General features: G+C 42.4%; 2 protein-coding genes across 3 annotated transcripts in view; both read right to left on the bottom strand.

Annotated features, from left to right (window-relative positions):
* Positions 1-12,053, bottom strand: part of LOC140483665 (interleukin-17 receptor C-like) — a 70,369-nt gene extending 58,316 nt beyond the window's left edge. The window contains exon 1 of the mRNA XM_072582022.1: positions 11,588-12,053. Within this exon, the coding sequence (XP_072438123.1) occupies positions 11,588-11,683 (96 nt within the window). The 5' untranslated portion in view covers positions 11,684-12,053. The remainder of the gene's footprint in view (positions 1-11,587) is intronic.
* Positions 12,054-46,756: 34,703 nt separating this feature from the next.
* Positions 46,757-115,713, bottom strand: LOC140483666 (interleukin-17 receptor E-like). Of its 2 annotated transcripts, XM_072582024.1 has the most exons (16): positions 115,297-115,712; positions 94,295-94,310; positions 83,682-83,825; positions 80,779-80,885; positions 75,758-75,881; positions 72,948-73,087; positions 71,671-71,727; positions 69,853-69,919; positions 64,460-64,632; positions 57,367-57,414; positions 55,567-55,612; positions 54,455-54,603; positions 52,024-52,089; positions 51,060-51,111; positions 50,729-50,836; positions 46,757-49,867 (listed from the first exon to the last, which is right to left on the bottom strand). In XM_072582024.1, exons 1-16 carry the CDS (start codon positions 115,417-115,419, stop codon positions 49,218-49,220), a joined length of 2,070 nt encoding a protein of 689 aa, XP_072438125.1. In that variant the 5' UTR covers positions 115,420-115,712; the 3' UTR covers positions 46,757-49,217. The 2 variants fall into 2 exon arrangements, with proteins under 2 accessions (XP_072438125.1, XP_072438126.1); XM_072582025.1 differs by lacking the exon at positions 83,682-83,825 and having other exon boundaries at positions 115,297-115,713.
* Between the last annotated feature and the right edge of the window lie 6,183 nt (positions 115,714-121,896).

Consider the following 121,896-nt stretch of genomic DNA (forward strand, 5'->3'; position numbering starts at 1 on the left):
CCCTTTGCTTTTTAATATGGATTTTTCTCTCCTTTTGTGGTTGCCCATACCATTCTCTTATTTGTCCGTAGTTATCTCGAACTGATTGAAAGATGGTGCAGTAGAACAGTTAAATTGATTATCCAAGCATTCTCTACTTCCCTGTTGGGGGTGTTTTTTTAATAGATTTTTTATTGAAAATTTAACATGTTTTTACAAGTTTACAAATTTAAAAAATGAAAATATAAACATTGATATACAATTAAATCTTAAATAAATAATAACCAAAATTTATCAAACAAAAAGAAACCGAGAGAAAAAAAACAAAACTCAACTAACTACTAATCTAACCTACAACTAACTAAAGTGTAGGGGTGATTCTTGATGTTCATTTGATAAACTTTCTCTAATGATTAACAGTAGCAAAAGAAGGAAAGGAGTCATTTTGACTTCAGGCAATATTCATTATTGAGTACTCAATATTATCATACTCAATACTAAAAGTTTACATCTCTTCAAATTATCATATGCTTTCATGTTCCTGCCGTGTGTATGGAAATCTTTTGCATAAACAATTGTCTGAGAACTAGCTACCACTGGGTACTCATCCGTGAAGTTAATGCTTAATTCCACCGAGCAATTACGTCTGTATTGTTCATGTTTGTACACATACGTCAGTGTCATAGGAACAATTTGTCTACAATATAATTCAAACAGCTCCACCCTATCTATTTTTTCTTCTTGAAATCCTTGCATACAGAAACACCTTTGATCATCTTCAGTGACTACAATTGTCAGATACATTTCAAACTACCATTCAGATATTCCCCAGAGCTCATTAATTCACAATGCCTTCTGGTTATGAGGTAGCAATTCTATTTTAACATCAAAATCTCCAATGGCTTTTCCCTTTCCTATCTCTATAATCTCCTATTGTTCTCTGAGATAACTGCATTTCTCTAAATGGGGGACCATTCAATTGCCAGACCCTCCCAGCACCTTTGTGTAAGAGAGGTCTTTGGTTTTGTTGGGACAATTTAAGTTCAACATCTTATTTGTTTGCTTGAAATGTAACTGTGCAGTACTGAACTGCTTTTGTGTCAATATATACAAAGAGATTTTTATGAATAAATATATTTTTGAAATAAAGAAAAAGCAGACTGTGTTCAATCACAAGATAATACGTTATTTCTGGAAGATTACCTCATTGGATGGAATTTCCCTTGGTGGTGGGTGGGATCCAGGAGTGCAGGTGAGTGGTAGGAAGTAATTGGGAAATCACAAACCAAAACTTTCTGTATTTGTTTACACATACTGTCAATATTAATTAATTTTTAATGTACTGATAATTTCATTAGCATACACCGAACATGAAGCTCAGTGACAGTCTGGTTTGAGAATCTAAGGAAAACATGGGACTCAAATTTATTTTTCTTTTAGTTATTTGTTCCTGGGATGTGTGTGTCTCCAGCTGGATCAGCATTTATAATCCCTCGAGAGGTTGGCGCTTTCTTAGCTGCAGCCTGTGTGTTGAAGGCATTTCCACAGTGTTGTTAGCGAAGGGATTTTGCCTATGGTGACAAAAGAATGGTGACTTGGAGAGGAACCTATAAGTGGTGTTCCTATGAAACTGTTGCCTTTCTCCTTCTAGACTTTGGAGATTTTCTTTATTTGGGAAAATTAAAACATAAGCAAACGAGCCATTGTAAATGCATAAAGTTTCAAAACATTCAACTGCGAAAACTTCTCTATTCTTCAGCTGAGCTGTAAAATGGCACTTTTTTTTAATTCATGAAGAAGCATCAGAAAAATGACTTATTCCCAGCTAAACCTTCATGTTTTAAAACTGCGGGCATGCAGGAAATTCACGTGTACTGCTTTTTTAGCTTGACATATTCATAGCCATTGTATTGAGGCGCGATGCAATGGCTGGCATGAATTCTAGTATAGACTCAATGCGCCAAATTACTCCCTCTGAACCATAACTAGTCTGTGATTCTGTGAACTAATACACCCTCCAAGGTAACTGCATTGTTCTAAATCTGACCTGTTGTGCTTGCACAATCATAACTGCTTCATCACTGCTGGCTTTGCTGTCAGATGTCTGGCCCTAAGCTCTGGAATTCCTGCTCTTAACCTCTGTGCCTCCACCTCACTTTTCTTTTTTAAGATACCTCCTGAAAGCTACAACTTGGAACTTGGTCAACTGAAACTATCCTTTGGTGGCTTATTTTATAATGTTCTTGTGAAGACTCTTGAGGTATTTTGTTGCATTAAAGATGCTATATAAATGAAAGGTGTTGTTATTGCAGTACAATATTAGGCAGTTGAGATTGTGTAACAAAACTGCAGTGTTTTAGCCCGAACCATAACAGCGAATGAAATAGCTTATCAAAGCACTCAGATCTCATCTATGCATCACATCTTTCAATATCTCTCATACATGGTAATTTCAATTAAAATTAACACCCCTCGAGTGAATTCATACTTTGATCTGTTCTTCCATTGCAGTGGGTTTTAGTGGGCATATTGACAGAGCTAGTCTCTAGTAATTAATTTATGAATTTATTTTCTTGAGAAACCATTCCTCCTGCTTTCTCATCACTGTGCGTTAAAACTGGTAACTAGATGGAACAACAGGATGCTTGTTTGATGCAACAGGCTCTGTCTTTTCATTTAATGTGAACAGGAAGTATTGCAAAATTATTCTTCAGATAGCTTAACATTTTCCACTGAGAAGTAATATCGACATTACAGATGCATTCTACTCCAAAATATATTGTGTAAGATTTCTGAGTATATTAACTCGCAAGTACGTACATTCCTGGATATGTTGCATAATAATAGCCTGATTCACTGAAATTTAATACTATTGTATAAACTTGTTGATTTCCTTTCGTAGTCAGTACTCAGTGAGTGGGAGGGGCTGTATGAGGTGAAAGTAAGAATCATTTGATCCAGGTAAAAGGGGAAGGAATGGGAAAGGGACAGGATGATGGGAAAGATGTGGATGGAGAAATCAGAAAGGGTTGAGAGGGGGAAAAACATGGATGAAGTGAGGAAAACATGGACAAAATTGAAGGAGGGGGAGAGTGAGGAATGAGGATGGAACAGAAGTGTTTCCTCTACACCTTTTTTGAATGTGAAGGCAATTTCTGTAAGTGTGCATTCACTGTTGAACTTCTTGTGTGGTTGTGCATGTTCTGTCAGTTAAAGGGGATGATGTAGGCACTTAAGAAATTTTTTGGTATGACTGGAAAAGAGGGAAGGTGGAGGGAGAAGGAAAGGGAGAGAAAGACAGGAAACTCTTTAAAGGAGGTCTATCATGGATAGGATGAATGTCCATCAATCTCTGATTTTTTTCCTCCAATCACCTTTTCCTTTATAAATTCCCATTTTCCTTCTGAGTAGGGTGTCCAGTTGCTCTTGACTCAGGAGAGAATTGGCACTTTTAACATGGGTTTTCCTATGGGCATAGCCTGGCATTGAGGTTTTCAATGCACATTGAGATGCAACAGTATAACTCAGTCAACATATTGCAAATGAAAATAAGAAACGAGAAAGGCCAGTCATCCCATTGGGTTCCTCTTTCTAGCCTACCCTACAAAGTGCAGCACTCGATTCCATTTATTCAATCTTCCAAAGGAGGTAACACGTCTAAACAACAGGAAAACAAGAACCAAGGAATCTAACATTAGGAATCACATTACATCTTACTCAAGTGCGGCAAGCTTCATTCCATTGGTGACTTTCCCAGGATCTTGATAGGTTTGGGAAAATGAGCTCGAAATTTCCTTGGTGCTGCTGGAGTGCAGCAGGAATGTTGTTTATCTTTATAAATAGTTCCCACTGGTCTTCTGGAAAAGGGGCAATGGGCTGGGAAGGGGGAGCCTGAGGAAATGCTTGTCCATTGTGTCAGGTCTTTGGGTTTTCTCAGGAGGCATTTTCACGAATTCAGCCTCACCAGTCACTCTTGCAAGCAGGAGTAAACAACTATGAAATTCAGGATTCAAAAGAGAGAATTCTGATTCTGCACGCCACAGTCACCGGAATACGTCACAAGCTGCCAATGTCAATGTCAAAACGTAGAATTAATATGTGCTCTTCAACTGAGATTGACACTCTAAAACAGTGAATAGTTTTATTAAGGTAAAGGAATAACACAGTGAATCAGACTTCTTACTACCCTCATCAATGCACTGTGAAACAGCCATTAATTAAAACTTGCCTTATCCCCAGGATGGAAAGGGGCAAACTCAAAACTATTCGGGCAATCTTTTCTGGAATTCTTCCGGTGTGTTACTGTAATTTTGACATGGGAGCTATTAGTTTTGTGACTGTGCAAGTAATCGAGAGGCCCAGGTCATGTTCTGGGGGCCAGGTTTGAATTCCACCTCAGCAGGTGGTAACACTTGAATTCTATAGATATCTGGAATTAAAAGCCTAACCATGGCATTGTTCATTGTCATGAAAACCCCTCTGTCATCACTAAGACCTTCAGGGAAACTACCATCCTTCTCTCATCTTGCCAATATGTGACTCCAGACCATCCCATTCTCAATAGTGGGGGAGCCCAGCACATCAGGGTAAAAGATAAGACTGAAGCATTCTCAGCAATCTTCAGTGAGAAGTTCTGACTGGAAGGTCTGTTATAATTTCCTCCACATGTCCCAGCATTGCATTTCAGTCTTCAGCCAATTCTATTCACTCCATATGACATCGAGGAGCACTGGATACTGCAAAGGCTATGGACCCTAAGAATATTCTGACTATAGTATTGAAGATTTGTGCTCTATAACTTGCTGTATTCTTAGCCAAGCTGATCGAGTACAGCTACAACGTTGGCGTCTATCTGACAACACGGAAAATTGTCCTGTACACAAAAAGCAGGACAAGTCCAACCAGGCTCAATCAGTCTATTCTTGATCATCAGTAAAGGGGTCATCAACTGAACTATCAAGCAGCAATTGCTCATCAATATCCTGCTCAGTTCTGTCAGGGTCAGTAAGCTCCTGTCCTCAGTACAGCCTTGGTCCAATGTGAACAAAAAAGTTGATTTCGAGACATGAAGGTGGAGTGACTGCCCTTGACATCAAGGGCATATTTGACCAAGTGTGGTATCAAGGAGCCCTAGCAAAACTGGAATCAATGGGAACCATGGAGAAGAATCTCTGTTGCTTCGAGTCAAACTGGACACATAGGAAGATGGTTGTGGTTATTGGAGGTCAGTCAGTTCATCTCCAGGACATCTCTGCAGGAGTTCCTCAGGAAAGTGTCCGAGGTCCAAACATCTTCAGCTGCTTCATCAACGACCTTCCCCTGATAAGGTCAGAAGTGAGGACATTTGCTGATGATTGCACCATGTTCAGCACCTTATGTGACTCCTCACATACTGAAGTAGTCCATGTACAAATGCAACAAGGCCTGGACAGGATCTGGGTTTGGGCTGACAAGCGGCAAGAAATGTTCATGTCACATGAGTGCCAACAAAATAGAATCTAACTATCAGTTCTTGACAGTTAGTGGCATAACCATCATTGAATTCCAATATAAATACCTTGGGGATTATCATTGACCAGAAACTAAACTAGACCAGTCGTGCAAGTAATTTGGCTATAACAGCAGGTCAGAGGCTAGGAATGTTTGGGAGTTACCTCCTGACTCCCAAAGCCTGTACACCATCCACAAGGCACAAGTCAGGAGTGTGATGAAATACGCCCCACTTGCCTGAATGAGTGCAGCACCAATAACACTCAAGAAGCTTGACACCACCCAGGGCAAGCAGCTCACTTAATTGACACCACATCCACAAATATGCAATGCTACTGCACATCAGGGATGAAGGCAGCAGTGTGCACTAATTGTAAGATGCCCTGTTTAAATTCACCAAGGCTTCTTAGGCAGCACCCTCCAAACACACAACCAGTTCCCTCTAAAAGGACACAGGCAGCAGATACATAGGAAGACCACCATCTGCAAATTCCCTTCCAAGCCAGTCACCATCCAACTTGGAAATATTTCACCATTCCTTCACTGTTATGGTTCAAAGTCCTGGAATTCCCTCCCTAATGACATTGTTGGTCAAACAGCAACACATGAACTGCAGTCCAGCCAGTGATGCCCACATTCCATGCAAGATTCAAAAACCTTGGTTCCACCTGTTGCACTGTTAAAGTGGACAAAGCTCTGAGAAGCTTTCTGTCTGGGAGCCATAAGTCACATATGAACTAAATCAACGAAGCATATGTAGTCATTGGTGAGTCACTGTCACTCAGTAGTCTATTAAAAAGGATAATAACGAATCAATTAACATCTCCCTTTCTCAAAGGTCTCACAATACAGCTGTCATTCAAACCCACAATGTCACAATGGGCCCTGCTTCTCCGATCTGTCCAAGCACAGGTTGCAATCACCTTTGCACCCAAGTCTGATACCTAAGGTCAGTAACTCATTTCTCGATGCAAATCATGAAATAATTACCAATGGCAATGAAGCACAATTACAGTATTTCAAAATAGTTATCACATTAGACATTCCATTATGCTCTCCTTAACAGTCTTTGAAAACACACTGCAGCCTGTCCAACTAAAAAGTGAGCTGTTTGGTTATCTATAATGACAATTATTTTCATTGTCTTCAGCTGCCTTTTTTAACCCTTGTAAGAGACTTAACCACCTTACAATGTCTCATTGGTCACCCTACATGTAAAAACCATGGCAGCAACCATTGATTTCAATTGAATGGAACTTCAGTTCACTGCACTGGTGACATTTTGCATTTTGGTTACCAAAACCACTCCCTCCCTCCTGCGTGTGATAGATCTTACTGGTAGTACCAAGTTTAAGAACATTTTCCCCTTAATGAAAACCATGAGTTTGGCTCAACAGCAAGCACTCTCACCTCAGTGTCAGAAAGCAGTAGTTTAAAATCCCAATTATTTTGTCCTTCAGCACAACTCTGAGGAAATGCAGAACTGTGGGAGTGCCTATCCACCAACGGTTGTGAAGGATTTCATGCAAGAATCTTTTTTCAACCAACACCATCAATAACCCAGATTCAAGACCTACCTGCTATGAGAAATTGTGGACTGGCTGCTGGAGATCACAATTGAGAGTGTGGTGTAGCAAAAGCACAGCAGGTCAGGCAGCATCCTAGGAGCAGGAGAATCGATGTTTCGGGCATAAGCACTCCTGCTCCTGTTGCTTGACCTGCTGTGCTTTTCCAGCACCACACTCTCAACTCAAGTCCAACCTGATTTAGAGAGGTGCGATAACACCTCTGAACAGGTTAATTAAAAAACATCTAACTTCTTTGCTACCATATTTAGATTAGATTACTCACAGTGTGAAAACAGGCCCTTCGGCCCAACAAGTCCACACTGACCCTCCGAAGAGCAACTCACCCAGACCCATTCCCCTACATTTACCCCTTCATCTAACACTACAGGCAATTTAGCCTGGCCAATTCACCTAACCTGCACCTATCCATATTGAAACAATAACTAGACAAGTAAAAAGTGGGATGGGGTACTTTTCTCTTCCTGAATGAGTGGGGTCCAACTCCGCTGCACAGGCTCAACAGTATCTAAAACAAAACCAACATCTTGATCAATACCTCAGCAATGAACGTTACCATTCTCTTCCACTGTCATTGACACACAGTGGCAGCAGTGTAAACCATCTTTTAGATGTAAATTGAAGCAACTCACCAAGACACATTTCAAAACTCCTTCAAACACACACACTGTTTATCATATAGAGGAACAAGGGAAACACATACATGGGAATGCCACATTTGCAAGTTATCCATCATTGGCTGGGACATAACTTTCTGACTTCCCTTACTAACAATACTGATGGCGCACTGGCACCAAATAGGCATCAGTAAAAGGCAACTCTTTGCAATGTTCTGCAATGTTCATATCTCAACAAGCAATAAAATAAACTTCAAAGTAATGTGTGCTGTTCAAAGTTCTTTGAGATCTGATAAGATGCCATATTTAAAAGCAATTTCTTTCATTAAGATTGAAATATTATTAAACTGCTCACTGATGCTAACAGCAAGTGGTATCAAACTATCCTCCCCCAGTTTTCTAATACACTAATCACAAGTGCTTTATGGTTCATCTGTGATGCAAAGTTTGAAATATTTTGTATGGTGTGCTGTTTTAGAAGGGAATAAATTCCGTCAATGTTTAGTTTTTCTTAAACCTCGTAAGTCTTAGGTTATTTTGTTCTATTAATATTATTCAGGTTAAATACCTTATACATAGACATGTTACTAGATTAGATTAGATTACTTACAGTGTGGAAACAGGCCCTTCGGCCCAACAAGTCCACACCGACCCTCTGAAGAGCAACCCACCCAGACCTATTCCCCTACATTTACCCCTTCACCTAACACTACGGGCAATTTAGCATGGCTAATTCACCTAACCTGCACTTTTTTTTGGACTATGTTGGACTTGTTATATCGGGCTTTCAGCATTATAACAACCCAATAATCTAACTCACCTCCAATCTTCATTCAGATTAGAAAACGAAGGTTAGGAATACTGAAGCAAGTAACTCACCCCCTGAATCCTCACAGCCTCCACCATCCACAAGGCACAGGTGAGGCATGTGATGAAACATGACCCACATGCCTGGATGAGTACAACTCCAATAACACTCAAGAAGCTTGATATTATCCAGCACAAACCATTCCATTTGATTGGCATCACAACCACAAGCATCCACTCCCTTCCCCACCAATGGTCTGTAGCAGCAGTATGTACTATCTGCAAGACGCACCTCAGAAACTCACCAGAGATCCTTAGACAGCAGCTTCCAAATGCACAATCACTTCCATCTAGAAGGACAAGGGCAGTAAACACATGGGAACACCACCACCTGCAAGTTGCCCTCTGAAGCATTCACCAATATATCATCATTCCTTTACTGTCACTAGGTCAAAATCCTGGAGTTCCCTCCTTAAAACGTGTTGTAGATCTACCTAGAGCACACTGACTGCAGCAGTTCAAGAAGGTAGCTTACTGCCATCTTTGAGGGCAACTCAAGATGGGTAACAAATGTTATTTCAGCCAGTGACACCCAAGTCCCACAAGTGAATTAAAAAAGCCAAGGCCCCCAACTGCTTACTCAGGCTGATGTAAAGAGATCACACGGTATAATTCAAAGACTATTAGTGGGGGTTCTCCCCAGTTTCCTTTCCAATATTTGTCCCCCAGTCCCACCACAGAAACTGAGTGTCTGGTTATTGCTGTAATGGAATTTTGTTCTGCCTTTTGTCAATGATTACACTTCAAAGGAACTTCATTGGCTGTAATTCACTTTGAGACATTCAGAGGTTATGGATGATGCTCTGTAATGGCAAATCTTCTCGAGTTCATTTCTCCATTCAGGATAATTACTTACAACAAAGCTTCTGCTGTACAATCAACTCCTTAGGATTTGCGGCATAGTTAACAAAATGTTCTAATTTACTGATATGCAACATTGGAAAATGCTGTAAGTTGTAGGATGCACCATACTCTTGACTACATTACACACAAACTGTCTGACGTTTTAAGGCAACAAGTGAACATTGTATGCACCATCTCAATTGAAGATGTATTGTGGACTTATAACACAGTCCAGTATGTATTACTTATAACTTAATCAAATAAGGATTTTTCATCTTTGCGCATTTGTAATGTTTTCTCAGCTTTTGTCAGACCTGATATTCAGGAAATCAACAAAAACAGAGCAGCCGAGTGTGAAAAGACAATAAAGATTGCACTGTTTGATTGAACAGGCAATGATGCCGGAATTGTCTAATTGCAAGTAGACAAAAAGAAATTAAGGGTTGGTTGATGCTGCTGCTCTGTGTTAACTGATCCCCCCATGACAATTCATAAACAACACTGAGAACATGTATGGGATGTTGAAGCAGGATTGCTGTATAATTGAACTGGGAAGAACAGGGAAGGAATAGAGGTCAGGCGAGAGGAAGGAGAAGGATGCATGAAGGAGGACAAGGAAAGAAAGTCAGTAGTTGAAGAGCCATGACAATCTCTCACAATTTCCATCAACTGAGTGGGGGAGAGTATTTGCAAAAGTGATTGTCCTTATGCGGCTTGACTTTTTCCTCTCTCATAACTCATATTGGGAGCTCTGTGTAAAATCTGTTACGTTTTTATCACTGAGTTGTAACATTCCTCTATACTCTATCTAACCACACTGTTTCTCTGAAGTATAATATTTCTGTATTCCTGGGTAATTAAAGGTATTTCATACAGTACTAAGCTCTCAGCTAGGCACACCTTAATAGCAATAACTACATCACATCTCAAAATACCTGCAGGGCAATTCTGATATGCTCTTATTTTATCATGAGTAATGTGAAGTAATCAAGATGCAGTTCCAGTTACTGAGCAGGTCGGAAACAAGCAACCAACGCATATAAAAAGATTCATTTTCCTCAACTTAATTCTGCCAGTAATGTTACTGTCTCTCCTATACATCATATCCTTTTAAAATATGTTTACATTATAAATAGGTTGCAACTTTTTTTTCTAAGAAATAAAGAAAAATCATAGAATCCCTATAGTGTGGAAGCAGGTCATTCAGCCCATCCAGCCCACACTGACTCTCCAAAGAGCATTCTAGGTGAAAGTGGGTACTGCAGAAGCTGGAGATTAGAGTCAAGAGTAGAGTGGTGCTGGAAAAACACAGCAGGTCAGGGAGCATCTGAGGAGCATTCTACTGAGACCCACCTCTATCCCTGCATTTCGCATGGCTAATCTACCTAGCCTGCACATCCCTGAATACTATGGTCAATTTTACCGCTGCTAGTCCACCTAACCTGCACACCTTTAGACTGTGGGAGGAAACCTACGCAGAAACAGGGAGAATGCGCAAATTCTACAGAGATAAACACCCAAGGCTGGCATTGAACCTAGGACCCTAGCACTGTGAGGCAGCAGTGCTCACTACTGAGACACTGTGCAGCTCCCAATAAGTGTATTTAAAGTATGTTAGAGCTCATCATATTTCGAACAGCGCACAGTACAGAACCGCCCCTCGACTCAAATAATCTCATTCCCCCAGGTCTAGATGCTATGCGCATATCCTGGAGAAGTACAGAGGAATCTCATGTCTCTATTAAATTGGATTCTTCACTGTCCCAGAGTGCCCATGATGTTCCCTCGTGGGCACCAGAGCATTTAACTTCAATATTACTGTTCCTTCACCATTACTGGAACAAAATGTCCTTCTTTACAGCACTGTGTGTATGTCACATCATATGTCCCTCAGTTCACAAAGATAACTAACTACCACCTTCTAAAGAGCATTCCGCAGACTCTGGGGAGCTTGAAGTGTCAGGGAACAGGAGAGTCTGCTGCTGGCTGTAACTAATTCACTTTAAAGATCCACTCTGCTTCTGTAAAAACTAAATAGCACCCATCCGTGACTGCGGACATCGATACTGCCGGGGAGTAAGAATGAAACAGAGAGAGAGAGAGAGAGAAATCCCAGCGACAATCAATAACTGTATCTGTGGAGGGTGGGATTCATGGCAAAGAGGTGAGCAGGAATTAAGGTTCACAATAAGGTCTGAGTCTCACCTCATGGGGGCAACTGACTTCCAGTGAAGGTTCATCGGAGGTAGCCAGGCAGAGAGCTCCAGGTAGCAGCAGGAACAGCCAGAGCTCAGGCTGCATCTCGCTGAAGACGGGAGGGAGAAAGAAACTCGCTTCACTTTCGACTGGATGACCCGAGAGCTGGCAATCGCGAATCCCATCTCACCAAAAGCCTGCTCCCATCTCTCTCTCTCTCTCTCTCTCACTCGCTCACTCACAGTCTCTCTCACACACACAGTATCCGAGCTTTGGCAGATCGCAGCCACACAACGTTACAGCTGCTCCTTGTTGCAAGTCAGGATCCTGTGAAACTCTTCTGCTCTTTGACTGTAATAGGTGTCAGTGCTTCCTGCAAGAGGCCGGCCCTCCCATTCCACTGGGTCCCTAGAGCCTCCAAAACTCACGTTCGGCTGAACGAACGGGGAGCAGAAGGACAACTTCAGAGTCCAATTTCCTGTCCAGGATACTGAATTATAGTACAGAGTGCGTGTTTCAAGAGGAACCTTAGAGGAGGTCCCACACTTTATCCTCACAGCCAATGAAGCAGTGAGGCGGTCTTATTCCTTCCACGGTTCATGTCCTCAATAAAGTCTTTAAAAGATTATATACTGGAAGAGGAATGATGTACTGGCTGCAATCGTAGGTCAGTGTTCCTTCTTTTTTGTTTTGTAAATATATTTATTAGCAATTTTTTTTAACTTTACAAACATATAAAATTATTGAAAAAAACAATCAATCACAAATATCAGTATAATAAAAAGAAAAAAACACAAATTACAATACAACTATTATCTACTAACTATTAACCTACTCTATAATACAAAGCAAACCCTAACACTGTGCATAGCAACACCAAAGAAAGAAAGAAAAGCAAAAAAACCAAAAAAACCCACAAAATACACAACAGTTATGCTGGGCGCAAGGCTCCCAAAGGAACAGGAACATTGTATATATACCCGTATTAACTCGGGAGACCCACTCCAGGGCCCAGGGCTTGACAAATCTAATCATCCTGGTTAAGCAAAAGCCCTAGTTAAGATAACTGACAAATCTATATCCAAATAACTCAAGTAGGGCTGCCATGTCTTATAAAAATTGTCTGTTGTGTGGTGCACCATGTTTGTGAAAAAGTCCAAGGGAATGTGCTCCATAATTAATTTCTGCCATCCCAGCAAGCCCAGCGAGTTCTCAGACACCCACTTCATCAGAATATTCTTCCGTGCACAGTATGCAAGAATATTAAATAGTTTCTTCCCATGCCCGTCTAAAGATGGTAAATTCGGTAGACCTAAGAGGAGAGATATCGGGTCTACTTTGACTTCAGTCCTTAATACTCTCCCTATCTCTCCTACCACAGCGCTCCAGTAAACACAGAGCCTGTGGCATTTCCATAAGCAATGGGTAAGAGTACCTATACTTATTTTACATTTGGGGCACACTGAAGATGCCCCTTTTTTAAACTTCGCCAGACGGTCTGGTGCCAGATGAGCCCTGTGCAGAACTTTTAAACTGAGTAGCGTATGTCCTGTTACAGATTGAGATCTTTCAAGTATTCTCCCATATGGTGTCCCATGTTTCAGAAGAGATCTCCACTCCCAGCTCTTGCTCCCAGACCTCATATAAGCGGTTAATATCTTGCCAGGCCCTGCCACCCAGCAGGCGATAGAGGGCACAAACCGAAAGGGTGCTTGTGGAGCGTAGCAACAACCTCTCTGTATCGGGCTTAGTGAGAAGTGTAGCCTTCTTCTTGATGAAATCCCTAACCTGAAAAAAATGGAAAAGATCTCTGCTGGGCAACACGCATTTGCGGCTCAGTTGCTCAAAAGACATCATAGCCTTTCCCTCAAACAAGTCTCCCAAACTAGAAACTCCTCTCACTGCCCATAGTTTGAACCCTTAGTCCATCATCCCTGGTTGGACCCTGGCATGCCAACTACAGGTGTAAGTGGCAAAGTTGTGGATAAACAACCCTCACTCTGACTTATTGCCCTCTATGCATTGACTGTACTAATGACAATGGGGTAAAAACAATGACTGCAGATGCTGAAAACCAAATACTGGATTAGTGGTGCTGGAAGAGCACAGCAGTTCAGGCAGCATCCAACGAGCAGCGAAATCGACGTTTCGGGCAAAAGCCCTTCATCAGGAATGTGAAGGGCTTTTGCCCGAAACGTCGATTTCGCTGCTCATTGGATGCTGCCTGAACTGCTGTGCTCTTCCAGCACCACTAATCCAGTATAATGACAATGGGGTTCCAGCAGTGGTCCATAACTGTCCTCATCTTATCCATGAACAATAGGTTAATAAGAGGGCACTTTGCCTGGGAGGCCTCAATATCCAGTCATATTGAGTTTGGATCGTTACCTACCCAATCGCAGACAAAAGACAGCAGGGAACTCAATTGATACGTCCTGATGTCTGGTAAATCAACTCCTCCCCCCCCTTGAGGCAACTGCAATTTAGTAAGTTTGATGAAGGGCCGCCCATGATGCCAGACAAAGGAACCAAACCACTCCATAAGCTTCTGCAGTATTGACCTGGGAAACATTAAAGGGAGCATATGCATGGGATAAAGCAAACAAGGACGAACATTCATCTTAATGAGAAATATTTGGCCCAGCCATGAAATTGGAAGAGCCTCCCATCTCTGGAAATCTTACCTAATATTGTCGAAAAAGTGAGCAAAGTTAGTCCGAAATAACAGATCAAACTTAGGGGTAATAAAAATGCTAGGTACCGGAACCCTGCCCGTGACCACTTAAAAGGGAACTTAGGGCCACCTTCAACTTTTGGCACATCCTTAAGGTTCCCCAAAGGCATAGCCTCCGATTTTGCAAAGTTAATCTTATATCCTGAAATAGCCCCAAATGAATTGATACATTGTGCCATCGATCCCACTTCCAGAGCGGTTATGTGGACATTCTGACGAATGGCCTCTGCCAGTGGCTCTATCACCAACATATACAACAACGGTGAGAGGGGGCAGCCTTGCTGACTACCAATCGTAAAATCCCAGACTTCACCCTGTTAGTGATGACTGCAGCCAGAGGGTGGCGATATAAAACCTCCACCCACCGAGCAAAGACTCCACCCAACCCGAACTGTTCTAAGACATAAAAAAGATATGAAAGCTGCACCTGATGTGGCCTCCTTTATATTGGGGGGACAGGCCGCCTACTTGCGGAACGTTTCAGAGAACACCTCTGGAACACCCGGACCAACGAACCCAACCACCCTGTGGCTCAACACTTCAACTCCCCCCCCCCACTCCACCAAGGACATGCAAGTCCTTGGACTCCTCCATCGCCAGACCATAGCAATACGACGGCTGGGGGAAGAGCGCCTCATCTTCCGCCTAGAAACCCTCCAACCACAAGGGATGAACTCAGATTTCTCCAGTTTCCTCATTTCCCCTCCCCCCACCTTGTCTCAGTCCCAACCCTCGAACTCAGTTCCACTTTCCTAACCTGCAATCTTCTTCCTGACCTCTCTGCTCCCACCTCCACTCCGGCCTCTCACCCTCACCTTAACCTCCTTCCACCTATCACATTTCCAACGCCCCTCCACCAAGTTCCTCCTCCCTACCTTTTATCTTAGCCTGCTTGGCACATTCTCCTCATTCCTGAAGAAGGGCTCATGCCCGAAACGTTGATTCTCCTGCTCCTTGGATGCTGCCTGACCTGCTGCACTTTTCCAGCAACACATTTTCAGCTCTGATCTCCAGCATCTGCAGTCCTCATTTTCTCTCATAAAAAAGATATAGCCATTCCACCCGGTCAAATGCTTTCTCTGCATTTAAGGAAATCACCAACCCCTGAAGCAATCGTTGCTGACAAACTTGGACTATATTCAGCAACCTTCTAATATTATTAGAGGACCTACGGCCCCTTATAAAGCCTGTCTGGTCCTCTTTAATAATATGGGGCAACACCCTTTCCAATCTCAGCACCAGAATCTTGGTCAGAATCTTGAAATCTGAATTTAATAGAGAGATGGGCCTGTATGAGGCACAATCGTCAGGAACCTTCCCCTTCTTAAGAACTAAGGAAATATTAGCTTCTCTCAAAGATGGTGGTAAGTGTTCATGAATATAGGAGTGATTGTACATCTCCAACATCGGCCCTGACAGAATCCCTATAAACTCCTTATAAAACTCACCCGGAAGACCATCAGGGCCAGGCGCTTTCCCACTCTGAAGTTGCTTAGCTGCCTCCTGTATTTCCTGAACTGTCAAGGGGGCAATAAGCAGATAGGCCTGTTCCAAGGTTACCCTTGGGAGATCCAGGTTCTTAAAAGAGGACTCCATTTTAGCCCACCTGTCTTCACAACCTTCAGACCAATACAATTCAGAGTAAAAGCTCCGTAAAGCCTCAGTAATCTTTTTAGCATCGTATGTAAGGACCCCAGCGCTGTCTCTGATTGCAGTAATGGATTGGGGAGCACGCTTTTTCCTAGTCAGGTATGCTAAATACTTCCCTGGCCTATCCCCATATTCAAACAGCCTCTGTCTAGCAAAAGCAAGATCTCTCCTTGCGTTTTGTGTCAGTATTGAATTCGAGGCAGCCCAAAGGGCCGATATCCACTGTAGCTTAGTCACTGAAGGCCACGCAAAATGTGCCGCCTTGGCGACTTTCAACCTCAAGTGGACGCTGCTGTTCCTCCTTCTGTCGTTTCCAGCTAGCCAAATAGGAAATAGCTAATCCCCTAGCAAAGGCCTTAGCAGTCTCCCATAGCATAGACGGACTACTAGCCGTGCCTGAGTTGATAGTCAAAAATTCCTGAAACTCCTTAAAAAGTATTCCACAAATTTGGAATCCTTAAGGAGAAAAGGGTCCAAACGCCAGTGCTGCAAACCTAACCCTTCACTCTTGGCCTTAACCTCCAAATAAACCGCCGCATGATCAGAGATAGCTATATTCCCAATTTTACAACCCATAATCGAATCCACCAGGGCCAAGGGAGCCAGAAAGAGGACAATCCTTGTGTGACATTTATGTGGGTTTGAAAAAAAGGTGAAGTCCCTGCCGGTAGGGTGAAGACATCTCCAAATATCCACCAACCCAACTCCTCACATAAGTCAATCAGCTGCTTGGCCTGCGAAGGAATAGTTGGGGGCCCACAAGGTATCCTGTCCACTGTCGGATCCAAAAGACAATTAAAATCCCCCCCATAAGAATGTGCTGTGCTCCAAAAGCACTCAACTTATAGAAAACACTAATCAAAAATTTGAGGGGATGTGCTGGAGAGCAGTAGATATTTAAAATGCCATATTCCTCCCCATGTATCAGGGCTTTAAGTATCACAAGCTGCCCTGATCTTTCACCTACTCTAATAACGTGAACGGAAGATTTTTATGGATAAGTGCCACCACTCCCCTACTTTTAGTAGTAAAGGATGAAAAGAATACCCGGTCATAACCCCCCTGTTGTAATTTCAGGTGTTCCCCATCATCAAAATGGATTTCCTGCAACAAAGCGATATCAACTCTTTCCCTCTTAAGGCTAGAAAGCACTCTTTTCCTTTTAATAGGCAAATGACTTCCCTCAATGTTCCAGGTGCACCACTTAATAAGACACTTAGCCATATCCCCTTTCGGACACCCTTGAACCACTCTGAGGGAGAACCCTGCTTACAAAGCACCGAGCATAAGTAAATAAAGACTCATAGAATTGAAAAATCTATATATACAAAAACTACTCTATCACAACTAGAAACAACTATTACTACCAAAACACTACAAAGAAAATCAACTATAGCACCTTGAATGGAAGACTCTTCCCCCTGCCCATAGGGGGCACTCACCCTACCCATCCTCTCTTTCACAGCTCCTTCAAACCTGGACTGTGCCCCAGCCTTAGGCCAGAAAAAAACAAGGAGATGATCCTTAAATCAACAGAAAAAAAGACAAAAATCAGGATGAGCATTCCACCCATCCCTGGCTTCATGACACACCTACTTGTGACTAAAAGAGAAACAGAACAAATAAACAAAAAGGAGAGAGAGAACAAAGAACATCCACAAAATTTCTCATCAGAACACCCAGTTATTAAAAAAATGGAACAACTTATTCCAAAGTCTTTTCCCACCCCTTTCCAAAAAGGAAGTTATTAGGGAGAAAGAAAGGAATTAAAAAAGGGAAAACATGGGGAAAAATAGAAAAGAGAACAAACATTAACCATATTCTTCAGGCCAATCCGCCTATTTTAAACTGTCCACAAAGGTTTTAGCCTTATCCACCAAGTCAAATGTATAAACTGAGTCCTCGTGGCTGAAATGAAGTACTGCAGGGTATCTCATGGATGCCCAGGTTCCTCAGCCTCTTTTTAGCTTCATCGAAGGACTTCCTCGTTTGGATTACAGCTGCTGAAAAATCCTGGAAAAACATGATTTTTGACCCCTTTTACAGCAGCACCTGTGGATCTTTTCCCAGGGACTTGGAAGCTTCTATGACTTTTTGCTTGTCCTTATATGAGTGGAAGTGCACTTGGATTGGGCGAGGACGCTGCACCGGCCCTGACCTGTGCACTGTAACCCGATAAGCCCTTTCAATCTGAAGCCTGCTGGACTCGATGTGAAGGTCCAAAACCTTCGGCAGCCAGTTTGCAAAGAAGCTGACTGGCTTCTCACCTTCCTCACGTTCAGGGAGCCCAACAATTCAGAGGTTTATCCTCCGACCTCGATTTTCGAGGTCGTCGATATGGTTTCGCAAGGCCAGCACCTCTCGCTCCAGCACCTGGATCCGACTGGATGAGGACTCCATCGCAGCTTCTGAGGCCTTAGTTCGACCCTTCACCTCCTCCAGCCTCTCCCCGAGGCCCTGGATTTCCTGCTCGTGCTTCTGCAGCATGGATGTGATAGGTTGGACCTGGGCATGAATCTCCCCACGGATCTCCTCAATCGCAGCCGCAACTTTCAAGGTCAGTCTCTCCATCGCCGCAGCCAATTCCTGTGAGTCTGTCAGGTCCCCCGGGGGTTCAGGAGGGGCTGCTGCTGCTGCAGTCTCTGGTGTGGTAGCTGCTACAGGGGGGTGTCTTCCCTGCTGCTGTTTGCTTATTTCTTTTCCCTTTGGCATCCTTCCCACTCCCAAATATTAACAAATATGTGTTCTGTAAGGTTTTAAACTTTTCCACCACATAAGTTGGCCAGGGATGGCAAAAAACACCAGTATGCCTTGGCTGTTAGGCAGAGCTGTCCACAGCAGTTCTACAGAATCGCCACCATCTTGCTGAGTCCCCCCGTGTTCCTTTTTTTAAGAGTCTACACGCTGAACTGGTTTAAAAGCAAAGTGCTGGAAATCTGAAACAGGCCCTGAAAATGCTGGAGAAACTCAGCATGTCTGGCAGGAACTGGGGGAGAGTTAGATTCCAAACGTTACCTCTGTTTCTTCTCCACAGATGCTGCCAGACCTGCTAAGTTTCTCCAGCAATTTTCTGCCTTTGCAGTTGAATTTGTTTGTCAGTTTTTCTTTCATTTATTCTTTCACAGAATGTGGGCGGTGCATCAGGGTTTATTACCCACCCCCAACTGCTCTGGAGAAGGTGGTAGTTATCTTTGTGAACCTCAGTACATAGGATGTTGACATACCCACAGTGCTATTAGGAATGACAGTGAATGAACCGTAATATAGTTTTGAGTCAGGATGGTTTGCAGGCTTGGAAGGAACTTGCATGTGTGAGTGTTAACATATATCTATTACCCTGGCCCAAGTGGCAGAGACTGTGAGTTTGAAAGGTGCTGTTGAAGGAGACTTGGTGAGCTTTTGCAATGCATTTTGTAGGTGATTCACATTGGTAGAGGAGGAAATGAATGTTTAAGAGAATGGATGTGGAGCCATTCAGACAGGCTGCTTTATCCTGAATGGTGTCAAGCTTCTTAAATTTTACTGGAGCTGCATTCATCCAGACAACTGGGGAGTATAACATCACACTGCTAATAATAAGAGTTTTCATGTTTTTAACTCAATTTTTAGTCTTGATACCAATTTGTCCATGTATACTACACTTCAACTTTACCTTTATGCTGCAAGTATATTATTAAACTAAAATACAATTCTTATTTTTCATGATTATGACTTGTGTTACGACATGGGATAAACCCTCCTGGTTAATTTAAAATCAGCAACACAGGAATGATTTATCCTGTGCAGTAATCTGTAAAACTTTGAGTGGCCAAGAACTATTTAAATTAAAAATTAACAACTTTATTTCTTAAAGTATAACAAAGAATAATCAACTAACAACTATATACAAGTCCTTACTCTAACCTATCTTTTACCTTCCCTCTATAATACTAGTCTGATAAAACTCCCAATTAAGATTTACAAAACAACAATTCTTGTCTCAAAACCAGGCAGCGTTCGGTTCTTCTACTTGGATTTTCCTGTGTCTTCTTTTCTTCTTCTTAGGGATTTCTGCATCACAGGTAAGTGATTAGAAAGGTACTGTTAAGAGAGCTTTTTTTCAAGCAGTCTGTTACATGCTGGGCTTGGCAGTTCTCTTCCCAACTGTTCAATTTTCCCCCAGAGCATCGGATTGTGCCATTGGCTTTTAAGATTGTCAATATTCTCAGTTCAAATTTGATTGGAGTTTTGTATTTTTCGGGGTTTAGTTTAAACTGATTGGCTGAATTCGAATTTGTTTTTGTCTCAGGCAATGATGTAATTGAGTTGTTCAACCCAGTGTTACATTGTTACCTTATTGAGAACACTTGATGCTGTGTCCGGAGGTTCTGCTGCTTTTAACTCTCTTAAAGTACACCCACAACTTCATAACACCTGCCCCATTAAGAAAAAAATGAACCACCATACCAAAAAAAGGCTTCATTTTTTCTCTACTTTTTAAAGACATTACCCTCATATACAGATAATTTTAATATAAGTTTACCTTAACTTCTTCCCATATACCTAAAGACAGATCTCATCTAAACTCTATCAGTTAAACCTGTGATAACGCATCTGCGATTACATTCTTCTGACCCGCAATATGTATGATTTTTAAATTAAAAGTCTGAACATAAGACTCCAATGAAACAGCCTCATATTGTTATCTTTAAAATGTTCCAAGAATATTAGCGGATTGTAGTTAGCATACACAACTATCTCCGACACATTGTTTGTGACATACACATTAAAATGTTGTAAGGCCAGTACCAAACTCAATAGTTCCTTTTCGATTGTAGAGTATTTCATCTGGTGGATGTTGATCTTCTTTGAAAATTAACCAACTGGCAGTTCAATCCAATCCTCATCTTCCTCTAGGACTACAGCTCCAACTCCACTGTCACTAGCATTGATGGCAACTTTAAAAGGTTTTGAAAAGTTTGGTGTAGCTAAAACTGGTTTGGTGGTTAATATCAATTTCAAATGGTCGAATGTCTCCCGGCATGGTTCTGTCCACCGAAACTTTGTGTTCTTCTTCAGCAAATTGGTTAATGGTGCCACTACACTGCTGAGGTTTGGAACAAACTTCCAAAGTGAAGCACTTCCTACTTCAAGGTTGGTCATGTAAATTCCTCGATATTCTTCGTCTTTGCATTCCGTGGGGTCAACTTTCCATGACCGATGTTATGTCCCAAGAACGTAACCTCTGCTTTTGCGAATTCCGTTTTATTCAAGTTTATCACCAGTTTTGCTTCTTGTTGTCTATAGCATCTCTAAGACAAGTCGAGGAAAGCTTGTTGTAACCCCACCCATTAAGCACTACTCAGCATTACATTGAAGTTCTGTCCATGGATATTTTCCTTTGCTAAATTACACTAACAGAATACCTAATGGATAAACTACACAATTTACAATGTGCACATTTTACAGATAGTGACATTTAAGAGAAACATTGCTCATGCTCAACTGTGAAGCTGTTCTGTGGGCTTGATAGAAAGCAGACGTGTTCAAAGGGACTAAATCACTGCCTAAAGCAGATCTCCTGTAAGTAATCATGATCAAAAAGGCAGAGGCTGAAGCAGGATTGCATCTCTTGAGGATCAATTTCATTACTCGCATGGTCCAGGTTAATAGTATTAAGATCGGTTTAGCCTGCAAAGTAAAAAAATTATTAATTAAAAGCAAATAAATAAAAATGTAAATAAATAAATAAAGCTAAATAAGTAAAATTACACCCACGTCTTCATAACAATGGTCTCTAGGTACTGTCACTATTTTATTAAAGCAAAAGTGCCACATTCCACTAGCTGTAGATGAGATAAATGATCATTTAATCTCAAGAGGGCAAGGAGAGATCCTAAGTTTTTTTAATATGTCATATCATCTTGGTATTTTTGTAAATCAATTTGTGCCAGATGTTTTTAGTGCTATCATGAGCATGGTGACTGCTTCCAGAAAGTTCCAACAATTGCCAGGAGTAAAGCAAACTCTGGAATCTGGCAATGCTTGCATTCTAATGAACATTACAGCCAAGCTAATGCAAAGAACTTGTGGACCAGATATTCACCTCAGCTAGATCTGAACAAATGAACCATCAAAACCCATTATGACCTGACATACAAATTATTCCAGTTACTTACTACAAAAAACAGTGATCTACTTCATTGGCTGAATACCTCCAAAGCCTCAGTCAAATGATTGTAATGGCTGGTTTGTATGAATCACTTTCAAGCAAACTTTAAATTTTTTATAGTTCGTTTTGAAACCAGAACAAAACATACCATTGATTAGCAAAACACCTCTTTCTGATCTCAATATCTTGCATATTATAAAGTTTTATAAAGTTGTAGCCAGGTTTCCTTGCTTCTATGTTCTAAACCCTGGCTAATGAAGGCAAGCATCCCACATACCTTCTTCATCATCCTGTCTACCTGTGCCAACACCTTCAGGGATCTATGGACTTGTAGACCAAAGTCTATTTGTTCCTCAGTACATCCTAAGGACCTACCTAGTATTTATTGTGCAAATCCGTCCCTAATTGAACCTCCCTAAATGTATCACCTCACACATATCAGGATTAAAGGTATAAGTTTGTTCGCTGAGCTGGTAGGCTTGTTCTCAGATGTTTCGTCATCATGCTAGGTTACATCATCAGTGAGCCTCTGATGAAGAGCTGGCGTTCTGTCCCACGTGTTATTTAGTTGTCTTGGTCTGTTGTGGTGGGTGATATCACTTCTAATTCTTTTTAGGAGAGGTTGGTAAATGGGGTCCAAATCGATATGTTTGTTAATGGAGTTCCGGTTTGAATGTCAGGCCTCTAGGAATTCCCATGTGTGTCTTTGTTTAGTCTGTCCCAGGATGGATGTATTGTCCCAGTCGAATTGGTGTCCCTTTTCATCAGTGTGTAAGGATATTAGTGATAGTAGGTCATGTCTTTTGATGGCTATTTGGTGCTTGTGTATCCTGGTGGCTAGTTTCCTGTCCATTTGTCCGATGTAATGTTTGTTGCTGTCCTTGCAGGACATTCGTTTTGCTGGTTGTTGGTATGGGGTCCTTTAAATTCATCAGGAGCTGTTTGTGTGGTGGAAGGTTTGTGGGCTACCATGATGTCTCGGGGCTGGAGTAAGTCTCGTCGTCATCTCTGAGATGTCTTTAATATATGGCAGGGTGACTAAGTATCAAATCTACCAGCTCAGTGAGCAAACTTACAACCTGATCCACAACCTGAGCTACAAATCTTCTCCAAAATCACAATCAGGATTAAATTCCATCTGCCATTGCTTTGCCCAATTTATTAGCTGATCAATATCAGTCTGTAGCCTGACATCATCCAGCTCACAATCAACACCACCACTAATTTTCATGTCATCTACAAACTTACTAGTTATACTTTCTGCAATCACATCTAAGTTGTTACTGTACATAATAAAGTGTAAGGGTCTGATCCTGTGGTACAATGGTCATTGGCTTCCAATTGCATCCCTCCACCATCACCCTTTGCCTCCCATTTGAAAGCCACTTTTAGATCCAGTTTGCCAACTTGAATTGGATCTCAAGGGCTCTTACCTTTTGGACCTGCCTTCCATGTTGGGCCTTGTCAACAACCTTACTGAAGTCTGCATCAGTAAAAATAAACACATCAACTAGGCGACTGTCAACAACATATTTAGTCAACTTTCCAAAAAACTCAATCACATTAGTCAGACAAATTTGAGCTATCCTTGTCTTTCCAAGTGTTGATTGATTCAATCACTCTGAATTACTTTCCAATAATTTCCCTCACGTTGACATCAGACTAACTGGTCTGTAATTACCTGGTCTATCCGTCTATCCTTCTTGAACAAGACTAACCACATTCGCTAGCCTCCAGTCAGCTAGCACTTCGCATGTGGCTAGCAGAATATTAAAAATCTCCACCATCGCCCCAGCAATCTCCTGCCTTGCCTCCCAAAGCAGCCTGGGATACATCTCATCGGCCCTGGGAATTTATGCACCTTTACCTCGCCTGAGTATCTGTTACCTCCTCATTAATCTTAACATATTCTAGAACCTCACCACCCCAACTGAAATCCCTGGATCCAATGTCTTTTTCCTCTGTGAATACAGTTGAGGAGTATTCATTTAAGATTTCACCCCTGGGGTAGACAGGATGCCAAGGGGCCCGGCAGGTACCCCTGGTGGATCTGTGCGATGAGTTGGATATTGTGGACGTATGGAGGCATCTCCATCCTAACAGAAGAGACTTTACTTTTTACTCCAACCCACACAAGTGCCACAAGCAAATTGATATGTTTTTTATGCCATCAGTTTGTTTGGGCAAAACATCAATTTGTAAAATTGGGAATATAACTATCTCGGACCATGTGCCAGTGTATTTAGATGTTAAAATCAAAGGTGGTGGAATAGATGAATGGCAGTGGCACATGGACCCATTCCTGTTAAGGGATAGCAAATTTATTGAGTACATTACAAGAGAGTTCAGGGCCTTCTGGGATATCAACATTGCTACGGCCAGTAATCCAGCAATACCTTGGGAGGCCACTAAGGCATATTTACAAGGCCTGATTATTTCATATTCAGCAACTAGGAGGAAGCAGAGGGAGGAGCAGCATGGATGTTGGAGACCTGGCTGCAGGTGGCTGAGGAAGTATATTATAATAGGTCCTCTTTGGTCAAGCTGCAGCAGGTTACGGCCCTCCGGGCGGCTCTCAACTCATTGTAGACACAGGTGACAAAATAATGAGGTCTCCTTTGCGAAACAAAGATTGTTTGAATTTGGAGATAAGCCAGGTAGATATCTGGCTAGAAAGAAAAATGCTTCCTAATCTATTATGTCTGTTAGAGAGAACGCTAGCATGGTTATCCGTGAGTTGAAGAAGATCAATGTTAGATTTAGGGAATTTAGAATTTTTGCAGAATTATATTCATCAGAGGGTGGCGAAGATGGTGCAGCGAGAATGCAGTCCTTTTTTGAGAACATGGACCTCCCCAGTATAAACGCGGAACAAGTTTCCTTGTTGAATGTGCCTATGACAGTACAGGAAGTGCAGGAAGCAATGGAGCATCTCCAGGGTGGCAAGGCACCAGGGCCAGATGGATTCCCAAGTGAATTCTTTAAGGAATTTATAAATATGTTGGTGGAGCCACTTTTGGGAATGTTTAGCTATTCATATGCACAGGATTGTCTGCCACTCTCTCTTCGGGAGGCCAATATCTCCCTCTTTTTAAAGAAGGGGAAAGACCCAATGTGTTTCATACAGACCAATTTCGTGTTGAATATATATTTAAAATTCTGTCAATGGTACTGGCTCAGAGGTTGGAAAAGGTATTGCCCCATGTTGTAAAAGATCAGAAGGGTTTTGTTAAGGGCCGTAGCTCCTCCAACAATATCAGGAGGGTACTGAACACAGTGCAGGTGTGCCAGCAAAGATTGATGCCGGGTTTGGTGGTCTCCCTACACACAGAAAAGGCGTTTGTCCGGATAGGATGGTCATATCTGTTTGGAGTCCTAGAGAGCTTTGGTGTGGGGGAGACCTTTTCCAGGTGGGTGGTTTTATTGCAGTGGGGCACCTGCTGCTCATAAGGGAAGGGGGAAGTGGAGCAGAGCAGTAGTCATTGGGGACTCGATAGTTAGGGGGACAGAGAGGAGGTTCTGTGGGGACAAGACAGACTCACGGTTGGTGTGTTGCCTCCCGGGTGTCAGGGTCCATGATGTCTCTGATCGTGTTTTTGGGATCCTTCAGGGGGACAGAAAGCAGCCCCAAGTCGTGGTCCACATTGGCACCAACGACACAGGTCAGAAGAGAGGTGGGGACTTGAGGCAGAAATTCAGGGAGCTAGGATGGAAGCTTAGAGCTAGGACAAACAGAATTGTTTTCTCTGGTTTGCTGCCCGTGCCACGTGCGAGTGAGGTGAGGAATAGGGAGAGAAAGGAGTTGAACACGTGGCTACAGGGATGGTGCAGGAGGGAGGGGTTTGGGATTTTGGATAATTGGGGCTCTTTCTGGGATAGGTGGGACCTCTACAAGCAGGATGGTCTTCATCTAAACCAGAGGGGTACCAATATCCTGGGTGGGAAATTCGATAAAGCTATAAGGTGGATTTAAACTAATACAGCAGGGGGATGGGGGCCAAAATTGTAGGACAGTTACAGAAGAGGATGAGAGTAGAGAGTTCCAAAATCAAGTATCTGACACTGGCAAGCAAGAACCTGGTTTGAAGTGTGTGTACTTCAATGCAAGGAGCATCCGAAATAAAGTGGGTAAACTGGCAGCGTGGGTTGGTACCTGGGACATCGATGTTGTGGCCATTATGGAGACATGGATAGAGCAGGGACAGGAATGGTTGTTGCAGGCTCTGGGATTCAGATGTTTCAGTAAGAACAGAGAAAATGGTAAAAGAGGGCTGAGGTGTGGCATTGTTGATCAGGGACAATATTACAGTTGTAGAAAGGATGTTTGAGGACTCGTTAACTGAGGTAGTATGGGCTGAGGTTAGAAACAGGAAAGGAGAAGTCACCATGCTGGGAGTTTTCTATAGGCCTCCGAATAGTCCCAGAGATGTAGAAGAAAGGATAGCAAAGATGATTCTTGATAGGAGTGAGAGGCAGGGTAGTTGTTATGGGGGACTTCAACTATCCAAATATTGACGGGGATCACTACAATATGAGTACTATAGATGGGTCAGTTTTTGTCCAGTGTGTGCAGGAGGGCTTCCTGACACAGTATGTAGACAGACCTACAAGGGGCGAAGCCACCTTAGATTTAGTACTGGGTAACGAGCCTTGCCAGGTGTTAGATTTGGAAGTAGGTGAGCACTTTGGAGACAGTGATCACAATTCTGTCAGGTTTACTTTAGTGATGGAAGGGGATAGGTGTACTCCACTGGGCAAGAGTTACAGCTGGGGGAAGGGAAATTACGATGCAATTAGGAAAGATTTAGGAAGCGTAGAATGGAGAACGAAACTGCAGGGGATGCGCACATTAAAAATGTGGAGCTTATTCAAGGAAAAGCTCCTGTGTGTCCTAGATAAGTATGTACCTGTCAGGCAGGGCGGAAGATGTAGAACGCGTGAGTTGTGGTTTACTAAGGAAGTGGAATCCCTGGTCAAGAAGAAGAAGAAGGCTTATGTTAGGAAAAAATGTGAAAATTCAGTTAGGGTGCTTGAGGGTTACAAGGAAGACCTAAAAAGAGAGCTCAGAAGAGCCCGGAGGAGACATGAGAAGTTGTTGGCGGATAGGATCAGGGATAATCCTAAGGCTTTCCATAGGTATGTCAGGAATAAAAGAATGACGAGAGTTGAATTAGGGCCAAACAAGGATAATAGTGGGAAGTTGTGTGTGGAGTCAGAGGAGATAGGGGAAGCACTAAGTAAATATTTTTCGACAGTGTTCACTATTGAAAATGAAAATGTTGGCAAAGAAGATACAGAGATACTTGCATCTAGACTAGAAGAAATTGAGGTTCACAAGGAAGAGGCATTAGATATACTGCAGAGTGTGAAAATAGATAAGTCCCCTGGGCCAGATGGGATCTATCCTAGGATTCTCTGGGAAGCAAGGTTGCCGAGCCTTTGGCATTGATCTTCAAATCATCATTGTCTACAGGAATAGTGCCTGAGGACTGGAGGATAGCAAATGTGGTTCCCCTGTTCAAGAAGGGGAGTAGAGACAACCCTGGTAATTACAGACCAGTGAGTCTCACTTCAGTTGTTGGTAAAGTGTTGGAAAAGGTTATGAGAGATAGGATTTATAACCATCTAGAAAATAATAATCTGATCAGGGACAGTCAGCACGGTTTTGTGAAGGGTAGGTCGTGCCTAATGAATCTTATTGAGTTTTTTGACAAAGTGACCAAACAGGTGGATGAGAGTAAACCGGTTGATGTGGTGTATATGGATTTCAGCAAGGCATTCGATAAGGTTCCCCACAGTAGGCTATTATACAAAATGTGGAGGAATGGGATTGTAGGAGACATAGCAGTTTGGATCAGTAATTGGCTTGCTGAAAGAAAACAGAGGGTTGTAGTTGATGGAACATGTTCATCTTGGTGTCCAGTTACTAGCAGCGTACCGCAAGGGTCAGTGTTGGGTCCACTGCTGTTCGTCATTTTTATAAATGATCTGGATGAGGGCTTAGAAGGGTGGGTCAGTAAATTTGCGGATGACACTAAGATCAGTGGAGTTGTGGATAGCGATGAAGGATGTAGTAGGTTGCAGAGAAACATAGATAGGATGCAGAGCTGGGCTGAGAGGTGGCAAATGGAGTTTAATGTGGACAAGTGTGAGGTGATACACTTTGGACAGAGTAATAGGAATGTAAAATACTGGGCTAATGGTAAGATTCTTGGGAATGCAGATGAGCAGAGAAATCTCGGTGTCCATGTACACAGATCCCTGAAAGTTGCCACCCAGATTGACAGGGTTGTTAAGAAGGCATAAAGTGTTTTGGCCTTAATTAATAGAGGGATTGAGTTCCGGAACCAGGAGGTTATGCTGCAGCTGTACAAAGCTCTGGTACGGCCACACTTGGAGTATTGTGTACAGTTCTGGTCACCGCATTATAAGAAGGATGTGGGAGCTTTGGATAGGGTGCAGAGGAGATTTACTAGGATGTTGCCTGGTATGGAAGGAATGTCTTACAAGGAAAAGCTGAGGGCCTTGAGGCTGTTCTCATTAGAGAGAAGAAGGTTGAGAGGTGACTTAATAGAGACATACAAGATAATCAGAGGGTTAGATAGGGTGGACAGGGAAAGCCTTTTTCCAAGTATGGGGACGGCAAACACGAGGGGACACAATTTTAAAGTGAGGGAGATAGGTATAAGACAGATGTCAGAGGTAGCTTCTTTACTCAGAGAGTAATAAGGGCATGGAACGCTTTGCCTGCAACGGTCGTAGATTCGCCAAGTTTAAGTGCATTTAAGTCGTCATTGGACAGGCATATGGATGTACATGGAATAGTGTAGGTGGGATGGGCTTCAGATTAGTATGACAGGGCGGCGAAACATTGAGGGCCGAAGGGCCTGTACTGAGCTGTAGTGTTCTATGTTCTATGATCCTAAGGCAGCAGTCATCACAAATGGCACTAAGTTGGATAACTTTAATATTGGGAGGGGTAGTCAACAGGGGTGTCCTTTTTCACTGCTGTTATTTATCTTGGCAATTGAGCCGTTAACTGAGGCTATCAGAATGGATCCTGAAATAGTGGCGTCAAGGGATGGAAATGGGGGAGCATAAGATCACCCTGTACGCTGATTATATCCTTTTGTTCTTGGCCAATCCAGAGTAGTACGTTCTTCGATTGATTCAAAAAATTAATTTATTTGGTAGTTTTTCAGGATACAGGATCAACTTCAGAAAATCGGAAGCCATGCCGGTGGGGGGGATTAGTGGAGGTGCCTGATCTGAAGGATGGAATGCTGTTCCTGTTTAGATGGTCATCAAAAGGTTTTTGGTATTTGGGAATTTTTATTACCCCTGCCTTCCACCAGCTGTATAAAGGTAACTATGTGCAACTGCTGGAGAAGATAAAGCAGGATTTGCAGCGGTGGGAGGGATTACCGTTATCATGGTTAGGCCGAATAGCCCTGATCAAAATGAATGTTCTTCCTCGCCTGTTGTACCCCATGAGAGTACTCCCGTTGTTGCTATGGAATATGACGGAGGTTCAATGGTTGGCTAGGTTCTTTTATTTGGTGTCGCAGGCGCTCCCTAATTAAATTTACCACATTGCAGCTCCCGCAGGGTGAGGGAGGGGTGGACCTTCTGGACTAGAAGCGATATCAAATAAGCCCCCTGTTAGCATATGTTGGTGACTGGGTACAGGAGGATTTGGAGTCGATTTGGTTTGATGTTGAAGCCTCGCAGTCAAGGTGCCCCCTAGTTAATCTATTATTTATGAGTAAGATGAAATCTGTGACCAAGCAGTGTAAGAGTCCAATCGTTTTAAATATAGAGAAAACTCAGAGGATAATGAGACAAGACGAGGGCAGTTGGTTTAAGACTTTGCCACTTACCCCGTTGATGGGAGATTGGTGACGATTCGCCACAGCAGATTCGCCACTGATGATTAGCCACTGCCAGTTCTCCAGTAGCATTTCTCCACTGGGGTCATTTGCCCTCTGCAGACTATTCGCCATGTATATATGAACTGCTTGTTTTCCCTCCCGCCTGTTCTTTCATACTTCTCAGTCCCCTTTATTTATACAAATATATATACTACATATTGATAAAAAAAAGTAAAATAAATATCATTTTATTGATTTATATATAAAAATGAGTTACAAACTTTAACCAGAAAAAGGAAATATATTTTAAAAATCTTTATAACGGCAGTAAAATCTCACATTAATATTAAACAATGAAATTTCAGTTAATTTGTTAGTTATGCGCTATTTATCTAAGATATTCCAAATAATCTCTTTCATTGTATTCAAGAACAATTTTTTTTATTCTATCGTTTGCGTCTCAATTTTTTTTAGCGTTATTTGTGGTGGGTAACCCACTATCAGCTGTTCCATATATAAATCTCGCCCCTTTTGCACTTTCATTAACATTCCAATAAATTTCCATATCGTTAGGTGGTGAGCTCAGAGTACAAAAGCAATTCTCCGATGAACGGCTTCAGCATGATTATTTGTGCGATCTTCATCGTTTATTGCTGTCTCATAGACCGACCACATATCATGGGGCAACAAAGGTGCCCTTCGGCTACTGCCACGTTTATTGTAGAGTCCAATATAATTAAACTCAAACCAATCTAGTATTGTTTGTAGTTCTTGAGGCAAAACATCTGCGAGTGCTTCAAAGTATACTACTTATTTGTGGTGGCAAATTGTCTTCAGTGGCCAATGGGCGGGGGCTAAGTGTCCTCAGCGATCAAAGGGAAGTGGCTAATCCTCAGTGGCGAATCTGCTGTGGGGAATGGTCCCATCCCGGTTGGTGGGAGCCCAAGCATTTAAACCTGGGGCAACGGACTCTGGCTTTAAGTAATAGAGAATAAGGGAATCTCTTGTCTGGGAGATTTATTTAAAGGGGAAGTCTTGATGTCATTTAGCCAGCTAAGTTAGAAATATGGATTGTCTAATAGGGACCTTTTCCAGTACATTCAGATAAGGGGTTATATAGAGAGGAAGACCACGCTCCTGGCTCAGTTTTACAAGTCAGATGTGGAGAAAAGGTTGCTCCAGTGTATGGGTGCTCTTTCAGTTAGTACTTTGTATCATTTACAAAAGGGACGTGCCTCAGGGGACATGGAGAGACTCTGTAGGATGTGGAATCAAGAGGCAGGAGAGGATATCTCATTGGACGCATGGGAAGATATATGGGAAAATGTAAAGAAAATTTCAATATGTAACAAAGTGCAGGGCATGCAATTGAGGATTTTACACAGGACTCATATGGCGCCAGAGAGGCAAGCTAAGCTCAAGAGAGGAGTGTCTCCAGGGTGTCCCAAGTGTAAAATTAATATAGCCACTCTCACACACTGCTACTGGTCATGTTGTAAGATCCAGAGATATTGGAATGCCAGAGTAAGGGAGCTGAAGGAAATCCTGGGAATTGAAGTCAAAGTGGACCGAGTATTTCTTCTTCTGGGTTGCCAATCTTGCCCTCTCTAGGGGAACAGGGGAAGAGATTGTGTAACATTCTTACCCACTGTGTGAGGAAGAACATGTTAATGAATTGGATATTGGAAAATCCCCAGGTCTTATGGGGTGGCGCAGACTGGTGATGGAGCATCTCCCCCAAGACTACCTCACAAATATGGTGCACCACAAAACAGAGAAGTTTTACAAAGTGTGGTAGCCCTTTCTAAATTGTACTGACTCAGACTTATCACAATATTAATTAGGGCTGTGATACAGCCGTGGGAATCAGTTTGGGCGCCTAAGGGACCCTGGGAGGTGGAAGCTGGGGGAAAAATATACGGGCACAATGACTGATGCTCCCAGGGATGGGATCTTCAGTGGAGGTGTGATGAGTTAAATAGAATAAAGTAGTGTGATATAATTTAATTTAAGTTAATTTGAATTCAGCTTAGTTTAGTTTTCATTTAACTTGATTGTAGTTTAGTTTAAGTAGATATGTTTGCTCTGGTAGAATAGTATGTAATTTATTATTAATAGTATTGTGATATGACATTGTTATACTACCTCTATCTTTTTATATTTGGTACTGTTTTTTATACACAGTTGTTTTGTAAAAGATTTGAAAAAGTTTTTGATAAAAGTATTTATTAAAAGATTTCACCCACGTCCTCTGCACACATGGGTTGCCCCTTTGTCTCTAATAGACCCCAGTAATTCTTTCCCCAGTATCCTTTTACTCTTAACATGGTGCTTTCATTAGACCCATGTTAGATTAGATTACTTACAGTGTAGAAACAGGCCCTTCGGCCCAACAAGTCCACACCGCCCCGCCGAAGCGTAACCCACCCATACTCCTACATTTACCCCTTACCTAACACTACGGGCAATTTAGCATGGCCAATTCACCTGACCTGCACATCTTTGAACTGTGGGAGGAAACCAGAGCACCCGGAGGAAACCCACGCAGACACGGGGAGAACGTGCAAACTCCACACAGTCTGTCGCCTGAGGCGGGAACTGAACCCAGGTCTCTGGCGCTGTGAGGCAGCAGTGCTAACCACTGTGCCACCGCGCCACCCACCTGCCAAAGTTATTTTGTGGCCCTTCTGATTTCTCAGTGATTGCAACTATATCATATTTCCACATGCTGATCAATGTTCTAAGTTCATTCGCCTAATCAGTCAAGCGCCTTGCATTAAAATAGATAACAATTTCACTTTCTGGACCTCCCACGTGCCTTATCATGTCCAAGTTTTCTCTGTCTACCAGATTGTCCTAATATTCCTTCTGTATCTGATGTGACCTCTGTGCCCCATTCCCCTGCCAAGCTAGTTTAAAACCTCCCCAACAGCATGGGCAAACTCCCCATTCCGGTTCAGGTGCAGCCCATCAAGCTTACAAATGTAAATATTCATCAATTCCATTCACTTCGATAATTTCCATCTGGAGTAAGTCAACGAAAAACCCTCAAGAGGTGATGGCGTAGTTATAACATCACTGGGCTAGTAATCAGGTTAATGCTCTGCGCAACACACGTTGAAATCCTACCGAGGCATTGATGGCATTTAAATTTAATTAATTAAATGAATAAATCTGGAACATAAGGCTAGTCTCAGAGATGGTGAACATAACAAATTAAGATGAATTGTTATTTTAAAAAAAAACCATTTGGTCCACTCATCCTTCCACTCATTCACAGATCTGTTAGAGAAGGAAATTTGTCATCCTTATCCGATCTGGTCTCTATCTGGCTCCAGTCCCATGGCTGTGTGGTTAAATATCAACTACTCTTTAAAACAGCCAGGCAAGTCCCTCAGTTCAAGGGCAGTTGGGGATGGGTAGCAAACTCTAGCCTTGCTCATGAACCCCACATCCCATGAAAGAGATTTTAAACGTGCAGAGTCACTGTCAGCAACATCTGGATATCCATATTAGAAAATGCAGATGTCTGTATAATTTGGATTGCTTAAAGATTGAGATGGCCATCAAACTTTCTTTGTTATACAATCTCAGTGTGCAGCAGTAGAACTGATATACATGTCTATGGGCGTTTGAATTTACAAACAAATGACATTAAGTAACTATCATTGATTATAGGCAACTTACTAAGTGATTGAGTACTTCAAATGATTCTGACACCTCCAGCAACATGCTGCAACAGTCAAAATATAAGACAGTAGTCAAATAACAGCAATTCAGGAAATGTGCAGTCATCATTGATTTTCATGGGGAGGGAACAGTGAATTGTACAAAACAAATAAATCAAACATTCCTGAAGAAGGGCTCATGCCCGAAACATCAATTCTCCTGTTCCTTGGATGCTGCCTGACCTGCTGCGCTTTTCCAGCAACACATTTTCAGCTCTGATCTTCAGCATCTGCAGTCCTCACTTTCTCCTCAAATAAATCAAACAATCAGGTGAAGTCTGATATGAAGAGAACTTTATTAAATTACACCAACATTTAAAGGCACGTGGATGAAAACAGTAGGTTTTATATTCATGCTTCTGAAATTAATGTAAAATGCTTGCTGTACTGTAACAAAGTGGGAAAGAATAAGACATGTTGTAACTGAACAAATTTAATCTGATAGCAGAATAAATAATAATGTAGTTAATCTTCCTGGTCACATTAGATAAAGAGAAAATTAATCCTGAGACTACCAGGAATGTTACAATGTATGGTTTGAAGAGGGATGAATGGCAAAGTTGGAGAATGACTTGAGTAAAGATTTTATTCAATAATCTCTGTATAACAATGATTATTTTGTGCATTTACTATATTGTACAGATACCATATATTTAGTTTCTACATGTGTAAACTACTAAACTCAGCCAGTGAAGCTTATCAGCATGATTCATCTATTATTGGAAGTATTGTGAGATCAAATGACATTTGTTGCCAGGAGATGTGGAAGAGAGTGTGATTAAAGTTTACTCTATTATTATAGCAAAGCAAATGTTGCTCAGTCCCAATATTTCTGTAATACGAGCACGATAGGTTGAAAGGAAAGTATAGACTTAGGTTTTGTGAGATCCACACAAAAGACAGATGGTGCTTTAATCGATTATGTTTGTTTAGTCCTGGCAGCTTGAATTATGTCAGCTCTTTTACACTGGTACTCTCCTTCATGGCTGTTTTGCTACCATAGCTTTCTCTGAAATCTTCCTGCTACATCTCTCACTGTCACCTGTATCTACCACCATCGGTGTCCTTAGTCTGATTACCAGGTATGCTTCATATAAATTGGTTTACAAGTAGGAGACCTGATCCAGACTCTACATCATTTTGGTATGGCTAGATATACATTAACACAATTAATGGATTTCAGTGGAATTTCACTTGAACTGTCTGATTCCAGATAGTAATAGCCTCAGATGTTCGGACTTCAACAAATTTGTAAAAATCAATCCCACCTTTCCCCCACCCCGCCAAGGAGACAATGGTCTAGTGCTTTCTTGCTGGAGTGTTAATCCAGAGACTCTGCTAATGTTCTGGGGACCTGGGTTCAAATCCTGCTATGGCAGATGGTGGAATTTGAATTCAATAAACAACAAGACTGGAATTAAGAGTCTAATTATGAATCCGTTATCGATTGTTGGGAAAAATCCATTGGGTTCACTAATGCCCTTTAGGGAAGGGAAACTGCCATCCATACCTGGTCTGACCTATGTGTGACTCCAGACCCACAGCAATGTGGTTGATTCGCAATGGCCTTCTGGGCAATAAAATACTGGCATAGGCAGTGACACCTTCATCCCATGAATGAATTTAAAACAACACCCAATAGGCAATGTTCAGAATCCAGAGTGTTAGTTGTGGCTAAGTCCCTGGACACTTGCATCTCACTGAGAAGGATGTGTGCTCAGTTCCTACTCGAGTAATGTATGCTGTCATCTTAATGCAGTGCTGAGATATTGCGCCAGTGTTGGAAGTTTGAATGAGATGCAAATCAAGTCCTTACACATCAAGGTAAAATTTCCTATAGCCTATTTGGCAGTTTCTCCCTAAGCTAGCACAAAAATAGACTATCCAGTCAATTATATAATTGCTGTTTGTGAGAGCTTGATGTGCCCAACTTAATCATTTGAACCTGCAATGAAAAATACTGTGTATTTGGAAAGTACTGGATGGTGTCAAGCTTTTGGAGCGTTGGGGCTGCACTCATCCATGTAAGTGGGGAGTATTCCATCATACTCCTAACTTGTGCCTTGTAGATGGTGGACAGGCTTTGGGGAGCTAGGAATACTAGGAAACCTTCACAGTATTCCTAGCCTCTGACCTGCTTCTGTAGCCACTGCATTTATGTGGGGATTCCATTTATGTCTGATCAATGATAACTCCCAGGATGTTGACAGTGGGGGAATTCAGTGATGGTAAGGGACAGTGGTTAGACCTAAAACACTATTCTGAGGAATACCTGCAGAGATGGCCTGGAGCTGAGATGACCATCTTCCTATGTGTCAGGTATGACTCGAACCACTGGAGAGCTTCCCCCCAAAGCCCCCTGATTCCAATTTTGCTTGGGCTCAGTGACGTCACACATGGTTAAACGCAGTCTTGATGTCAAGGACTGTCACTCTCACCTCACCTCTGGAACTCAGCTCTTTTGTCCATGTTTGAACCAAGGTCGTATTAAGGTCAGGAGCTGAGTGGCTCTGGTGGAGCCCAAACTGAGCGTCACTGAGCAGGTTATTGCTGAGCAGGTGCTGCTTGATAGCACTGTTGATCACACCTACCATCACTTTAATGATGATCAAGAGTTGACTGATGGGGCGGTAATTGGCCCAGTTGGATTTGTCTTGCTTTTTATGTACAAAACAGCCATGTAGGAGAGTATCAGTGTAAAAGAGATGATATAAATTGGGCAATTTTCCACATTGTTGGGTAGATGTCAGTGTCTTAACTATACTAGAACAACTTGGTTAGGGGAGCAGCAAGTTCTGGAGCACAAGTCTTCAGTACTATTGCCAGAATGTTGCCAGGGGCCATAGCCTTTGAAGTATCCAGTGCCTCCAACCATTTCTTGATGTTATGTGGAGTGAATCAAATTGGTTGGTGATGTGGGGACCAGTGAGCAGGCCGAGATGGATCATCCACGTGGCACAACTGGCCGAAGATTGTTATGAAAGCTTCAGCATTATCTTTTGCACTGATGTGCCAGGCTCTTCCATCATTGAGGATGGGGATAATTGTGGAGCTTCCTCCTCCAGGGAGTTGTTTAATTATCCACCACCATTCACGACTGGATGTAGCAGGACTGCAGAGCTTAGATCTGATGCATTGGTTGTGGGATCACTTAGCTGTACCACTTGCTGCTTATGCTGCTTGGCATGCAAGTTGTCCTGCTTGGCGGCTTCACCAGATTGGCACTTCATTTTCAGGTATGCCTGGTGCTGCTCCTGGCATGCCCTCCAGGTAATAATGGTTAAATAGGAAATATGTCAGGCCATAAGGTTACAGATTATGCTGGAGTACAATTCTGCTGCTATTAATGGCTCATTGTGCCTCATTTGAATTGTGGGGAGAATCACCAGCCTCAGATGCAGAGTTGGGGTTCAACACCAGAGTTCATTGTACAAGGAAATACTAGAGCTCTGGGGAGAGAAAGACACCAACAGTACTGTGGTCAGCTGTCTTCTCTCAACCTGGAGCACATGTCAAAAGACTTTCATACGTTTTGTAATAATAGGTCAGTGATGATGTTATTGTCTTTGTTACATGGTTTGTTTATGGTAAACATTGCAGTATCATTAATAGTTTCAATGTAGTCATTGTCAATTCCAGCACAGCCTTTGTTAATTTCAGCACGGTCATTGTCAGTTTCAGTGCAGACATTGTCAGTTTCAGGGAAAACAGCCCAATCCTATTCAACCTCTCCCTGTAGCTCAAATCTTCCAACCCTGGCAACATCCTTGTAAATCTTTTCTGAACCCTTTCAAGTTTCACAACATATTTCCGATAGGCAGGAGACCAGAATTGCATGCAATATTCCTAACCAATGTCCTGTACAGCCACAACATGACCTCCCAACTCCTTTACTCAATACTCTGACCAATAAAGGAAAGCATACCAAACGCCTCCTTCACTATCCTATCTACCTGCGACTCCACTTTCAAGGAGCTATGAACCTGCACTCCAAGGTCTCTTTGCTCAGCAACAATCCCTAGGACCTTACCATTAAATGTATAAGTCTGCTAAGATTTGCTTTCCCAAAATGCAGCACTGCTCTTTATCTAAATTAAACTCCATCTGCCACATCTCAGCCCATTGACCCATTTGATCAAGATCCCATTGTAATCTGAGGTAACCTTCTTCGCTGTTCACTACACTCCAATTTTGGTGTCATCAGCAAACTTACTAACTATACCTCTTATGCTCACATCCAAATCATTTATATAAATGATGAAAAGCAGTGGACCCAGCACCGATCCTTGTGGCACTCCACTGGTCACAGGCCTCCAGTCTGAAAAACAACCCACCACCCTCTGTCTTCTACCTTTGAGCCAGTTCTGTATCCAAATGTGTAGTTCTCCCTGTATTCCATGAGATCAAACCTTACTCACCAGTCTGCCATGGGGAACTTGTCAAACGCCTTACTGAAGTCCGTATAGATCACATCTACCGCTCTGCCCTCATTAATCCTCTTTATTGCTTCTTCAAAAAAACTCAATCAAGTTTGTGAGACATGATTTCCCATGCATAAAGCCACATTAGGGAGAGTCAATCAGTTCTTGCCTTTCCAAATACATGCACATCCTGTTGGCGGGAATCCTGAGAGATTCCCTTCAACAACTTGCCCACCACCGATGTCAGGCTCACTGGTCTATGGTTCCCTGGCTTGTCCTTACTACCTTTCTTAAACAGTGGCACCACATTAGCCAACCTCCAGTCTTCTGGCACCTCAGTGGGTGGCACAGTGGTTAGCACTGCTGCCTCACAGTGCCAGAGACCCGGGTTCAATTCCCGCCTCAGGCGACTGACTGTGTGGAGTTTGCACGTTCTCCCCGTGTCAGCGTGGGTTTCTTCCAGGTGCTCTGGTTTCCTCCCACAGTCCAAAGATGTGCAGGTCAGTTAAATTGGCCACGCTAAATTGCCCGTAGTGTTAGGTAAGGGGTAAATATAGGGGTATGGGTGGGTTGCGCTTCGCCGGGGCGGTGTGGACTTGTTGGGCCGAAGGGCCTGTTTCCACACTGTAAGTAATCTAATCTCACCTGTGACTATCAATGATACAAATAACTCAGTAAGAGGCTCAGCAATCGCTTCCCACAGAGTTCAAGGGTACACCTGATCAGGTCCTGGGGACTTATCCACTTTTATGCATTTCAAGACATCCAGCACTTCCAGCACTTCCTCCTCTGTAATATGGACACTTTTCAAGATGTCACCATCTATTTCCCTACATTCTTTATCTTCCATGTTCTTTTGCACAGTAAATACTGATGCAAAATACTCATTTAGTATCTGTCCCATCTCTTGCGGCTCCACACAAAGGCTGCCTTGCTGATCTTGTGAGGGGTCCTATTCTCTCCCTAGTTACCCTTTTATCCTTCATGTATTTGTAAAAAAACCTTTGGATTCTCCTTAACTCTATTTGCCAAAGATATCTCATGTCCCCTTTTTGCCCTCCTGATTTCTCACAAGTATATTCCTACTTCCTTTATACTCTTAAGGATTCACTCGATCTATCCTGTCTATACCTGACATATGCTTCCTTCTTTTTCTTAACCAAACCCTCAATTTCTTTAGTCATCCAGCATTCCCTATACCTACCAGCTTTGCCTTTCACCCTGACAGGAATATACTTTTGCAGGACTCTCATTATCTCATTTCTGAAGGCTTCCCATTTTCCAGCCGTCCCTTTACCTGCGAACACTTGCCCCCAATCAGCTTTTGAAAGTTCTTGCCTAATACTGTCAAAATTGGCATCTTTCCAATTTAGAACTTCATCTTTTACATCTGGTCTGTCTTTATCCATCACTATTTTAAAACTAATAGAATTATGGTCACTGGCCCCAAAGTGCTCCCCCCATTGACACCACAGTCACCTGCCCTGCCTTATTTCCCAACAGTAGGTCAAGTTTTGCACCTTCTCTAGTGAGTACATCCACATACTGAATCAGAAAATTGTCTTGTACACACTTAACAAATTCCTCTCCATCTAAACCCTTAACACTATGGCAGTCCCAGACTATGTCTGGAAAGTTAAAATCCCCTACCATAGCCACCCTATTATTCTTACAAATAACTGAGATCTCCTTACAAATTTGTTTCTCAATTTCTCTCTGATGATTAGGGGGTCTATAATACAATCCCAATAAGGTGATCATCCTTTTCTGATTTCTCAATTTCATCCAAATAATTTCCCTGGATGGATTTCCAGGAATAAGCTCCCTCAGCACAGTGTAATGCTATCCCTTATCCTCTCTTGCCACACTTTCTATCCTTCCTGTAGCATTTGTATCCTGGAACATTAAGCTGCCAGTCCTGCCCATCCCTGAGCCATGTTTCTGTAATTGCTATGATATCCCAGTCCCATGTTCCTCACCATGCCCTGAGTTCATCTGCCTTCCCTGTTAGGCCTTTTGCATTGAACTAAATGCAGTTAGATTTATGTGTTCCTATCTTGTTCTCTGCTTGTTCCTGCCTGCCCTGACTGTTTGACTCGCTTCTGTTCTCAACTGTACCAGTCTCAGATTGATCTCTTTCCTCACTATCTCCCTGGGTCCCAACACTCCACATTACTAGTTTAAATCCTCCCGAGCACCTCTAGCAAATCTCCCTGCCAGGATATTAGTCCCCTTCCAATTTAGGTGCAATCCGTCCTTCTTGTACAGGTCACTTCTACCCCAAAAGAGATTCCAATTATCCAAAAATATGAATCCTTCTCCCTTACACAGCTCCTCAGCCATGCATTCATCTGCTCTATCCTCCTATCCCTGCCCTCACTACCTCGTAGCACGAGGAGTAATCCAGATATTACTACTCTCAAGGACCTCCTTTTTAAATTCCTGCCTAAACTCTCTGTAATCTCCCTTCAGAATCTCAACCTTTTCCCTTCCTACATCATTGGTACAAATGTGTACAATGAACTTCTGGTGGGCCGTGTCCCCCTTGAGAACATTCTGCATCCTCTGTGAGACATCCTTGATCCTGGTACCAGGGAAGCAACACACCATTCTGATTTCTTGCTGCTAGCCACAGAAATATCTGTCTGAACCTCAGACTAGAGAGTCCCCTAACACAATCGTACCCTTGGAACCTGATGTACCCCTCATTGCATTACAGCTAGTCTCGATACCAGAAACTTGGCTGCTCGTGCTACGTTCCCCTGAGAATCCAACACCCCCTACGTTTTCCAAAACAGCATACCTGTTTGAAATGGGGATAGCCAAAGAAGACTCCTGCGCTACCTGCCTACCTCTCTTACCTTTCCTGGAGTTAACCCATCTATGTGACTGTATCTGAGACTTTCCTCTCTTCCCAAAACTGCCATGCATCACAACCCCTTGGTCTTGTAAATTCATCATTGCCTCTAACTGCCTCTCCATCCGATCCATTCTTTCTGATAGGATTCGCAACCAATGGCATTTATTGCAGATATAACCCTCAGTAACCCATAAACTTTCCCGAAACTTCCACATCTGACAAGAAGAGCATATCACTCTACTTGAGGCCATTTTTGCTTCTTTCAACACTTCAGCGGACGGTGTATGCTACTCATGTGTATTCTCTCCCCCACCCTCCTTAAACTAATCAACTAGGTTTTGAGTGCATTGTGCTGGCACTCTCATGGCCCCAGGCAGTGTCTGTATTTGCTCTTTAGTCTCTCTCCATGTTGTGGTTCAGCGGCCATCTCGTGTGTCATGTGGCCAACTGATGGCTTAGTGGCCATCTTGTGTGTTTGTGTGCCTAGTGTCATCCTGCCCCGTGCCATCTCTCACTTTAAAGTCTGTCCCATTGAGCACAATGACAGTGCTACACAACACGATTGAGGTTATTCTCAATGTGAAGGCTGGAATACACTGCTGTACATGGTAATTTACAATAACTAACATTATTTTGCAATCTAAGCTTGAAAGTAGAGGTGACTTTGCCTTCTCCTTAACCAGTTTGACTTGAACCAAAATTCAATGTGGCATCAACCACATGATAAATGCCGGTGACAGTAATGGAATACACTATCCAGAATACCATAGCAGTCATGAAGATTGAGAAATGGACCTGAATATGCCTAGAAAGAGAACTTTAAAAAGAAACATATTTCCAGAAAATCAGCCATGCAGCTATAGGAATGGCCAGAAAAGACAGCTGCCACAAAGAAAATATTCCGGAACAGAAAAGAATCCATGCAGAGAATCCATCAGAAATAACTGGAGAGAAGTTTGCTTTTTAGACCTGGTAATAGGGAAACTAACGTTTAAAGATCTGTAAGGTGGTCAAAGCTCAACAGCAAGTCAGGGGATAAATCAAGATTAACTACACGTGAAAAGATGCTGATTACCAAACTCCCGAAGCAGTTTCACTCCGATAGAAGAAGATGGATTAAAAGAAAACAATTCCACCCAAAAACTAGGCTAAGTATCACAATTAAAGACTCCGAACAGTAATTGAATAAATAGTTTAGAAACTGTTCAATAACAATGTTAACAAGTTAAAACCATTTTTCAAAAACAGGCTTAAGTAAATCACTTGAAAAAAATGCAGAATGAGAGTCATTTATGAGAATTAGAAGTTTCAAAGCCTTACAGGGAAATTAATGAAATCTTTTTGTTTTTATATTTTATCTGTGAAAAGCAAGATTTATTCAGTAACTGCGAAGTTTTATTAACTTTAAGTCACTATTTTCAACACAAATATTAAATTTTAAAAACTGAAAAAGAGCACAAATTGGTTCACATGTTCTGGATCAGATAGATTTACAATTTACCCCCTTTTATCTCCATGGTGTTATGGGTCAGACTGGCTCTGGGCAGAGATTTCGTAAGAAGGATGAGATTAAGTAACACCATTTGTTGTCCTGGTTGAAATTATTAATTTAGCATGGATTAGGAACTGACTTTGTGTTTACCTAATTTGATTACTGCGCCATTTAACATCCAAACAATTAAATCTTTGTAATCACATAGTTGCTGTTGTTTCTCTCTTCTCAATTTGCTGAAACAAAGTTGCAGGGATAAGGAGAATGGGCAGGAAAGCAAGTGTGGATACGTTGATGTTATAGAGGGCTAGCACAGACACAATAGAACGAATGGCTTCCTTCTGTGCTCTAACTGTTCTATCGTTCTTTGAGTAACAAACAAATATATATTGGCAACAGCATTTCATATTGTGCTGCTATTTATAAAACAACTGTTTAATTCCTTTTATTTTCTCCTATGTCAAAATTATGTGTTGATTGCACATTAATGGTGCAATTCTCAGCTTTGCTGGCTGAATAAAATACTTGGAAGTAACAAGCAATATTAGGGTAAAGTTGAACACGTCAAAAATTACAGTCAACCACGAGTCAGCAGTTCCACCCTTCATGCCGAAGGCAAATTCCATAACATTGTCGAGAAAAGGCAGGAATATCCGATTTTTTTTTCTGATTACATATCTCTGATTTTCTGGTTCAAGTGTAGAAAGGCTTTATGACTGTTCTTGCAGTTTATCTAACAAACTTAGAGTTGAATATTTTCCCCAGTTGGAGAAAAGCACCTAATCCAACTATTTGAAATAATGAGGGACACAGGTTTAGGTGAAGTTTTCTGCATAACCTGTACTATAATTACAAAACTAATTATATTCATTGAGATTTGTTGCTTATTCCTGGCAACAGTGAAGAAATAGTGACATAATTCCAAGTCAGCTTGTTTTTGAGTTAGAGAGAACTTGCCGGTGTTGTTGTTCCATACATCTGCTGCCCTTACATTTCTTGGTAAGTGCTGTCAATAGACCCTTGGTGAATTGCTGAGTGTATGGTACAGATGGTACACACTGCAGCCACTTTACTAGTGGCAGAAGAAAATTTGTAGAAAGTGGAACATGATTCACTCATGAAAGGACTGATTTTGGCCATGTGGTATCCCCACAGAGCAGAAAGAGGCCATTCGGCCCGCTTACATCAAACCTGCACCAACCCTGCAAACAGCCTTCCAACCAGACCCAGTCCCCACCCCATTCCTGTAACCCAGCATTCCCCATGCTAACCTACCCAGCTTACACACTCTTGGACATTATGGGCAATTTCCCACAGCCAACCTACCTAACCTGCACATCTTTGAATCTTTTAACTATGGGAGGAAACCAGGTCACCTGGTGGAAATCCACACAGATACAGGGATCACCAGGAGGCAGGCATCTAAGATGGAATTAAATCCAGGTCCCTGGCACTGTGAGACAGCAATGCCACCAACTGAGCCACCGTGCCACCCCAGTTACTATTTGGAGACAAATGGAGAGTAGTCCATCATGATCGTGGCTTGGGCCTTCTAGATTGTGGATGGCTTTTGGAAGTGAGGAGAGAAATTAGCTCTGACTTGTTCTCTTAACCAAAGTAGCTCTACAATTAGCCCAGTTAGTTTCCAGGTCACTGAACAGTTCTAGCTTGTTGGAGATGATCATTGCCCAATACTTTTGTGGCATTATTGTCACTTGCCAATTATTACTCCAAGCCTGGATAGGAACTGATCTTAGTGCTTAATCAATGGACTTACAAATGGCTTTCAGACTTCACAGTCATGTTTGAATGTCCCCATTCTTGACTTTATGTTGGAGGGAAGGCCACTGTTAAAGCAGCTGAAGCTGGGGGACTAGCCTGAGGAACTCCTTCAATGACATCCTAGGACTGAGATGATTTGCCTCCAACAACCACAAACAGCTGCCTCGGTGCTAGTTATAACTAGAGTTCTCTCCCATTTGTCATCAACTTCACTTTTGCTGGGCTTATTGATGTCACACTTGGTCAAATGCTGTTTCAAAGTGAAGAGCAAACCCAACATCTGGAATTTAACTTTTTTTAAAAAATCCTGTTCAGGCCTCAAGACCTGAGGTCAGGAGTTCAGCAGCCCTGTCAGCTAGATCCCAACACTTTAGTTGCATTAGAACAACTAATCTACTAGATACAGGCCCCAGTCAATTCAACCATGTCTCAATATCACGCAGAATGAATTGAATTGGCTGAAATTTTATGCCACTTTCTTGGAGCATAATAATAACATCTTATCTGCTTCTTTTCCATTCCACAAATTACAGCTAGACATGTCTGTGCACAGTCAATGCACAAACATATATACTACCATTCAAGGAGAGCAAACAAACTGACTACCCTCAAAACAACCTCATTCATGTGCAGCCGAACTTATTCTGCTTTCCCTCAAGTTAAAGAAATTGTTACCTTTAAGACAAATTCTTAAATAATCATCCTTTGAGTCAGAATATTGGTAACTCTTCGCAAATGTTGAACCACTTAAATCCTTGTGTAACAAATGCTGCAGAATAATAGGGGAAAATACTCAGTGTACAAGTTCTGAGAAAAATAATAAGGGAAGGATAAACTGATAAATCGAGCAGATGGTATTTATCGTGCCCTTTGGTACAATCCATTGATGATCCACCATCGATGGGAGAGCTTTAACAAGCAGACAAACGTATGCGAAACATCCAAGCTAAAATCTTCAAAACTGATGGGTCTTTGCTGCTATCAGGACGCGATGCATGCATCCAGCAGAAATGGGAGAGAAAAAAAAAGACTTATCTATATCCCCTATCCCTGCAGCAATTTCATGAATTAAAAAATTCTGACTAACTTGAAGACACAATTAAATCATGCTGTGGAAAACTATTGAGGTTGTTTTGCCTCGTTCTCCCTAATCACCCGAGGGGTAATTTAAAAAAAAAATACGGAGTGTGTGGAATGTATTGCAAGGGGAAGTGGTAGATGCAGGTACAGTTGCAACATTTTAAAGACATTTAGGTAAGTTCATGAATAGGAAAGGTTTGGAAGGCTATGGGCCAAATGCAGGCAGGTGGGACAGGTTCAGTTTGGGAATATGGTTGGTGTGGACTAGTTTGGCCACAGGGTATATTTCCATGCTGTATGATTATGACTCTATGACCTAATTCCTGTGACTGAGGATGTCTTCCCAGAGAGACACCGCTTTAGAATTTCCAGAGCAACCTTTGACATGGTTTTTGTCACCAGACAAATCTAAGTGAAATGTCAAGAGTACCACCAGGAACTCTTCACAGTATTTAAGTCCTTTGTCTCAGTACCTGTAAATTTCTTTCATTGCAAAGTCACTTGTCTTTCTTTCCAGTGCTCAGCTTAAGGACAAAGTGCTGTGGACACTGGAAATCTGAAATAATCAGAGAATGCTAGAGAAATTCAATAGATCTGATAGCAAAACTCTGAAGAGCAGCCATACTGATCTCATACATTAATTCTCTTTCTCCGCAAATGCTGCCAAACTTGCTGACTTCCTCCAGCATTTTATGTTTGTATAGTGCACAGCTTACGACCTTCTTATGACTAGCTTAAAAAAAAACACAATCCTTATAATGATAATGAAAAAATAAATTGTGCTTTGAATACAAATGAGTTGTTATTCTGCTCACTACCTGACTTTCTTTTGTACATAAGATCCATTTCTCAATACATCAAGATCAGAAAGGAACAGGACAGTGCACTTTTTAAAAACTAAAACACAGATTAATTAGCAGCTATGTTGTGCTCAGCACATATCAGGTCATGGCTAAGAATGAAGCAACAGGAAACCTGGCTCATATTCAAATTGGTGTTTTGACACCAATATGAGGGGAAAGGGTTAGTGATGGGGTTCTTTTGAAGAAAAACAAAACTGGCTTTTGAAGCTAAGTGTCATTTCTAGTGGAATTCTTATTTTCCATCTTAAATAAAGCTCCAGGTTACAGCATGATCCAAAATTCCTTCATTTATACCGTCCAATGGATCCAAATGGCTCCTTTGATTCCTTAGCAGGCAGTAAATGGGTGCCAGTTAATCCAAATTCCAGTCTGACTCAAGACTGGGATGCAGACAGACTCTGACCTCACACCTTTAATGCACTGTCTGAGCTGAGATGTCACCTTTTGTTAGAAAGTGCGACTTAAAAGAAGTTCTGGGATTTACATACTAATGAACCAAAACTTGTAACCTGTGCTAAAAGATGAAAGACTTAACAACAATCGAGGTTTGTTACATGTCTCCTTTTATTTGCAGAACACTATAATCTTTTGTTATAAATTCTGTGTCTTATGGTCCTGCTTCACAAGCACCTGATGAAGGAGCGGTGCTCCTAAAGCTAGTGCTTCCAAATAATCCTGTCGAACCATAACCTGGCGTTGTGTGATTTTTAACTTTGTCCACCCCAGTCCAACACTGACTCCCCCACATCATGTTTGTGTTTGGCATTCTAACATTATTCACTCAAAAAGCCACAAAATAAAATGTCAGGAAGATGACGTGGTGATGGCGAGAGGTCTGGCTATTAAAACAAGAGGAACAGAATCAAACAGTGGTGTGACATAAGGAGAATGGTAAGACTTTGAATTTCCTCTTTGTCTCTTCACAAGATTGTATTCTGGAACTGCTCCCAAGGTCATTCAGCCCATTAAACCTGCACTGCCACTCAATAAGATCATGGCTGATTGAAGTGTTCTATGTCTTTTACTCACTTCATTCCTATAAAGCTGTACATCACTGGTAATCAATCTCTACCTTAAACCTACTCAAAGAGTGAACTGCCATAGCCTTCTGTGGTTGATAATTCCAAAGATTCACAACCCTCTGAGTTTTAAAAAAAAGGTTCTCATCCCTTAGGTCTTGGTTCCCCATCCTGGGGAAACACCTTACTTGGGATAGGCAGGGCAAATGCAGGTAAGTTTCGATGATATTCCCTCTTGTTCTTAAAAATTCTCCAGGATTACCAGTTTGCCCAATCCTCTTTGTTCACTGATACCCTGACAGTGATTGCCAACTGAATCTCCAATCTACTAACTGTGTGTGAGAAAAGCTTCAGGATTAAGTTTTGGATTCACTCTGAGTCAGAGCCGCATATAAAAATTGCACATTGCCACAGTGTCTTGCAATCTCAAGCTATGGATCGTGACAGTTGAGGCTCCAAATTTCTCACAATATGGCCACAGGAATTTCTCCTGCTCTTCTAACCTGCCATCAACACATACTGGAAGGATTGGCAAGTCACATTACTCAATGGGATTGGCTACATTGTGCACCTTTCTTCACTATCAAGGCCTAGAATGGAATTTGAACATAGGCATTCTTGGGGGTGGGGTGGGGGGTGGTGGTCTTTTTCTCCACCTGTTTCCCTTGTCTTGTTTCCACCTCTGAGTGAGGGACAGGTTCCTCCTTTAACTGCAACAAATGGGTGACAGTTTTTCAACTGTGGCCTTCACAAAATACTAATGCCTTGAATCCAGGCTGGTACACATGAGAATGTTCAGTACCACCAGCACACCTAAGTACAGCTGGCTTTTTAAGCCCTGTCCGTATTTATTCTTCAAAAGAGAAAAACTCACAATGTGACTCCGAGTTGAGACATAATCTTCAGTAGTAGCTTGCTCTCAGCCCTATGTTACCTTTGCAGACATACCAAATCTTAGATCCAGTCTATTTGAAGGGCTGTTAATTGAAGTCTCCTTTGAATGAATCGTCAAGACGTTCTGTTCATCCTTCTCGCACCAGTCAGCCAATCAAATTTACATCCACAAGCTATATCAGATCTCTTAAGAAACATATATTGAAATTAAAAATATCTGCAGTACTTCAGAATTTTGACCTGAGGTCAGGACATTGGAACAAGTGCTTTGAAATAAGTGGTGCTTAGCACCATGGTGTAAAGACAGCAACAACAGAAATTGCCGGAAAAACTCAGCAGGTCTGGCAGAAGCTATGGGGAGAAATCAGAATTAGCGTTTCAGATCCAGTGACCCTTCCTCAGAACCCCTCCATCAACATCAGCAAAAGGATGGAGTTAGCAATTGACTTCAGGAGGTGCCTGCATCAGTGGAGTTGAGGTGGAGATGCTCAAGAATGTCACGTTTCTGGAAAGGATGATCACCGATCTGTCCTGGTCCACTCACATCGACACGACGGTCAGGAAAGCACAACAATGTCTCTACTTCCTCAGGAGGCTTAGGAAATCCAGTATGTCCACAAACACTCATACCAGTTACTCCTCTCCATCTCCCTCTTCCATCCAGAACAGAAGGATTACATCTTTTCCCCCCAAATATATTAACCTCACATTGTGAAGCTGACTTCAAACAATAATTCACGTGAAAACTATTCACAGATCACAATTATTACATTGACACATGACTGAGCACCTTTACATTCGAAACACCAGTTCCTTGGGTTAAATTCTTAATAGACTCCAGTGTCTTCTTTCTGAATTTAATCCTTCTCAAAACAGCACATTTACACTGCTTGTGGTAGTTTGCTTCCAATGCACTTATTCCTGTTCTGTCTGCAGCGTGTCATTCATTACTGCCGCATTCCAGAAGCAGAAGGTTCAGACCAAAAAGAAAAATGAAGCAGGCCCAATTCTCCCAATTAACCAAAGGGCTCTATCATCCTGCTCTCACTTGTTACCGCTGAGACCTTTTAAAACAGGTCAGGCCCTATCCAAACTCAGTCGGAGCAGTCACTCTCCTCACAGCAGAGGAGGCCATGTCTCTGTAACTTTGTGAACTGCTCTATCTGATTTCGCAGCGTCTGCATTTTTTCAGACCGCAGGATTTTATGCACCAGAAACTTCGCGCCCAACTCCAGGCCGCATGGAAATTTGGGAGCAGATTGCAGGGCGTGCACCAGACTAGAGAAATCCTTCAGCATTCGGTACTTGGGGATCTTGGTAAATATTGCAGGAATGTTCTCTTTGTTGCACAGTCCATCAAAATAAATAATACTATAATCTTTAATCCCCCTGTTTTGCAAAATGTCATTGTAAACACAAGCCATCGAGGTATTGAAAAGGTCATGTAAGTCATTGTGGTTCATTTTGCTTCCTGAGTCCAGCATACTCCATTGGTCGTACATTTTTTGGTTTTTTTTTGACCAAATGATTATTATCTTTCCTCCCTCACGTTCCACAAGTTCCCTTTTGCTATAAAGCCAAGAGACGATACCAATCTCCGCTACCCTGCCAGTATCCCATAGATCCAGGATGATGTTACAGTGCAATTCAGTCTTCAGAACATCTGCAAAAGCACAGATCAGCTTCTTCTGGTCTTCAGAATCTGGGGAGTACATCATCAGGACAGTTCTACTCCAAAGTGGGGCTGAAAAGATAAAAGAACAGAGGGGATTTAGCATCATATTCATCCATTATAAAAAATATGACTATCGTGCCTGGAAATGAGTGATGTTCAATAATGGCTCCCCAGGCATCTGCTTTCATTCTGAACTTTGTTTTCTTATAGTTACGTTTCATGTGAGAGATTTGATATCAAATGCCGACAGACAGTAAAACAATCAGCACTCAGATGAATTTTGGTTCTTGTCAACATACACTGATTCCAGCGATGGCTGCTGGATTTTAATTGTAGCTGATGTTCCTTAGAGGAGCACAATATTTAATTCCCCTTCTTTTCCCAGAAACAGCCAATGGCTTGCATGGATGTGAGAGGAGTTTTGCTGCGCAGTTACAACCACTATTGCAGAAGGATACAAGAATGGGCAGGAATCAAAGGTGAGAAATTTATGTCAATTATGTAAGATGGTTGGGGATTGCTGACAGTATATCACTCTACACTGAAAGCTTTTGTATGGTAATGTTCTAGTGCACAGAAGTGACATCAATGAGACTTCTTGTCTGTGGCATCAATAGAATTGACAGCAAAACAATTTAATGTGTTATGACATCAAACAACCCCATCCTAAATGAGGATTTTGCTTTTTCCTTACACAGAAAGTTACAGTGTTTTGGAATGCACTCATTGAAAAGGATGGTAGACGCAGATACAGTAACAACTTCCAAAAAAAAAATTTAGATTCAGACTTGAAAATGAGAACTTAGCAGTGCCATGGGAAAGAGGCGAATTGGAGTGATTTGAATCATTCTTTTAATGAACCAGCATTGACATGATGGGCCTAATGTCCTCCCACTGTGCTGCATGACCGTTGTTATATTTTTATGTTACCTGATACAACTTTAGTTGCAAACTTCCAGACCATATAAACAAGCATTGGCATAACAGCTAACAATACCAAGGTACTCAAGAGCCCCAGCCCGAGCTGATTACGCGAGTCTGTAAAACAACAAGCAAAAACAAAGCGGACATTTCAGAAAACAAGTGGGAACAGAACATCTAATAGACTGCATGTAACTGGAATATTAATCCTTCCAGAAAGTCAAATATGCACTGTTTACATTTACAGGAACTCGAAGGCAGAATATAAAAGATGCTCAGAACATGTCAAATGTCCATTACAATGCTTTTAAAATGTGATGAAATAAACCACTGTACTTACACTGTGGACAAAGCAACTGCTTCCCAGAGAAGACCACATCAGAACGCCACACCTAGGAGGGGGACATTAAAAAGATGAAGGACTTTTGCATGAAACGTCGATTCTCCTGCTTCTCAGATGCTGCCTGACCTGCTGTGCTTTTCCAGACTACTCTAAACTTGACTCTAATCTCCAGCATCTGCAGTACCCACTTTCACCTGGCCGACATTAAAAAGATGTTGACCAACTTCTCTAATCTGCTTCTTATTCGACTAAGCTAATGAACAACTTTCTTCTGATCTCACTCCCATCTCTTGCCATTATTTTTAGTTTTTGAAGTTCATGGAGGATCCTTAAATATCCAAAATTGTACTCCAATTCAGCATGGTGAACTAGTCAAAGGGAAATGTATCTGGGTGGGTTGCTCTTCGGAGGGTCGGTGTGGACTTGTTGGGCTGAAGGGCCTGTTTCCACACTGTAAGTAATCTAATCTAGTCTTATTCAGGATTTCACCACGGCTTCTGCAAGGACAATTTATTGACTCTGTTGAGTCAAGTTCATGCATTATGAACGTCTCTTTACTAAGATTTTTTAAGCTGTTTGCTTCTCTCTCCTGGGATAGTGGGAAAGGCGTTGATGAAAGTGAAATAGAGAAACTTTTCATGTTTACCTTATTCACAAGTTGAATTGAATTGAATTGATTGTCACGTGTACCGAGGCACAGTGAAAAGCTTTGTCACTATTCAAGCCACTGTTCAAGAGCAGAATACAGACTTTACAGGGCTCCTGTGGTGCAGTGGTCGCTTCCCTACCTGCAGGTCAGGAGGCATGAGTTCAAGTCCCACTTGCTCCGGAGGTGTATCATAACATATCTGAACAGGCCAATTACAAACATCTACAGGAATTTTCCACACTCAAGCTGATATTTACAATAAAAATATTGAGAAATCTCCCCCTCCTTGAAGATAATCAATGAGTTACTTACCCTCACACAGAATTTGTGACTTTCTACAGACAAGACCATAAGGAGCTTCTGGGTGCTGAACTCAGTCTGAGAAGAAACATTCATTGAGATTACACAGGACATACAGCACAAACCGGCCATCTGGCCCAAGCAATCCCTGCCAACGTTTATGGTCCACTCAAATCTCTTTCCATCTTTCCTAAGCTAAATCCGTGATCATAACCATCTCTCTCATATACTGTGAACACGTACTCTACATTCCTACCACTCTTTGGATATTATTTCTTCTAAATTCCCTGTTGGATTTCTTGGAGGATCATCTTTTACTGATAATCCTTAATGGTCCTCTCCTCAATAGAAAACACTGTCTTGCAAAACCTTTCACTATTTTCCACCTTTCTTTTGGGTCACTCTTCAGCTTTCATTTCTCAATAGAGTGAGTAGACCCAGTCTGTCAATCCTTCCCTGAAGTGCATAACCATTTATTCTTGGAATCATCCTTATAAAATCTTCTCTGCATTGTCTACAGTGGCTCTTTTTTAAAAGCGGCTATGGTACCCAGACCTGAACATTGTACTCTATAGGTGGTCTAACTAAAGAGAGGTTTATCACAATGCTGCCATTTAAAAAAAAACTCCCTCTCTCTAGAAATAGAATTTTTGTCTAAAGTTTGCTCTTTTTAAAACCTTACACAAGTAAATTAGGGCGGCACGGTGGCTCAGTGGTTAGCACTGCTGCCTCACGGCACCAGGGTCTCAGGTTCGATTCCAGCCTTGGGAGAAGGTCTGTGTGGAGTTTGCACATTCTCCCAGTGTCTGCATGGGTTTCCTCCGGGTGCTCCGGTTTCCTCCCACAGTCCAAAGATGTGCAGGTCAGGTGAATTGGCCATGCTAAACTGCCCATAATCTTAGGTACATTAGTCAGAGGGAAATGGGACAGGGTGGATTGCTCTTCGGAGGGTCGGTGTGGACTTGTTGGGCCTTGTCTAATCTAAATAGAAACAAGTTAAAAACAGGTCAACAGAGAATGGGGCTCCTGCTGCCTGTCCGCTAAAAAAGACTTGATTAAATAACTGTGTTAACCTTCAACCCCTTTCATAATGAATCAGAGCTGGCAACCATAATGCAATGGGCAGAAAACATGAAACAGAACAATCACATTAATGGAGTAGAAACCTATCTAAGGTTGGAGTCAGGGAACATTTATGTGATAAAGTATACATCATTTTATCACCAAATCTGTACTTGATCCAACACCAGCAGGGGAAAATCAATACATCAACAATTCTGTTCATGCTGTGACTGCTAGGGGTGAATACACACATTTTCAGGAAATATTAGAAAAAAAGAAAGAGATCAGGACATTCTCGTACATAGATCTTTAAATGGTATCTGTGCAATGAAATCTCGAGACAGCAATATCAAAGAGAGTGTTGACTTGTACTTTCAAAACAACTGACGACAAATTTGAAGCATACTACACAGCCAGTTCTGCTGTAACATGGTAGTTCGTTCTCATGCCACCCTGTGTTATAAGAAAATTGCATAATAGCAGCACCCTTTAAACTAATCGGGCCGGATCCACATTATAATCAATACACTCTTTAGGAACAGTGTCCCCAACTTGTCAATCAAGTTAAAGTGAATTCACATTAATGAAACACACAATCGACCTGTATCTTGCCTCAGTTAGAATATTTTACACTTGTGTATAGTGTTGGTCAGGCCTCAGTTATAATAATGTTTTATATATTAGTAAAGATAATGCAAAGGATCATCACAAGACAACCCCAAGTCACCAGGCTGGACAGAGAGTTCAACTCAACCCTTTAGAGATAAGCAGGAAATAAAGCTGATTAGATCAAGGCTTAGAGGATGATCAAGAGTAAACAATTTGTCCCATATCTGTGGAAGACCAGATCTTGGCTGGATATCAGGAGATGACCCTTTTCCCAGTAAGTATGAGAGCTCTGGAACAAGCTGCGACTAATTGCGTGCACAATGATTCTTCATGTTTGTGTAAGAATTTTTGTCTGAGGTGGTTGTTCCCTTGTATGACCTGTAGATACTAACTACCATAATAACTAATCCCGTGAACCAGCTTTGGTTGCCTTAAAGAGTCAAAGAAGAATTGTTAAAATTTTGTCCCCTCAAATTGTCCCACAATTTTGGAGAAGATAGGACCGTATGTATTGTGATACACAACACATTGGACAGATCAGATGATCTAGAAGATTCTCGCTGTCAATTGTCTTGGGTTCACAAGCTACAAGAAGATATTAATGGTCTCTGAGCTGTCTGCAGGGAAATACAGTTTCTCCTGAAAGTCAGTCCAGTCATCTACATTTATAACCGCAGCTTAAAAACAAACAAATTATGTTGTATTAGCTAACAGGGCTCTAATAGGTATAATCCACAGCTTGTAAAGTTGAGATATCGCACACAGTTCTAACCTGGGTCACGTTGTGGATTAGTGTTTGATTTTTGCATTCATCCTCTTCCGTCTTGCATAGCACAGCACTGAAGGATGCTGGGATGCGTGAAGCAAAGGACAGTAAGAGTTGGTTTGATTCTGTCACCATCGTCACATTCCAGTCAGCATCTGAAAATGAGGTAGCCTTCAGGATGTTAGTTAACAAATTTAGATGCGGTCAGTAATGAAGAGTATTGAAAAAACAATACAGTCCCAACTTCATCAAATTACAGATTTGTGTTAATTCACCAAAGGAGTTCAACTGCATTAGATAATCAAAAACACAACATCAATCCAATTTATTGCTGCTCTTCTTTTGTGGCATTAGTGTAACTGATCACCCTCTCCGTGCTAGCCCCCAACCTAACAGTCCCCCTTCTTCACCCGAGCAACATCATTCCCAAAATGAAGATTGCTTCAGTTTGCCTGGAATGGAGAGAAACAAAACTAAAATGGCCAAGTCAGTAATCCGGAGAAATTTTGCCTCCGGAATCTTGCACTGAACAAGAATTTCTCTTGCCACCTGACCCAGGCTAAGATCACCTCTTGCCATATCACCCAGATTGAGAGCAAGACTGAAGGGGAAGTCAGGCTTGCATTGACATAGTGACTTTTCACAACCAGGTCTACATTTAAAATGCAGTCACTGCTGTAACTGTTGGAAACATGGAGTCAATTTGCACAAAGCAAGTTCCCAGAGACAGCAACGTCATCACGTGATGTTGAATAATGGACAGGCATTGCACAAGTTCCTGGGGATAACTCCCCTGCTTTTCTTCAAAACAGTGACATATAAACTTTGTTATCTGAGGAGACAAATGGAAACTTGGTTTCATACCTGATCTAAAAAAACAGCACCTCTGACAGTTCAGCACTCCCTCAGTACTGCCCTGGGTATCAGTCTCAGGGGGTTTTGTGCTCAAATTCTACATCGGAGGCAGACATTCCTGGGAAATTTGTTGTATTTATTCCCATTCTCCTCCCGATTACCAAAGCACATGCCTTTGATCCCCCCTAAGCACTGAGGTACAACACTCGTTTTAGAAGCAGTGAACCCTGCCGTCAGAAACATTGTTTATTGATCTAACATACCTCGTCTGTTTCGGCACTCAATGTGACTGCTGTTTTTATATTTAAACTGCAAACACAAAAAGATGTTATTGGCAACATGTCAAAAATGCTGTTATAACTAGCACACTTTCTATACTCGTGAGTCATTTCCATAGATAACCTCAGATTACAAGCTAAATTCATGGGGCCAGAAACAACTTGCTGCAGATAGCTATCTTAGTAGCCATTAGTGGAACATAACTCCACATAATCGTGCCAGTTTTGTCCTCTTTATCAACCCTTCTATCTGTTTCAGGTAAATTCAGTATCAGGAAAATCTCTCAAAACCTTAATGGGCTTTTACTTCCTCGTTGTAAGCAAATGTATGCCTATGGGGAGTTTGGCATCTACTGTGTTTCATGGGTGCTGTCTGCAGTACTGGTTAACCTCACGACCTGCAGCAGGGTTTTCCCAGCAGGCTGTTGATTCCTAACTTCAGGCCCCACCCTGTGAGGGAAATGGTCACACTGAGATATTTCCCCCTCCCCCACCCACCCAGAGCTGTCAATTCATAGTCAGAGGTCAGGCTCATCATAACGAAGGACAGCAGATTCAGGCTTTCAGAAACTGGAGGCTAATTGGGGACTGCCCAGGGAGCAGCAGTTCACAATGGTAGGCGAATCTAAGGGAGAAGGTGGTTAAAAACAGAAGCACCTTCTCTCCAATTGTTGGAAGTTTTAAAAACTTCCAAACTGTTCCGTGCAGCCAAGCCTCCATTGTGATGGTACATTTCTGATGGGCAGCCAGGCGGGTAAAGCCTCTTGGCTAGCCTGGATCACTGCCCGCTACACCCCTTCACCACTGATGCCAGCTAAATTGGCCCCCGCCAGTAAATTGTAGCAAGCCTTCTTTAATTGGCCTCAACTGGCTCTGAACAAACCAGGTCACTTATCCATTGTGTACAGGAAGATACCTTTCCAGAAACTCTCCCACAAAATGACCAGTGTGGGGGCTGGTGCCAGGAAACCAAGACCCAGACGGCCCTTAAACCAGACTTTCGCTCAGTCCTGATGTGAGATCTCGCCAAGCCATCTCCAATGGTGACAAGGTTTCTTTATTCTGGTAACTCCCATAAAGAGTTAAATGTATTATTGGCATTTTCCAGCTCTTGCTAAACCAGCGTGCCAGCTCCGTGTTTCCAGCTAGAAAACATCCAAATTCCACGGAACTTCAACATTCTCAGGTTCGTCTCTGGGTCAAATTGACCACAGAGTTTCTGACCAGCCTCAAAGACCTCGTAGGAAGAGAAATGGAGGGAGTAGAATGGGGTAGCCGAATTTGTGATGGGACCACAACTATAGCATCCATCTTTGTTGTGTTTAATCAGAGGAAATTTATGCTCATGCAGCACAGAACACGAGATAAATAACATGCCAAATTGGAGAAAGCGCAGGGATCAGGAGATGTAGTGGTGAGTTGGAGGTTTCACGATGAAACAGGAAGTGCTGTAAATGGGCGGCACGGTGGCACAGTGGTTAGCACTGCTGCCTCACAGCGCCAGAGATCCGGGTTCAATTCCCGCCTCAGGCGACTGACTGTGTGGAGTTTGCACGTTCTCCCCGTGTCTGCGTGGGTTTCCTCCGGGTGCTCCGGTTTCCTCCCACAGTCCAAAGATGTGCAGGTCAGGTGAATTGGCCATGCTAAATTGCCCGTAGTGTTAGGTAAGGGGTAAATGTAGGGGTATGGGTGGGTTGCGCTTCGGCGGGGCGGTGTGGACTTGTTGGGCCGAAGGGCCTGTTTCCACACTGTAAGTAATCTAATCTAAATGAGACTATCAATTACCTTAAAGCACATCTGTGAATGTCTGTCAACGCTCTCAAACACGTAGACCTGCAGAGTAGAGGAAAATAAAGCATCAGTGAATACTAGATCCTTCTGTTTATAAGCTACTCCAACAAGGAATTCTCGGAGATCTGCTATCTTAGTCTGCATTTTCAGGAAAATCTACAACAGTGTGCAACACGTGGAAGGTCAACACCAAACTAAGCCTGTTTATTCTGTTATACATTACGCACACATATACAAAACCATTAGTGGGTTTGTTACAGTATGTCATGTTTGACTGTCTATGCCATCTCTCAAATTGGCTGTATCTCACCTACAGGCACTCTGTGACAACCATCATTCAACTTCAATTAGATCGACCTGTCTGTTGCCCTCCACTTTACCCCTGACACTTTTCAGCTCTGACCAAATGGTCAAAATACAACAAATACTTTTCTCTGTCACTTTTTCCTTGCTCTGGCAAATTCAAGAACCTTGGAGTACAGGTTCATAGTTCTTTGAAAGTGAAGTCCCGGGTGGAGAAGATAGTGAAAAAGGCATTTGGTATATTTGCCTTCATTGGTCAAAGCAATGAGTAAAGGAGTTGGGAGGTCAGTAGTGTGGCTGGATAGGACATTGGTCAGTCCACGGGGAGAAGGTGCCATCGCCCAAGGTGGGAATCGAACCTGGGTCTCTGATGCTGTGGGGCAACAGTGCTAGTGGGCGGCACGGTGGCACAGTGGTTAGCACTGCTGCCTCACAGCGCCAGAGACCCGGGTTCAATTCCCACCTCAGGCGACTGACTGTGTGGAGTTTGCACGTTCTCCCAGTGTCTGCATGGGTTTCCTCCGGGTGCTCCGGTTTCCTCCCACAGTCCAAAGATGTGCAGGTCAGGTGAATTGGCCATGCTAAATTGCCCCTAGTGTTAGGTAAGGGGTAGATGTAGATGTAGATGTAGGGGTATGGGTGGGTTACGCTTCGGCGGGGCGGTGTGGACTTGCTGGGCCGAAGGGCCTGTTTCCACACTGTAAGTAATCTAATCTAATCTAATCTAATCTAACCACTAAGCCACTGAGCCACACTTAATGGGCTGATTTCCTGTATGGAATGAACTGCCAGAGGAACTGATGGAGGCTGGTACAATCACAACATTTAATAGGGATCTGGATGGGGAAATGATTAGAAAGAGCTTAGAGGGATATGATCCAAATGCTGGCAATGGGACTGGATTAATTTAGGATATCTGGTTTACATGGACAAGTTGGACCGAAGGTTGTGTTTCCATGCTGTACATCTCTAGGACTCTATAACCCCTAGCTGGCAGAAGGAGCTGGCCTGTGAAGATTTTCTATATACTCTGTAGCATCCAAAGTTTCTCCTGTATTCCTGGATTTGATTCATTGGCAACTTCCCAAGAAGTGAACCCATTTTCTCTGTGTTTACCCTATCGACTCCTTTCAATATCAAAAGCAAACCTCCATCCAGTGACCCCAGTATTCTCTTTGCTGGAGAGAAGTGTCCAGGCCTGTTCAGTTCTCCCCAATACACAGTGCTTCCCAAACATTTTCCCACTGCGGCTCCATATAGAGCCTTGATCATTGTCAGGGCTCTTCAGTGAAGACTGGTGTGGGGAAGTGGGACTGTGACAATATCAACATCCTAGGAATTACTATTGACTTCAGAGTCATAGACATGTACAACATGGAAACAGACCCTTCTGTCCAACTCGTCCATGCCGACCAGGTAACCCAACCCAATCCAGTCCCACCTGCCAGCACCCAGCCCATATCCCTCCAAATCCTTCCTATTCATATACCCATCCAGATGCCTTTTAAATGATGTAATTGTACCAGCCTCCACCACTTCCTCAGGCAGCTTATTCCATACACTGAACTGGACCAGCCATACAAACTGAGAGCTTACTCAGCTGAAGAATACTGGAGCAAGTATTTTATCTCCTGGCTCCCTTCAGCCTATCATCTACAAGGCACAAGTCAGGAGTGTCACTGAATAATCTGCACTTGCCTGGGAGAATACAGCCCCAATAACACTCAAGAATCCTGACACCATTCATAACAAAGCAACCCGCTTGATTGGCATCACATCAACAACCACATCCCTCCACCACCAATGCTCAGTGCACACTGCTGCTACTATCTGCACGATGCACTGCAGAAATTCACCAAAGATCCTTAGACAGCACCTTCCAAGTCCATTGCCCCTTCCATCTAGAAGGACATGGTCAGTACATCCACGGGAACACCACCGCCTGCATGTTCCCCTCCAAACCTTCAAATGTTTCATCGTTCCTTTATTGTTGCTGGGTCAAAATCCTGGAATTCCCTCCCCAAGGGCATTGTGGGTGTGTCTACAGCATATGACTATGGTAGTTCAAAAGACAATTCACCATCACCATCTCAAGGTCAACCAGGAACAGGCATGAGTGAATTTAGAAAAAAAACAGGGGCTTCATAAAGTATGAAGCACAGGTATTATAGCTTGGTCAGAGCCCCATAGAACCTATTCCTGCTTTGGAGGGCAGGACCCCAACCTTCGGCCAATGGCCCTACTTGGGGTCCTGGGAAGCCCTGCTCTAATAAACTGTATCCTCTCAATTCACCAGCCCTGACAGTCTCTTTTGTCAACACCCTCACATACATTGTATGACACAGGAACAAGAACTGTGTGTGCTACAGAAACTTATAAAACACAAGGAAGATTTGCCAGAATTCATACTGTTTATAATACGCAATCGATAACATGAGAGAATGCCAGCGGTGAAGATTGACCATTTTGAATAAGATGAGAAACCAATGGGTTGTCTCAGGGTCACATTCCTAGGAATGTCAATATGATGCAATCCCAGCCTCTTACTCAAGAGGGAGCCTGTACACAGCTTATCAAAGGTCTCCAAGCAGAAATATACTTTCAATAATAGCCCAATGAATTCCACATTGAAGACATTAGTGAGCTAGGGGAGGGGAAGGAACAGTTGGATTTACACTGAGAGGGGTCATTCATTCATTAATCAGCCCACTCCTTCATGTCACACCAGCTTTCCCAGAAAATTGTTCCTTTGATGGATTTTCAGGCCCTTATAAAGGCCAGAAAAGTTTATTAGAGAAAGGAAACTCACTGAAGAGGGAATCAACAGGTCTCCCAAAAGGAATAAAGAACAATTTGTCATGAGACCCCATGAAGCCCATCATTGCTGTGGTTGCATCAGGAAGATCCCTCCCTACTTTTCACCAACTATTTAAGGAAAACAAAAGGTCGCGAGCTTTCTCAGGTTTGATGACTGTCTAGTTGGCAGCCGAATACACACTGCAACCACACATTTCCAATTTAAAATGGCAACCGATACATGTTGGAATGGGTCAATAGCCTGGAACCCAAAGATATATTCAAAAATGAAGGTGATCATGTCATTAGGATCGGCAGGCAGGTGGAGCCACTAACCCTATTTTTAAACATCTTTACAGCACTTCTTCACTAAATAAATGAAGTATAAAATTAGAAAAAAAGTTTTCTACAAATATAATAAACATTTCTCTCCAAGAAGCTGTCCTCTAATAAGTAATCAGATTTGTCTTCCTTCCTTCAGGAGAGGGACTATCCTGTATTGGAGGCAGTTCAGAGAATCTTCACTCAGTTGATTCTGGGATGAAGGGGCTGTTTTATGTTGCAAAGTTCAGGTCGGGTCTGCAGTTTAGAAAAACAAGAGTCATCTTATTCAAAGACGGGATTCTGAGGGGCGTGTTCCATAATGGCATAGGTTCCAAACTGCACAGGCCTGTATTGTTAAGACAGGTGCATGATATTCTCATGACATGTGACATTCAGTTTAAAACAAATACCAATCTAATGTTTCGTCACACTCCCTCTGTGGAATGGAATCAGTGTCATCAGTCAAGTATGTACAATATACAGTAAGATAAAAATTAGGAGCAGCAGTCGGCCATTTGGCCCCTGAGCCTTGTTCACACTCAATAGTATCACAGCTAAGTAACAGCAGTCAGCACAGAACCCACAGTATGTGTTCAATTGATGATAATTCGATTAGACTCCCTACAGTATGGAAACAGGCCATTTCGCCCAACAAGTCCACACCGACCCTCCAAAGAGTAGCCCACCCAGACCCATTCCCCTATCCGATATTTACCCCTGACTAATGCACCTAACACTATGGGCAATTTAGCATGACCAACTCACCTGACCTGCACATCTTTGGATTGTTGGAGGAAACCGGAGGACCCAGAGGAAACCCAAACAGACACGGGAAGAACGTGCAAATTCCACACACAGACAGTCGGCCGAGGTAGGAATCGAACCCGACTGAGCCACTGCGCCGCCCCATATTGTAGCCTTATAGACAGTGTTGTAAATATCTTCCTAGATATCTGACTTAACAGAACCTGACTGATTATCTGTGTTATGTGGGCTAACATGTATAAAACCACAAATGACATCAACCCAGCAGAACAGATGGCGATAGGATGGGACACATTTTCAAAACAAAAATGGATCTCGCATTTAAGATGGAGGGGAATCAGAATTTTTCCCTCAGACAATCATTAATCTTTGGCATTTGCTATGCCAGAGAGTTTGGAAACTCAGTGTATTCAAGGCTAGATTAGACAGATACAAAAACAGAAGTTGCTGGAAAAGCACAGCAGGTCTGGCAGCACCTGTGAAGAGAAATCAGAGTTAACATTTTGGGGCCAGTGACCTTTGCTTAGAACCCGACTTGAAACATTAACTCAGATTCCTCTTCACAGACCCTGCCAGACCTGCTGAGCTTTACCAGCAACTTCTGTTTTTGTTTCTGACTTACAACATCCATAGTGTTTTAGCTTTGGATTAGACAGATATTTACACTATGAGAGAGTGTCAAGACTTAGGGATGACACACAGGAAAGTGGAGCTGAGGCAATGTTCAAAGCCATAATCTTATTGAATAGCAGAGCAGCCTCAAGAAACTGAATAGCCAACTCTTTTTCCTGTTCCCTACATTCTTAGACAATACAAACCACGGCCCACATCACAATACTGCAGAAAAACCTGCAGAACCCCATCTGGGTGCAGAGAGAGAGACAAGGAGAGGGCCGAACAGCACAAAAATTTCCAGCACAATGTTCTTACTTCAGATTTCCAGCAACCTTTCATAAGCCTAAGTTAATTAGGCTTTAAAATAGAAAGCAGCAAAATTTTTAAAAATATGGTGAATGAACAAAAACTAAAGATCTGTCACGTGTAAGTCAATTATAATGATGTTTCTTTGCTTTGCACTATTCCGTGAAAGCCATTGGGATGGATGAGCTAAGTCAATCTGATCACTGTGCTGCCTTGCATTGTGAAACTAACTGTGGATTAAAACAAAAGCAACTCAACATGCCTAACCAAGAATTAACTTCTACGGCTGGAAGATTATTGATGTGAAAGATATGAATTTCTAATCTTCACCACAAGAGGATATGATTGATGTGCTCCTGGGTTCTGCTATTACATGACGAGATGGTGCACAGCATGAATTACTGACAGTGAATGGAATACACTCAGGTTGCATGAGGAGTGATTGCTGGTCTTATGCAAGGATTAGATCTGACTGTATGATAACTTGATGAGATAATATATTGCATGAGAAGAGATGCAAAGTCTCATTATCTTGCTACCTCTTGCAGTCTGTGGCAAGATAAAACCACAGTAAGATGCTTCTGCAATACTTTCCTCGCCTCAGAAGACACAAAATATTCTTTAGGAACACAAGAACAAGAATCACAGAGGCTCAGTGGTTTGTACTGCGGCCTCACAGCAGCACGGACACAAGTTCAATTCCAGACTTGGGTGATTATCTGTGTAGAATTTGCACATTCTCTCAGGATGTTCTGGTTTCCTCCCACAGTCTAAATTTACACAGGTTAGGTGGTTGGCCATGTTAAATTTCCCCTAAGCAAGGTGGGTTAGCCATGGGAAATGCAGGGATGGAGGGTGGGTCTGGATGGGATGCTCTTTGGAAAGTTGGTACAGACTTGGGCTGAATGGCCTGTTTCCACGCTGTGGGGACTCGAAGATGAATATCACTGATACCATGGAGTTCAAGGAATCATCCAAGGCTGACTTGAATTTATATAAAACTTTTCTCTAACTATTGATTATGCTGCTCATCAAATATCAATGCACTTCCTCTTAAAAACGTACCGACGGACTCTGAATCAAAAACCTTCTTTTGGAAATTATTCCAGCGACTCACTATCCTACATGAAATTAAATGTTTTCTAAACTCTAACCTGTTTGATGCTTTGACTTTTGCCCCCACCTATCTACGCCTCACTTTCATGATTAGTATCAGTTTTCTATTTTTAGGATGAAGATCTGCTACACTAGAACTTTTCAATTGCATTCTGAAAGCAGCAGAGTACAACATCAGTGAGAAGACAACAAACTGCTATTTCAGTTGGAGTTCTGGGTAAGGGGCTCATTAATAAATATCTAAGTAAGTTTACAGACTGGTGCACTCCAGTGCAATGCGATTAGATGGCACTTTGAACAGGTTATTCAGTTGAGAGGTTTACAAACAAGGGTCATAAGTAATTCCACAAGACCCCTCATATTTGCACTTGAACCAGAATGAATGAAAACAAATGACGTAGTCTGGGTCCTGGCTCTGTTTGAGCTCTATATCCACGTGGAAATTTTCCATGCTGCAGAGCTATCACCATACATTTAAACTGAAGATTCATTAGTCATGAACCTATTATTCATGTTCATCTGACTATCTCTTATCGTAATGACAATTATGGAAATTTTAATAACTCAGCTGACTGAATTATAAAAATTGCACACTAACCTTCTTCAGTCTTATATCTGTTTCTATATAGCACATTCTATTTTATATAGATTTTACTCATTGTATATTTTTGTTTTGAGCATCAACTGTGCAAAAGGCTATGCTACTGGTAGAGAGGTAAATCACATATATTGTGAAAGCACTAGCACAGTGCGCTCTATTGCATATCCTTTGACATTAAAATTATCCCTTAATCTCAGAGACTCACAGTCATTGAGCAAACATTCACCCAGCGATTGGTAGCACAGTTGGACTGTCACTTACAGACTTTGAGATCTTAGCAGCCGACTCCTCAAACTCTTCACAGATTCCATTTGATTTCCAGCAGAGGACCACACTCGGTTTAATGTGACATTTTCCAGTGAGACGAACCGCCATGCTGTTACGATGGTGAATCAGATCAGAGAAATTGCTCGACCTCCACAGATCAGGACCAACTGTTCAGAAAGATTATGGAGCAAACTTTAGACTTCGCAATAAAGTAAGGAGAAACAAAGTGACTGCTTTTGGTCTCTGTGGAGTACATTGCACACAACTGTTCCAAATTCTTCATGTAGCAAAACAAAAGCAGGCCAATCACCTCATTGTGCCTTTGCTAGCTTTCTTAAAGAACTATCCAAGCCCAGTACAACCTCGATTATCCAATCATCAATTATGCAAATTTCGGATTATCCGAACAAGATCTCAGGGTCCCGTAAAAACGGCATTAGGCAACTCAGCATTCGGTAACTCAGCATTCGGTTATCAGTTATGGCGTGCATTGCCAGATAACCGAGAAATGTTCGATAACTGGCACTCATCAAATTCCCATCAACCTGCTCTATGCAGGACAACCTGCTTTTCCCCAGAGGGTGGAACTCAATCACTAAGGGTCACAAGTTCAAAGTGAGAGGGAAAGGTTTAGGGGGGATATGTGTGTGGAAAGTTCTTTTACACAGAGGATGGTGGGGGCCTGGAACGCATCGTCAGCCGAGGTGGTAGAGGCGGGAACGATTGTGTCATTTAAGATGTATCTATTCAGAGAATAGAAATAGAATAGAATAAAATAAAAATGGAATAGAATAAGAATAGAAGTATGAATCCAATTAAGAATAGAATAGAATTGAATTGAATTTATTGTCAGGAGTAAAGAGATCCAGATCTTTAAAAATAGGCAGGAGGTTTAGATAGAGGATCTGGATCAATGCAGACTTGGAGGGCTGAAGGGCCTGCTCCTGTGCTGCAATTTTCTTTGTCCTACACACAATGTGGGCGGCATGGTGGCACAGTGGTTAGCACTGCTGCCTCACAGCGCCAGACCCCCGGGTTCAATTCCCGACTCAGGCGACTGACTGTGTGGAGTTTGCACATTCCCCCAGTGTCTGCGTGGGTTTCCTCTGGGTGCTCCGGTTTCCTCCCCACAGTCCAAAGATGTGCAGGTCAGGTGAATTGGCCATGCTAAATTGCCCGTGGCGTTAGGTAAAAAGGGGTACATGTAGGGGTATGGGTGGGTTGCGCTTTGGCAGGTCGGTGTGGACTTGTTGGGCCGAAGGGCCTGTTTCCACACTGTAAGTAATCTAATCTAATGTTCCCAGATTCTGCAATTTAAAATAATTGTGTGATAAAAAAACTCTACAAGATAGTGAAAAATAAAGCTAACATTTTAAATCCAATATGGTTCTTCTTTGGAACAGAAGTGAGGGAGAAATGTGATGGGGTTTATGTCGTGATGGGATGGGGTGAGCATCAGGCAGAAGAAAAAGACAGATTCAGAGAGATCGAAGATGACATGGACAAAAGGACGAGTAACAATGGCAGCAGTAAAGGGACAAAACATGGGTCCAATGTGGGTTAAATTGTATAGTTCAGTTCCAAAAGAAGTCATATTTAACTTGAAACCATTGCATGTTTGCACATGAAGAAATTTTCCTAGGCTCATTTGACAGCACCTTCCAAATCATGACTGATTCCGTCTGGAGGGAGAAGGGTACAGATATATGGGAACACCACCACCAGCAATTTCCCTTCCAGGCTATTCTGGATTTCATATTGTTTAATGAGGTGTGATAATTAATGAATGATCTCAGTAAAGGATCCTCTAGGGAAGAGTGATCACCCCAATGCTTGAACTGCAAATTCAGGAGGAGGATGAGAAACTGGAGCCCTAGACTAGCTTTCTAGATTTAAACAAATGTAATTACATAGGCATGAAGACAGACCTGGCTCTAGTGGACTAGGCATGAAGACTAAAAAGATAGGACAGTTGATGAACAGTAGCAAATGTTTAAGGAGATACTAAATTGCTGCCAAATAAAATGTATTCTCAAAAGGGAAGAAAGACTGTAAGAGGGGAAAAACATCTATAGCTAAGCAACAAACTTAGAGATAATATAAAAACAAAAATTAAAGCATACTGTATTGCAAAGCTGAACAGAAGGCTGGACGATTGAGAACTTTTTAAAGAGTAAAGAGTTACTAAAAAAAGCACAAAAAGAGCAAAGATAAATTGCGCAACAAAAATGGATAGGAAAGCTTCTAAATATATAAAAGGGAAGAGAGTAGCTAAAGTGGTATCTTGGAGGATGAGACTGGAGAGTTAATAATGGGAACACAGAAATAGTAGAAAATCAGAATCAATATTTGCTTTAGTTTTCACAGTGGAAGACACTATCCCAACAGTCACAGGTATTTTGATTTTTTAAACACACCAACGTCGCTCTCTCCTTCAGCACTCTCTAGGTAGCTACCATTCATTGCATATATATATCTTTCCATTATAGGACCTCTCACTTATCAGAATTAAATTCCACCTGCCCATTACTCTACCCAATTTACCAACTGATCAATTTCAGACTGTAGCATGAGACCATCCTTCTCACTATCAACACCGGCACCAATTTTCATGTCATTTGCAAACTTACTAAATATACCTTATATATTCACAGTAACGAAGGGCTGATGCCCAAAATGTCACCTCTCCTGCTTCTTGGATGCTGCTTGACCTGCTGTGCTTTTTCAGCACCACCCTTTTCAACTCTTCTACCTTCACATCCATGTTGTTACATAACAAACAGCAAGGATCCCAGCACTGATCCCAATGGTACACCACTGGTAACGTGCTTCCAACCACAAAAACAAGCCTCCACCTGCACCATTTGCCTCCTATTTGAAAGCCAATTTTGGATCCAGTTTACTAACTTGCCTTGGACCCCATGGACTCTTATCTTTTGGACCCACTTTTTATGTGGAACCTTGTCAAAGGCCTTACTGAAGTCCATGTAAACCACATCAACTATACCACCCTCATCAAAAATGCAGTCACTTTTCAAAAAGTTCAATTATATTAATCAGACAGGATCTCCCTCCAGTAAATCCATGTTAAATACCCTTGATCAATCCCTGCCTTCCCAAGGGTTGACTATTTTTGTCCCTCAGAATTCTTTTCCAATAATTTCTCACACTGACATCAGACTAACTGGTCTGTAATTACCTGGTCTATTTCTGCTGCCCTTTTTGAATAAAAGGCCCACATTAGAGAGCAGCTAATCATTTGGCACTTCATCTGTGGCCAGCAAAGCTTTCAAAATATTCGCCACAGGTCCCCAGCAATCTCCTCACTTACCTCCCATGGGTTACATCTCATTCAACCCTGGAGACTTAAGCACTTTTCGCTCGCTAAAATGTCTATTAACTCGTCCCTCTCAATTTTAACATGTTCTGGAACCTCACCACCCCAAATGAAATCCCAAGATACAATGTCTTTCTCATCTGTGAATACAGATGAGATCTTAAATGAGTAATTCTCGTTAACATCCTCTGGCTCCATGCAAAGGTTGTCCCTTTGGTCTCTAGTAAGCTCTATTCTTATCGTGAATCCTCTCACTCTTAAAATGTGCTGAGAGTCATACAGTATACAAACAGGCTCTTCGGTCTGACTCCCCAATGCTGACAATGTTTCCCCAGACTAAACTAATACCATTTGCTGCACTTGGCCCATAGCCCTCTAAACCTTTCCTTTTTGTGAACTTATCCAAATGTCTTTTAAATGTTGTGACTGTACTTGCATCTCCCACTTCCTCGGACAGTTCATTCTACATACGAACCACCCTCTGCATGAGAAAATTGCCCCTCAGGTCCCTTTCAAATTTTTCTCTTCTCGTCTTATAATTCCTGAACCCGAGAGAACAGACCTTTGCTATTCAACTTATCTGTATTCTTCATGATTTATAAATCTCTATAAAGTGACCCCTCAACCTCCTCCATTCCTGTGAAAAAAAGACCCAGCGGGTTTTACTTTCTGCCAAAGATAGCCCATCTTTGCTCCTGTCACTTCTTTTTTTAAAATTAATTCTCCACGCTCTCTACACCATTCAACAGCCTCCCCTGTTTTAATGCACTGTACTTAATATAAGCTCCACTATCAACAGTTTTCTCAAACAGTTGTGAATCTATGGAATTTATTACTCCAGAGAGTCTGGTGGGGATGCTGGGACATGGAGTGAATTTGAGGAGGAGATGTGTAGATAGATAGATGTTTAATCAGTAATGGTTTGAATGGTCATGGAGAGCAGGAGGAAGAATGGAGTTGAGGCAGAGAAGAAATCAGCCCCGGTTGTCTCAAATGGCACAGTAGACTTGAGGGGCTGAATTGCCTATTCCTACTTCTGGTTCTTATGTTCTTAAGAAACTCATCATCCTGATTTGGAAAAGTCAATGTTCGGTCAGTTGCAATGAGTCAAAATCCCAGAACTCCCTCCCCAGTGGCATTGTGGGTCTACAACAATGGACTACAGCGGTTCCAGGGCAACTGGGAATGGGCAATAAATGTCATGTCCAGCCAGTGATGCTCACATCCTATGTCGCACAAGTGAATTTTAAAATAAACTGTTTCTCTCTTCACAGACGCTGTCAGATCTCTGAACTTCTGCAGCGTTTTTGTTTGTATTCAAGATTTCAAACATCTACAGTATCTTGCTTTTATTTTAGTACCAGGTTCTCATGTCCATTCTCATCACTAAACCCTCCTCTTGCTTGGTGGAAAGCCTGCACTACTTCCTTTCCAAGGACTTGACATCCTTCCTAAAAATAAGCAGCTCAGATCGGACACTAACACATGCTCTGCACAGCTGGAGCTTCAGATCGATGGAGGTCAAATACAATTATCAAATTAATTTATATTTACCTCAAATGAATGTAACCATAATCAATACATTTTGAAGGTGAAGTTCAAATATTCCGAATGTAAGTTCATCGACATAATGGTAAAATAAAACAACTGGTTTGAATTCACTAATTAAATATGACCAGGAATCATTATAATAGCCACATCGATGACAATATTCTTGCAGGATTGCCAGTGAATATTTAACAATACATCCATTATTTTCTCATTCAATTGGTACACCCATATTTCACATTTAATGATCCAGAGTGTTCAACCTTACATTTGCACACATTAAATTTAATTTGCCATTCCTTGTTCCAGCAAGCAAACATGCTGACATATATTTAAATCTCTTCTACTCAAGCAATACTCCTCAGAGAATGACTGTTTTTTTGGTTCATCCCTCCCACAGCTTCCTTTCTCAATTTGAAACACTGTCTATGACTAACTTTCATTTTTTTTATTGGTGTAAGCACATCCGCAAAGCATTTGATTATCTTTGTGTCATACTCACAGGCTTCCAGGGTATTGGTGAACGGACAAATTGTTGTCCGACTGCTATCAGGACCAGGGTAAAATGCCTAAAAGAAATGAAGTCAGTCAACACTTTTCATTAAACTTTCTCCACTGATAAAAGACATCATGGAACAGGAGATACATTCCTTATCCCAGCAATCAAACATGCCAACATATATTTAAACTGTCATTCCCATTCATTCCCAATATGAATTTCACTGGATAGATGTTGAGTGAGTGAGCACCAGGGCTCAAAGTACAGGGAGGCAGTGGGCAAACTTGCCCCTACAAGTCCTCGAATGCAAGGGAAAATTCAATCATTGCACCAACCAGAGACAAGTCATCCCATGGACATGCGAGGCAGAGTCCTCCAATCAGAATCCTGTCACTCTCCCAGCTCCTCCAATGACACGTTGCCTCACTCCTGCTCTAGGAGAAAGTGAGGATTGCAGATGCTGGAGATCAGAGCTGAAAAATGTGTTGCTGGAAAAGCGCAGCAGGTCAGGCAGCATCAAAGGAGCAGGAGAATCGACGTTTCGGGATTCCTGAAGAAGGGCTTATACCTGAAACGTCGATTCTCCTGCTCCTTTGATGCTGCCTGACCTGCTGCGCTTTTCCAGCAACACATTTTTCACTCCTGCTCTAGCTGCCCCTCAAGAGACAGAATCTGTGATTGGAGGCACAGAAGGGACAGAACATGGGATTGGAGGGATCATTCTGGCACCAGTGCTGCTAACTGAAGTACCATTTCGGGTCATCCTTCATTCACACTGTAGGAGGGTGGAGTGTGCCCATTGGGGTTCTGGCCCTTGTTTCAGCCAGGAGAGATGGCATCCCAAGGCTTGGCTGGATGGATCCATCGTATAAGTGGGAGATGTCTAGCAACAAACGGAGAGCAACCTGCCCACCACATGTTCCGACTGCCCTCCCGGTTTGGGAGGTCAAAGGGTTGTGATGTCACAAGGGTGATGCTACAGGGCCTGGGGAGATCTGGGGAGAAAAAAAACAGCAGGCCAGAAGCAAGCCCTGTTTTGGAGATTTCTGCAAACCCCAAAGTTAAAAGGCACTGCAAACATTCCATGTACTTCTTAAAAAAAACTTCAAATTACCAATACTTCATCCTTGCCAACTGACACTGCAGATTCAATTTCAGGACATGGGTCAGTCTCAGCTGGACACTTCTCTTGGGAGCAAAGTATTAATACAAACTGACTTACGATGATTCAAGGGCAATGTCTTGGTCTAAGAGCTTGAATGCCTGAGCTTTAATACAGGAAAATGGAAATTTTATGCTGATAAAATTGAGTAAATAATTAACCAACTGCAGTATCTGAAGGGTGCACATGAAAGCAGAAAAAATATTTCTTCCTGGTTAAAAACAAAGTCTAGATTCATGAAAGGCTGCAAACACTTGAAGGTTAATATAAAGCATTGGAAGTGGTGGTGCATTGTGGGGTCTGCTCATGCACATAGCTGGCAGTCAGGCACAGATAGGATGCTTATTATATACCTTCCTGATTCTTCTGGTCCAAGAACATGCATGAAGAACAAGAATCGAAGTTAGAAAACTGCTACCTAATCCTTCCTCCCGTCCTATGCTTCCTTCATTAATGACATTGCTTGGCCAATTTAAAATGAAAGGAGTAATTCCTAAATGTAGTCAAATCCTGCTCGCTGTGCTATCATAATCAGGGCATTGCCATTCCATTACTTCGGATCTTTCTTTATTTAAAAAAGAAACTTGTCTGCGCAGTAGAGAAGAATCCCGAACTGATCAAGAAAGGCAACTCAGAAGTTTAGCTTTAACCACCATTACCTGGACACAGAGGCAAGGAAGCAGGTATTCATAGGAGAGAGAGAATGTGCTGTTAATCTGCAATGACACATACAAAGCAATTCAAAAAATTAGAACTCATTCAGAACAGTCTAGTCATTTTTTGCCCATCCCTATTTGTCCCTTGATCAGGACCATTCGGAGGGCAGTTCAGAGTCAACCACATTGTTCTAGTTCTGGAGTCACATGCAGGCCAGACCAGGTAAGGATGACAGATTTCCTCCCTAAAAGAGCATCAGTGAAGCGATGGTTTAGTTTTTAAATGATAATTACCATTGGTTACATGGTCACCATTAGAGTAGAGTTTTGATTCCAGATTTTACCATCTGTCAAAGTGGAATTCAAACACATGATCACAGAACATTTAGCTGGGCTTTTGGATTAAGAGTCCAGTGACATGACCACTGTGGCATCTCCCCAGATAAAAAAAAACCTGAAGTAATCCTGAGTATTAAATGGCCAGAGGATAAGCTTTAGCATAGTCTTCAACTTGGTCTAGTAAGTGCACTAATGGACTTCTGCAATACAATATTTTGCCCAAAATGAGAAAGAACAAAACATAAAGCCTACAGCACCAAAAGTTATCAATAGGTTCAGTGTTTTCTGATTCTGGATTAGTGGTGCTGGAAGAGCACAGCAGTTCAGGCAGCATCCAAGGAGCTTCTCAATGTTACAGATCCATAGGGATCAACCACAAGTTACACATTGACCATGCGTTTTGAAAATAACTCTCTGACCTTGTAAGATTTTTGCTTCCCTTATTCCTGTTTCTAGCAACACCTTTTAATTCACTCTCAGGACATGGGCATTGCTGGCTGCAACAGTCGTTTTGCCCATCCTTAGAGAAGGTGGTGGGGTAAGCTGCATTCTTGAACTGCTGCAGACCACATCAATAATGCACAAAACAGCAACGGCTTAAGAAAGTTCACAAAATAAATAAATATTTCTGCCACAACATCCATATTCTCAGAATGTCCCAAAGCATTTTGTAGACAATGGTGTACTTATGAAAATGTAGTCACTTCCATCCCACCTTATCCTAGGTGTCCCCTTATGTCCATTTTCTAAAACCTGAAATCGGTAATAAATACTGGCCTTGCCAGCAATGCCCCCACCCAGGGGTATTGCTGTGATGCGGCCATGTCCCATCACCCTAAACGTTGCATTGTACGTCAAGTTTTTGTAAGATTGTGTTAAGACAACCCAGTGACAGAACCTTTATTACCTCACAATAGATCTGTCCTGTGTCAGCTTCTTACCAATAGAACGGAGCTATTCTTGAGCTCACGACACACCAGGCCCCGCTTATAACACAGCATGGCTTTCAAAACACGGCCTGGGGGACCAGTAACTAGAATTTGCTTCTTCTTAAGGATAACAGAGTAATTCATCAGTGGACCTACAGAGAAACAGCAGAATGACTAAATATTATTTGTATGAACAATGTGATATGGATGTCATTAATGAACAAAACGAATCCATTGTGAAGACAGTTGTGAGCTTCAGTGTGTATTATATAGCCTGCTTAGGCTACCCAGATTAACTTTCTCGTTACTGATTCATACAATGTTCCTATTGGTTCTAAGGCCAGCACTTCTTACCCAACCACCCCTATGGCAGAAATGTCAAATCACCCACTTGAACACAACTAAGGGGCTAAGAGAGCTCCTGTGGTGCAGTGGAAGTGCCTTTACCTCTGGGCCATGAAGCCTGGGTTCAAGTCCCACCTCCTCCTCGGGTGTTTAGTTCACTGTCACATCTCTTCCAGTTTGCCCAACTTGGGGAAGTTCTGCTCTTCTCTCCGACAGGATTTCCACTGGAATTTTTCAGCACGTTCCCTTTCAGCACTTGCTTTCTGTCTCCTTCCTAGTGTCAGCACCCTCCAAGACCCAAAGTGCTTGCTAAAGCTCACTTGCACAGTTCCATCTCTTTCCTCAGTGCCTGTCTCTGGCTCTGTCTTACCCTGCACCAATTCCAACTAACATTCCAATCTTCACGCTTCAAACCCACCCATGATTATAGGTACAAAAATAGAAGTTGCTGTCAAAGCTCAGCAGGTCTGAGTTTAGAACTGAATTCTAGGCAAGGGTCACTGGACCCAAAATGTTAAATCTGATTTGTCTCCGTGGAAGCTGCCAGACCTGCTGGTTTTCTTCAGCATTCTTTGTTTTCAGTACATATCAACATCTATTGAAGTATGCAGGAGATGGGGGAGATACTAAATGAGTATTTTGCATCAGTGATTACTATGGAAAAGTACATGGAAGATATCAAATGTAGGGAAATAGATGGCGACATCTTGAAAAGTGGCCATATTACAGAGGAGGAAGTGCTGGATGTCTTGAAATACATAAAAGTAGATAAATCCTCAGGAACTGATCAGGTGTACCCTAGAACTCTGTCGGAAGCTAGGGAAGTGATTGCTGGGCCTCTTATGGAGATATTTGTATCATCGATAGTCACAGGTGAGGTGCCAAAAGACTGGAGATTGGCTAACGTGGTGCCACTATTTAAGAATGGTGATAAGGACAATCCAGGAAACTACAGACCGGTAAGCCTGACGTCGGTGGTGGGCAAGTTGTTGGAGGGAATCCCGAGGGACAGGATGTACATGTATTTGGAAAGGCAAGGACTGATAGTCAACATGGGATAGTCAACATGCCTTTGTGCGTGGGAAATCATGTCTCACAAACTTGACTGAGGTCTTTGAAAAAGTAACAAAGAGGATTGATGAGGGCAGAGCAGTAGACGTGATCTATATGGACTTCAGTAAAGCATTCGACAAGGTTCCCCAAGTTTTGACAAGGGAGACTGATTAGCAAGGTTAGATCTCATGGAATACTGGGAGAACTAGCTATATGGATACAGAACTGGCTCGAAGGTAGAAGACTTCACGCTTCTTACCAATAGAAGGTGGTGGTGGAGGGTTGCTTTTCAACTGGAGATCTGTGACCAGTGGAGTGCCACAGGATCGGTGCTGGGTCCACTGCTTTTCATCATTTATATAAATGATTTGGATGTGAGCATAGGAGGTATAGTTAGTAAGTTTGCAGATGACACCAAAATTGGAGGTGCAGTGGACAACGAAGAAGGTTTCCTCAGTTACAACAGAATCTTGATCAGATGGGCTAATGGGCTGAGATGGAGTTTAATTTAGATAAATGTGAGGTGCTGTATTTTGGGAAAGCAAATCTTAGCAGGACTTATACACTTAATGGTAAGGTCCTAGGGAGTGTTGCTGAACAAAGAGACCTTGGAGAGCAGGTTCATAGTTCCTTGAAAGTGGAGTCGCAGGTAGATAGGATAGTGAAGAAGGCATTTGGTATACTTCCCTTTATTGGTCAGAGTATTGAGTACAGGAGTTGGGAGGTCATGTTGTGGCTGTACAGGACATTGGTTAGGCCACTTTTGGAATATTGCATGCAATTCTGGTCTCTTTCCTATCAGAAGGCTGTTGTGAAACTTGAAAGGGTTCAGAAAAGATTTACAAGGATGTTGTCAGGGTTGGAGGATTTGAGAGGCTGAATAGGCTAGGGCTGTTTTTCCCTGGAGCATCAGAGGCTGAGAGGTGACCTTATAGAGGTTTATAAAATCATGAGGGGCATGGATAGTGTAAATAGACAAAGTCTTTTCCTTGGTTGGAGTCGTCCAGAACTACAGGGCTGAGGTTTAGGATGAAAGGAGAAAGATATAAAAGAGACCTAAGGGGCAACTTTTTCATGCAGAGGGTGGTATGTGTATGGAATGAGCTGCCAGAGGAAGTGGTGGAGGCTGGTACAATCGCAACATTTAAAAGGCTTCTGGATGGGTATAGGAATAGGAAGGGTTTGGAGGGATGTGGGCCAGGTGCTGGCAGGTGGGACTAAATTAGGTTTGGATATCTGGACGAGTTGGACCAAAGGGTCTGCTTCTGTGCTTTACATCTCGAAGACTCTATGACTCTAAGTTAGTAGCCCAAGTGTGAGAGTCGCTGAAACAAATCACCATAAATCTGAAGACATCAACTGCAACATGAAGGTCAGTGATATCATTGCTGCCTGGCTATGTAGCATTGAGTTATGATTCATACCAGTTTCATAATCCTCCACGTTGTATTCTTCAGTTAACTGGTGTCCATAATCTGGGATTGTCTTAACTCCAACTTCCACTTTCGACCCAGCATCTGACTCAAAGCATTCATATATGAAGTTAGCCTGTACATATTTAAAAGAAAAGTATCTCTTTTGAATGTGATCAGATGTAGATTAAAAGTAAATTACAGTGTCCATTAAGAAAGACTTTCAGCTCCTTCCTCTGTATATCGGTGCTGCTGTTCAGACCGAGTTACAGTTCACACTATAACACAGAGAGATCTATAGGAAGGTATGAACCAAACTGTTAGGCCAGAATTGTGTTTCCTTGTGAGCCTCTGTTATTTCTCCACGTTCAGAGGAAGCATACTTTCATCAAATTTCCTCGCAATTGGGAGTGCTACTGCTGCTGGGCCTACATTCCTTACTAACAATCCCCAAAATGCCAAAGGTGTCCACCCAGCAAAGATGTCAGACTGTCCGTTTCTCATCCTTGTTTTCAGATCCCTCCATGAATGTGTCCCCTACCCATCCCTAATCAAATTTAGCTCCATAATCCTCAGAGATCTCCACATACCCAAAATACAGACCTCGTGCATTCCTAATTATAATCATAAAAACAAATTACTGCGGATGCCCGAATCTGAAATCAAAAGAGAAAACACTGGAAAATCTCAGCAGGTCTGGCAGTATCTGTAAGGAGAGAAAAGAGCTGACGTTTCGAGTCTAACTGTCCCTTTGTCAAAGCTTTGATAAAGGGTCAATTAGACTCAAAACGCCAGCTCTTTTCTCTCCTTACAGATACTGCCAGACCTGCTGAGATTTTCCAGCATTTTCTCTTTTGGTTCCTAATTATAATCACTTCACTATTAAAGTCCATGCCTTCAGTTTCTCAGGCACTGGAATTCTGTGCCTACACCTCTTGACTAAACTTTTCCCTTTTAAGATACTCATTAAAAGTTTCAACTAAGTCCCAACTAAGCCTCTTTTAAAGACGAAGCAATATTTAGAATACTGTGGTCCCATCCCCACTAATCCCTTACATCACAGACCTCGTAAATGGCAGACAGACCCAAGGCCATACAATGTCAGACATAAGGATGGGGCCAAGCAAAACCATGTCCTGACTTGAGATTACGGCAGCCAAAGTCCACCAGAAGAGCCAGGCAATATTGGGGAACCCTCATGGGGCTCTCAAAAGTACCCCTTTTGATGTTCCCCTCCCGGTTTGAGACCTTGGGTCAACAGGATTTCGAAACCCCAGTACAGCGCTTTATCAGCATGTGGTGTAGAGCAGATGGTTCAGAAAGCTAATTAAATGCAATCTTACAAGGAAAAACAAGCATTCAAATTCCAGAAATGAAGCCACTTCCTGATTTAGAATGCATATTCACACATATAAGGGAAAACTGAGGGTTTTGTTTGTCTCTTGTTTTGATTTAATAGTTGTGCATGGACAGTTTAAGATTCAGGCTCCTGTAACAGACTTCATGTGGTAAAAGCTGCAAGTTTTTGATAGCTATAATTCAAATTTAGGCACTGGCACATGAGAGTTTCCTTTTACTTCAATGGTAGCCATGATGTGGAGGTGCAGGTGTTGGACTGGGAGGGATAAAGTCAGAAGTCACATGACATCAGGTTATAATCCAACTGGTTTATTTGAAATCACAAGTTTTCAGAGCACTGCTCCTTCATCAGATGAAGTGAAAACTTGTGATTTCAAATGAACCTGTTAAGACTATAATCTGGCATTGTCTGACTCAGAGGGAGGAGAGAATAGACAAAACCACATTGACATGAAACAGTTGTAGGCACTTGCAGTGGCAAGAAATGCAAGATAAATAAGGAAAACATAGTATGATTGAAAGATGTCTACAAAGGGCACTCTTAGTTTTAAGAGTTGCAGTATTTTATTGTCTTACAGAAATGAGTTGAATAAAAGGATCTGCATTGTACCGCCTGAGAAGGTAATGAAAGAAGATTCAATTGTAACTTTTAAAATGAAAATATTCCTGAAGGGTTTATGGGGAACCCTCAAGTTAGTGCAGCTAACAGATAGCTCTTTCAAAAGATGTAGCACCAACATTACAGGCCAAACAGCCGCCTTTTGTGCTACAAAATTCCTGGCTCCACATACTGCATATACTGGTGTATAGGTCGATCTTGTGTATTAGTTAACTCCTTATTTTTGGCCAAACAGTCTGGTATTTTTCATATACCTCATGTATAAGTTGACCTTAGTTTTTCGGAGATCTCTTCCTGCCCATATATGCAGCCTTAAAGGGCATGATTTGCACATTCTTTGATTCAAATGCAATACCTGCATCATCACATGCTACGCATACAACATATATTTGTGCAACGTGATTTTCAAATCATTAAATTGAATGTTACACACGCACTGTATATATTTGTAATATTTACATACATTTGACCTGTGCTTGCAAATATGTACAGTATCTTAAGGCAGCCCTCAACCTTGTCTTCCCTCTGTTGCTCAGTTTCTTAGGTGTCGTATACAGTTGTGCTCTGAACTTAATGTAAAACTCTCCCAAATGTTTCTAACAAAATGGCATCACAAGTATACAGCACAGTTTAAACTAAAAGTTATTGAAGTTGCAGAGAAGAACAACAATAGCGCAGCTGCAAGGGAGTTCTGTCTTTCTGAAAAAACGTGTCCGAGATTGGAGGTAAAAAGCCACACAGTTAAAGGCTGTACCAAAACAGAAGTATGCCAACTGAGGAAAGCTAAACAAGTGGCCACAAATAGGAGAATAGATTGCTGTCTGGGTAACTCAGTGTCAGCAGAACATAAGCATAGTGACTCAACAATGTAAAGAATACACTCCAAAAACCAAACAAAAACAAGCTGGATTCAGTGATCTCAAAGCTAGGGCTGGATGGTGCAGTAGGTTTATGAAAAGTTATGATTTGATGCTTGGACAGAAAACCAAGATTGCCCAACATCTACCAGCAATTAATGTCAAGTTAATTGGGTTCCATCACTTTGTCATCAGAAGTCGGAAGAAAAACAGGCACAGGCTCTCAAGCTTTGGCAATACGGACAAAACCCAAGGAACCTTGATATGCTAGGGAACAGATATATGGACACGATTGGAAGAAAAACAGTTTAGTTTAAGACTACTAGCCATGAAAGGAGTCGACTCATTGTGGTATTTGCTTGTATGGCAGATGGAACCAAGTTAAAGCCTATTTTTAAGCTGAAAACTCTGCCCAAACAGAAATGTCTGAACGGCATTGTTGTCCTCATTCATGAAAAAAAGGGTGGATGGATGAAGGTGGATGCAAGACTTGGATTGGGAAGGTCTGAAATATGCGACCAGATGGACTTAGGAAGGAAAAAAGCTTACTGGTTTGGGATGTGTTCAGATCACAAAGAGTGAGAAGTGTTATCAGTGAACTTCGAGCCAACAATACTGACATTCCAATGATTCCTGGAGGCCTTACGTGCATGGTGCAACCACTTGGATGTTAGCAGCAATAAACCTTTTAAGGACTTAGTACAGAAGAAATGGGACAACTGGATGCAAGAAGGAAAGAAAAGCTTCATAAAGGGTGGCAACATGCGTGTTCCATTACTTGCAACTGTATGTGGGTGGATTGTTGACACCTGGAAGGAGATGAAAACGGAAACGATTGTGAAAGCTTTCAAAAAAAAAAGTGGAATTTCTAATGCTTTAGATGGTATGGAGGAGGAATATTTATGGTCAGATGGAAGTGATGGCAAATCAATTGATGATCTCCTTGAGAGTGCAGATGAAGATAATCCGCATGATATGCTTGACCCAGAAGACCGGAATGAATTATTCAGTGGTGCAACTGATGAGGATAGGGAATTTTAAGGATCTAATGGACTTTTGCATGTACCAGTAATTTTTGTTTCGAGTAGCTATCTCATAATACTTGTGATATACAGTAAGAAGAGCTTTTTGCTGTGAATCTGTTTTTTTGATGTAAAGTGTCTATCATCTTATTAACAGTTTCATGCGGTCTTTTCTAATAAAACATTATGTCTAATTTTTTCTTTTGTTTTTAACTGCTTCTCTGTTTTTATTTTATGAATTGTGGGTTGCACAAATATCCCCAGTAGATGGCCTGACTGCCCATTGGTATGCCTATTAACCTTCGTACATATGTGTAGACCTACATGCAATTTACAGTACTGGTAACTGGAATATGGTATGACAGTACCATTTTACCATAGCAGGCAGAATGGAGACAGTTATTTTGGAGATAAATATTCAATAATGGCCATAAGTTTTTTTCCTTTTGTTATTATTTTATATAGAGACCTGGCTCTGGTTTGTCCATTTTTTGACTCATGCCAAGCATGAATTTCATCCCCTCGAAAACAATACTTTGAGTATAAGTCAACTCCCTAATTTCAGCTTTAGAAACAGTCTTCAAAACTCGACCTATATATGAGTATATACGGTACCTTTTACAACCTGCTTCTGTTAGCCTTTTATAAATACAATTTGCTTGATATTTTGAACTGAACAGAAAGGGTCTGATGTGATTCGCCATCACTAAAGACTGCCCTGAAATTATACTCAGACAAATGATATTTCCAGTCATTAAAAGCAGTGACCTGCCTGAGTTTCCTCAGTATAGTACCGAATGGTTACTTCTCAAGCTCAGGACAGTGGACGGGAATTAGAATGCACCATTGAGAGTTTTGTAATATACAAGTCAAAGTAATCTCAAGTAGTAACATTAGAATACAGCCAAAAGAGGCATCAACCTGACATGGAATGCTTTTGGCATGATCTGCTCTATGCCTACTTTCAAATAAGGTTGAAAGGCATACAGTATGCCAGTTAAACTTAAACAGGTCGACAGCAGACGCTGAGGACAAATTGAGACAAAACGTGTTGATGGGTTGAGATGATGAAGTAAAGTGAGAGGTGGCTTGGGCTGAGCAGAAAACACCAGTTATTGGACCAAGTAGTTATTTCTTACTGTAAACTCTTTATAATAACAGAGAAAGAGGACTCACTGTGTTAATAGGTGGCATGTAGTTTTTCCATCGGACTTGAATCTCACTGTTTCTGTTGCTTTTATATTCAAAGAAGTGAATTTGCACTCCGTCAATTGTCACCGGCACTGAAGGAGAGATAGAAATTAAAGTAGGGCAAGGAATCATAGAATCCCTACAGTGTGGAAGTAGGGCATTCGGTCCATTGAGTCCACACCGACCCTCTGAAGAGCAACTCACCCAGATACCCCTCCTCCTGCATTTCCCATGGTTCATCCACCTAGCCTGTACATTCCTGGACATAATAAGTAATTTAGCATGGCCACTCCACCTAACCTGCACATCTTTGGACTGTAGGAGAAAACCAGAACACACAGAAAACCCACGCAGACACAGGGAGAATGTGCAAACTCCACACAGACAGTTGCCTAAGGCTGGAAGCAAACCCAGTTCCTGAATCAGTCCTTACTTCAACGCCTACACACCAGGCCTTGTTATCACATGTTCTCTATTACACACCACCCACTGTTAGCCTCTAATGGTCCCCATTAATAGACATTCATTTTCCTCAGCTGATTACCTACTCCTTGTCTGTTCAACAATTCTTCTCTCTCTTCGGGCTTTATCTCCATCTATTGCTTGCTCCTTACCTTCTCCTCTCATCCTTTTTCCTAGCTACCATCAGTCTGAGGAAGGGTCACTGGAGCTGAAACATTAACTCTGATTTCTTTCCACAAATGCTGCCAGACCTGCAGAGCTTTCCCAACAATTTCTGCTTTTGTTTCTGATTTTGAACATCTGCAGTTCTTTCAGTTTTTAAGAAATCAGTTCTACATCCAATATTCAAACTGAAAGTCTTATCGGCAAAGGAGGTTAGAGTCATAGCCATAGAGATATATAGCACAGAAACAAACCCGTTGGTCCACCTCGTCCATACTGCCCAGATATCCCAACCTAATCTAGTCCCATTTGCCAGCACTTGGTCCATATCTCTCTCAACCCTTCCTATTCATATACCCATCCAGATTCCATTTAAATGTTGCAATTGTACCAGTCCCCACCACTTCCTCTGGCAGCTCATTCCATACGCGCACAATCCTCTGCATGAAAAAGTTGCCTTTTATATCTTTACCCTCTCACCCTGAATCTATGTCCTCTAGGTTCTGGACTCCCTCACCCCACGGAAAAGAAAACCTTGTCTGTTTATCCTATCCATGCCCCTCATGATTTTATAAACCTCTATAAAGTCACCCCTCAACATCCGACACTACAGGGAAAACATTCCCATTCTATTCAGCCTCTCCCTATAGCTCAAATCCTCCAACCCTGGCAACATCCTTGTAAATCTTTTCTGAACCCTTTCAAGTTTCACAACATCCTTCCAATAGGAAGGAGACCAGAATTGCACGCAATATTCCAAAAATGGCCTAACCAATGTCCTGTACAGCCGCAACATGACCTCCCAATTCCTATACTCAATACTCTGACCAATAAAGGAAAGCATACCAAACACCTTCTTCACTATCCTATCTACCTGCAACTCCACTTTCAAGGAGCTATGAACCTGTACTCCAAGGTCTCTTTGTTCAGCAACACGCCCTAGGACCTTAGCAAAGACCAACAGGTTCAACTCTCACACAGTTTATAATAAGTGATTTATTCTGTTTTATTAGACAACCGAATTCCAGCCAGATCTAAACTCTGGGGGAAACACATGGATTGGACACAGCAAGAATAATCATTACGTTCAATTGTAAATCTTGGAACAAGCCTCGTGGCAAACTTACAGCTGCCTCATAGCTGGGAAACTTGTTTGATTCATACTCAGATTTTAGATACTCTGGGCTAATTGTGACCATAACTACCTGGTGGAACCTTGCTGAGTGGCCAGTTACAATCACCCAAAGCAATCTAGTTAACCTGGAGCTATTCAGAGCCAGTCGTCTGCATTTAAAGATTTCCAAGGATGTTGCCAGGGTTGAAGGGTTCGAGCTATAGGGAGAGGCTTAATAGGCTGGGACTATTTTCCCTGCAGCATCAGAGGCTGAGGGGTGACCTTATAGAGGTTTATAAGCTCATGAGGGGCATGGATAGGTTAAATAGGCAAGGTATTTTCCCTGGTATGAGGGAGTCTAGAACTAGAGGGCACAGATTTAAGGTGAGAGGGGAAAGCTTAAAAGGGACCTAAGGGGCAACATTTTCACGCAGAGGGTGGCGCATGTATGTAATGAACTGCCAGAGGAAGTGGTGGAGACTGGTACAATTGCAACATTTAAAAGGCATCTAGATGAGTATACGATTATGAAGGGCTTAGAGGGATACGGGCCAAGTGCTGGCAAATGCAACTTGATTAGTTTAGGATACCTGGTCGGCGTGGACGAGTTGTACCAAAGCTTATTTTTTATATGGAAACATTTCTCCCATTATACCTAGTATCAGAAGGAAATCTGAGGCATTCCTGACTTTGGGGATATTTTCCACCCCTGCCCCAGTCTCACCCAAAATTCGTATTGCCAGTTCCATCACTGATCCCTCAAGACTTCAGGAGGTGGGAAGTTGACTAGTGGGATTTAACTGAGGCCCAGGGGTTAACAGATCTTAGGCCTCACTTTTTGAGCAATGGGTAGAATTTCTATCCTGACCATCGAGAATCGGCTTGGATTTAGAAATTGGACAGCGATGTATACTCCAGCTTTGACCTTGGGTGGAGCTATTATTCCGACTGCTTTACAGGACGTGCTTACATCTCACTGACACAACTCTGTTCATAGGCTCTTCCTTTGATTTTTGAATTCTATTTCTCATCTGGATCCCATAAAAGGTCATTTGAATATCCACACTGATCATCTTTCAAAAGCATCATACCGAACAGTTCAAATCCCAGACACACCAGCGGGTATACTCCAGTGGATTCCCAGTCCTACCTGAATTGTTCATTCTGATGTGCACTTGGACACATGGGATGCATCTAGATAATTGACAGAACAAGATGGTGGATATTTCAAGGCTGGAGTGGTTCAGGCTGAATCCAACAGGTGTTTCCACTCGCTCCGGGTATGTATAAGCCTCTGTGGGAAACATTAATGAACACACTTCAGAGACCCAAGAGAAAGCTTAGAGGATCATCAACAGGAGACGACAGGCTTTCTTCCTCTCAGACTGATGGCATTGAAGGCGTCAACAATTGTATGTCCAAAGCATCTTCAACGTTACTTCTGAGGAGTGTTCAATACATAGCTCCATTACAAAGACAAATTTTCTTTTTGTTCATTCATGAGGGGTGGTCAATTGTTGTGCATACCTAATTACCCCTGAATGGAGTGGCTTGCTCAGCCATTTTGGAGGGTGGTGAAGAGTCAACAATATTGTTTTGGATCTTGAGTGACATGTAGGCTAAACCAAGAAAGGACAGCAGATTTTATTCCTTAAGGGACATCGTACAACCCATCTGATTCACCAATCAGCAATACCTGGCATCGTCTTCATGACAGACACCAGGTTTATAATACAAATCCATTAACTGAATTTAAATTCCACCATCTTCTGGGATAGGATGTCCCCAGAGCATTCTAAGACAATGCTGCATTTTATCAAAATGAGCAGCAGTGTGCCCTGGTCAATATTTATCTCTCAATCAATATCATCAAATAGATTATCTGATTATGATCACCTTGTCGTTTGATGGAGCTTGCTGTGTGGATTTGCTTGCTGTTTCTCCTACATTACAACACTACTGCTTGGAAAATGCTTTGAGAGTCCACTGATTGTATAAAGCACCAAGTGCTACCCACTTATTTTGATCCCACACAGTTCTACATCCTGCCATTGTGGTGACCACACAACAAAGGTCCCGATCCGTTTTTCTCTTTGGCTTTGCGATTTCCACCACGTTGTCATGGCGTCAACAGAGAGGGATAACCTGATGAGCCAGTATACAGTTTCTGTTCTTGCACCCGTGTCTTCTATTTGAGACAACCTACACAATCATCTTCAGAGTTTAATGTCCCAAATATAAAACAGTAAGAATTTAGCAGGAGGATGGTGTATAGAGGTGAGCATAGCTGCCTTCCAAGCGGTTGACCCAGGTTCAATTCCCGGCCATCGCAGTGTTGCAGTTTTGAGGTGGCACGGTGGCTCAGTGGTTAGCACTGCTGCCTCACAGCACCAGGGCCCCAGGTTTGATTTCAGCCTCGGGTGACTGTCTGTGTGGAGTTTGCACATTGTCCCCGTGTCTGCGTGGGTTTCCTCCGGGTGCTCCGGTTTCCTCTCACAGTCCAAAGATATGCAGGTCATGTGAATTGGCCATGTTAAATTGTCCATACTGTTAGGCGCATTAGTCAGAGGGAAGTGGATCTGGGGGAGTTATTCTTCGGAGGGTCGGTGTGGACTTGTTGGGCCGAAGGGCCCATTTCCACACTGTAGGGAATCTAATCAATTGAGAGAATAAAAAGGACAAATCCCTTTCAGACTGAGGAACTGCAGTTTAATGAAGCACATTGTTTGGTTATTGTTGTCAATATCATGGTTAACCACAGCCAGAAAATAAAATTGGACTTATAAGAACTTGAAACCAAATATAAGTCATTGAAGGAACTTAATGAAGGGACAGAATGCAAACGACAGTCAAGCTGAATTCAGTCAAATATAATACCGATGGGGTCGGATAAAGATTACTGAAAATATTAAAGAGTGAGTGTAGAGAATGGAATGTGAACATGGGAAAGATACAACTCGCAAAAAAAAATCCAGAATTGAAGATGGAGCTTGTTAGTTGATTTAGTGATACAGTTAAAACTGACCCAAACATAGCATGAACATAAGATGCTTGTGGAGAAAGCTGAAAATTGATGTCCCCAACTTTACTCCTTGCAATGCCTGCTTTTTGCAGTCTAAAATCAAGCCTAACCTCATCTACAACTGGGCTAGTGGAGAAGGCTCAAATCACAGACACTTCCAATCTGGACTCACTGGCATAAGCACCTTCCTAGAACCTATTCAAGAAAACAATGCCGCAGACACCTTTATTAAAGACAAAATGGCCGTCCTTACAAGTACACACCAGATAAAACTTACCATGCCATGGGCCAAGATACAGTCAACAGTAAAATCAGAGCCCCTTCTTTTTGCCATAGACTTGTCCAAAACCAAAAGCCATGCGTTCTTACTCGTTGGCTACTTCAAAAAGCCAAGGTCCTCAAACCTTCACCCGTCAGCAACATATGGCACCAATGATTTTCACTTCATGAGTTCAGCAACTGGATCACCATGTTCAGTTCCAGAAATGTAGGATCCTATTATTCTCAGATCATTGCTCAGCCCCTCTTCATGTCCAAACACGATAACTGTTCTTTCTCTCACCCAATTCATCTTTCAACTACTCAGCCAATGGACCAATAAATCTAAAATGCTTTTATCTAAACATCCAGCTGCTTATCCATAAGTAGATTGCTTGCCTGGAAACTGTAGGAAATGTAGACTTATTTCAAGCCATGAACATCCTGAAGAGAGCCTTTGACATGGTCAAGCAGAATTGCTTCATGCCTTCAATTCTTTTCAGCAGATCATGATGTCGTGTGAGATGATGCCGATGTTACACTTCTCTCAAAAATTAGGCTTAAACAAAAAAGGAAGAATTTCTGACTGCTGACGCTGATGATGCTGCTGAACGCTGTACTGCACCAGCAGATGACAATCAGCGAGCCTGCTAATTTTCTTCTTGATCTCCATGGACCTCCAAGGTCGCCTGGGTGGCAGTCACCTCCAGAATCAGAAGTCAATATGTAAAAATGTGTCAGAATGCCAAGCATGCACACGCAAAGCAACTGCACGCGTGCACATCTTAGAGGGAACGTGGATGACAATACTGTTGTGAAAGCAGTTACAAAGGGAGCGGCTTCAGAGAAGCAGCTGAGGAAGATGAGGTGCAGACAGAAGCTCAACACCAGAGCTCAAGAAGCTGGGCTATTTTCAATAGGCCGCCAATATAAACGAGCAAGTATTTGAGTCAGCTTTCCAGTTGTGTGGAGAAAAAAACAAGTGTCAAGGATGAAGCATCTGTCTATGAAAACTATTTTTAAAAACCAACTGATGATTCACTATGGTCACCAATCTTTCAAACTGCATATTCTATTGCCCATATTTTGATTCTAGGCAGTACTACAAATATAAACAAGTTTTAGGATTTTGAAAATCATTTTTGCTCTCTTTTTAAAATTGGGTAATCGGTGGTGCATACAGATATTAAAAAAAAAATACATGCAACACACAATACGTATGAGTACATACAATAAGAAAAACACATTGCCTGCCATCTTGATGTCAGGAATGCCAAAAGTTTACATGGGCCAACAGGTTTTGAAATACGTTGTCTGTAAATAATTTTAAGTTTTTTTCTTAAGGCTTCTCAGTTTAAAAATCACTTAAGAATATAATGGAAAGAAAAAAGGGAATAAAAGGCTCCACAGAAAATAATGCACTGTCAGAATTGCAAAAATTAACAATTTCATTTCCCAGAGAAATAATATTACGTCGTTGCGAAATAAGAGTTGGCCATGAACTTGCGTTTACCTTTATTGACCATGAGATGGCGACAACAACCAACTGTTTTATATCATTTTCCAATGAACCTGTTAAGATGATGCAGCCCCTCTGGCCTGCTCTGCAAGTTGGATCATGAGTGATTCAATACTCCTCACAGTCACTTTCCTGTCCTTTCCCCATCGTACATGATTCCCTGACTGACCAAGATAAGACTATAAGAAATAGGAATGTGCCATTCAGACCCTTGAGCCTATTCTAGAATGCTATGGCAACCAAAGTGACAGCTTCCTGCAGGAAATGTATGCAATCAGAGATGTTACTACACATCTCTGGACCGTGTGGGTCTTGAACCCAGGGTCACTGCACCACAAAAGCCCTTTTAAAGCTTACTGCAGCTGGGGTTTCCAAGCAGTTTCGTACTCAGGCCCTGAATCTGATTAACTTCTGTGATCTGGCATTTTCAGACTTGCACGGCCATAGGTTTCAACCATTTTTGAGGCCAAATAGAGCAAAGAGAGTGAAAACTAGCATAAAAACACAGGTAAAAGATCCACAGAAGAACCCCCAGTTGTGTAATATGGCCCATTAACACATTATTCAAAACAAAGAGAAAAGATATTTACTATCTCTTATAACCTGTAAGGCACACAGAACCACGACAGGTCTTCAGAACTAACTCAGGGAACGAGCCAAAAAGCTAAACTTCAGAGCTATCAAGCTTTAGTCATGAAACTAGGAGAGCTTCCATTGTCTGCATTCACATTATTTCCATTTTCAATTATCAGACAGATTCTTTTTGAAAAAGCAGAAGCTGGCAGTTCAGGCTTGGAGACCAGTAGAAGTCACGATTGACCTCATTTGTATGAAGGTAAGAGGAAAGTGTACTTAACAGAGACATTCATTCAAAACGCTGCCAATAGAAAACATGTGGATTAATTGAGTCTCTATTGATTTCCATTATTGATAGGGAAGAGAAAACAGTGTTCCTCTCCATTGTGACAGATAGTTAAGCTACCCCACTGTAAATGTACAAAAGAAATAACTTACGATTTCTATAGCACCTTTCGTGATCTCTAGGCTTCCTAAAACACTTTCCAACCAATGACATACTTTGAAGTGTGGTCGCTTTGATGACTCAGCTAGTTTCCACAGCAGTAGAGAGCTGCTGACTAGAGACTTCATTTTTAATATTTTCAATTCAACCTGTTCAGCAATGTTATTACTTACATGTGGAGCAGGTGGGTCTTGAACCCAGGCCTCACTGATGTGGTTACAGACTGAATTAACAGAAAAAGGGTCAGACTGCACAATGGTAATTGGCAGCTTTGCAGCCGTCTGCACTAACCTGAACAAGACAGTGGATTGGACCCAATGGGAATTAATCCACATGATTTTGAAGCACGCATCAAACTACCCAGAAATCTCAATGAATGAGAAGTGATTGCGAGTGTGACACTCTGCTACTCACTCACCATCTTCGATTTTACAGAAACCTCTGTCGATTCTCAAATCACAGCCAATTCTCTGCTCAATGTGGCAACAGCCCATATCACATTGGCCTGACTAGAGTTAACTCTTTCTGCATGTCCAGCAGGAGAGGGATTCCTCAGAGAGCACAACACACCCCGTTTTCCATCTGGCTTCAAAGCGTATGTGAAGCCAAACGAGCACGCTCAACTTCATTCTCTTGTGAGGCCATGGAGAAGGTTCCACTGGGAATACAAGGGGCTGGACTTTCCAAGGACAGTCCATCCCTTTGTATCTCATGAAGGCAGGGAGCACTGTATTTCTGACAGGAGACACCAATCAGAGCTCCTTCAGAAACATGGCACAAAGTTTCCATTCGGACACTTCCCTCAGTGCATGACAAAGTCCTTGAGTCAGCTGATCAGCTGGCACAGAGCTTCCCAGCAGGATGTGGGTGGGATACCAGGTGGGTAGAAACTGGGGTGGGGTGGGTTGGGCAGCACTGCTGAACTCCATAAGCTGGTCCTCTCGCCTTGATAACCCAGAATCGCTGATTTGATATGACACAGGAGACAATTCAGCCCATCGTACCTGCACTAGCTCTTCAAATATCCATCAGTACCTCATGCCAATTTATTGCCTTCACCCCACCCCTCCCCCCCCCGATATCCCTGTGCACCGTTTCTAACAAGTAATCATCCAACGTCCTTCATCCGCCTCTACCACGTTTCCAGGCAATGCATTTCAGACCTTAACCACTCAGTGCGCGAAAAGAGTATTTTTTTCTCACATTGCCATTGCTTCTTTTGCACATCACGTTAAGCCCATCTCCTCTCATTCTTGCCCTTTTCACAAACAGGAACAGCTTCTCCGGAGCTGCTCCATCCAGCCCATTCATAATTTAAAAACCTATATCAAATCTCCTCTCAGCCTTCGCTGTCCAACTTCAAAAGCAGGAAATACTATCAGTCAGTCCCTTGACAGCATTTCTTCAGGTCTATCTGTACTTCCAGAAACTTGGACAGTGAACTTCACACATCAGTTGCCCTTGGCATAATCCCTCTTCTGATGCCCTGGAAAAATTTGTTAACTCATATACAGAACTAAACAATAAAACAATTCAGAGCTGTAGGAAGTGTCAGGGTCAGTTGATTTGCTCAACAAAGCACAACAGTACAAACAATTTACATCGGTATGGCTAAGCCCCCTGTCTAGCATGTCACCGTAACTGAGCCAAAATAACTGCTACAGTTTCCATAAATGTTTAACTCTGGAGTATTTTATTAACAGAGAATATCAAAACATTAACCAACATTTCATCAAGTCATACTTGTGTGTAACTTTAGGAATCGAGTCGAGTTAATTGTCAACAGACCATTTAACCACACTGTTCTAGCAAGCTGCATAATAAGGAAAGTAGAGAGCTTTCAACCAAACAAGAGGGTAGAAGGGTTCATGCTTAGGAAAAAGTAATAAATCAAGGGATGAAGTTAGGGCAGGACAGCAAAATACTAAAGTGGAAAATGAAAATCAGAGAAGGGACAGAGAAGAATATAAACTAATGATATAGCAGCATTCAAGACTAAATGCTATAAAAAGTGAAAAACAGACTACTCCACAACGACAAGGACGGATTCCAACTTTTGAGAAATACGAGTTATTCAAGAAGAATAGGAAGCTAAGTAAAAGTGGAGGGGTAGCTCTATTAATCAAAGATGGTATTTGTGAAATAGTTAGAGATGACTTCAGTTCAAGACATCAGATTGTACAATCAGTTTGGGTGGAGTTGAGAAACAGTAGCGTGAAAACATCATTTGTGGGGAGGTTGTACAGGCAACCTCTCAGTAACTATGGTACAGGAAATACGATACAAGAAGAAACACTGGATGCTTTGTGATAAAAGAGTGGTAATAATTAGTGGATGATTTGAATCTCCATATGAATTGTAAAATTAAAATTGGTAATTGTAACCTGGATGAGGCGTTCATAGAACACTCTAAAATAGCTTTGGAGTAGCATGTTTTGGAACTGACCAGAGAGCAGATTATTTGAGACTTGCTCTTGTGTAATATGTCAGGATTAATTAATAACCTCAGAGTAAAGGCACACCTGGGTACCAGTAACTGTACCCAAGTTAAAAATCCAATTTGAAAGTGAAAGGTGGCTCTAAACATAATATTTTAATCCGAAATGAGAGCAACTCTGTGGGTATGAAAGCTAAGCCAGACAAAGTGAACTGAGATTTTGGACTGGCAGACAGATCAGTAAAGAAGCAGCAGCAGACTCTTAAAGGGATATTTCAGAATAAGCACGTTCCCAGTATAAAGGAAAAATCCAAGCAAGGATCTACAATCCGATGTTAACTAAAGAAGTTAAGGAGAACAACTGCTATGACCACAAATCATAACCCTGGAGCATTTATAAATATGTTGAACGATTAATGACAACATATTTTTTAAAGGCAGGTTGATACAGACAGGATAACTGAGGATGTAAATTCATTGGCTGCCCAGAGAGGAATTAAAGGTCATAGTGGCAGGAGCAGGAAGAGGTAATTTGGCCCATCGGGTCTGCTCTCACATCATGGCTGGGGAGATCATCCCCAACTCCACTTTCCTGCCTTTTCCCCATAATCCTTGATTTCCTCACTAACCAACAATCCGTCTGTCGCATCATTGAATATACTCAATGAGCCAGCCTCAACAGCCCTCTACAGTGAAGAAATCTGCAGATTCACACCAGGAAAAAAAAATCCTCTCCTTTTTCAGACCCTTATTCTGAGATTATGCCTTCTTCCTTCACAGTGGGGAAAACGAGTCAGTATCCACCCTGTCAAGCTTCCTAAGAATCTTAGATGTTTCAGTCATAGAATCCTGACAGTGTGGAAGTAGGCCATTTGGCCCATCAAGTCCACCCCACCTGTCCCAGACCATCCCCCTACTCTATCTGCATAGCCCTGCATTTCCAATGGCTAACCCACCTAACCTGCAAAGAACTACAGCAGAACCTGAAACATCTGATCAGCGGATCCAAACACTCTATACAATCAACACAGGAATTCTTGGACATCATCAGAAATATATACATAGACAAGGAAGAAACCATGGTCTCATTCGATGTAACGGCACTGTTCACCTCTATCGACAAAACCCTAGCCAGAGAAACAATAGCCAACCTGGACATACAGAACAGACAACAGGACATTGAACCTATCAACAAAGACGGCATTCTCAAACTACTGGACCTGTGCCTCACAACACACTTCACATTCAACAAGCAAATATATGAATAAATCAACGGCACACCCATGGGCTCACCCATCTCTGCATTACCACTTCTGCTATGAGTCCAGAGATGGGTGAGCCCATGGATGTGCCATTGATTTGTTCATATATTTGGCTCTTTAGCCAGTTTGTGTGATGGTGTCCCTGGTAGTGATACTATGGGTCTGAGTGGGATGTTTGGTTTGTGCACTTTGGGTAGTCCATAGAATCTGGGGGTGTTGTTGCTTTCAGGTTTCATTCTTTGTAGGTCAGACCTGGTTATCTGTCCGTTTTTTTTGTAGATTCCTCAGTGTGTTGTTTATCCTATTGGTGAGCTGTGGGGTGGGGTCAAGCTCCCTCTTTTGGTAGGTGTTGGTATCTGCAAGTAGTTGTTGCGCTTTTTGGATGTAGTCTGCTTTGTCCCAAATTCAACCCAAACTCTGGGTCAGATATGTGGATGACACCTTTGTAATCATTAAAAACACAGAAATAGAGAACACATACCGGATCATCAACGCCACACTCACAGGAATCCGATTCACTAGAGAGGAAGAAAAGGACAACCAACTCCCATTCCTAGACGTGATGGTACAGAGAACACCGAACGGAGAATTCACCACAAAGGTATACAGGAAAGCCCCACACACAGACCCAAGTCCTGAACGACGAAAGCAACCACCCCAACACACACAAAAGAAGTTGCATCAAGACACTATTCAAAAGGGCCACAACACACTGCAGTACACCAGAAATGCAAAAAGAGGAAGAAGAACACCTATACAATGTATTCACCAAAAACGGATACCCGCGCAATTTCATCAACAGATGCCTAAGGGAAAAACAATGGAATGAGGACATGCTGCAACCCAAAGGATTAGCCACACTACCATACATCAAGAGCATTTCCGAACCGACAGCCAGACTACTACGACCACTAGGACTCCTAACAGCACACAAACCAACAGCCACTCTCAGACAACAACTCACCAGAATGAAGGACCCGATACCCAGCATGAGCAAAACCAATGCAGTGTACAAAATCCCATGCAAGGACGGCACAAAACACTACATAGGACAAACAGGAAGACAGCTAACGATCCGCATCCATGAACACCAACTAGCCACGAAACGACAAGACCAGCTACCCTTAGTAGCCACACACGCAGATGACAAGCAACATGAATTCAACTGGGACAACACTACTATTATAGGACAAGCCAAACAGAGAACAGCCAGGGAATTCCTAGAGGCATGGCACTCATCCACAGATTCAATCAATAAGCACATCGACCTAGACCCAATATACCAACCACTGCAACGGACAGCTGGAACTGACAACCGGAAGCTGCAGATTCAAAAACCACTACAAATGCCGGAGGAAAGATCACAAAAGCGCTTCACAGGAGGCTCCCAAGTACTGAGGATGTCACCTAGACAGGGGACGAAACGTCTGCAACACAAATTCCCAGCTCGGCGAACAGAACCACAACAACGAGAACCCGATCTACAAATTTTATCCCAAACTTTGAAGGTTACCTTTCATGAGGTGTATAAATACAAATACTCCCTGCCTCAGAAGGTAGTGGAAGTGGGGCTATTGATTATATTTAAGACAGATATGAAAATATTCTTTAGCCAAGGGAATCAAGAGTTTTTGGGGAGAGATGGAAATGTGGGATTCAGAAAAGGGCTAAATGTTGAACTTCTACCCTGAATTCAGATATAGATACATAGATATACTCACAGGTATAACTCTTGAATACAGTTCACTGACTTATGAATTTTTTAAAAATTCCACCCGATGCCTTATTCCCTCCCAACATGTACCTTCATTTTTGCTTCCATTCTGTAAAGTTCTTCAAATATATGTTTGCCTACAAAATCCTAGAAAAGTGTTGGACCAGAAAGACTAAATGCCACACTTCACTTCTTATTGCCAAAAGTAAATTGAACTATATAATGTACTGGAAACTATAATCTCACAACAACAAAATTAAAATGATTTATTATCCATGGAGCATCAGTCCCAGGTTTTTGGCTGCAATATAATTCTACAAAGCCCAGCCTACATTTTGATGAACTGCACTGTCATGACATTACAGGTTTGACAAGGAATGCATTTACATGCACACTTAGAGAAGACAGGGAATAAGCAAGTGCAAATATTTTTAACATTTATCAAATTCTTTTGACCGTTTTTCAGAAGAACAAAAAAATTTAATTGGAAAATAAACAATTGCGCAAAGATAAAATAGAAAAATACCTACCTATATCAAGGGGTTGCTGTGGAAAAAGAGCAGAAATATTTTAGTCAATTCACCACCATATTTCACATTTCAAATTTCAAATAAAGGTAACTGATATTGATAATAAAGCTAAAAACGAAAAGAAACGTATCAGTACGTATATACATTGGAAAATGTAAAATGGAGTAAAGCTTATCAACTTTTCATTCAATATAATCCTTATTCAAGCGTAAAATAAGGTCTCCAGCACACCTTTTTACAGGAGACCCATGCAGTTAAAGTGAATGGTTTTACGCTATGAAGCACATTCCTGTACCTTTAATATCACGTTTCAAAACATTAACTTTAGAATCCTCATAGTTCTGGCACATGCAGAACTAAAACAAAAAATTTCCTGATCTAAGCCCCCATTTGTAAGGTTGTACTTGACCACTATGACTGGTTCCTAAATGTTACCGAGTTGAGAAGGTTTAATAAGAATCACTCAAATTGTAATACACTGCACACGGTCTCTTGTCAAACAGGATTTGTGATTTGCAGAATTATTTCCTGATAAAAAGATTTTGTTTTCTCTCTGCCAGAACTACGAACACAAATCAAACCCAGAAGGCAGCCTACGTCCCAGCAAACTAATGAAACTTAGTGGAAAAGGTGTAGTTGCTTGGGCGGGACAACATTTTTTTTTCTCTCTGTTATTGTCACTGCGTTCAACTAGATTTCCAATACTCATTGAAATGCTTTGATCATGCACACGTTAGACAAATTAGTGAAGTGTTCATGAATCGATGTCTTCAAGAGACTAAGTAAAAGGAAGAAAAATATGAAAAGTCGGGAGAAAATGAAGAACACAGATGACTCAGTCACCTGAGATGGTGATTAATTGAATTATATGCAACAGGCAGGAATGCGAAAAGCTCATACAAGCCATTGACATTGAGTTACTCAGTTCTATCAAACAAAATTAGACAGACCATCCAGCATCAGCCAAAGACACTGGGAATTACAGAGGCACTCACAGCCTTGTTGACCCTCCAAATCCCTCTGTACTAACAACTGGGGGCTTGTGTCAAAAATTGGGAGACTTGGCCAAAAGATTTGTCAAGCAACAACTTGACAGTCATTGTCTATAAGGTATGGTTCCATGAAATTGCCCCAGAGATGGAAGTGCAGTGGTGTGCTTTTGGGAGGGACTTCCCCGGAAGTACTCAACATTGACTCCAGACTCCATGAAGACTCATGGAGCCAGGTCAAATGAGGAAACTTCCTGCTGAATACAACCTACCTGGTACTAACATTCTTCCCTTCCTTAAAATGCAGAAGGCTGGTAAAAGTCAATTTTCCCTTATGTTGAACATCAATGGAAGCAGCATTGCTGATGACAAGGGCAGAGAAGGTAGTCTGGGTGGGGACTTCAATGTCCATCATTAGCAGTAGCTCAGCAATATAACTACAGACTGCACTAGCAGAGTGCTAACAACTGGCTTTGATTTTTACGTCATCATTGTCTACAGTAACGGTGCCAGAAGACTGGAGGATAGCAAATGTTGTCCCCTTGTTAAAGAAGGGGAGTAGAGACAACTCTGGTAGTTTTAGACTAGTGATCCTTACTTCGGTTGTGGGTAAAGTGATGGAAAAGATTATAAGAGGGAGGATTTATAATCGTTTAGCGAGGAATAGGTGGAACATGGATAGTCAACATGGTTTTGTGAACAGGAGGTCATGCCTCACAAACCTTACTGAGTTCTTTGAGATGGTGATCAAACAGGTGAATGAGGGTAAAACAGTTGATGTGGTGTGTATGGATTTGATAAGGGTGCCACAGTAGGCTATTTCTCAAAATATGGACACATGGGATTGAGGATGATTCAGCGGTCTGGATCAGAAATTGGCTAGATGAAAGACGACAAAGGGTGGTGATTGATGGGAAATGTTCATCCTGGAGTTCAGTTACTAGTGGTGTACCACAAAAGATCTATTTTGAGGGCCACTGCTGTTTGTCATTTATATAAATGACCTAGATAAGGGCATAGAAGGATGGGCTAGCAAATTTGCAGATGACACTAAGGTCGGTGGAATTGTAGATAGTGCCGAAATATGTTGCAGGTTACAGAAGGACATAGATAAGCTGCAAAGCTGGGTTGAGAGGTGGAGTTTAATACAGAAAAGTGTGAGGTGATTCACTTTGGAAGAAGGCGTACGATACGTTAGCTTTTATTGGTAGAGGGACTGAGTTTCAGAGCCAGGAGGAGGTCATGCTCTTTTCCAGAGATGCAATTCACACACACCAACTTCTGCCACCAGTTAAAAGTTTATTAAAGCCAGGTGACCCCCTTTGAGTCAAAAGAGACCCCGAACATCCCTTTTATACAGGTCAGTTGGTAATACTCACAGATATGCTGGCTTCCCACCAACAGCTCCCCCCCCCACATCATAACTACATGTTATCCCAGGTACAATGGTAGGATGAGATCATCCTCTGATATAATGCAAATTTAAATGCCCTAATCCTGGGAATCGTTTTACAAACGATTTCCTGACTCAGTGATTCGCCAAGACAATGTAGGTGTGATTTGTCCTAGCTTTGTGGGATGGCTATGAAAGTACTTCTGAATGGAAGGGACTAAATTAGAGTTGAATTTGATAATAGTACGGGAGTAGTAGCAAATGACTGTCTAGATGGAGTGGGAATCATCCGCATTTCTGCACGAATGTCGTCTCCATCCACTCGAGAATGTTCAGTCAGTGCAGTTTAACACTTTAATATTACATTAATGTCCAGAGAGATGGTCCAATTTAACTTTTTAACATTACAGCCACTGTACAAAACTCAAGTGTGGCCGCACTTGGAGTATTACGGAGAGTTCTGGTCACCACATTACAGGAAGGATGTGGAAGCTTTGGAAAGGTTGCAGAGGAGAATGTTGCCTGGTATGGAAGGAAGAGTCGAGTGTGTGGTGCTGGAAAAGCACAGCAGGTCGGGCAGCATCCGAGAAGCAGGCGAATCGACTTTTCAGGCATAAGCCCTTCATCAGGAATGCCGCCTTCATCCCTGATGAAGGGCTTATGCCCGAAACATTAATTCTCCTGCTCCTCGGATGCTGCCCGACCTGCTGTGCTTTTCCAGCACCACACTCTCAATCTGATCTCCAGCATCACTTTCTACTGGTATGAAAGGAAGGTCTTATGAAGAAAGCCTGAGAGAGTGGAGATTTTTTTTGTTAGACAGAAGGTTGAGGTGAATTAAGACATAAAATAATCAGAGGATTAGATAGGGTGGACAGTGAGAGCCTCTTTCTTCAGATCGTGATGGCTAGTACAAGGGGACATAGATTTAAACTGAGACGTGACAGACACGGCACAGAGGTGGCACGGTGGCACAGTGGTTAGCACTGCTGCCTCACAGCGCCAGAGACCTGGGTTCGATTCCAGCCTCGGGTGACTGTCTGTGTGGAGTTTGCACATTCTTCCAGTGTCTGCATGGGTTTCCTCCGGGTGCTCCGGTTTCCTCCCACAGTCCAAAGATGTGCAAGTCACGTGAATTGGCCATGCTAAATTGCCCATAGTGTTAGGTGCATTAGTCAGAGGGAAATGGGACTGGGTGGGTTGCTCTTCGGAGGGTCAGTGTGAACTTGTTGGGCCTTGTCCAATCTAAATAGAAACAAGTTAAAAACAGGTCAACAGAGAATGGGGCTCCTGCTGCCTGTCCGCTATAAAAGACTTGATTAAATAACTGTGTTAACCTTCAACCCCTTTCATAATGAATCAGAGCTGGCAACCATAATGCAATGGGCAGAAAACGTGAAACAGAACAATCACATTAATGGAGTAGAAACCTATCTAAGGTTGGAGTCAGGGGTCGGTGTGGACTTGCTGGGCCATAGGGCCTGTTTCCACAATGTAGGAAATCTAATCTAATTAAACATAGGAAAGATTGTCAGAGGTAGGTTCTTTACTCAGAGAGTAGTTGGGGCATGGAATGTTCTGTCTGCAACAGTAGTAGACTCGCTAACTTTAAGGGCATTTAAATGGTTGTTGGATAAACATATGGATGAAAATGGAATAGTGCAGGATAGATAGGCTTCAGATTGGTTCCACAGTTCGGCGCAACATCGAGGGCCAAAGGGCCTGTACTGCCCTGTAATGTCCTATGTTCTATGCTAAAGGACAAAGCCGCTGATCAACACGAGGGAACTTCAGCCTTACCAATCTACCTGTAACAAATGTATCTGTCCATCACACAAACCACGTTGGCTATCAGCAGCCGAATTGTATTTAACCACAATCTGCAATCTAAGGTTCAGCATATGCCTCAATCTCCCATTCACACCAAGCCAGGGATCAACTCTGGTTCACAGAAGCATGCATGAGGGCACACCAGGAGCAGCACAAGGTATACGCAAAACGAGACATCAACCTGAAGTTACACAACAGCCAAACAAACCCAGCAGCAATTGACAGGCAGAGCTAAATGATCGCATAATCAATGGACTGGATTTAACCTCTGCAAAAAGGGAAGAGTAACAACGAATTTTACATAATTGTGCCAGTAGTTGCTGTTCACTGATCAAACAGACTCACACACCTTTGAATTAGGTCCCCGTAATTCTTAAACACTAAAAACGACATTAGCTACAAAATGGAATTGGTACATGTCATTGAACAGTATGGTGTTGGGATTGTAAATATCTGGATACTTTCTCAGGCATGCCAATATTGCCCAGAGTATAGCAGGCCTACAGAGAAGGGGAGTTTGGAGTGAAAATACTTATCAGGGAGGCACTGGATTAGATTCAAAAGCTGGGCACCTGAAAGAAACTGATCATGGGGTCGACGAGCTGTCAACACCCTCTAAAACAGGGAGCTTGTCTTTCAAGGCACAAACTCAGTCTTCAGTAGCTGCTTGTGTACTTCATGTCAGGATGTGCTGTATATGACTCAAACCAGCAGAGAGATTTCCCTTCGATTCCCATTGACTCTAGTATTATTATGGTACCTTGATGCTGCACTTAATCAAATGTACCCTTAGTTGCCCTGTTGATGACCCCTTCCATCAATACACTGATGAATGAGAGCAGATTGATGGATTGTTGGAATTTATGCCAAAGCATCTGGGCACTTGGGAAAATATATATAGGATTAAGCAGAGATAATGTGAATTTATGCAAGGGAAGTCATGTTAGATGAACATGTTGGTGTCTTTTGATGATGCAACTCACAAAATAATTACCAGGGAACCAGTGGATGATATGCACGTAGATCTTTGGAAGGCTTTTGACCTCCCAGTATGGAGCAGCAGGTAACAGGTCTGCACATGAGTACACAATTCAGACACATTAACACACTGTCAGAAAAGAAGTCTCCAATAGCAGCATCTAGCTTTATCTAATGACAGGTGATGTATGAATCCTGCAAATAGTTGCCTTCTGATCTGTACTGCCTATGGCAGGAGGGTGCGGCAGAAACAGATGGGTGTCACACAGTTAGAAATGGCAAGAGGGCCTTAATTATGCCTCTTGGATCTTCAAACTCCAGAACCAGATCTGCTCAAAACCTGCAAAAGACAGTGCGGCAGCACTAAATTGACAGCATGATCCACCCAGCTGATTTTGGATCTGCTATTATTTTGTTTTCCATTGCAAAGGGAGAAGCAGCAACACAAAGATCACAAGTAACTCAAAGTGAGAGAAGGACCTGCAGGTTAAAACATTACCACCATTATAATATATAACATAGGCTCTCAGTTAGCCACTGAGTAACAGATTGATTAGACTGTTTATTACTAGGCCGAACAGTGTTGAGTCTTTAATTGTGGTTAAAGTTAGTCTGCTCTTTACTGTAAGCTGAGCTCAGGGATTATGAAGAGTTTTGTCACTCAGTAACCGCAGTCAAAAATCAGGTCAGTTTAAACTGCAGCAAATCGCTTTCTGATACGTTTATCAGAAAGTAAAGGTTGGGTGACATGACACTGATCTGGTTGGTGAAGGGTAATATTAAGAAATATGGCATAAAAGGTATGAAGAAACCTACAGCATCACAGAGTTAGAGCACAGCAAGATGTCTTTCAGCTGTGTGTGTGTGTGTGTGTGTGCGCGCGCATGCAGGCTCTACATGTGAACTACTCCACCTCCCCCCCACCCCCCCGCCCCATCATTTTCACATAACCCTGCAAACTTTCTCATTTCAATTAGTTATCGAAGTCCCCTTTTAACAAAAACTTAAATGAATTTGCCTTCACCACAATGCATTCCTGGAATGCCTGGAAACTTAGAGAGTAGGCCTGCTGCAAGGCAAATGATGAAGAGAACTTCATGAAGGAACAGTTGGGGGTGGATGCCAACCTTGTGCCCAGAATGGAAGAAGTTAAAATGGCAGAGGGCATGAACATGTCAGGAATGTTTGGGCACCATTCTGACCACCCTGTCCATCCCATTCCTGCATGAAAAAATGGCCCCAATCATGTTTATATTTTAGAAGGAAACAGGTCATTAAGGTATTCACCAACTTCTCATTACCTGTAGGGGTTAGCAACTTGGTCACCAGAAATACAAATCCTGGTCCTATCCAACTCTCCTCTGTACCACCATAGACCACATGCTCAGACTGGACAAGTAAACCAGAATAAATTAAAATGGAGTTGTTGGCACTGATACTTCATGATATGACTCAGGAGTGCGTAGGTCTGTGAGCAGTCAATCAGCAGATAATGAGGACTGAGTGGAAAAGGCAATTCATGTTTTCTTTTCATATTGTCCAACTCTCACTGTAATTTTCCTCTTGTTTTTTTAAGTCAACATTTGTGGAAATCCGAAAGACAACTGAGATTAGTGAAGGAATGTTGGAGAAGACATCAGGCATAATTCCTGTTGACTCAAGTATGGAGTTTATGTCATGAATCAACAGGAAGAAATGCCTGTATCTTACATTTCTGATTTGCCAAAATAAAGCAATTCAGATGAACGGACTTCCTTGAACCAATCTTTAGAGAGGAGTTTGCTATCTATGGTTTAATTTAAAAAAGGTGCTGCACACATTTTAAAGGAATGTAAGCACTTTGAAACAAGTTTCAACTGCGTTTCAATTTTTAAAAAAATGTTTTCAATTACTAGCAAGCCTTAACGCACAAATTTACAATGAATTCTGCGTCAGGCAAGCTTCAATCCAACAGAAGTTCCAGTGTGGTCTTTGCCGATTATAGAAGGGGATATGGAAGGATAATGCAGTGATCGATAAGGTAGTCTTGTTAACCTTGGGGTTGTACTCATTCACTTATGATCCAGATGAACTCTCTAACTAGTCCATCTCAGAATGCATGAAGTCCTCGGAGAGACCATCCTCACCCTTTTTCAGTTACAGTGGAAGGAATAATGGCAGGAAAGGCATTTATAATTAGGCTGGGTGCAAATTCAGCAGCTGTCGCACTCCCATCAGCATTGGGTTCAGGGCTGGCAGGTCCACAGTCCACCCTGCCACACTAATGCCCATCTATACCTTTAATGACCAGTCAAAGGATCTCAAGCCACCACTGCTGGGATCAATGGAGATAGAAAGAGTACAGACCATTTGTTGGTTGGCTACTGACCTAAGGGCACTTGCAAGGGAAAAGGAGGTTCTAATGAGAGACAGCTCCTGCTGCAGGGAACTAATTCCAGATAAACTGTGTGCTACACTATAGGAAGGATGTCACATCCTCTAGTTTAAAACTAGAGGGCATGCATTTAAAAGTAAGAAGGGAAAAGTTCAAAGGAGATGTGAGGGGCACTTTATTTTAAAGACAGAGTGGTAGGTGCCTGGAACGCACTGCCAGCAGTAGTGATGGAAGTAGATACAACAGAGGCATTTAAGTGGCTTTTAGATAAGCGGATGAATTAGCATGGAATGGAATGGCAGGCAGAAGGGATTTGTTTAACTTGGCACAACTGTGGTATTTAGATGATAATCACTTGAAACATTGTATGGGCCAAGTGCTGGATAGTGAGATTAGAACAGATAGATGCTTAATAATTGGCACAGATACAATGAGCCAACTGGCCTCTTTCTATGCTGTAAAAAGTACACAAAGGACCAGTGGTGTCCTCAGCATTGACCACTGAGCCTACATGGGCCATCCTCAGGGATAGGCCTCTCACAGGCTTTCCAGCCAGCATGTGAGAACCATGCAACCAACAGAAGATTCCACCCTAAGAGTCTCTGGAAGTCAAAAGAGAAGGAAATGGCTTGATCCTGGGAAAATAATCTTGACCGTGCTCCACACTGATAGCTTAGTCACCAATTAATTAAAATCGACATGTTTCACCGGAGATGTAACATAGGAAAAGTCCATTCGGCCCGAGCAGTCCATGCTGTGTTAATGATTCACTCAGACCATATAACAGACAGATCTATAATTCTGCCACCAGCCATGTGGCACATATCTGTGACAACATTCCTTCAATCTCTTCAAATAAAATCCCCTGCCCAACTTGGTCATTTCCCTTTCCTTTGCATGGTGTGCCCTCTGCTGAAAAAGGTGAGGAAACAAAACTAGAGACTGACTGGTCAGATTATTCACCCAATGGGCACAGCTCAGCTGGTGAAGGAGACTCATTCTAGATGAAGGGCTCCTGCCTGAAATGTCGATTCTCCTGCTCCTCGGGTGCTGCCTGACCTGCTGTGCTTTTCCAGCACCACTCTGATCTTGACTCTAACCTCCAGCATCTGCAGTCCTCACTTTTGCCAAGGAGACTATCAGCCAAGCACAGCAGATTGTGGACAAACTGGGTTGAATGGCAGGAGGAGGAGGTGGGGAAATGGGGAGGGGGAGGTTAGGAAAGTGGCCCAGATAAAGCCACTGTCTGGATGGGTGGTGCTGAAGCTCAACAAGATGCGAGAACTTCTGATGAGCTGGCAAGACAAGAGTAATGGTTGCTGGGTGGTGTTGCAGCATAGGATGTAGGTGAATCAACCAAAGTTCTCAATTTTCCTAACTTCTCATTTTACTGCCTTCCACACTATAAGCACAATCAGGACACAACCAACCTTCTTGGTAGGAGACAGTGAGGTCTACAAATGCTGGAGATTCCTGATGAAGTGCTCTGGCCCGAAACATCAATTTTCCTGCTCCTTGGATGCTGCCTGATCTGCTGTACTTTTCCAGGAACACACTCTCAACTCTGAACTTCTTGGTGATTACCTCCTCATGGTGACAGCAACTGGTTCCTTCCTCCCATTGCTGGTGAATCTAGTCCATACTGCTCCCAGTCCTTCCACAACCTTAACCATTCGCGCTCTCCATTACTGCACACAGCAGCAAGGATGTATATTATCACATGATGCACTGCAGTTACTCAAAATGTTCTTCCATCAGCACATCCCAAACCTCCAATCTCTACTGCCTAGAAGGGCAAGGGCAGCAGGCGCATGGGAACACCATGCCTCACATTTGAAACTAGTTATTTCTTCTCTTTTGCTAGGTCCTGGAAATGCTAGTAATACTCAGCAAGTCAGGTAGCATTGTGGAAAGACAGCTACTGTTTAAGGTCATGATGACCCTTCATCAGTTGTTATACATCTTTGATTCTCTCTCTCTGTTCTGCTGAATACTTCCAACACATTGTCAGAATTCCACTATCTGTACTGTTTTACTTTTGTCTCAGTTTAAATGAGTTAATTCACACAGTATTAACTTGTCTTTGATTAGACCAAAACAATTCTTCAAATCCTAAAATTAGCAAGAATAGGTCACTTTCCCCAGCAGGTCTGTGCCAACAGTAATGTTGCAAGTGAGCCTCCATTTACTGTACTTCATCCATGCCTATCAACACATTCCCTCGTTACTTTCTGCTTCACGTACTTATCTGGCTTTGAGTCACTTGCTTGTTGCTGAATTCCTTTTGTGCAAAAGGGGTTAAACATCTTAAGGTTTTTGTTTATTGGTGCCATAAGCAATTAGATAGGTAGAATTTACAGCTCAAACACTGACACACAAGATAAATCTGGGTTTGAGATATTGGTTTGATTTCTTCTTACAGTGTGAGTGAGTGTCATTGGCAAGACCAGTGATTTCTCTTCGCTGAGTGAAGATCATGGTGTAGTCCATGCACATAAAAGGTACAAATTAGGGGCAGGAGTAGGCCATTCACCTCTTTGAACCTTCTTCACCATTCAATAATAGAGCACAGCTGACCTGACTGTAAGCTCAAATGCTCATTCCCATCTACTCCGATAACCTTTCACCCTCTGATCTAAAAAAGGAAGTCGTGGAGGCTGGTATAATTGCAACATTTAAGAGGCATTTGGAGGGATATGGGCCGGGTGATGGCAGGTGGGACTAGATTGGGTTGGGATATCTGGTCAGCATGGATGGGTTGGACCGAAGGGTCTGTTTCCATGCTGTACATCTCTAATGACTCTACTCTACTTCTGCTATATGACATGTGCACCCACTGAACTATTAGGAAGGGATTTGCAAGATTTAGACCAACAGAAAAGGAATGGTAACATGGTGCCACGTTAAGATACCACGTACTGTTCTGTTTGATATGTATACATGCAAAGTTTCCCTTTGGGAAATAGTAGGGAAGGGTTAGAAGGATTAGCAGACAGATTGTAAAATTCACTTGAACTGCTCCTTTCACAGCCAAACAGTTCTGCAATGGGACTTAAACCCAGAGTTTCTGGGTCAGAAGCAGAAATTGATTCACTAAACCACAAGACCTTCTGATATGAGACCTATAAGGAACTTGCATGTGGTTGTGTTCTCAGTCACCTACTGGATTGATAACAGAGCAATTTTGCTTTCACTTTGACTGAATCCCTTCTACTTTTCAATGGCACAAGTTACATTCTACACACCCCACGTCAGCAACAGCTAGGTGAAACGTGCAAGATATAAGCAGCTTGCAACCATCTCCAGATGTTTTACTAGTCAACCTGTTCAGAGACGTTACTGTACAACTTTGAAGCAGATGGGGCTTGAACCCAGGCCACTTGCCTCAGAAGTAGGAACAGTACTACTGTGCCATAACATACCTTGCAACCACCTCTAGGAGAAAAATTGCTTTAAAAAAGTTTCCATTCCCCAGCATTTTGCATAATTGACAGAAAACCGATGACCCAGTGGTACTATCATTAGATTATTAAACCAGAAACTCAGCTAATGTTCTGGGGACCTGGATTCAAATCCCGCCATCGCTCATGGTGGAATTTGAATTCAATTTTTAAAAATCTGGAATTAAAAATCTACTGATGAACATGAAACTCTACTCTTTTGTCGGAAAAACCTGTCTAGTTCACTAATGCCCTTCAGGGAAGGGCACCTGCCATCCTCGCCTGGTCTCATGCGACTCCAGACCCAGAGCGATGTGGTTGACTCTTAATTGCCCTCTGGGCATTAGGGATGGACAACAAATGCTGGGTGCAGCCTTTGATGAGCACATCCCATGAACAAATACATGAATACAAAAAAAATTGGCTTTTCTCCATGCCAATGAAGACTAAGCTCTTGAGGGATTCACTCTTTTGATTTCAGTTGACCCAATTCATTTTAAATCCATGACCCTCTCTGATACATTTGGTGTGACCTAAAGTCATTGAGCATCCCTCACTCTACTACAAAGCATGTGCTCCCACTCAGTAGTATCAATCACCACAACATCTCGCCAATGAAAATGAAAATGTATGGACCAACCAGCAAAGACGGAAAATATAACAACAGACACAGCCCTGACAACTCTGCAAAGTCCTCCTTACTAATATCTAGGGGTTGGTGCCAAAATTGGGAGAACCGTCTCACAGACTAGTCAAGAAACAGCCTGATATAGTCATACACATGGAATCATACCTGGAAGATAATGTCCCAGACCACACCCGAATATGTGTTGTCCCATCAGCAGAACAGACCCAGAGGTAGCAGCACAGAGGTACACAGTCAAGGAGGGAGTTGCCTTCAGAGTCCTCAACATTGACTCCAGACTCCATGAAGCTTTATGGCTTCAGGTTAAACATGGGCAAGGAAACCTCTTGCTGATTATCACTTGGAGGGAGCAGTGAGGGTAGCAAGCGTACAGACTATACTCTGGGAGAGGGATTTCAGTATTCACCAAGAGTGGCTCAGCAGTAGCACTGGTCAGGTCCTAAAGGAAACAGCTGCCAGACTGGGTCTGCCCTTCTTGAAGAAGGGATACACCTAAAAGGTTGACTTCTCCATCTCCCGATGCTGCCTGGCTTGCTGTGCTTTTCCAGCCTCCAGCCTGTTTACTCTGGAATCCAACATCTTATGTTTTTGTCTCTCGACTGGGTCTGCAGCAGGCAGTGAGGTAATTAACAAGAGGAAAATCATACTGGATCTCATCCTTACCAAAGATGCATATGTTCATGACAGTATTGGTAAGAGTGACCACCACATAGTCCTTGTGGAGACAAAGGCCTGTTCTATCAATGCTACATTTGACTGAGCATGTCAACAAGGAGCTCTAACAAACCCAGAACCAATGGGTATTGAGGGAAGCTCTCTGATGGTTGGAAACATACTTGGAGATAGAAAGATGGTTGTGGTTGTTGGAGGTCAGTCATCACAACTCCAGGCCATCTCTGCAGGAGTTTATCAGGGCAGTGTCCTAGGCTTAACCATCTTCAGCTACTTCATCAATGTCCTTCCCTCCATTAAAAGGTCTGAAGTGGGGATGTTCGCTGATGATTGCACAATGTTCATCATTATTCACGACTCCTCAGGCACTGAAGCAGTTCATGTTCAAATGCAACAAGATTGGACAAGATCCAGGCTTAGATTGACAAGTAACTTGTGCACCACACAAATGCCAGGTTATGACCATCACCAGCAAGAGGCAAGCTAACCACCATCCCTTGACATTCAATCGTGTTACTATCACTGAATTCCCCACGAACAACATCTTGGGGTTTACTATTGGCGAGTCCAGTTGAGTTTCTGGTCACAAGTTACAAAAGCATGTCAAAGGCTAGGAAATCTGCAGCAAGCAACTCATCTCCTGACTCCCAAAAGTCTGTCCACCATCTACAAGGCACGAGTCAGGAGCATGATGGAATATTCTCCACTTGCCTGGATGGGTGTGGCTCCAACAATGCTCAAGAAGGTTGGCATCATCCAGAATATAGCAGCCCACCTGACTGGCACCATATCCACAAACATCCATTCCCTTGACCATCGACCACCTTTGGTAGCAGCAGTATCTACAAGATGCACTGCAGAAAGGTCCTAGAAGAGCACCCTCTCAATGGAATGCTCACTAATCCCATCTAGAAGGATAAGAGCAGCAGATACATGGGAATACCCCCACCTGCATTTCCCCTCCAAGCCACTCACCATCCTGACTTGGAAAAATATTGCCATTTTTTCACTGTCACTGAGTCAAAGTTGTGGAATTCCCTCCAATAGACAATAAGTGCAGGAGTAGGCCATTCTGCCCTTCGAGTCTGCACCACCATTCAACATGATCATGGCTGATCATCCTTAATCAGTATCCTGTTCCTGCCTTATCTCCAAAACCCTTGATTCCACTATCTTTGAGAGCTCTATCCAACTCTCTCTTAAATGAATCCAGAGACTGGGCCTCCACTGCCCTCTGGGGCAGAGCATTCCACACAGCCACCACTCTCTGGGTGAAGAAGTTTCTCCTCATCTCTGTCCTAAATGGTCTACCCCGTATTTTTAAGCTGTGTCCTCTGGTTCAGCACTCACCCATCAGTGGACACGTGTTTCCTGCCTCCAGAGTGCCCAATCCTTTAATAAGCTTATATGTCTCAATCAGATCCCCTCTCAATCTTCTAAACTCAAGGGTATACAAGCCCAGTTGCTCCAGTCTTTCAGCGTAAGGTAGTCCCGCCACTCCAGGAATTGACCTTGTGAACCTATGCTGCACTCCCTCAATAGCCAGAATGTTTTTCCTCAAATTTGGAGACCAGAACTGTACACAACACTCCAGATGTGGTCTCACTAGGGCCCTGTACAGCTGCAGAAGAACCTCTTTGCTTCTATACTCAATCCCTCTTGTTATGAAGGCCAGCATGCTATTAGCCTTCTTCACTACCTGCTGTACCTGCATGTTTACCTTCATTGACTGGTGTACAAGAACACCCAGACTCTCTTAACTGCCCCTTTACCTAAATTGATTCCATTTAGGTAGTAATCTGCCTTCCTGTTCTTGCCACCAAAGTGGATAACCATACATTTATCCACATTAAACTGCATCTGCCATGCATCTGACCACTCACCTAACCTATCCAGGTCACTCTGTAATCTCCTAACATCCTCCTCACATTTCACCCTGCCACCCAGCTTAGTATCGTCAGCAAATTTGCTAATGTTATTACTAATACCATCTTCTATATCATTAATATATATTGTAAAAAGCTGCAATCCCAGCACTGATCCCTGCGGTACCCCACTGGTCACTGCCTGCCATTCCGAAATGGAGCCGTTTATCACTACTCTTTGTTTCCTGTCAGCCAACCAACTTTCAATCCAAGTTAGTACTTTGCCCCCAATACCATGCGCCCTAATTTTGCTCACTAACCTCCTATGTGGGACTTTATCAACAGCTTTCTGAAAGTCCAGGTACACTACATCTACTGGTTCTCCCTCGTCCATCTTCAGAGTTACATCTTCGAAAAATTCCATAAGATTAGTCAAGCATGATTTCCCCTTCATAAATCCATGCTGCCTCTGACCTATCCTGTTACTACTAACCAGATGTGTCGTAATTTCATCCTTTATAATAGACTCCAGCATCTTTCCCACCACTGAGGTCAGACTAACTGGTCTATAATTTCCTGCTTTCTCTCTCCCACTTTTCTTAAAAAGTGGTACAACGTTAGCCAGCCTCCAATCCGCAGGAACTGATCCCGAATCTATCGAACTCTGGAAAATAATCACCAACGCATCCATGATTTCTCGAGCCACCTCCTTCAGTGCCCTGGGGTGTAGACCATCAGGCCCCGGGGACTTATCAGCCTTCAGACCTAACAATTTCTCCAACACCAATTCCTGGCAATATAAATTCCCTTCAGTTCAGGTCCTTCAGCCACTGTTACCTCAGGGAGATTGCTTGTGTCTTCCCCAGTGAACACAGATCTGAAGTACCAATTCAATTCTTCTGCCATTTCTTTGTTCCCCGTAATATATTCCCCTGTTTCTGTCTTCAAGGGCCCAATTTTAGTCCTAACCATTTTTTTGTCTTTCACATACCTAAAAAAGCTTTTACTATCCTCCTTTATATTTTTGGCCAGTTTACCTTCGTACCTCATTTTTTCTCTGCGTATTTCCTTCTTAGTAATCCTCTGTTGTTCTTTAAAAGCTTCCCAGTCCTCCGTTTTCCCACTTATCTTTGCTATGTTATACTTTTTCTCTTTTAACTTTATATGTTTCTTAACTTATCTCGTCAGCCACAGCCACCCATACCTCCTCCTAGGAACTTTCTTCCTTTTTGGAATTAACTGATCCTGCATCTTCTGCATTATACACAGAAATATCTGCCATTGTTCCTCTGCTAAGGTATTGCACCATTGAACTTTGGCCAGCTCCTCCCTCATAGCTCCATAGTTCCCTTTATTCAACTGAAATATTGTCACTTCCGATTGTACCCTCTCCCTCTCAAATTGCAGATTGAAGCTTATTGTATTATGGTCACTGCTTCTCAATGGCTCCTTCACTTCGAGGTCCCTGATCAATTCTGGTTCATTGCACAATACCAGATCCAGAATTGCCTTCTCCCTGGTAGGCTCCAGCTGTTCTAAGAATCCAACTCGGAGGCACTCCACAAAGTCTCTTTCTTGAGGTCCAATACCATCCTGATTCTCCCAGTTTACCTGCATGTTGAAGTCCCCCATAACAACTGTAGTAACATCTTTGCGACAGGCCAATTTCAGCTCCTGATTCAACTTACATCCGACATCCAGACTACTGTTTGGGGGCCTGTAGATGACTCCGAAGAGGGTCTTTTTATCCTTAGAATTTCTCAGCTCTATCCATACTGACCCTACGTCCCCTGATTCTAGGTCCCTCCTCACAAGGGACTGAATATCATCCCTTACCAACATGGCCACCCCACCCCTTCTGCCCGTCAGTCTATCCTTACAATAGCACGTGTAGCCTTGAATATTCACGTTTCAGTTATCCCCACAATATAGTATCTGCCAATTTCCAAAAGAGCCTTAAGCTCATCCATTTTATTTCTAATGCTTCGTGCATTCATGTATAGTATTTTTAATTTGTTACTGCCCTCACCCTTCCCATCAACTCCTATTTCACTCAACCTTACAGCATGATTCCTTCCTGAGTTTTCTGCTTCATTGAAACAGTTGTCTTTCTTGACTTCTCTTGTTCTAACTTGCCCTTCAATTTCCTTCTTAAACATCCAGTTTGTCCCGTCCCCCCCGCTACTTAGTTTAAACGTAGCTGTATTGCAGTAGCAAACCTGCCTGCCAGAATGCTGGTCCTCAACCGATTAAGTTGCAAACCGTCTCTCTTGTATAATTTATGCTTACCACAAAACATACCCCAGTGATCCAAGAATTTAAATCCTTGCTTCCTGCACCAGTTCCCCAGCCACACGTTCAAGTCCATTATCTCCCTGTTTCTGGCTTCACCAGCCCGAGGAACTGGAAGCAAACTGGAGATAACCATCCTGGACGTCCTGCTTTTCAGCCTTCTTCCTAGTTCTCCGAAGTCCCACTGTAGTATGTTCCTCCTCTTCTTCCCGACATCATTTGTGCCGACATGTACCACCACCTCTGGCTCTTCACCTTCGTCCTTGAGGATTTCCTGCACTCTGTCTGTGATGTCTTTAACCCTGGCACCAGGAAGGCAACACACCATCCTTAAATCCCACCTGCTGCTACAAAAACCCCAGTCAGTTCCTCTCACTATGGAGTCCCCTATTACCACGGCTCTGTGCGATGTCCAACTCTTCCGCTCTGCCTCCACGCCAACTTTTGATTGACAGGCCTGGCCGCCTCGCGGACTGGCAGTGTCATCTGTCTCTACATAAGGGCAGTGTAGATCCACTCACAGCAAGTGGACTGCAGCGGTTCAAGAAGGAAGTGCACCATCTTCTCAAGGGCAACTAGGGATGGGTAATAAATGTTGGTCCAGGTATCATGAATGGATTTTAAAAAACTGGCCTTCACAAACAGGAGACAAAGGATTGGGTGTGATATTAAACGTAGCCCCAGGAGAATACTTTACAACAACAACTGATGCCTCCTTGGTGCTTTAATTCAAGTATTGGCACAAAGCCTGAACGTGCATTCAAAGTTAGAGACAAAAAATACTGCAGATACTGGAATCCAAGATAGACAGCAGGAGGCTGGAAGAACACTGCAAGCCAGGTAGCATCAGGAAGTGGAGAAGTCAATGTTTCAGCTGCAACCCTTAAAATACCGTGGAATAACTGAAATAAAGATGAAAAATGCTGGACATATCAGCACGTCTGACTGCATCCACACAGAGGGGAGAAGAGATCTGGATTAGATCATTGACTTTTCATCCCGGCCCACCTCCTTTTCTCTGATCTACATACCTCCAACTCGACATTTACTCCAAGTGAAATGGAAATAAAGCTACAAAACCAGCAGCAAAACTAAAACGTCATAAAGAAAATTCCAGCACTTTTACAAGTTTCGTCCTGCTCCCAATTTCCTGAATGCATCAAGAAAAGCTGGACTTTAACATAAAATCTTGTCAGTTAATGTTTAACACTGAGAGCACCTAATTACAACTTCAATTCCATCACGTTTCCAGCTCAAATCACATCCTTGTGCTTTGATATTGACATTGTTGCATTCGATGGTCTCACTTTCTTAATGAAGAATTGTTCCACCCAGGGAACAGTGGGTATCTGGAACTCACTACCAGAAAGAGAGTGGTAAACAGAGGAGCCATCTGGGACCAGAGTGGATAGGTGCTTGGAGGTAGGTAAATATGATTAATAAACAGTGCAGACATGAAGGACAAAAGGGCCTATTTCCATGCTGTACAACTCACATTTTCCTGTAATATTAGAGCTTGAAAACAGCGACCATCTAATCCTTTTTATTATGGTGATTCATTTAGAAAAGTAATAATATGTTGTTCAATAACTTGGTTGGAAAATGCTTTGTTCAGCATAGAACTGTAAATAAAGTTATTTCTGTCTGCAAATGAACTTTAACACAGGCTCAAGGAACAGCACTTCATCTTAAACACTGGCACTTTGAAGTCCTTTGAACTCAATATCGAGTCTGACAATTTTAGATCCTAACCTTTGCCTTGATCTTGTCATTGTTTTTGGTTGATCTTGTTGTTTGTTTGATTACTGTATTCAAATGGTTTTTAACGTAGCCATTCATACCTCTTTCGCATCTAACTTTTCTTATTTTACCATATCTATTACCAAACTCTTTAACATGTTGCATCAAGAAAACATTCATTGTTTAATGTCCTCTGCCTTCTATCTCATCACAGAACTTTCCACACCCTCTCCTCTCTTACACGATCTTAAAAACATAGTTTTGTGGCTACTGAATTCTGCACAATTAGCCCACCTCAATTCCCCAAAGCATGTCTACCATCTACAAGGTATTAATTAGGAATGTGGGATAGAATACTCTCCATTTGCCTGGATGGGTACCATTCCAACAATATACAAAAAGCTTGACAGCATCCAGGACAAAGCACCTGTTTGACTGGCACCCCATCTATCATCTATCATGTGGGCGGCACGGTGGCACAGTGGTTAGCACTGCTGCCTCACAGCGCCAGAGACCCGGGTTCAATTCCCGCCTCAGGCGACTGAATGTGTGGAGTTTGCACATTCTCCCCGTGCCTGCGTGGGTTTCCTCCGGGTGCTCCGGTTTCCTCCCACAGTCCAAAGATGTGCAGGCCAGGTGAATTGGCCATGCTAAATTGCCCGTAGTGTTAGGTAAGGGATAGATGTAGGGGTATGGGTGGGTTACGCTTCGGCGGGGCGGTGTGGACTTGTTGGGCCGAAGGGCCTGTTTCCACACTGTAAGTAATCTAATCTAATCTTCAACATTCACTTCCTTTCCATTGGTGCTCAGTGGTAAGAGTGTATACCATCTACAAGATGCACTGCAACAACTCACCGAGGCTCCTTCAACAGCACCTTCTATGCCACAATCTAGAAGACAGGACAGCAGCTACATGGGGACATGAGATGTACAATAAATGCTGGTCCAGCCCAAAATGTTTCATTAGTGTGGAGACACATCACAGGCTCAGTTCACCAACTCTGGGCCACAGCAGTGACTCTTGGCCACAAACAGATTTAATCACCATTGCTCAGACAACGCAGTCAGAAATCAAATCTGTTTTAAAATGATTTAAGTTTCAGCTTTGAGCTCAGCTTATGCCATAAATCGACCGATATTGTAGATGAAAGGCAATCAATTTTGATAAGTAGATTAAAACTCTTCACCTGCCCGCTTGCAAAAGAATAACCTAACACCCCACCACACCTCTACATGTTTGGTAAATGCATGTTCATGCTTCTGTCCAGATTGTGCCGCTTCTTCCAGATTTCAATAAGAGCAAGTTCAGTATTTTTGTGGGTGAGGTTCCCTAAACAAGATTAGCAAAATATCCTTACATTGTGCTGCATTTCTCATTACTTGATTAGATAATGGGCATTTTCTGTGGCGTTCCTCAATTCTACACCTTAGATTCAAAAAGTACAACCTCTAATATTGTTGAACCACATTGTACGGTCTTGTGTTTATTTACACCCACATGTGCAGTGTTACAACAGGACTGTTAGCTCTTGCACTTGTCAGTGGATGATACTAAAGCGTAAACATCATAAAGTGCTAGTCAAGAGCAATTTTGTAACTTTCCATTGGATTAGAAAAGCATACAGTACTGTTTCTCAAATCCACATCAATTTCTGTAGCCCCCAGTTGCTAAAACAGCTCTTGCTTTCATTTCATCTCCCTCCCATTGGTTTACACAGGGGACTTCTCCCTATCCATTGAGTATACACAAAAAATTATGGGGTATTCCTTTAATGTATACAGACAACCAGGGCTCTCGTGATGCATAGGTAATGTCCATAACTCTGAGCCAGGAGGCCTGGGTTCAAGTCCCACCTGCACCAGAGGTATCACATTTCTGTACAAGTTGATTAAAACAGTTACAGTAATCCATTTAATGTGCACAGGAGTCATTTATTAGCCCCTTAAATAGTGTACTTACTCAGCACGCTTTTACGTATATGCAGAAGGTTGAATTGAATTTGTTGTCACGTGTCGAGTGTGCATTGTTGGAAAAGCACAGCAGGTCAGGCAGCATCCGAGGGGCAAGAGAATCGACGTTTCAGGCATAAGCCCTTCGTCAGGAATCAGCCCTTCCTGATGAAGGGCTCTGGCCCGAAATGTCGATTCTCCTGCTCCTTGGATGCTGCCTGATCTGCTGTGCTTTTCCCAACACACTCTGGACTCTGATCTCCAGCATCTGCAGACCTCACTTTCTCCTTGTTGTCACATGTACTGAGGCACAGTGAAAAGCTTTGTCTTGTGAGCAATGCAGGCCGATCACAGAGTTAAGTAGCATAGATCAGTAAATAATAGGTAACAGCAGCAAAAATAAACACACAGGCATAGGTGAATATTAAGAGTTTGAGAGTCCAGTATATTCAGAACAGACATTTAGCCCAACATGATAGAAATGTGATCCGACTTAGAATATACAAGCTACGAATCTTCAGTCTCTGATCATTGTACCCTAGTTGTAGAACTGTACTGTCTGCCATATACTATCTACAAAAATACATCAGTCAGGATAGGCATACCTCTGTATAGGAAGGCACAGTGAGTGTTACCTATTTATAAGCATTTCATGTGGCAGTAATTTAAACCTGACTCAATATTTTCTAGTAAGTAAAAAGGATTAATGTGGTGTGGTCGGTATTGACATGGTGGGCCGAAGGGCCGGTTTCTTTGCTGTGGACTAACTCTTGTTAGTTTGTTTGAAGCATTCTTGCCCTCCCCAACCCCCACAGTAAAGCGGTAGGAGTTACCTGCTGTCCTCCTGAGTCGCCGTAAGCAGTCCGCCTGGTAATTTTCCTCACCTCGCTGCGGCCCCTATACAGGACCGAGCTGACCAAACACAGTGAAAACAGGCGCCTGCAAACAGAACCCATTGAAACTCCGCCGAAAGGGCTTTCCAGGCAAAGGGCTCTCACGTTCAGCCGCAGAATCGCAGCAGGCGAACAGGACAAAGGCGCTCAACCTGTGACTGAGGAACTTGTGGGTCGTTCTGACGCTGTTGGAAACAGTCTCATCTCAAACTCTGAAAGCGGAGGAACGTGAACACCGTACATTCAGCACAGACACAGAATCCTGACACACACGCCCTCGCTCAAGATTTCTTAAAGGGGCAGCGCCCGTGTCAGCTTTGTATCTGAGTGCTTCTGAAAAGCGAGAGGATCAGCCTGCAGGGGACTCCTCTGACTAACAACATGCAAACTTACCCAGCGGCCTGACGAATTATAGATGGCCAAAAGTAATCGCTCAGGCATTTGGTGCTGTAACTATATTCTAGGAAGTAGGTTTGCTCGCTGAGCTGGAAGGTTCATTTCCAGACGTTTCGTCACCCTACTAGGTAATATCTTCACTGAACGTCTGGAAATGAACCTTCCAGCTCAGCGAGCAAACCTACATCCAAAACCTCAACCTGAGCTACAAATCTTCTCAAAACTCACTACTACACTATAGTGCAGGGCTATGAGTTCAAGTTACTTTGATTTTTTTTCCATGGAGGGGAGGGTGGTTTCGACTTACCTTCTAGACAAGTTTTTTTTAAATCCGTCTTTATTCATAGTGTCCCTTCTTTACACTACCTGTTTACGTGAGTCACTATACTAGACTGGTTACATACCACAATCTCTGTTCCAAGTTGTCAAAAATCACGAAAAATACTCATCTCTAACTGGCTGATAAAAAGGAACCAGGGAACCCACAGAACAAAATAGAGAACAGTTCTCCCTTCTGTTTTTACCCTTGCTGTACCTGGAAATTATGCTGCCTGGCACTTCTCTGCCCAAGAGAACACACTGCAGAAGTGAAGGGGAATGTACGTACGTTTGTGTGTATACCACCCAGAATGGGCTGTAGTGCAGGGGGTTCAAACAAACATGCAACACTGTTTAGAAGCTCTTTGTACCCATGAGAAGGAAAGGCTCCACTTCACAGCCATGGGCATCAAAGGGTGTAAGGGTCAGAATCCAATTAAATCAAAGAATTGCAAAGAACGGTACAGATCCCACAGAATGGGACAGATACAAATACCAAGAAAGGGCCACAAAGGAACAGTTACAAAGGATTGGGACAGGAAACTTGCCAAAGGACATAAAAGACAATAAAAAGAGATTTATAGTTATAAAGGGAAAGCGGCTGGGTAAAAGTACTATTGAAGGCTGAGTGAGGATGTTGTCAATGACCATGGGGAAACGGCATCATGCTGAACAATTATTTTGCTTCAGTATTCACAGCAGAAAACATGGATAGCTTGCTAGAACTCCCAAAGAATCAGGGACAGGGTCTAAATATATTTAGCTTAAGTAAATCATCAATATTGGGGAAATGAATGGGACCTGAAGAATTACAAGTTCCCAGGACCTGACGGTTTCCATACATGGGTGTTAAAGAGGTTAGGAGAGCACATTGCTAATGCATGTTACGACCTAACCATAACCTTACAGAGTTCCCTGGATTCAGGAGTTGGACCTCTGGATTGGAAAGTTGGCCGTGTCACACCACTCATTAAGAAGGGTGACAGAGGGAAGCGACGGAATTACGGACCAGTTAACCTGACATATGTAGTGGGAAAATTGTTGGAGACTAGGATCAATGGTGGGGTAACTGATCACCTCGAAAAATTTCAGTTAATCAAGGAGAGTCTTCATGGATTCACGAATGTAAGGCATGAATGGCAAACCTCCTACAGTTTTTTGAAGAAGTGAAAAGTGGTGGACAGAGGTAAGTCGATGGATATGGACTTCCAGATCGAGACTATTAGCTTAGGTGGAAGCCCACAGAATTGTGGGTAAATTACTGACATGGATAGGAAATTGTTTCAAGTGAAAGGAAACAGATTTGGAATAATGGATAAGTATTTCAATTAGCAGATGTGTTTAGTGATGTCCCACAGGGATCTGTGTTGAGACCTCAATTAATCACAATATTCATTAACAACTTGGATAATGGCCTAAAAAGTCAGAAGTCCAAATTTGCTATGGCACAAAATTAGGCAGCATTGCAGACAATGTTGGCATTAGCATAATATTACAAGATGTTGATAGATTAGGTGAATGGGCAGATGAAATCTAATGTAACTAAGTGAGAGGTTATCCATTTTGGACTGATAAAGGATAGAACAGGGTAAATACAATGGGTGTCCAACGAGATTTGGGGGCTCAGATGCATAGAATAGTCACAAAAGTATTTAGAATGATGGCCTTCATATTTAAAGGGCTGGTGTATAGGCATATAGGCATTATGCTGCAGCAATACAAAACCCTAATTAGACCCCAGTTAGAGTGCACATGAGCAGATCTGAGCACCACCAGCTTCGGATGGATGGTTCGACCCAGCAGAGAGATCAATGCAAGTTTACAGGAATGATAGCTCAGTTCTGAGGAAGGGTCACTCAACCTGAAACATTAACACCAACTTTTTTTTCCCACAGATGCTGCCAGACCTGCTGGGCTTTTCCATGCCCAGCAACTTCTGTTTTTGTAACGAGGATGATACCTGGACTTCAGGGTTTAAGTTATGAGGAGAATTTAGACAAATTAGACATTAATTCTTTAGAATTTAGAAGATTAAGGGGTGTTCTAATCAAGATCTTCTTGATATTAACAGAGAATGACATGGTAATTAAAGATAAACTATTTAAACTGGTTGACGTTTCTAGAGCCGGGGCATAGTCTGACAGTTAGGGCCAGGTTGTTCAGGAGTGATGTTAGAAAGCAGTCCTACATGCAAAGAATATTCGAGGTTTAGAACTCTCCTCCTCAAATGGCAGACAATGCTAATTCAATTTTAAATCTGAGGTAGATACATTTTTATGAAGTGAGGGATATAGACCCAAGGCTAGCATATGGATTTAGGCTACAGATTAGCCATGATCTGATTGAATGGTGGACCTGGTTTGAGGGGCTGAATGGCCTACTCCAGTCTCTATGTTGATGTTGGGTGCAGCTGGTACTCTCCCCACCTGCTAATGGTGTGGGGTCATAGTCAGTCAGCTGAAACTGTCTGCCAGTCACTTGGGTGAGGATGCAGCTACACTGGTTGCAGTCCAAGCGCAATTCACATCTTTCAGGAGGACTGGCAGATGGAGTTGAATTTAGATAAACCTTAGGAAAAGTGTTTTGACCCTGACGTTGCATTTTGATAGAGCAAATCAGGGCAGGACTAATACATTTAATGGTAGGGTCATGAGGAATGTTGCCAAACAAGAAGTTCTTGTGGTGCAGGTTCAGAGTTACATGAAGATGGAGTCACAGGTAAATAGGATACTGAAGAAGGCATTTGCTTTGCTTGCCTTTATTGCTTTGAATAGAGCAGTCATGTTGCAGCTGTACAGGGCATTGGTTAGGCTAATTGCATTGAACTGAATTTGTTGTCACGTGTACTGAGCTTTGTCTTGTGAACAATACAGGCAAATCACAGAGTTAAGTAGCATAGATAGTAAATAATAGGTAAACAGTGGTAAAAACAAGAACACAGGTACAGGCAAATGCTAAATGTTTGTGAGTCTATTCAGCATTCTAACAGTAGGATAGAAACTGTTACAAAACCGGCTGGTGCATGTGTTCAAGCTTCCGTACCTTCTCACCGATGGTAGTGGTTGCAGAAAAACATACCAGGGTGGGATGGATCTTTGAGAATGCTAGTGGCCTTTCCTCGACAGCGGGCCTGGTAGATGGATCCTATAAATGGGAGATTGGCCTTTGTGATTGTCCGGGCCAAGTTCACCACTCCCTGTAACCATCTCCAATCTTGAATGGTACAGTTGCCATACCAGATAATGATACGTCCAGACAGAATGCTCTCGATGGCGCACTTATAAAAGTTGGCAAGGATATTCACCGTCATGCCAAATTTCCTCAGCTGCCTGAGGAAGAAGAGACGTTGTTGGGCCTTTGTAACCAGTGCATCTACATGAAGAAGCCACTGTTGTGGATGACCACTCCCTGGAGCTTGACACTCTCCATTCGTTCCACCTCTGTGCTGTTAATGAGTAAGGGGGCATGAGTAACATCCCGCCGAAAGTCAATAATGAGTTCTTTGATTTTGCCAGCATTGAGAGCTAGGTTGTTCTCAGTGCACCATTTTTCCAGGTCTTCCACCTCACATCTGTAGTCTGTTTTGTCACCACCTGAGATTCGACCGGCTATGATGGTGTCATCAGCAAACTTGTAAATGGCATTAGTCTGGTATTTGGCGACGCAGCCATGGGTATACAGTGAGTACAGTAGGGGGCTGAGTATGCACCCCTGGGGGGCTCCAGAGTTGAGTGTTAGTGACGATGAAATATTGTCCCCAATCTTCACTGATTGTGGCCTGTGGGTCAGGAAACTGAGGATCCAGTTGCAGAGAGTGGGGCTTAGTCCAAGATCACTAAGTTTAATAATCAGTCTCGAGGGAATAATAGTGTTGAAGGCTGAACTATAGTCAATGAGTAGGATACTACATTCAATTCTGGTCTCCTTGCTATAGAAAAGATGTTATTAAACTTGAAAGGGTGCAGAAAAGATTGACAAAGATGTTGCTGGGATTGGAGATTTTGATCTGTAGGGAGAGGCTGAATAGGCTGGGGCCCCTTTCCCTGGAACATCAAAGGCTGAGGGGTGACATTATGGACGTTTATAAAATCAAGAGGGGCATGAATATTCAGCCAAAGTATTTTTCCCAAGGTTGGGGAGTCCAAAACTAGTGGGCATTGTTTTAAGGTGAGAGGGGAAAGATATAAAAGGGGCATTATTTTCACACAGAGGGATGAGATGCCAGAGAAAGTGGTGGAGGCTGGTACAATTACAACATTTAAAAGGCGGCTGGATGGATACGTGAATAGGAAGGGTTTTGAGGATGTGGGCCAAATGCTGGCAAATGGGATTAGATTAATTTAGTAAATCTGGTCAGCATGGAAGAGTTGGACCGATGGGTCTGTTTCCATGCTGTATATCTCTATGACTCTATGAGACGTAAGGAGACAAGTTGGTCTAAGCACTTTCAGAACACTGGAGTGAGTAAATACAAAACATGACCTAAAAAACACCCAACTTTCAAATCTCATGGATAGCAATGAGCCACAAACCACAACAGAAACGCCTCAATGAGTGATTCTGAAATAATCAGGTTTGCATAGGTGACAGAAAATCAGGTCACAGACCAAAGTGACAGCAATGCTGAAAAAGCACCAACAACCCTCAAAACCTTAACAGGAACATGCAAAAATCTTGTCATATATGTGACATCTGAGCTCTGAATAAATGTGACTATGTGTGCAAAGGTAACCTTTCAGGGGGAGGGGGGTATATAATGTCACTATGCTCGACACTCAAGACAATGCTGGTGGTATTTAAGTACATTTAATTAATCTGGAATTAAACGTGAGTCTCAGGAATGGCTCCAAAACCATAGGAACACAGGAGTAGGCAATTTGTCCTCTTGCGTTTGCTCCACTATTCACCTGACAAAGGAGCAACTCTCAGAAAGCTTGTGATTTTAAATAAACCTGGTGGACTATAACCTGGTGTCAGGAGAAAGTGAGGACTGTGGATGCTGAAGAGTCAGATTCGAAAAGGATGATGCTGGAAAAGCACACCAGGTCAGGCAGCATCCAGGCAGCAAGCGAGTCAATGTTTCAGGCATAAGCCTTCTTCAACTATAACCTGGTGTCATGTGTCCACTACTCACTGGGTATCTGCTGCCATTGTTCTCTCTGGAAGAGAATCCCACAAACATGCCTCAGAGAAAAAAAGTTTGCCTCATCTACCTTAAGATGGATGCTGCTTATTTTTAAACTGCATGCTCTAATTTTAGTCAACTCCTTAAGAGGAAAGATCTTCATGGGATCCACCTAATCAATCTTCCTCAGGATCTTTTACAATTCAATGTGATCACTTTTCATTTTTCTAAAATCCAATGGATGTAGCTCAACATACTTTCATAAAATAAGCCGTTCTCCATAAAATAAGGTCTTAATTCCAGGAATGAGGGAGTGAACCTACTTTTAATTGCCACAGTTATACCACTTTCAAACAAGGTGACAAAAACCATACGTAGTATTCAATATGTGCTCTCATCAATGCCCTGTATAGCATCAGTAAATCTTCCCTACTTGTATTTTACATTCCCCTTGAAATAAATAACATCTTATGTTGCCTTTCTGACCACTTGCTGTACCAGCATACTAACATTTGCATAGTTATGTATCAGAACACCCCAACTCTGTCTGTACCACTAGGGTTCGGCAGTCTCTCTTTGCCAGTAAAAATAATTTAGTCAGGAGAGTGTTAGATTGAAGATCTAAAAGTCCCTGGTTCAATCCTGGGTTATGGCAGCAGAATAAGCAGTACCTTACTGTGTTTAGAATTGAGACAATGAGC

The sequence above is a fragment of the Chiloscyllium punctatum genome, chromosome 12 (genome assembly GCF_047496795.1).
Source record: "Chiloscyllium punctatum isolate Juve2018m chromosome 12, sChiPun1.3, whole genome shotgun sequence".
In the NCBI taxonomy this organism is placed as follows: Eukaryota; Metazoa; Chordata; class Chondrichthyes; order Orectolobiformes; family Hemiscylliidae; genus Chiloscyllium; species Chiloscyllium punctatum.

Excerpts from the sequence above, each read along its gene's own strand:
- LOC140483666 (XM_072582024.1), bottom strand. The coding sequence starts at position 115,419 with ATGGGTTCTGTTTGCAGGCGCCTGTTTTCACTGTGTTTGGTCAGCTCG. Across the intron at positions 57,415-64,459 it reads CTGCTAAGATCTCAAAGTCT|GTCTACGTGTTTGAGAGCGT; the intron begins GTAAGTGACAGT and ends TCTACTCTGCAG. Across the intron at positions 49,868-50,728 it reads TGCAACTAAAGTTGTATCAG|CCCCACTTTGGAGTAGAACT; the intron begins GTAACATAAAAA and ends TTATCTTTTCAG.